This window comes from Columba livia, chromosome 4 (assembly GCF_036013475.1).
Source record: "Columba livia isolate bColLiv1 breed racing homer chromosome 4, bColLiv1.pat.W.v2, whole genome shotgun sequence".
Taxonomy (NCBI): Eukaryota; Metazoa; Chordata; class Aves; order Columbiformes; family Columbidae; genus Columba; species Columba livia.
Window position 1 is genome coordinate 45580681 of NC_088605.1, and position 122548 is coordinate 45703228.

The 122548-nt window shown below is 40.1% G+C and overlaps 1 protein-coding gene and 1 long non-coding RNA gene across 3 annotated transcripts; one reads left to right on the forward strand and one right to left on the reverse strand.

Moving 5' to 3' along the window:
• Positions 1–17908: 17908 nt before the first annotated feature.
• NPY2R (neuropeptide Y receptor Y2) lies at positions 17909–23754 on the reverse strand. Of its 2 annotated transcripts, XM_065061482.1 has the most exons (3): positions 23482–23754; positions 21631–21679; positions 17909–20474 (listed from the first exon to the last, which is right to left on the reverse strand). In XM_065061482.1, the coding sequence occupies exon 3, from the start codon at positions 20436–20438 to the stop codon at positions 19281–19283; it is 1158 nt and encodes a 385-aa protein (XP_064917554.1). In that variant the 5' UTR covers positions 20439–20474; positions 21631–21679; positions 23482–23754; the 3' UTR covers positions 17909–19280. The 2 variants fall into 2 exon arrangements, with proteins under 2 accessions (XP_064917554.1, XP_064917553.1); XM_065061481.1 differs by lacking the exon at positions 21631–21679 and having other exon boundaries at positions 23482–23614.
• Positions 23755–55203: 31449 nt separating this feature from the next.
• On the forward strand, positions 55204–117234 carry LOC135579364 (uncharacterized). The gene is made up of 3 exons (XR_010472294.1): positions 55204–55657; positions 108799–108889; positions 115967–117234. It is a non-coding gene; the product is annotated as an uncharacterized LOC135579364 (long non-coding RNA).
• Positions 117235–122548: the final 5314 nt, after the last annotated feature.

The window sequence follows — 122548 nt, forward strand, 5'->3', positions numbered from 1 at the left end:
TGGGATCTTTATCACAGGTAACAGATCTTCCAGGGACTAGCCAGAGAAGTCAGAAATTCAGCAGGAACTCTGCCCATCACACCAAGCCAGACCAAGCCAGGGCATTTCAGTGAGTGTTCAGGAAAAGGCAACTCTCTCCCCTCATACAGTCATCACGCTCTGCCCCTCTCTTGCTCAGAAAATGTGTGGGACTGGAACGTTTCAGACCATTTTCCTAGTCTGGTTTGATACACTCTACCAAAGTGGGATTGGAGGGAGTGGAGTGCAAAGTGAACATGGTTTCAGTGTGCTTTTGGAACAGCTTGGCTGTGCTCCACTCCTAAATCATGATGAATTGTGAAGTGTCAAGACAGTCCTTAAAGAGTTAGTAAATGGGAAAGTAAGTTCTACATACAGTGACAGAGGCTCCCCCTGAAATATGAGGACAGAGGCAACTCATGCATACTGTACCTTATTCTCCTCGTTTGTATATCTATGTGAAAAATAGACAAACAAACAAAAACCCCAACAGATTTCCGAAAATAGAGAGTCAGCTTCAGAAAAACTGATGACTGAAGCAGTGAAGGCATTAGCTTTCTCATTAAATTCTAGTTACTGATAACACTTGACTGACCTATATACGTCTTAAACAAGAAAAAGGTATTTCTAGAGTGCCTAGGGAAATTAGTCATGGCTAAATTTTCTTTAGATTCCAGAAATTATGTTAATCATTTTATGCCTTCAAGTTTCAGAATGTGGTTCAAGTTAGGGCTGAGCTAGGAAGATGTTGCCTTATGCTTCTGGTGTCATGCAATTCAGTAGGCTTATTGCCTGAACGAGAGCTCCAGGATCCAGACGCAGCATAGCAGTATATCAATGAGCCAACTAGCATGGTACACGCAGAAAGTGAATAAACCCCAAAGAAGATTTGAAATATTGAAAGAGCCTGTGCTACTGTATAGAGCCCCAGCAGCGAGGAAGAGGGGAGCTGAATCTGCATTGCCTTCCCACTGCACACCAAACTCCCCGCTGTCCTCCGTATGGCAACTGCAGAAGTGATGGAGAGACACAGGGCTTCTGTGCTGACCAGAAGCTGGGGCGATTGGCACCTTCCCTCCTGCTCTCTGCACCCCTGCTCCAGCCAGGAGCATCTGCTGATCTCCTTCCCAGAGCAGGGACCCGGCTCCAGGCAGGAGAATGCGGGGCAATGAGGCACAGTTTTCCAGTCCTTTCCACAGGACTTCCCCAGTGCTTCTCGTGCAGGAGGACAGCACCTGCAAGAGCACCTGCAAAAGGTGATTTTACCACTCCACATCTGAAAACTGAATTTTGCCTTGTGTTGTGGAGAAACCTTGAGTCAGTTCTAGCTGTGCTAGAACTTGAGTCGTGTTTCGAAGTCGTGTTTCGAAGTCTTTTGTAAGCTATGGTAAGGGATTGTGTGCCCCTGCCTGTATACCTCAAACACTGAAATAGTAATGTTTTTTGAATATTTTCGAGCAATCACCAGTGACTTGAAACAGGTAGCAACTTTAAAAACGAGCCTTTAGCCCTGTCAGAAATAGGCCATAGTTCAGAATGATCAGACATTCATAATTCAGAAAAACAGACATCCAAGTGAATAAACCTCATTGTGCCTCAAGTACTTGCTCCAAACCTGCCATCTGACTCCTAGGGGCAGCCCTCCCAGGTTTGAGCTGATGTGCCCACAATCCTAAACCTGCATATCTGCACAGAAAAATCCTACTAGAGCACACAAAGAAACCTGCATTATGAGAAAAGCCATGTAGCTCGTAGTACATAGCACCAGGTTGACTGGCACGTATCGTATTGCCACTGCTATTCCTGCTGCTGGGGGTGCAGAAACAAGTTCTGTTTTCAGCCATCTGTTGATGCCACCTCAGCACCCTTCAAAAGCACCATATTCATAGCAACAGTAATAACTACAGACAGCAGAGGAAAGATTTGGAAGCAGCAACATTCTCCTGTTAGATTCTCGTGTCTCAAATAATGAGATGCTCGATGCCTGCCTTTTGCTGATAGCTAGCCTACTGCCTGCTTTTGTAAGAAACAATTTGCTGACGAAAAGCCAAGCAGCAAAATGCTGAATGTATTAGTATGTAATTTCATGTGAAAAGATACAAAGCAGCCTGTATCCTTGCAAAATAACTAAATATTCATTTTCTAGTAGTTATTTTTTCTTCATCCAAATCATCGTGTATTGATGGAGAGAGTTTAGTCCCTGGTTTAAATAGTATCTGCTGAAGTTCATGTAAACTGAACATAATTTGTATATCTACCTGTAAAGGCTTTATATATCGAAGTAGCTGCATTGTTGCCTATATGATATGCTAATAGATCTTTAAATAATTAGCAGTGAATAGGAATATGATAAATATGACAGGAAGGGGAACTAAGGAAATGTAGCTTAAAATATTGTATTCATGAAGCCATTATAATGCTATGATATAGTAATATAATGATAATCTACAAATTAAATACAATTTCTGGGTGCCACAAGAAGAGACAAACTGATTCATTTACCACCAAACAATTTCTTTTACATATTTTGTAGAGTTGTTAGTACAAATATGCAAGGTACAAATCTACACTCTGTACAACATGTATTAAGACAGTGAATCAGTATGTGGAAGACTGGGGCTGACAGAAGCTCGGCCGGCACCAGCTGCTGAGCCATGCTAAATGTGGGAAGGTGACCTGACCTGGTTGTGAAAGCCACCCCAAAGCTCTGCAGCATTCTGAGGGAGTCGCTGTGGAGGGGTGAGCTGTAGCCAGCCCTTGCCCTTTGTACCTTACTCCCTCTGGCCCTGGGTGTGAGTAGTAATGGCTTTATGCAAACTAGTCTCTCCCTATTTCTTTTACAGCGCAGCTTTAGATGAGCAATTGGTTGGTAATTTTTTTTACCAATTGGCACAAGGCAATGGTATTTAAAGCCTTGTAATGAAGCTCCCAGGCTTTGTTTTTTGAGGGAGGCTGCAAATAAAACTGATGATTCAGATAAAAAGAAACCTTCTCGCAATACATCTTTAAGCACTGAAACCCTTGGCCAAAGAGTATTTGAACAGGCTTGAAAAGCAAGACAGGTTTCCTTGGACAAGTTTGTAGAATTTGAAACCTAACAATTTTGTAGCATTCAAGCATTTATTTTATATAGAGATATTACCTACACCCAGTGCAGGTAACTCTCCAGAAAACAAAAAGTATTGGAGGGAGTTGTCATTATATACCTCCTCTGTTGCTATTCTCTCCCTTTCAAACCAATTGTTCACCCTTTCTGGCCTTTTGTGGTTAAACAGACCTTTGGTCCAACCTTGTCCAGCCATTCTAATGCTCTAAAATAATGAACTCTTGCACTTCGTAGCTAATTTCCTGTGTGGCCTTCTATATATGAGGTACAATCTCTGATACAGGCAAGACGATTGGTGACGTAAGAGTTTGCCTTGTTATTCTGCTTGTGTCTATATATGTCTATATATAAGTTACACTGAGTCCATGTTCAGTAGAGAGTTCAAGTTTCTGAGTCAGCTACAAGGGAAACTGAATAAATTGGTGTATAGGGCACCAAGAAGTAAAGAATACTAAGGCAGAGAATCTAGGTTCATCTACCTCCTAAAAGTTAATAAATAACTAAATCTCATTTTTTACTCTCTTAGCTGTTCCAAACTGCAATTGCAGATTTCTGTCTTCCAGACTTTAAGAGGAGGCAGCATTTACTATTATTTGACTTCTCATACATGTAAAATTACTTTATTTCCCTGCAAGTAAGAAAATGATGAAAGGGAAGTAAGTGTTCTTGTTAGCAGTTACTTGTTAGCAGTAAAATCCTAAAATGATCATTATTAATGAAAACCATTAAGAAATCTCTCCTAGCTATAGTACAATGTGAAAATGTTATTGCAGATGGATGTTTCTCATGAGAACAGTCAAGAGCTTTTTGTTTTCCTTAGCCATTTGTTACTCTTGTCAGTCACCAGCTGAGTTAGTTCACTCTTCTGCTGTATGAGAAGTACCTGCCAAGGCTTGAAGATCAGGAGAATTAGTGTTTGCATAAATAAGGTTCTAAATTATCACCAAACCCCATTAAAAACATGTTGTGAAATCATGTCACAATATGGAAACTAGCTCCCAGAATGGTGCTCTTCTTTTACAGTAGCTTTTGGGATGGATGCCACCCTCACTTGTTAATAAATCTATCTGGAATTTGGCTTTAAATGGATGTCCACCTGCTAGTGTGATGTCTCGATAACGGAACCAACAAGTGTTAGCCTTCAGGGCTGACGGATGCACTACAGCAAGAAGTAAGAAGTTAGCCAGGAAAGGCACATGTTGTGGAAATACCACCTGCACTATTAATCTGAACCCAGATGGAACATTGTCATTCATACATGATATGTCTGTCTGCAAGATCAATGACTGTAGTTATAAAATCTACCAATTTGAGATGGGAGTGACCTCATCCTGGGAAAGATGCTGTGCATTTTCTTCTCCTTTCTGGCACATCTAAATGCCAAGTAAAATTGTCTTCCTTTTACACAAACATGTGCCACAAAACATACTTGTTGGGCCAACTTCTGCTCCTCTTCACTGTTAAAGAAATACAATCATTTCAGTATGAATAAGTGAGAGTAACACATTGCCCAAAAGATGTGGGAGCACAAGCATTTGCAAAACAACAAGGCTATAGCTTTTCAGAAAATTGTTATAACAAAAGGAAGAATTTGATTTCAGCAAATGTTTTGATCATGTCTGTACATGGTATAATGAGAGAAATTCAAACACTATATTCTGCTCCTTACTCACTAGGGTAAACGAGTACCATTAAATCATGAAGAGAAGGATGCACATGTACAGGTGTTTTTTCATGCTTTTTATTTACTTTTTCATCTGGTAAACTCCTACTGATCTTCTATGACTGTTGACTCATTGTCTGTACACTTTACTGAGAAAATATCTCAGTATCTATCCCACTTGAGCCTGTGCCTCCTGTAGTTTGCACAGGATCTTATGATTCTGTAGCTAGCTGCTTACTTTCTGCCAGTTCCAATGAAAAGGAGCCCCAGGTCACAGAAAACAAGCAGCACTTCACGAACATCTTTGCTTTTGCTGTTGTTCTTTCTTTCAGGAAAAAAAAAAAAAAAAAAAAAAGCAGCTTTACTTAAGTTTGATATTTCATCTCTGTTTCTATGGGAACAAGCACAGATGAAGAAGCAACTGCCAGCCATCAGCTGGATTGCTGAGACTCTGGCCAAGGCAACTGGCCACTGATAAGGAGCTTCAGGCTCCATTTGGGCTGTCCACTGGGTTGCTAGATCTGAAATGGTTTCATCTTGTGGTGAGGAGAAACAGGGAACTGCATCAGGTTTACATAACAGTGATTTTTTTTTTTTTTCCCTGGGATCTTTCTTCAAATCTTGTGATTATCAGGACAAGCCCAGAATAAAATGTATTTTTACTAAGAGAAAGAGCACAAAGACAAGTAAAACCTTCCAACTCAGGTTATTGTATGCCCTTGGACTTTTTTTCAATTTTCATAATACTTACAAAGTATGGAGACCAGTGGATGCCGCCATTAACATAAGTGTGTTGACTCAAACACTCAGCTAAGTTAAAAAGGCACCTAGTAGATGCAGGATTAACAGGCCTGGGCAAAGATTCTTTTTATTACCCTCCCTTGACCATAGCTCCAATCCCTGACCCTCTCTACTACCATACCCCACAGCTATACTTTTATAAAATTTAACCTTCTTGCCCCAAGCTCTCTACTTCACCTTTCTATCTTCATACTGTGTACCTTCAAGATCACTTGCAAAAAAATCCCTTATTTTCCCGTAATCCTCATCCCAGATATCTCCATTCTTCCCAAACTCAGCTTTCAACCCCAGACCCCCCAACCACCACTTACTGACTAGACTTTCTTCCCAGGTGCCCATTGCTTCTGGCACCAGGAGGGACTGTAGCACTGGCTGCTCTGGCTTGCAGAGCCCATTTTCCCTCTGTTCTCCTTCCTGCTTCAGGAGTGATTTCAGGTATGAGGACACAAGTTGCATTTGCCAATAACCCATCCAAACAAATCTCCAAAAAGAGAAAAGTAGGGCATATGAAAAAGTTTATCCTAGTGCTAACATAGTGCATTTCTTTTTATTGCCTCTACCTGAAAATGAGTGTGTGAAAGGGAAAGTTCTTCAGGCTGGTGCCACAATGTGATATAAATTGGCTTAGTGTTATGACATACAGTGGAGCTACACTGACCTAATTTATGGGAGCTGAGAATCGGGTCAGCAGCTTATAGTACCCACTGTTCTGTTTGTTTGTGCTCTGCTTCAGAAAATGCTGAACAGGAGTGTTTAGCTACATTTTGTGCCAGCAAAGGAGTGCATAATACAAATTTCTGCCTAAGAAACACTTTTCCTTCTTTCCCAGTGGTTCATTCCACCATGTTCAGGTTCATTTGCCAATGCCTGACTACTTTCTCTCCTTTTCCTTATAACATCACACCCAAACTGAGCATCTCTCAGAAAGAAAAAGAAAAAAAAATGATAGTCAGATCTCTGTCTTGGGCAACTAATAATTTTTTATTAAGCATAACACAATAAGTGAGGGTAAAATAAGATAATAAGACATCTGGCTTGTCTTTAGTTCTGTCCATGCAAAAGAGTATTTTGGTCTGGTATAATTTTACAGAGTTCAGTAGAGCTTTTCAGCATGGACTTACAAACCAATCATGACCTCAAGTGGCATGCTGTTCATCTGAATAAAATACCTGCCAAAGTACATTAGGATTGAAGTACTCCTGAGTTGCTAGGTGCCACAGTGTTCAGATCTAGCAGGGCCTGCATCAAGTGTTTTCAAGATTATAAGCAATGAGAACACGTCTGTGCCTTAATAGCCTACATCTCCCTTTTACTGGTTCTGCAGTCACATTATGAAAATACACTAGGAACACGACCTAGGACCATATTTTTTTAAATGAGCTATTCTAAAAATCAATTAAGCTGTGTGTATTAATAAAAAATGAAAACCCAATGAGTTGTTGAATTCTAAAAGCCAATTCACTCTGTGTGGGTTTTGTTCTTCTTTAAGGCTGGATGATGTAACTAGACCACTCATGTTCAGGGTTGGCTTTCAGCTCTTTTCCTCCTGAAACGTGTCTAGTGAGAAACCAAAATCTGCAGCAGGCAAAGGCTCCCAGAGCCTCTGAGGGGATCAGACTCTAAACATATGTGACTTTTAGACATTATAAAAATGAACTCATACACCCCTATTTCACATGCTGCCTGTGCTGGGCTTGTTTGTTTGTGGGTTTTGTTTGTTCATGTGTTTGGTTTGGATTTGTGGGTTTTGTTTGTTTGTTGTTATGTTTTGGTTTTTGTTTGGTTGGTTTCTTTTTTTTTTTTTTTTTTTTTTTAATTGCAAAAGCAGTTCATGGTGTTATGAAGAAAACAGTTCTCTGTTTTGTGTCCATGTTATTGAACTGGATTTTTTGGAAATGAGAGTCAGCAGCATCCTTCTAGGGGAGAAGGTGGGGAGGAGGGATGAGAGATGTCTAGCCTACAAAGTCAAGCCACCCAAGGTATTTCTGAACATTAAAGCCTGACTTATTGACAGCCAGGAGGGAAGGACTCAGGAGTGATGGGCACAGTGCCTCAGGAAACTAGGCAGAGGTAAATGCCTGGCCACATGAAGGACCTTCCCACCTGTCATGCTTTTCAGGAGGGTAATTGTAGTGAGTTTCTTAATGGGTGCTACAGACAAACATGTGGTCTCTAACATACTAGTGGAGATATGGAAAACAATACCCACCTTTTCCAAATAACACTGCTAAAAGCCACTCTTCATTGACATCCTAAGGTATAGACACCACTGTAAGGAAAGAAGCGCAGCCAGCTACGCAGACTGCTTCCTTTCCATTGTCTTTGCTAGATGTTAGCCTCAGGGAGACCTGCTGACGGACTGGGTGCTCGAGGGCCTGGTCATTCAGACTTGTTTCATCCTTATGGATAAACCAGAATTTTACCAAGGACAATAAAGTGTCTGCAAGCTTTCCATCCTGAGAGTGCTCTGTTCTGTGCCTGAGGGTGTATATGCTTACTTAAGGCTGCAAAGCAGCCCAGTAAAAGGAAGACCCACTGCTTAGCCACCTCCAGTCAGAGCAGTGGATCAGGTCCCATGAAATTTCAGTTAGATGCTCCTGATCCTTCCACGCAACTGAAGGGGTGCAGGCTATGTGAGCTAAATGCATGCATATGTAAAGGTATGAAATTGCTTATGGGGGATTTTCAAAATAATAAAAGGGATTTGGAAGCCTAAATTCAAAATCGGCTTTCACTGAAATTTGCCTTCCTCTATCTCTTAGCACTTTTTATAACAGAAGCTGGCAGCCATCCATTAAAGTTCAGCAGTAAGCAAATCATATTGCAGGAGTTCAGATACAGACGCCAACACCAGGAATCACACGCCCACTGGTACAAAGATTAGAAGCACAGTTCAGTCTGTTTGTGTTGGAAAAAGCAGTCCTAATAATTTACCTCTTTGATCTGCTTTTCGCCTCAGCAGCTGTGATACTGGATAGGTGGAACTTTAGTTGAAAAACATGAATGCAGTTTCTAACCTGAAATTATCAACATAAGTAAAGAACAAAAAAGGCATCAGTACTCTGACCTTCCCCATTTTACCTGCTTTTCTTTGACGAGTCAGCATTTCAATTACTTTAAACAGGAAGCCCTGCTGCGATAGAGTTGTAGTTCTGTTTGCACTGTTGGCTCTTCCCTGCTGTTTAAATGTCAGTTGTTTTGGACTTGCAAAGACATGAGGCTGTAAAACAGGCCATGAAGAACTGTCACTTGTAGGTCCCAAGAGAAAAGACTCTTTTCTAGCAAACTGGGTAGGGAGATGTACAACAAAAGGTGAAAGGGGGGGTATTTCAAGGACACTATAGTGCTGCCAGCATCACACTCAAAGGCTTGTGTGTTTTATTCCCTGGCAACCTACCCTTTTAGCAGCAGAGCCTATGCAGTGAGTACCTATGTGCACCAGAATAGATAAGCAACTTCCTGTGCAACAGGACAAAATAGGTAAGAAAAACACCTTCTTGAGCCCAAGTTTAGTGTCTTTAAAGTTACAGGACTGTCAGTAGGCATGAGTGGTGTGGAATGCCTCATCCTGCCCTCTTGTCTGGCCAGGTGCCCATGCAGCTCTTTCTGCTGCTTTGCTGGTGCTGAATTATTGGGTTCTGCATAGTGATTTGAAGTAGTTGTTGAAATTGTAGGCATGGGGGTTTTATATGGAAATCAAGATTTAAGAATTATGCAGCCAAAGACTCTAGTCTCCTTTATAGTAGCAAGCTGTACATATGCCAGTCTACCGAAATACATCTCATATATATAATCTCAGGGAAAGATAGAAAATTTCTAGTATCACCTGTATTATGTCTCCAAGAAATAGTAAACTAAGCAGTAAAAATGAGGGATTTTTTTTTAAAATGGCTTGGAATAGCTATATTCTGCCACAGGAAAATCAGAAAAAACAGAAATTAGCTGTATCATACATATGCAACACATGCATATGAGCTTATGAATTGTTCTAAGAGTTTGTCAGGAATAGCTAAACAGTAAACACAAAGTAAGGTCAGAGGAAGTTAACTGCCTGATCTTATAGCCCAAGCTAGCAGAAGAGATTGTGAGAGACACTAGGTAGTAGTTTATTGAGAATAAGCTGACGCACCATTGGGGTTTCCAGCTAACTTAAGAGCCAGAAAGGCAGCTGCTTCTGATGTTTAAAATCAGCATTCATAGCATAGGCACTTAGGGAAAGGATGATGAATGGGACTGATAAACCTGCAAGTATGCTTTTAGGACATATTTCAAGCATAGGCTTTTGAATTACAACTATGGAGGGCATTATTTTTCATTTAAATTTATGTCCTGGTTATCAGTTATACATAGAGTTGGATAGCAAACCTTTTGCTTCCCCATTAAGAAAAAGAAAGCAAAGAAAAATTAGGATCCTGAATGTAATGAGTTCTCTTTCTTTCCTTTTTCTACCTTTGATTCCAGTTAGCTGAGCTAACCATGGATTTGCAACTTTGTAGGAAGCAAACTTGCCTTACACAGTGAAGCTGCCTTTGTTATAATTTAGCCCTTTCTTCATTTCTAGTTCAGCTTGTCCTTGCAATATTCCTCTGGCTTAAGATGACCCATGGAGGATCTCATCACTGGAGACCGTAAACTGTGCAGCCCTATTGCTAAAGTTTCACCAGTCACCTACAGAAGCAGCAATTAGTGTTACCCACCTGGGATTTCTCGAGCCCTGCATATTGTACTGATGGGTACAAGCTCCATATTTTTTTGTGTTGCCTTCTACTTCAAGTAACCATGCAAGTAACCTCTAAGCTTGCACAGTACTTATGCTTTAAGACCTTTCAGACTGAAAACTCACTTTGTTTTTGTCATGGTTTAACCCCTGCTGGCAACTAAGTGCCATGCAGCTGCTCACTCACTCCCAGTGGGATGGGGGAGAGAAACAGAAAAGTAAAAGTGAGAAAACTCATGGGCTGAGATAAAGACAGTTTAATAGGTAAAGCAAAAGACATGTGTGCAACCAAAGTGAAACAAGACATGCATTCACTGCTTCCCATGTGCAGCCAGGTGTTCAGCCATCTCCAGGACAGCAGGGCTCCATCACGCGTAACAGTTACTTGGGAAGACAAACGCCATCACTCCAAATGTCCTCCCCTTCCTTCTTCTTCCCCGAGCTTTATATGCTGAGTATGACATCATATGTTATGGAAAATCCCTTTGGTCACTTGGGGTCAGCTGTCCCAGCTGTGTCCCGTCCCAACCCCTTGTGCACTCCCCGTCTTCATGTCAGCAGGCCAGCATGAGAAGCTGAAAACTCCTTGACTGATTAACTAACACATCAGTGTATTATCAACATTCTTCTGGTACTAAATCCAAAACATAGCACTATACCAGCTGCTAGGGAGAAAATTAACTCTATCCCAGCTGAAACAAGGACAGTGTTATATAGATAGATATAGATATCATACACACATATACATACACACATACATATATGCACAGTTTGTACCCGTTACAATAGCTGCGCAAAGCAAATGAACAATAACAACAATAACAACAATAACAATAACAACAATAACAACAATAACAACAATAACAACAACAACAATAACAGATCAGGCTGGCCAAATAGGCAAGACAGAAATATTTTGAGTTTTCATATTTTGTCTTTCAGAGAGCAACAGCATCCTAGTGTTAGCTCTGCTATTTGTTCACAGCAACCACAACTATCCTACTAAGTTAGGTTGGGATTTGAGTACGGCACTCAGGAAAATCCTTGCTGTCTGCCCATTGGCTTACCCTTTGTAGAAGGATGAAGAATCTCCTCCATGCAAAGAAATTCAGACACAGAGGCTATAGCTCAGTGAAACTGGGCAGTGCACTGCTCCTCTGGCCCTGTGGTCAGACAATGTATAATGGCAGTAGCTCTCTCACAGATTTTGTGGTATTTAGCCTTAGGTCTCCTCTGCACCTTGCGAGGTGACTCTCTATCTGTCAGACATATCTTGAGAGACTTTGGAGTCAAGGTAGAGCCGTATTGCAGCCCAACAGGGAAGAGTTGTAGCATGAACCTGGGGGTGTGTGCTGTACATCCTGAGAGGTGGCACTTGGGGCATGTTTGAGGTCCTGTCACTATCCATGATGGGATAGTGCTGGGAGACAGAGAGAACTGTGCCAGCCTTGGCCACACAGTCTACTGGGGACAGTCTGTTGTACATGTGCATGAGCTCTGTCTGGGAGAGCACTAGTTGGCGGAGTCCAAACAGTGGCAAGGAGCTGCCAAGGAGCACACTAATTCAGTGGTGTGGACTGTCAGCAGCATAATGCTCAGCTTCACTTTCTGTTATTGTTTTATTTAGCAAAATAATTGTAATCAGAGGGACTCCCAGACTGTTTCTACAGATAGGATGGAAGCCTTCAGCTGCAGCCATCTGGCACAGCAAGCTGTGCCCACACGCAGGCACTGCCACAGGCAGTGAGCATGGACCACATGACACCCAGAAATCCTCTTTCCGTGTCTGTGCCCTGGTTTTCCCATCTCTGGTAAAAGGATGGTAATATTTCTTCTCTTTTGCTAAGGGTCTCGATATCTTTGGAAGAAAAGAGAGAGAGGCGTTGGGGTGAAACACAGTCCACACATTTAAAATCAGTATTGATGCAGTGATTTCTTTGAGGATCTTCATGGTTTTCAACAGTACTATTTCAATAATTAAAATTAACCTATTATTATAAACATTTATCTCTGCAAACAACACATTTGGTAAGGCTAGTAAGCATTTCTTACAGGAAAAGACTACCGGGTTTAATAAATAGACCTAGTGCAGTTACTTTTTTTGCTAAGGTTGTCTGGAAAAAACATACTAAGTAAATCGATAAAGCCAAACTCGTGTTTTAATTAAAAAATGTATGGTCTTCAGCTTTCATTATAAAGCATCTTTACAATCTTAGGTATGAAATCTTATTTGCTTTTGTGCTTGCCTCTTGTAAGTAATGATGTAGTTTTCTCAAAGGGTGGTAGTTATAAAACTTCATTTTTACAGCTGTATTTTATGGTGTAATTAAGGTCGATGTCTATGCCCAGGAAATGCTCCTCCATTTTTTCCTAGTCCTTCACAGTTTCAAATGACCCCCCAATGAGTGCAAGGAAATCATTAGCTCCTCTGTTTTAGATAAAGATGATTAGGTTGCAAAGTGTAAAATTTGCTATTATATGTGCATATGTGTATATATATATATATATATAAATATATATATATATATATAAAAGTATATATATATATAAGTATAATATATTATATATATAAGTATATATATATATAAATATATATATATATATATATATGGGCTTTTATGTAAAAGCAAGACATTGATCCAGCAAACAGATGTGAACAGAGGGTTTGTAGTAATCTGGCAAGATGTCCCAGTGACTGTGTGAGAGGATTAAATCACCTGCTCCTGACAAGGAGTTCCAACCCCATAAAATAAATCAGACTGCATTTTGAATTGAGGCAGCTCTTCTGGGGAAGAAAGTTTGTTCTGCACCCTCTGACCAGCAGCACCTAGAGCAGCATCTGCTTCATGCTGCAGTGACAGAGGAAAGATTGTGCCACTGCACACTCCCATCCCACCACAGCTGCATCCAGCTCTGTCTTAATGTATTTCTATTTGGGCATAACCGCCTGTCATCCAGTGTTTTTGTCAGTACAAAAACATTATCACTTCTTACATGTATAACATTTCTCCCTGCGGATGTCCCTGGCGTTTCAGTTCTGGTGTGGAGAGGATGAGTGATGGAGGTGTGGGGCAGAAATGAGATGCTGAAATGCGGGTGCCTACCAGCCCTCGCTTCACATACTACGAAGTGGCTGTTGGCTTTTGGTGCCTCGGGGCATGTCAGTGCTAGAGACAGCATGAGGTACCAGAACCAGCCTTAATCTAGCATTAAGGCACATGGGCTGAGCCAGCCTGAGGGGAACCCTGCTGTGGCTACAGTGTCACCAGCCCAGCCTAACTGACCTGCAGCTCTCGGCTCTCCCTGCGCTGGTGTCCACATGCTCAGCACATGGGTGTTTGGGGATACTTGCTGTCAGCTGTCTTTGGGCTCTGGAAGCTGGACTACACTGAACTTGAGAGGCAGCAGACCTGTGGCACTTGCACGCTTACACTCTGTGGAGTCACCCGCATCAGAGAGTAACTGGGATGAAACACCGCCAGATGCAACATGCGTTGTCCTCACAGCAGTGTAAAAAGAGATTCACAGTGCTGAAAAACTGATTCACATATCCCCGAGTCCAGCAGCTGGGAGCAATCCTCACAGTCCATGGGGAAGAGTGTCTCAGCCTCAGCTCCTCTCCTCAGGTTCGCTTTGGGGAGGAATGGCTGGACAACTGTGGTCGTGTTCTGCTAGGACAAGCTTGTCCTGAGCCAGCATGCAATGAGAGCAAGACTAGCTGTTTCACCAGCACAGCTACCTTAAATAAATTAAAAAGTCACAGTGCTGCTGACAAACTTTGAAATCCAATTGGATATGAACAGCTCTAATTTTGGAGGATGCCAGTAAACAGAATTGCCCTAGAGCTCTGTTTTTCTGGGCAAGCTTGAAAAAATAGAAACAGTTTGGTCCCATTGATGTGTAAGCATAAATGCTACTGTTGAAAATAGCCTGTATAGTAGGGTTAGTAGATTATGAGAGTTATGAAGTATACAAATAAAAGTCTGTTTCATATAAACTCCAGCTGTGTAAATTCAGCTCCAGGTCCAAGAGGCAAACCACAACCTGTTACTCTTACGCAGCATCAAAAAAAAAAAAACAAAAAAAAAAACAAAAACAAACCCCCAAAAAAACAAAGTAAATTGTGCCTCCATCATCAGATATATGTAATTCCACAGTCTTTAAATTTTACATCTTGAAGCTCTCTCCTTCCAGAGGAGCTCAGTCTGAGAGGAGAAAGATTTTAACATAAGCACCGATTTTTTCATATATCACATCTGATATTAGCTTATGAGATATATGTATGCATTATTCACTCCATGTACAGGCTAAAATTAATAACACATACATTGCTTCTGATATATTATCCATTCAGAGCTCTTTCCCTATATTGCATTTAGGTGAAATAATGTACAGACACAGGTTTACTTTCTTGTGAACATCGTGTGAATTTTAAGGCTCAAATGGTCACAGGAATTTCTCCTCAAAGTTCCTCAGTTTCCCTGGGCAACACTGTCCTTTGTGCATACAATTGATCTGTGTCTTCATTTGTCCTGGTTTCATTTTAACACGTTTCTCTCACCACTCAGGCTAAGGCAAGAAGGAAAGTCTATAAATCAATTACATCCTCACTAGCCCCGTTCTTGCTATCTCTTTCTTGTTTCTTGAAGCGGCTGCTCATCCTCTGACTTGCTTATTTCTCCAGTTTTAGCAGCTTCAGATTTCCTCACTACTCTTGTATTAATTTTCTTTTAAAATAACATCGAATTTCATTTTTTTAAAAATGGACATAAAAATCACTACCAATTGCATAAATAAGCATTGATGCTGCAGTACTGAAAACATGGCTCTTTGCAACACTAAGCTTGCATACTTTCACATATATCTCCTAGCTTCTCAGGGCAAAGAACCTGTAATTTGGCACAAAGAGCTCCCTTATTGTGGAGTGGCATTATGATGATGGTACCAGGTAAATAACTCAGGGATCCAAAGACAAAATTAATCCATTAAGATAATTATCTGGATTAATATAAAAAAAAAAAATCCCTGAGGCAGTTTAGAAACTATGAAGCAAGGAAATGGATTATACTAATCTGTGAATTTAGTGGTTCTTTTGTGGTCTGACAGATAAAATGCAAATAGTATTTTTCCATTCAGTCATTACTCTTAGTGTTATCTAACATAAGTTATTAGTATTTTGGCAATGTATGTATGTCTATTACACATTTTACACAAGACACAGTTATACCAATTGTGGGGCAACAGACAATTATTTCCAACAAACTCAACTCTAACAAACAGCTTTTGCACAAGTCTGCCATACAATTCATATATAAATAGAGGATTCAGCACTGTCCTCACACACCAAAAACTCATCTTCACTGGCCTCCCATAAGATCATGCCAAACTCAGGATGACACTGCCTTCTGCACTGTAGTCCGATAGCTGTAGCACTGAAGAGGCAACATGACTTTTAACACTTGTCTGGAAGGAGCACAGCGCTGAGCCTGCAGTGCTGGTCTAAAGCTGTTAAGTCCTCCTCCAAGGCAAAGCCTGAAAGCCTCAGGAGAGTGCACAAGTGCAGCTCTTCTGCCACCTGGCTTGAGCTGGCTTGTGCCCAGCCAGTCCTGAGAGAACATACTGGTGCTGCTGTACATATCTAATTATGTACTGTTCAGTACCCTGATGCTGCCTAAGCCTGGAGACATATTTCTGCCAGTAAAACTTGGAAGGCATCAAAATGTGTTCTCCCAGCAACGCCCAGAACTAACTAAATGCTGAGCAGCTAAGATCTGGGATCACATCTGATGGGATCCATGTGAAAGAGAGGTCTCCTTTTCATGAGGCAACTCCAAGTGAGAGTGTCAAATAAGACCCTCCCAGAGATTAGTATGGTGCTACTCTCCTTGATCTCCTCCTGCCTGTATTTCAGTATCTTTACAGTAGAAGTACTCCTGAAGAACAAGGAGGGGTTAATTTAAATTCTGTCTATGTCTGTTTTGATATCCTTGGCCTAGAACCTGAGTGCCATGCAAAGCTGAGTTATTTTATATACAATAGAAAAGCTCTAAGAAGACATATGTTGCCACCTCAGGGGAGGCTGCAGTGTGCTGGCCAGAACTCCCATGAGAACTGAGGCATGTCAGTTCAAACTCTTGCTCTGAATCAGCGATGACATTTCATTTTGGGTGCCTCACCACCTACTTGCAAATTCTTCAATGAGGGTTTCTCCTGGTATTCTTTGGCTTTGTATGAAGCTTGTACCTATTCAACGGGAAAAGCATAGAGTGCTTTGAAAACAAAACAAAACAAAACCAAACCAAAAAACCCACCAAAAACCTAATTAAAGAACTAAAAGGCAAATGGTGAGACCTGGATTCCAGTTTCTATTTCAGGCAAATCAGAGGTTCCCCTGCAGACCTCCTAAGGCCGGTGGTCAGAGCCTGCTTATAGGTTCACTTTCACTTAGAGGGAAATGGGGACAAACTCTGGCTTTCCACATCCTTCTGACAACTGGGATTTGGGGCAACTCTGAGGGATATTGCTACCTCATTGTTTTTGGTGAGAAAATGCCTAATTTTCCTACAACATGAAGGGGTACTAAAGCATGTAGCTGTGTTGGTGCAGGAGTCAAGCCCCAAGGAGCAACTAAGCTATGGGGCAGGCTGTGCATGCTGGCTTTTCCATGTCCCATCTTCAAGTCCCCATGGAAAAAGCCATGCCATGTGGTGGGACACTGCATGGACCCCAAAGCAAGCACTGACCCAGGTACCACCTCAACACAGCAGGAGCGGAGGAAAGCAATGCCATAAATTAGTACACTGACCTTGGCTCAAGATGATGGCTGCAGAGAAAGCTCAGGAAGCAGTAAAAAAAAGATACCATGAAATAGACTGAAAGATAATTTGTAATTAATCACTTTTATATAGGATGACGTAAAGCTGACTTAAAATTATAAAGAATTAGCCTGGCAATTGTAGCTTTAGCACACACTGTCATGGTTACTTCAAAACTGTCTATATACCACACTCTAACAAGCTTAAAATAGTTGAAAAAGAACTTTTAAACTATTTGCTTTTTAAATAAAGGAGGCTATTTGTGGCAATAATACTTTTGATTAAGGATTCAGAGTCAACTCTGATACATATGATTGATGTCCATAATAATTGCACACTTCTGTAATCCTTCCTCACCCATAACAGTTTTGAGCTTAAATTTTGGATATTATTAACACTCAGACAAAAATAACTTGTGGACAATATCATGTTCTCTACATGGTTGAGAATTAATCTATTTTTCTAAAACTGTTTAAGAATGATGGATACTTTTTCTTGCTTGAGTAAATACTAGCTAATTCTCTAGACCGCCCTTCTCTGTTCTTGAAAACCCAAGTCCAAATTATTTCATGGATATTTAAAGGATGGTGGCAAGATACTGCATAAACAAAGATTAATTTATCCACTCGATAAAGATTTGATACCATTCATTACATTGCTAACACTTCAGTGCCAGAGTTCTGTTGATCTTAAATTTGTAAAAGAGAATGCAATGAATTTAGGAACAATGAAAAACGGAGAGAAAAAAATGAGGCAGCTGAAATGTAGCTGTGGAAAGAGACTCCAAGTGAAAGTATCACACTTATTTTTATTCTAGATAAGCAACAGGGCAGCTTGGAATAAACATGGATTGAAATTTTCTTTGTCTCTTTAATGAGTTCAAGGAGGCTAAACAAAGACATGAAAGAGTTGAACATTGCTGTGTACAACACAGTAAACAGATTAAAATTTTATACCTGAGCAAAAAAGGAATTTAACTATTAACTACAGCATGCAGAATAACTGATAAGTTATCACATAAACCTAGCATACTGTTATTAGGTCACAGTCATTCAGATGTTCTTAATTTTTACAAAGGCTAAAGATGGAAAAAGCTCCAAGACGAGGTGGGTGTGTCACATAAAACAACAATAAGGAAAAGCACATTACCATCTAGCAGCCTTTCCAGAGGATCAAAATTATCTGCTGTTTTATTATCCAGGGAGAAAGCAGCAACAATTCAAAGCCTGTGGAGTTAATAACATGATAGATGTTTAAGCAGGTCCTGAAAATTAAAACATTGGCAGTTTATGAAGTGCTCACAGAAGACCTGAGCCTGCACCCCTTGCCCTCAAATACCACTTTAAAGCATTGCGTTTGTGAGCTGTTCCTGGTGCAGAATGAAAGGCTGGGATCTGCAGGGAATGACTGATCAGGTCACAGGCTTGACATTTTCTCACCAGTATAACCCCAGCCAATTCTTAAGGAATTACTTTTTACCCCATTTGATGGACCAAAACCCAGATCTCATTTTATGTAGAAACTTGACCTTTCTTCACATTGAATCTGTTGTTTGGGTGGGCTTTTTATTCTTTTTTTTCCCCTAATCTGTTTCAAACACTGTGGTTTGAAGTACTTCAGCACAAGTCAAAAAAAAGTAACATATTTCTCTTCTTAATTCCCTTGTCTTTGCAAAAGATGCCTGTGGGAGAGAAGGGGTCTGAAAAGTCTGAGCTTTAGTCAGCACAGTCCATCTCCCCAGACAGGCTTCGTTCTCCTGGCAGACTTCTGCTCTCCCTGATCTCTACACAATACAAAAATCACCTACTCCCACCATCAATATTCCTGTGCTGTAAATCAGTCATTTGCCTTCCTATGGCAAAACCAGCAAACTCTGTCTTCGTCATTTAGACTTGTAAAAAAGAGATGAAAGGGATGGGAGTGTTTCTTACCTTGCAAGAGACAGGCATAAACAGTCCCTCCCTTTCATTTTCTTGCAGTTGTATAGTTACATACTCTTGATGTCAATCAACTCCCCTCAAATCATACCACCTGCCTTAACTTTCCTGCTACTTTTCTTTTGCCACTTCTGAATAAAACCGTGCATCAAAAATGCATGTGTCAAAATGGATTTATCCCTCTGTCCACAACATATTAATTTCTTCTTTAAAGTCAGACATCTTAGACATTGGTAGGTTGTGTGAAAGAGTCTCCGGGGAATTGAATCCTCTTTGCTTCTAGTTTCTTCCTGGCTTTGACAGCTGCTGATACTTCAGGGTGGATGGAATCCAGCCGCTGTTCGCACTGGAAGGCCGTGAGGAAGGCCGTCCTGTAGTTGTTATTCATCCAGCCATAGAGAAGGGGGTTAGCAAATGTTGAGCACATGGCAATGACATGAAACACCGTGTAGATTAGTTTGTACTCTTTCAGGTCTAACACCTGACTGTCAATGTCACTGACTAGCTGGAAGGTGTGAAATGGCAGCCAGCTGACAGCAAACACCACAACCACACACACTAGCATTTTGGTGGTTTTCCGTCGCCGGTGGTGGTAGTGGTCGTTCCCTGCCCCAGGACTAACGTGGTTCTTGAGCTTGGTCCAAATACGGGCGTAGGCATAGGAGATGACTGCCAGAGGCAGCACATACTGGATCAGGAGCATGGAGATGCTGTAGATGGTGCCATAGTTGAGCTGTCCCTCCCCTGGCCACTTCTCAGAGCAGACCACAATCTTGAAGTCAGGAATGATCTCGATCAGCGAGTACTCACGGAAGATGGCCAGAGGACTTGCCAACAGGGCACTGACTGCCCAGGCAACTCCTATAATCAGGAAGCTGATCCGCTTAGAGATTTTGCTTTCCAAGTGGTAGACGATGCAGCGATGCCGATCCAAAGCGATCACAGTCAACGTGACAGTAGACACGTGCACAGCAAGAGCCTGGGCATAAGGTACCAGGTGGCACAAAACTGGGCCCAGTTTCCATTCGCCCAATAATGTGTAAACCAAAGTGAAGGGCAGGCACAACGTATTCACCAGCAGGTCAGCCACAGCCAGGTTGGCAATGAAGAAGTTGGTCACTGTGCGCATGCTTTTGAACTTGATGATCACATGGATGACAAGGGAGTTCCCAATGACTCCCAGCAGGATGATGGAACAGTAAGCAAAGATGAGGATTATCTGTACTTCAACTAGCGTTGTGCTGTCCTTCAGTTCTGGTTTGGGGTCCAGAGCCAATTCATTGAGCGGTGTGGTGTATCTCGGCAAGTAGAGCTTGGTGAACAGCTCCATTTTCATTTCATCTGTCTGGTTTTCTTCACCTACTGCTTCCAGGGGCCCCATCCTTGCAGCAGTCTGGTCGAAGCAACAGAGCTGTCCCTGAAAACAAAACAATACAAGAACTTGTGGAGAAATCAGTCCTCAGTGGCTAGGACGAGAAGTAACGAGCTAAAGCTACAGCTCTTTCCTTCTCTAACCCACGTTCTACATCTCAGGATTAAGAGAAGATCTGTCTTAACATATTTAAATTCTGTTGCCCTTACATTTGAAGCCCGATCCTGTAATATTATTCAGGCATGACTCCTGCTGAAAATTGGGACAGATTTCAAAAGCATTTCAAAGACAAAGTTTGCCTAAGTAAATGCAGAAGGATTAAGATCCTGCTGGGCTGTATATCCTTTTTCACAATCCACCACCTAAAACTACTGCTGATTTAGCACAAAACTTCCATTAATACCTATGGGAATTCTACATGGAATGGCACCATCCAGACTGTTATTAACATAATAATATTCCAGCTTTTTCTTAATGGAAAATGTTTCCTTTAAATAGTTACCGAATTCTTATAGGTTTATGCTCCTCCTTAATACCAGAGAACTAATTACTGAGGTCTTTCTTTAAGAAACTTTCTTTTAGGAAAGTTTGAGACACAAGGCAAGCAAAAATACCACTCAAATTGAACTGAAATAATAGCATTTCGCTAAAATGATTGTGTAACTTATTCATGCTGAAACTAACTCAAGAAACAATTGAAATTCAGCTATACATAATATTTCCTTTCTGTGCAATGTTTGAGAAAACAGAGCTCCTTGGAGGCTGCCAGACAGGGATTCGCAACTAACTGCAGTCATAGAGAAGAGCAAATCATTCCCCTGCTGATGTCAGTAAGAATTTTGCCACTGGCATCAAAATCACATTTTTTTGCCTTCCCTACACAGGCTGAGACAAATTCTATGCTGCCCTAAGACTTCAGTAGGCACAGATGGATGTATGAATGTTTTACAGTTAGCTGCTGACTTGGACTTCAATCCTATATGTATAACATGCGCATCCCCGTGGACACTGCTAAGGGAGCACCGCGCACCAGGGATGCCTTGGCTTGACCTGGGAAAATACTAAGACATTGCCAGTGCCCAGTGGGCACCAAGAAAACACCACTGTTTTCCACTGAGGGGAGAACCAAGCCCAAGTTAGAAACTCGGCTTTCCCATTCACACATTTCCTAAGGAAAGCAAAAGTAGAGAAGAAATCTTACTTTCTTGTCATCAGGTGTCACCCATTGCTTAATCCATCTCAAAGTCCACCTAGAGAGACAGTCTAGTTTTAATGTCTTTCTGTTCTGTTTTTTTTTTTAATCAGATTCACTTCATTGTAGGTTTTCCTTCCTGCCTCTGTCCCCATTGACATCTATTGGTGATATCCGTAGGTGTGATTTCCTAACTGAGAGAGTTGTCTGTCAGCAGGTAACTGTTAGCCCTTTGTGTTTGCTTGCATCCCAGGCAATATCCCAAAGAATTTCCCAGTGCGAGCTCTCTTTGAAAAAGCAACAGATTGGCTGCATGAACTGAAAGGTATTTTTTCCCTGACTAAACCAGTCAGAATTATGCGATACTGTTTAGTACACATTTACTGTACAACCACCAGTGTAAGCATCAGATGTGAAACACTGTGAGATATGTAGCTGAGGTGTGCCAGCTGTTTGTACAAGCTTACCCTGCAGATTTTAGTAATATAACCACTTAACCAACTGCAAGTCTAAGCAAGGGTGGCAGGATAGGATTCCTCATCAATACACCTTTAGTCCATCAGGTTAAAAATGTAAGAGATCCACCACAATTTGCACACCCAAGGCTACGCAGAAGTTCAGAACTCTGCTGAGCCTTTTCTTTCAACTTGTGTACCTCCACCCAAAAATCATGCTTGCATGTTATTGAAGTGGAGATTTGGTGAGGTCCCAGGACTGTCAGGTGCTCCAAAATCCCATATTTTTTTCAGTGCAAAATAGGAGTAGGTCATATTTACAAGCTGTAGTAGAAGGGTTAGAGGGGAGGCAAATTTCACAGGTGTTTACCGTCTTTGCCATAAATCCAGGCAGGGGAATATAGTTCAGCCAAAGAATGCAGCATCCCTTTCTTCCCAAAAATATTTTCACCTGTTTCTCTAGTCTCTGACTTTATATTGCTGCTTCCTTCCAACACCTTTTTTTTTTTTTTTTTTAGCAAAGCCATCTTTTGTTCTGGCACTTTTATTTGTTATTGCTCTGTTTGGGCTGATGAAAAGCATTTTGGTCTTGTCAATAAGACAAAGTTGAGGGAGGGAGGAGGGATGAGCAGGGTTTCAAGCAGTGATGAGCTGCCATGTCAGTAAGCGATGAAATAAATTGCTCAAGTTTGACATTGTCAGTGGGACAGTTAAGTGGGTAAAGAATCAGCTGCTTTCACAGCGCAGGGGAAACTGAGGTGGCATTTGTTACCTCAGGTAGTGTTTGACAAAACCCCTTCTGCTCTTTTTTGTATAAACTCTCCAGCTGATGGCATTTATTTGCACACCTTGCATACTGCACAGCACTGGGGGCTTTTTCCGTTTTTTTTTTTTCCCCAGCAGTCAGATACTCAGGGGCGGGCATCAAATTGCATCTAACTTTTGGCAGAAGAAGGCCCATAGAGGGTTTTACATCAGTTCTGAGAGCAAGTAAGCAAGAAAGAGGAAATACGTGATGGCATTAGCAAGCAGCACTTCCATCACGACCGCAGTGCCAGCGCTGGGGAACGGTTTGGAGTTGCTGGAGGCGAAGGTGGCGGCAAGCGGTGCCTCTCGGGGGCCGCCGCTCCCCTCCTGCTCCCCGGGTACCCTGCCCGGGGGAAGGCACCCGCTGCGGGGAGCCCGCCCATACCCCACGCCGGCCGCGCTCCTCGGTCCCCCCTTCCCATTTTCACCTCTCTCCCGTCCCGGGGAAGCGAGCATGGCCACCACCGGCTACCGCCACGGGAGCCGGGCAGGGCGGAGAACGGAGACCCTCCGCCCCGCAGACGGGAGGCTGCTCTCGCCTCCTCCAGCTCGGCGGGTCCCTCCGCACCCTACCGCCGCCCTCCCCTCGCACACTCACCGGGGCGGCTCTTTCCTCCCTGGCGATGAAGCACCGGTACGGCCCGTCGAAAGTTTGGAGGCGCCGGCAGCGGCGGACCCCGCACGCCGGGGGGGCGGGACGGGGCGGGGCGGGTCCGCCGGCCGGGGAAGGGCTCGGGCGGGGCGGCGGGGCCGCAGCTCCGCAGCCGCAGCTCCAGGCGGGCGGGACGCGGCTCCACCCGCTGGGCTCCGGGAACGGGGAAGGGGGTGACGGGTTTCGTGATGTGCCGGCTGCGTCTCACTTAGGAGGTGACAGCTGTAGCTCTGTGGCGTGGAAAAAGGGGGTTTGAAGGAAGGGGGGCGTTGTGGCAGGTCCGAGCTCGTGTACGTGCCTCATGCCTGAGCCTGTTTCCTCGTTTTCGCGGTCCCCAAACTGCTTTCTAGAGCAGTGAAAGGAGATGCCTTTACCTCAAACAACTGCTACGAACACCCCAGCTTGCATAAATTTGTTGTTCCTCCTAAGAAGATGTGGTGGATATTGCCAGGGCAGGTGTAAGGATGAATAAAGCATTTACATATTCTGTCAAGAGCAAAAGACTGCATTTTTATTTACAAGGCTGCAAAGGTAAAGACAACAGCTGCTGTATTTTTTAGTTCTATATTCAGTATCATTTCAAAAAAGCTGTCTTGCCAGCCACCTTAACTGAGGGCTAGATCCAGGCAGCGTCGCTGCCCTTCTGGTAGGGTCTAGCTTCATTAAATCCATCAATAGGTTCTATTTAGTATTTTGCTGTGTGCCTGATGCCTCTCTCCTAGTTATAACTTAAGAGATTCAAGGGAGTGTCTTCTCAACGCACAGCCAGAGGACCTGATTCAGTGAATGGTGCTTCAGACCTAGTTGTTGGTCCCAAGAACAAGAAGACTTTGCTTACTCTGTGGCTACAGCACTGATGCTTCGACAGTTCTCTTCCCAAACCTTACAGAAGCTGCTATCCAGAACAGGGAATGCTCCTTTACTTTCTGTCACTTAGATAAATTTGCATTTGTACTTCAGTTTCAAGGATCCACAACATTATCTTCCCTCATCTGTCCCCCTTCCAAAGGAGACTCTGAACAAAAGCTCTTTCTTTGTCAGAGGTAATGCACCTTGCTTTGGTTATAGCTCAATATTGTGTTCTTATCAAGAGTACAGAATGTAAATGGAGTGTCAAAGAGTAACTTCAGCAATTTGCAGTTGGTTTTAAAATTCAAAGCATGTCTTGAGGAGCTCCTTAAATCTTTACTAATTCAAGCTATCTCTTCAAGAAGGCCCTTGGCTTTTAGTCCTTCAGCAATTCTGAGACTGTTAATGGAATGCTCCTAGCTTGTTGCAAAATGGATTTCTTTGATGACTAAATAAAGAGCCAGGAGTTTCAATTCTCCTAGCCCTATTTATTTCATTTCCCAAGTAAATTTAATTGTAGGATTTATTTTTTGGTCTACCAGCAGACAAAAATGCATGCCATGAGTTTTAGTAATTAGAGCACTTGTATAATATATGACTGCAACAGCCTGCAGTTCTTCCCTTTCCTTGTCTTACAAATAGCCAACAGTGGCATTTCATTCATCTCAGGAGTGCTGCTATTGTGCTATATTCCACTCTTTCTAGCTTAACATATATTTTTGCTGTTCCTAATGTCTTGGAAAGTGTGGTCAAATGCTACAAATCTTTGCCATCTGTCTAGCTCAGGATCCCATAGCTAAGGAGAGCCCTTCCTTTCACTTCCAAACTCCTAGAGATAATCAAGAAGATGTGCAAGTATCTAGAAGCTATTAAGCCAGTGAGGGCTGCCTTCCCATGCAAGGGAGAGGAGGTGTTATTTCCTGTTAAAAGGTGATTCTGTGTTCAGACACAACTAAATGCTTAATGGAAATTCATTTCCAATAAACAGCAGCAGTTTTTATTGCTCATAAGCAAGTGGAATTTAAGGGCCCCATAAACACTACTTTGAACCAAAAGCCCATGAAAGTGCTAACATGAAAGGTCGAAAGAGTCTAGTAGCAAACGGGCTATTCAGTATGAAATGTGCTGCTGGGTGACCACCTCCAAAGCAACTGTGGACACTTTGTGTGCATATAAATTTCCATCCCATAAACCATGACAAGATGTGTAACTGACTCACAGAATCATGAAGGTTGGTTGAAACTTCCAGAGACCTTCTCAACCAACCTCGTGTTCAAAGCAGGTCTAGATGCAGCAGGTTGCCCCAGGCTATGTGTCCAGGAGAGTACTGAGTATCTCCAAAGTGAGAGATACTGTTCTCACTGGGCAGCCTATCCCATGATTTGACAACTCTGACAGTAAGACAAAATTTCCTTCTGTCAGTCAGGGTTTTCCATATTCTAGCTTGTACCAAATGCCTCTTGTCCTAGCCCTATGCTCCTCCTGTAGTTGTGAACAGTAGCTAAATTTCTCTGTAGCCTTGGCTTCTTTAAAGCTGAACAAACTCAGTTTGTCCAGCTCCACTTTGAATGTTATCTGATCCAGCCCTTATCATCTTGGTGGTTCCTTGTTGGACTCACTCTAGTCCATCATTGTCTTTGTAGCACTGGGAGTGTCAAACTGGACCCAGTGCCCCAGATGTGGTCTCACAACTGGTGAATAGACAGAAATAGTCACTCCTCAACCTGTTGGCTACACTCTTGTTGTATCTTGATTTAGACTGTGAGTTAGGCTGTGTAAGTTGGCTTGCACTAAATAAATGCGCTACGTGAACTTTAAATCCCAGCTTTCTATTTAAGGCAAACCTATAAATGAGCTTTTGTGGTGAATATGTAGATGTACTAATAAGAAATACAGATATCTAGCTTAACGGCTTGAAAAAAATATTTGTTGGACATATGTTGTTTCTGCTGTAAATCACACTTATGGAAATATGTCAGGCTATAAGAGATTTGATATACATAGCTTGCCTCTGGCAGTATCTGTTTAACTCTCTTTACTGTTAGAAAATTGTCTTGTCAAATTCCATCCAACACAGAGTTTTTTCAGAGGGAATAATAAGCATTTCTGCCAGCTCCTGAGAAGTTTACCAGTTCTCAGGGGCAAAATAAAGGTCTACATGTTGTACCCAGACTTCTGTTTTAATCATAGATCTAGGAAAGAGTTGCCAATCCACCCACTGTCCAACATCAGATTTGCTGGAGTGGCAGCTAAGGCTTGATGAACATCAGCAAAACAGAAGAGGCAGCAACTCTCCCATCCCCTGCCGCCAGTGTTCTCTTTATTTCCTTTACTGTAAGGAGTGAATTTAAAAGAAACCACTGCCCCTTGAGCACTGGTCTTTGAAAGCAGTGCTGCGCTGCATCCACCCACTTGAGCCAAACTCTGTCAGTCCTTAATCATGCAGATTTTCCTGGAGTGAGTTGGATTTTAGGGAATGGATCATTCTACGCAACATGGACAGTCCTTTAAAAGTAAAATGGAAAAAAACAAAACAAAACAAAACAAAACAAAACTACAATAATGCCTGAAAAATTAGCTTGAGAGAGAATATCTGTCTTGAATCTTTTATATGGTGCCAACACGGAGATCATATAGTATAAAATCATAGAGGACAAAGATTTTTTTCTTGCTTAAAAAAATAGAACAAAAGCATCTAAGTAGGTAAAGAATGAATTTTCTACCTATATAGACATGTGAACATTTTGGAATAAATTTATAAACTGTCATTTGTTCTTGTTCCCTTTTGGTTTAGATTCAGTCTCACAGGTTCAATTTTACCTATCTCTCTTTTTCAAATGCAGCCATAAGAAATAGCTGTATGCATAAACAAGCGTAATCAGTCTGCCTTAGATGACTAAGGGGATAAATAAAAGCCAGGTGGGAATGCGTGGAATTGTTAGATATGTATAAGTACCAACTTCAAGTTGCTAACAGCAATACTTCACAGCCAGTGCTGGTTAAACAATCAGTTTAGTGCATCTAGTTCAAAAACTAATACCGTCAAAGGCTCAGTTCAGTTGCCTATTTGCTCACAGACCCTGACTGAGGTCGGCACCATCTCCACATAAGACACGGCTGCAGAGCTGAGCACTGTGTTTGAACATGGTCCTCCCAAAGCACCTAGTGCATTGTTGTACGCTTCTGTCATTCAAAGACAGTTAAAACTCTAAAGTCAAGTCGCTCACCCAAGCAATTTTGTTTGAAGTCTTCCATTTAACACCAACATAGCTGTTCGTGTTTACACAACTATGATACAGTCTTTAAGTAACTAGTTATTTTTCTTTGAGGTCACTACTTATGCGGAGTAAATTCTTGGTTTTTCTTTATATTCTCAGTATATATTTGCCATCTCAGTCATTCCCTGTACCAACATGCTATCTTTTCTTTGCAGAGAATATAGAAATTGTCATTTCTTCACAGGATGTTCTGTGGTCTTTTCATTACTAGACCTCAACCAGAACTACTCAACCTTTATTAAGATCTGCTTTCTGTCATCTGGAATTCAAAGTGGCTTAACAAACATTCAATTGAATTTAAGAATACAAGGAATAAACCATTTTTCTGTACTTTTTGTTACTTGTGTTTTAGACAGCTGTTTTCTTTAAACTCATAAATCCTATTTTTTCATAATTCTATTTTTTTTTTTTTTTTTTTTAAACGTAGAGATTTCTGTAAACTCCAAACTGTAATGTGGAAGGTGACACTTCATTAAGGTATTGAAAGCTTGGTATACAACCAGTTGTTGCCAATTCTAAAAAGTTTTTAGATTTTCCCAAGGAAAGCACACTGTTTATTTTTAGAGCATTTGTCATAGAAAACAGATGCTCACACATACCTTAGAGTTTGAATAGCGTACACTCTTCAGTCCTCAGTTTCCGGTAGATGGGAAAGCAATACGTCTCTAAATGGTTTCCAAAAGTGAGTCAACTATATCTACTTTCTGTATTCTTGCTTGTACATCAGTTGAATTTCTCATTCTGGAAATCCTCAGCTGTTACAAGCAGCAATGCCACTCATTCTTTGCTTTGTCTAAAAATTGGCCATGTAACAATTTTGAAAAGATAAGTATGTTCATAAAACTTAAACAGATGGTCTTCAAGCTCCGTTTTTGTCATGCTGATGAAATCCATGGAAGTGTTGAATTAATTGTCTTTGGGACACTGAGGTACACCAACAGGACACTTTCCATTACAGGTGCCACGCCTGCTAGTATAGTGAAATTTTGCTGTCCCATTTTTGAGTGACGGCACTGTTTGTGAACAAGTTAAGCTTGCCAGACTGGCTTCATAAGGTTGAAAAAAAAGTGTTCTGATAGTCTTATAAAGAGTCTGCCTCCCACTCAGAATTGAACTGGCAGTTTTCTAAACAAACTCTTGGATTTCCTTTGTTACTTGTCCGTGATTCACACCCACATTTTGCAGAGATTGGTGGCATTTTAATTGCTGGGGCTAGTTTAGGATGGAGGAGAGGGGTTGGGAAGAGGCTTGTGAAGAAAGTGGGTAGGGGTTTGGCATGTGTGGAAGGCTATAACTGTTCTGTGACTGCGCACAGCTACGAGATCAGCAGCCAGAGCACCATCTGTGCACACAGCTTATCCATACTGCCCGGCTTCGGCACAAAGGAATGTGTCAGCTCACGCTTTTCCAGATCAGCTGAAAGCCACCTTCATGCTCCAGTGAAATTCTGCAACTGTTCCCTGAAGATCTAATCCCTTCACCCAGCACATCAGCTGGTACAGCCTTCCTTCAGCAAGAAGCTCTTTCTGTACCTCTGCTTTTGCAGGTTGGAGCTCGGAAGGTTCAGCTTCGCTTCAGTGTCACCTCCCCACCCTGAGAGTTGCAGAGCGATCATCTCAGCATCCTGGGGAATGGTAAGAAATATAGAACCCCCCGTAGATATGTAAAAGCATTTGGAGAGGCTGTGGCTGTCTGTGGCAGAGGGGTTTGCACCTGAGCTAGTTGTCCTAGACTTCCTTTGTAGCAAGGAGAGAGCTACTTACTCTGGCAGGTGGGGACTTGATTCGTCCTCTCCTAAAACAGATACTTAGATTCGGCCATCATCTGTTTGCAAGACCTTCTCTGACCCTAGTAGGAACCTCACTAGTTCTTTGTACACTGTGGGTACCTAAACTTCAGTGAAAGGAATCCTACTTGTCGTTCCTGGTATCATGGTGACGTGTGAGTAAACTTTATCACTGTCAGTATCTGGACTGGAATTCAGTATATGAGTAGCTGTTCCCGAGATCCCCAGAGACATTTAAACACTTAATATCCATTGATTTCAAGCACACAAATCATACAGGATTTGGGCCTTAACAAATTTGTCCTTACGGAATCTCTGTGTGAGATCCTCCTTGTCGTGCACAAGGACTGGGGAGGCTTGACTGCCCAGGGAAATTGGCCAAAATAGCTCTCCCAGCAAAGTTTGTGAGGTAGACTCCCTTCTCCTAAATCTCATTTACTGTGTTCCAGAACAAAATATCTGTATGACAAGACCAAAATTGTCAAACACAGGAAAACAATTGTTATTTTCATCTATAAACCCATACTGACCTCCGCATAAGTTTTGGTCATGCTGGCAATCCTACACTTTCGCACAGTGCTCTAATTCTTTAGTTAACAATATAGATCATGTCAGGTCTAGATGGATCTGCCATTACATGAAGTTAATACCACACATTCCTATTAACATTTTGCAGTGAGGAAATTCAGGAAAAGCAGATTTCTCTACAGATTCTGCAGCAGTGTTTTGTTGGGTGACTAGAGACCATTCTGCTTCCATATCTCTCCACACATCTTGTCTCTTTTCTGTACAAAAAGTCTAGTCTATGGCTCTCACCAATTCACCCTCCCCTTTTATTCAAAATCTTCCCCATGATTCTGTCTTTCCTCCAGCACTGATTCCTGCCAGTCAGGACACTCCTATCCATTTTTACCGTCTTTCATTCCTGTTACCTTCTTCCCAGCCTGATCACATCCACAAGTTTCTGTGCATACCTGTTTCTGCCATTGATCTCCCCTCCTGGAGATATTAGATGCACTCTTCTCTCTTTTAATAGCACATTTTGTTCACCATTAAAAAGAGAAGAAAATGGTGTTAATGTCTGTGTGTGAGAAAAAGAGAGATCTCTGTTCTGTTTATTTTTACCTTTGCCTCACTACAAAATTTGAGAGCAAAATTTGGCATATTGCTTCTTTACCACCTCATTTCTCTCCTCAGCAAAGATGAATTGCCATGAAGTTTTGCATTTTTTTAGCATTATGGTCCTGTTCTTTATAGTGCAAATATATCTGGCCTACTTAGTGGAAAAGTAGTGAATATCATTAACAGGAATTAAAATAAATTCTTGGGCAATTTTTGGGTTTTTTTGTGTAGATTTTCTATCACCTAATTACATCTCAAAGAAATCATAGTTTATGAAAAAGTAAATAGTTTAACTGATTTGCCTTATCAGAGACAAAGGCACTGAAAAAAATAGCTTTATTTTTTCTCCAAACGGTCCAGAACATTTTATGCTTTCTAGCTAAGTATCAGCACGATGATCACACCCTAACCTACAAACAGGTTTCTGAAGGAAATTAGCTTTCCCTTACGCCTAACAGGAACTGGGTGTCTGTCTTCTCAGACACCACTGAAAGCCCTGACCTAATAATTTTAAATTATTTGTAGTCTGCCAGAGGCTTGCACTTGATGGTTTCTCGGGTAAGTATCCTTTCTGACCCTTCAGAACTGAGCAGAACAGACATCTTTGTGTCAAAAAAACAGTTCTGTACATCAAGGGGTTGCCTATCCCCAGAATGGATCTTCTTCAACAGCTTAGCTCATTCCCTCAGATCTTACAAATCCAAGTCAGACTATGCAGCATGCAGACCATAGCACAAAAAAGTTATTTGCTATGTTAAAAATAAGTATGAATCTACCTGACTTCTGCACAAGTCCAGGAATAAGTGAGAGTTGCAATTCGGAACTTGTGCGTTGTGTTTTCAGACCAGCTTGTGATTGTATACTCTAAAATTACAGAAAAATGAGCAGTGTAAAGAAACTTGACTCTGCCTTGCAAATTATTTACATGGTCTTTTTTTAAGTACCTTATGCCTGGAGGCGTAAGGCCTACAGTTTGCTCCTTGAAATGTTAAGGACTGCCAAGCAAAGCTCAGCTCCTAAGAAGGAAACAGAAGTGAAAAGTTTTGTTCTGCTCCCACTGTAAACATGGGTAAAATTGGTACCAGGACTGAACAGGGGAAAACGGGACTTTTAGATGGTGAAGCTGGTTGGTCCAGGCTGCCTTCAGGAGCTACCAGCCTGGAACCTTTTCCTCTTAGAAATCCTGAAATCGCCTAGCTTAAATATACCCTTCTATGTCTCCTCTTGTGTTTATTGCAATGAAAACACATAATTTTTGGAAAGAACCATAAGCATCAAATATCATTTTGCAGAGACACTTTGCAATACAAGGCAGCAAATCAATGAGCTTGAAGACAAAAGTGTTTCACAGCACTCAAACTTCTCTTTAGGCAGAATAAGTCAAGGCTTCAGCTTCTTGCTACAGTAGTGGCTCACAGCATCCACAATCCATCACCTCTCACCTTGTTACCAAATGCAGTAGTTATGTGCATCCCCTGTACCATCCTTTATTTGGACATGTCCTATTGAATTTGATTATCTAGGAAATCTACAGTAGTTTTACTATTGCAATATTGTAATAAAGTACTAATATTTACTAGCGAAAAATCTTCAATTTGTTGGTTGTTATTCTTTGTAAATGTTTACACAGCACAACAGAAAGAACACTTCTAGTTAAGAAAAAGTTATGTTTAATATAGATGACACAGTTCTCTGATGTTTTGCACGGTAAACTCAGTAAAACAATGTAGTAATACAGTGATACAGTGTACTATAGTGCTAATCACAGAGTCACAGAATGTTAGGGATTGGAAGGGACCTCGAAAGATCATCTAGTCCAATCCCCCTGCCGGAGCAGGAACACCTAGATGAGGCTACACAGGAATGTGTCCAGGCGGGTTTTGAATGTCTCCAGAGTAGGAGACTCCACAACCCCCCTGGGCAGCCTGTTCCAGTGCTCTGTCACCCTCACTGAGAAGAAGTTTCTTCTCACTTTTAAGTGGAACCTCCTGTGTTAGAGTTTGAACCCATTACCCCTTGTCCTATCATTGGTTGTCACCAAGAAGAGCCTGGCTCCATCCTCACGACACTCACCTTTTACATATTTATAAACATTAATAGGGTCACCCCTCAGTCTCCTCTTCTCCAAGCTCAAGACACCCAGCTCCCTCAGCCTTTCCTCACAAGGGAGATGCTCCACTCCCTCAGTCATCTTTGTTGCCCTATGCTGGACTCTCTCCAGCAGTTCCCTGTCCTTCTTGAACTGAGGGGCCCAGCACTGGACACAATATTCCAGGTGTGGTCTCAACAGGGCAGAGTAGAGGAGAAGGAGAACCTCTCTTGACCTACTAACCACCCCGCTTCTAATACACCCCAGGATGCCATTGGCCTTGGCCACAAGGGCACAGTGCTGGCTCATGGTCATCCTGCTGTCCACCAGGATTCCCAGCCCCCTTTCCCCTATGCTGCTCTCTAATACGTCATTCCCCAACTTATACTGGAACCTGGGGTTGTTTCTGCCCAGATGCAAGACTCTACACTTGCTCTTGTTATATTTCATTAAATTTTTCCCCACCCAACTCTCCAGTCTGTCCAGGTCTCGCTGGATGGCAGCACAGCCTTCTGGCATGTCAGCCACTCCTCCCAGCTTGGTGTCATCAGCAGACTTGCTGACAGTGCACTCTATTCCCTCATCCAAGTCATTGATGAATATATTGAATAGTACTGGTCCCAGTACTGACCCTTGAGGCACTCCACTAGATACTGACCTCTGACTAGACTCTGTCCCCTTGACCACAACTCTCTGGTTTCTTTCCTTCAGCCAGTTCCCAGTCCACCTCACTACCCGATCATCCAGACCACACTTCCTCAGTTTAGCTGTGAGGATGCTGTGGGAGACTGTGCCATATGCCTTACTGAAGTAAAGATAGACCACATCCACTGCTGCCGTCATCCATCCACCTCGTTATGTCCTCATAAAAGGCTATGAGGTTGGTCAAGCATGACTTCCTCTTGGTGAAGCCATGTTGACTGCTCCTAATGACCCTCTTATCCTTTATATGCCTAGAGATGGCACCAAGAATAAGGTGTTCCATCATCTTTCCAGGGACGGAGGTGAGGCTGACCAGTCTATAGTTGCCTGGGTCCTCCTTCTTGCCCTTTTTGAAGACTAGAGTGACATTTGCTTTCCTCCAATCATCGGGCACCTCCCCCGTTTCCCAAGACTTGGCAAAGATGATGGAAAGAGGTCCAGCAGTGACTTCAGCCAGCTCCCTCAGCACCCGTGGGTGCATCCCATCCAGACCCATGGATTTATGGATGTCCAGATTGCTTAATTGCTCCCTAACCCTAATCAACCAAGGCAAACTCCTCCATTGTCCCGACTTCCTCTGGGGCCTCAAGCAGTACAGGGCTCCTCAGGACAGCCTCCGGCAGAGTAGACAGAGACGAAGAAGGCATTCAGTAACTCTGCCTTCTCTGTATCTTCTGCCACCAGGGCACCCACCCCATTCATCAGGGGGCCTACATTGCCTCTGGTGTTAGTTTTATCTGCCATGCATTTGAAAAAGCTCTTTCTGCTGTCCCTGACAACAGCCTTATGTTCTTCCCAAGTGGCCAGCCCCTCCTTTCATTGTCTGTAAACTCTCCTCCTAAACATTATTTTGTAATAACTCGCATGTCAAATATAATTATTAATTTATAGATATAAATAGAACAAATGTCTGCATTGTGCCTTTCTGTGGAAGATATGAATTTGTGTTGAAGAGGGTTCATGTTAGTAAAACCTTTAATGGATCATGACATTGATAAATAATAGCAACCATAATGAAGGAGAAAAGAAAGGTGGAAACTTAAAAATCAGGTTTATGCAAGCTTTACACATGCCAGACTTCAGGTTATTACTATTCTGTTAATCCTAGGTGAGCTCAGCCCACAAACTTCTTGTGCTTTACATATAAATCTGCCAGTAGTACACTGGTTCCAGATCTAATCCGTTTTGGTTTTTTTTTTTTCCCAAAAGATTATATGACATACTTGTGTTATACATTAGAAAGTATTATGATGCTGGTGCAAGAAAGGCCAGTTTAAAATCAGGGCTTGGATCCTGCTAACCACACTTATTTTAAGAAAGAGGACTTCAGTGTTAGGCAGTAATTCACTGCAAGCCCCACAGCTTAAAACAGGTGCTCAGTCTATAGGGGGAAAGTGTCAAGATCCAAAATCACCTTCATGGCTGACAACAGCCTGCAGCTACCTTGCTGTCTGCTTTTAATGAATGGCCTGCAGAAAACCAATCAAAAAGAGACCAGTGAAACTAAATACACAATCATTTATTACCTGGGATTGCAGAAATAGCTCCAGAGGGGCCACTCCAGAAGCTCTGTGGAACAAGCCTTTAAGTCTTCTGCTTCTTTCCAGATGTTCAGAGAGGCAGAATTATCCACTCCAAACTTACTTGGTGTTTTGGAAACAATTACGTTGATCTTGTGGCTGTTCAAAATTGGAGCTCCTTACTAGCTAGCTAGCGTGGAGCCTGTAGTGGAGAAAGTTTCCACACTGAGGAGGCTTCTGTGGGTGAGGGACTTTGTCTTGGTCTATCCAAAATAGACCTATTTTGATTGATTGCAGATTCAGTAGCATCCCTTCCCTTGGACTCTTTTGGTCTAAGTTTTTCCACTCTAGACAGACATGCAAAGAATTGAGTCTATATAGAAAAGAGACACCCCTCTCACCTTTCTGCTGCTCAGAAACAGCTTCTGGCAGCCAACCCATGGATTAGCGCTGAATCATCTGAACAGCAATTATTACTGTTTCTGTACACAAGTGGTGGCTTTCACTGGACTGAGTAAATCCTGTAAAGACAAATCTTGCCTCACTGACTCTCTGAAGTTGTACAAGGTATCTGTATATCAAAAATATAGTTTGTTCAGGTTTGCAACAAACCCCTGACAAGATGCCTAGCAGAACACTACTGAAGAAAAGAAGTTACAATGGGACTGATGCATATGTGAATTGAAAGCTGCCAACGGGGTAGGGAGGGAAGGAATTCATTGTCACTTTTCAAGACGAAGAAGAGTAAGCAGTAGAGTCCCTTAGGGAATTAGTTTTATTTAAGATTTTCATCCATGACCTGCAGAAGGAAAGGATATAGATGTATGTCTCAGTTTGGAGGTGATACTGAACTCTTTCAGGGAGCCAAATGGCACCCACATGTGGCAAGGAGCACTAGAGATGCAATGCATAGCTGAGTGCAGTAAAAAGTGGCAGATGAGCTCCTGTGCAGATATATAGTGCATCTAGGGAGAATAGTCTAAGCCATGCTCACACAGTGCTGAACTCAAAACTGGCAGCTTCAGCTCAGGAAACAGACTTGGGGTGTCTCTGAAGTCATCCACTCAAAATGCAGCAGCAGCCAAAAATGCCAACAAAATTTTGGGTGTGCTCAAAAAGGATGCTTGAGACCATAAAACCTTGGTGCATCCACATCCTGTACACTGTGAACAATCCTGTTTCCACATTTTACAATAAGAAGGACATAGGAAATTAAAGAAAATGCAGAGAAGAGCAACTAAGATGATTACAGGGATGGAGCAATTGCTGCTACAGGGAATCAGAAAAGGCTGGGACTTTTCATGATCTTCTCACTCCTCTAGGCTGAGTGGAATATGGTCAAGTTTATAAGATCGTGAGGGCAGTGAGTGAAGCAAATACAGAATTATTGTTTGCTAAAGTCCTGCAAAGTCCTATGGGCACTCACTGCGAATAACTGGAGAACCCCTTCCAATCCCTAACATTCTGTAATTCTGTGAGCCATTTAAAACCTAAAAAGAAAGTATTTTTAATAATACCACAGGTCACTACCTACTCTGCCTTCTGGCATCTGCTCTTACAGGAGGTTGTGGAGACCCACAGTATCAGCAAGTTTAAAAAGGCAAAAGCAGACAAATTCCAGGGCAGCAGATCCATAAAGAGATGCTGGAAGGAAGAGGCAGGACTGTGCTTGCTGACACCCTGTGCAGGGGGATGGACTGGAGACAAGCAGGATCATGAGTTGTCCCCAGATAGCATTTTCTATTGCCACTGTTGGAGATGAAATGGATTATTAGTTTGACCCAGAAGGCCATTTTCTGTGTTGTCATGTAAATAAGACCCTGCACTCCTTGGCTCTAGCTTAAAGCTGCCACTTCAGAGTTATTTCCACCCATTTAATTTTGATTGCATCTCAGCATGCAGCAAATGGTGCAGGATATTTCTCAACTGAAAGAACTGTGTAGTAATTAACAATGACAGGGATTTTATTGTTGTTGTTTTGACCATGTCATTTTTTTTCAGTGAAGTTAGGAAAAATATGAGGCTTTGCAAAAATGAAAGGAGGTGAACAGTGTTAAATAGATATGGATCTTTTGTATAAATCTATAGAACTTAAAAGTGATGTAAATCCAGTCAATTAAGAAATATATTGAGTGAAGAGAATGAGTTAGGCAGCCATAAAACTTTTTTTTTTTTTTTTTAATGAACATATTTTTAGGGCTTTGTTTTGTTACAGTCATTGAAATTTTTGGATCAGAGTCCAATTTACACAGCTGAATTTTGTTCCCAGGTTTTCTGATGGTGTGACAGTTGTATAGTGCATGGTGAGCATTTTTCTCAGAAATTAGGAGTAACTCTAATAAAGGTATCAGAAACTGGGTCTAAATAATTAAAGAAGGACCAGAGTCCTGGAGGCTCTATAATCGCCTCTGCAAAACTGACTCTTTTGGCAGAGCTTCTTTCTCATTTTGAGGATTTCATAAGAATCAAGCACTCTACTTTCTCCTTACCCAACCTTTTCTGATGCACGTGTTTGTCCTTCTCTGTCCATCTTTTTCTCAACACCCCTCACAGCAGAGGACTCCTTCACTTTTCACTATTTCTCGTCTTTCCTTCTCCTACATCAGAGAAAAGTCTGAAAATGCTGAGGAGTGCTCCACCACCCCTCACGAGAAGGTGTTTTTGTGTTGCAGAATATACTGACAAAATATTTGTTGTATACATTGCATGCTGTTCCATGGCATGCTGTTCCATGGCATGCTTATGGCTACTTATTTATATTCGTCAGACATCACAACATCTCAAGACAATTATCAGGTTGTGGTTTTGATATCCATTTGCTGTGTCACAATGCAGAGAGAAGAACACCAAATCACATCCCCTGGAAGTGTGCTATATTTGAGCAAAAGGTTGAAATGGGGTATCTATTTTTTTTTCCTGGAGAGTACGAGAGCAAATAGTTAATCAAGAGGTGGAAAAAAGTCTCACATACTGGTTATCTGGTATTTGAATTAATGGACAGTAATTTGCTCTGCATATAATTTACAATCTGTGTGTCCCTATATATAACAGCAATAGTAAGAACAAAAATCAGCTATTCTCTCACTGCTTTTAAATTTAGTTTGGTGTTGCTTGCATCAGCCTTAACTTAGCTTGGTCTATTGTAGCCACACACAAGAAAAAAAACCCCACACTTTTCTATAATTTAGCATGGGAACTTGTTTCTGTTTACAAGTGCTCTGAAATCCGCTGTTTATTTCCAACACTGTGAAATTTAATGGGCTTCTAGAGAGTAAATTGTGCTAGTGTTGAATTCTGTGATCAGGTAAACTGGAGATTGTAGAGGAACAATCCCTCAAGGCAGAATCTTTTTTGTTTTCTTGTTTAACAGGTTGTTATAATGTGTTGCTGTCATAATCTCTGAACAATCAAATCATAATTCTGATCATGCCTGATTGATCTCTGTTGCTTGATATTTCCCATTGTGAGCAGAGAGGGCTCACTGTCCAACATGAAGTAAGCAATCAAAATTTGAAAGGCAGTACCCTCTAAAACCACACTGAACATTTCACCACACTCCCAGCATCTCACAGTGAATTCAGCTGAAGCAACTGCAGCCATTCCCTGCGCCTGTTTTCAGTTCTAAGAGGGACTGAGTAAAGGCTGCTGGGATGCACAGCTTAACTCCTCCCTTCTGTTTTCAGTGCTTTTTCTGCACTAGGTGTTCCGGACATATAATCATAAATCTTTGGCTGTCATCAGCCCACATAAATCATGGTATTGTCATGAAGCATGAAAGAGAACACAGTTAAGCTGTCTAGGAACAAATCTGGAGGCAGAATATTGGGCACCGCTAGTGCTGTAGAGGCCAAAATGTTTATCCCTCACATTATTTACTCACAAACTCCCTGGCGATCAGCACTGACAAATACCCTTTTCAGTATTCCCCAGGGGAAAATTCAATAGCATCCAGTATTTAAATCACCTTTGAAGGCTTTATGAACCCTCAGACTCTCAGGTATGACTGACAGTATCCCTAGCAGCAGCTGCATCCCTTAAACCATCATCACAGGTACCTGAATTACTGAAGTGGTGAACATCTCCCCATAACACACTTTCTGAGCTTCCTCCAGTGTATCTATCCCCAGCAGTGCTGGTATAGTGCATGAGGAAGTTGTGAAGAACACATGCTTTCGCATCTTTGGGGACACTCTGAGGGAGGTGGCTGCTCGTGGGCTGCATCTGCTCACAGACTCAGCAGATCCTACAGAGCGTTAGTGGGTTTCCCACATCTCTCTGTTCCCTGTCTAATCTTGATTCACTCCACAGTGGCAATCACAGCTTGAAACCTAAGGAGAAATCAGTAAAGCTGTATTATCCTTACAATCAGTTTGAAATTTGATTTGCCCTTCTCTTCTCCCTGTGTGAGCCCTGAGCCCAAATTTTCTCAGTCTGTCAATATATATATCCATTGTACAGTCATCCCCATGTTCCTTTGATTTGTTTTTGTCTTCTCCTCTACTATAGCTGTCTTTTGTAATTCGTGCTTTATCTTTAAATGACTGAAGAAATTTATAGATTTTTTTTTCAAACAGCGCAGTTTTTTACATGAGGCATAACATGATGTACCTCTTTACAGCTGATCTGCTTCCCTCATAAGGTAAAATGCTCTATGCATCTTGAAAAAAAATAAAAGATGTATCGAAAGTAGCTTTTTTGGATATAGGAGGGGAGATAAATAGTTCTGTTACAAATTTCTGTTAGCCAAGCCACCTGTGATTGCTGAGAATGTTTGGAAGCAAACCCTACGAGATAAAGAGGTTGCATACATGCACATACAAGAAATGGTTGTATCTTTTCGCAGTTCTTTTTGCTTTTAGGCTGAGGGGAAAAGTTGAAATGGGAAAAGCTGACATTTAGACAGAGGCAAAGACAGCTTAGGTAATTCTTGCAAGTATCACAACTGTTAATGCTTTCTCTTCAAGTTCCAAATGCTAGCAGCAAGAAATTGCAGAGGAATATTCATTTCTGAGTACATTTTGAGCCCTGCTGATCTCGTGGAAAGATTTGAAGCTGCTTCAGAAATGTAGCCTAAAGAATAAAATAGAATATAAATTTAAAAGGCAAGGCTTAAAATCTTATGACTTTTAAACAAGTCTGATGTTTTTCCAGCTACACGAATTTTGAAGATGAGATTGGCAGTACTGTACATTATAGCTTTAATCCAGTTGAAGAAAATAGACCTGTTAGGTATACTATTTAAAATGCAGGGAAGTGCTGTCCTGACTAACAATTACCTTTATGTTTTATGTTCAGGTACTCTGCTGATTCAAGACCTTTCTATGTTTACAATATGAGCAAGACTTTAAAAGAAGTTATTTACTTTGCAAAATTAGAGTCAATTATGTACATAGAATTCATGCCAGGGCTGAGATTTTATCTACTAACTTTAAAACTAGAACAAAATTTTTACTCCTAAATTAGAAACTTCTGAAAATTCAGCTTATAGTCACAGTGTTGCACAAAAATCTTTCTTAATAATTCTTCATTGCTCTTTCTAGTAACTTTCCTGTGTTGTTAATTTTTCTGAATTTAGAAGAAAGCAATTTATTTCTAATAATTTATGCAGCAGCTACAGCATTTTTGTTACCGCACCATAGATGGATCTGAAATATGTCAGTGAGCATATTTTGCAAGCCATCTCTAAACACTTCACTGATAGAAAATTGGCACCATTTCTTAAATTACTGGATACGGCAGCTTTCGCATTAAAGTATGGAGCATATTCTTAGACTAGGTCAAGGCTGTTCCTCGGCACAGGCCAGACAAACTGAAAGACCAATCTGATCCAGGTTGTTACAGCAGGTCACTGCATCTGTGCTGGGTCTGGATTATTAGGACTTCCAAGAAGCACGTGGTTTCATATGTGGAATGGCCCTTATTCAGCACCCCAGGAAAGCTGCCAATCAACTACTGCTGTTCGATTGCTTCTGCGCAGGTGTTGTCCTGGCTGTGGTTTGAGAGGCATTAACCATTCTGTTGGGCCATTCCCCAGATTCTTCTTTCAGGATGCCTTTAGCTTCACCTGTGAAGTGAATGTTCGACAAACCACCATGCAGTGCGCTAGTCCTCCTTTGAAGGACCCTCGGCTGCTCCGCAGGCTCTCAGGGAAAGGGAAGTCTAGTTTATTCTTGGATGCTGAGCACTTGTAAGCCACACTTTAGGGATCACACCTCACCCTCTGTTCTACAACTCTTCCCTTACAAGGGCCATCCTCCTGATTGCAATGTTTCCCATGGAAGACAGTAATATTTGTAGTTTGTTCCAGCAATGGTGATGACTACTAAAGGAGATGTACACTGAGATAAATGCTGGTAGTAGAGGTTCCCTGCATTTGCACTAACAGACCTGCCCCAGGCTTGCACCTCATTCCTCCCCAAGAAACGTCTGTGAACGTGGATGTTTCAGATAGGCTTGAACTGATGCTTGTAGCTATCAGCAGAGAGATATGTGGGACATTATTATTTCTTTTATATTTGTGCCTATCCTTCAGCCTTTGGGAAACAACATGTTTGTCAGAGGCTAGGCTTGCCCTTATGTACTCAATAAGACCATTTTTATCCCTTTCAGAAAAGGGGATATTTGGCAGTAATTAATATCTCTTTGTTACACGGAGGTGATCGACATCTATAAAAATGGACACAGAAACAATTCCTCCAGACTGGGCAGCATATCAGAAGTGTTTATTGCACTTTATGGTGTCTGAGAAGAATGATTCAAATCAAAATCAAAATGACTCTCAGAAGAATTAAAATTGCTTAATTCATTTTTGCACAGGAAAACAAAAGGTAACTGTTAAGCATAATGTTGTAATTGCCTCTCTAGTAGTCTATATTCAGGGTGAATTCCCACTGGCTTAACTTTATTTGTTATGCAATTCATTTAATAGGTCTTTCATCACAAAAATGCTTTAGATACCAGGAAAAACAAGTCAGGAGGTAGTGGTGGCCTCTTAAAAAAAATTGTACAAAGATGTGATAAAACCCAGAAATATAAACACTAATTTCAAAGAAAACCAAGAGTGGCATTTGTCTGACACTAGAATTAATTATAAATAAAATGGAATGCAAACAACATAAATGAACCCAAATTCACTAAACATATAACTCAAAGAGTTTATGATAAGAAATACAAAACCATACCACATGCTTAATCTGTGTGTACTTGAATCTATAAGTATGCTGTAGCTGGAAAATAAGAGAGCTGCTGCTTGACTAGTACTACATTTACTTTAGTATTCTTTTTAAAAGAGGCATGTTTTTTCAAGTCACCAAGTCCACACTTTTTTCACATTTCATAGCTATCAAGCAGACTTTGAAACATGGATATTTCTGATTTCTTGAACTGGTCCTGAAGTAAGACCTTTGATATTGTAGTAGATTGTGTGGAGCACGCTAAAGAACAGTGTCTTTGGGCCTTATCCCAAAGGAAAGTCAAGTTCTTAGAGATCTTTACGTTGACTTATGGGGAGAATAAGTCTGGAAATCAGTACCATTAATATTAAGGAGTAATAGAATAAAATAAACAGTAATAATTATGCATGATAACTTAATATAGTTTAGTAATTCACCTATATAGGGTTATGCTTGCCTCTGTTTCTTGAACTATACCACTTACACTATGTTCACCCTTTTATGCAGGGCTGGAACAGAAGGGACAACTTAAAGAGTCACCAATCACTGCTTTCAAAGGATCACTGCATCCCCATAATATAAGTTAAACTACTTTAAGGGACAACATTTCAGGGCCTCACAAAGCATTTTTATAAATATAGGTGCATCTATATATGCATCACATGCGGAGAAAAAAAAATATTTCTAATTCATATGAAAAGTCAGATTTTGTGAGGTCAAAATGCAGTTAGATAGTTCCACCCCTCAATTAACGCATATTATTCTGGAAGTGTTTCCAAAGCAGAATTCTTCATCCAGACAGAAATCAGGTCTCTGCCTTGCCCAGAGTAACAAAAAGCCATTCATCAGACTACAGAGCAGGAGGTTCAATTGTTCCAACCCAAAAGAATTAAGATGAAAGGGAGAGCTACAGGTTGGTTGACTTGAAGGAAATATGTGCCCAGCCTATGGCACATGACACTGAACAGCTGACTATGGAGAGTATTATGACCCATAAATTGTCATCACGTTCAGTGGTCCTAATGGTTCCCACTATGACTTTCTTTTTAAGTATACTCTTATCGAGCCACAGGTCTCAAGGTTTGATTGTCCCTGTATAAAGAGTGAGTGATCTGTCTGCCTTTGGCAGTCTGCAATACAGAAAAACTCTGTTATACACTTGCAGCTATTCTTCATGGCAGAGAGTTAATGTTTAGGGCTTCAGATTTATAGGCTTTCCATATGCACGTTAGAACAATTTGAAAGGTTATCATCCCCAGCTGTCTGTTCTTTCTCTCTGCCACAGCTTATTTCTCCTGCAGCAGAGACAATTGAATGGCTGGCACATTATGTGCACTGTTCATGACCTGGCGCATCTATTTCAGCTCACATTATTAACTGGCTGGGCTATGAGTGTAGGAGGCAGAACACCTTGACTTATCATCCCTATTGGACTTAGCTGCAGTGGTTTAAGTGTGTAACAGTTCCCTCCCACAGGTGACAGCCAAATCCCACAGGTACTGAGGACAAAGCCCTAAATCCCACCTGTGCAGGGTGCTTAGCGTTGCTACAAAGCACAGTTGCCCACACAGTGTGTCTCAGTCTCTGGACAGTGGCAGGAAAAAGAAGCAAGTGGCTTCCAGTGTTGCTGTGTCAGCACAGTCAGATGACCCTGGTAATCAGGAGAGGGCTAGGCACATCCAGGTGTAGTGGCCCTAGGAGAAGTCAGCCTGAGAAACTTTCCAGTTAGGAGTTCAGGCAAAGTGCTAAAACTGGCTATTTGAGAAAAAGCGTGGAGAAGGATTTGGAAAATTCAGTAATAAGTGCTGCAAAGCAGCCCACTAACTTGTAGGAACCACACTGTGCACCTAGAAGAATATCCCAGGAGGTATCAAGTCAGCGAAAAATCAGAAAGAAATTGAGGTGAGGTACACATTCTAAATGAGAAGCCCTCCCAGGACAGCTGCTTCTCCAGCCTCACCCAAGAGTATCACAGCCTGGAACACATCGTTCATGTATTCACTCGAGTGAAGAGCAATGCAGCTTCAACATCTGTTCCAGCTCTGCAGGAGAAAGGACAGGACGGTTGTCTCCTACACACCAAAGGGACTAGTTCACCTCAGAAGTATCCTGTTGCGGAAGGTACACATCTCTTCTCTTTTGTCTGAGTAATGTGTGGTCTGAGAATGACTTTTCTAGCAGAATTTTGAGGAATGTAGTTTGTGAATAAATCTGGAACTGTTTGGCACACCTAGAGATTAGTGAATGCCAGACAGCAAGAGGCACTGAGGGGCCATTATGGATGCAAATCAGCAGAATTTAAGCACCTCGGGGATGAGGAAGCTGTTACTCAGAATTTCAGAAATTTCGAATAGCATTTTAATTTTGAAAGTAGAAACCTTAATTTGCAAGTAGGATCTAGGTTGCTTGATGGATTTGGTCTTTTTGATCTGGACATGTTTCAAAATATATCAGTGAATCAGTGGGAGTTAGGGGCTTTGATGTCTTAAATGCCAGTTTCCATCTGTAAGCCTCTGAATACCTTTCTGAGTCTGGGACTCAGTACCACACTAAAATGTGAGGCTTTTCCACAGACAGAACTGACCTTTCTTGAGCAGAGATGTTTTGCATGGTGTTTAGTAACATGAGAAAGACCTGTTGAGTTGGGCATTCCTGCATAGAAAATTAAATTGTAGAAGATACTCAGGCATTGTTAATTGTATTCAACCCATTAAGCACAAGCATCATACAGAGAAAAATAATTTAGGATTGACAGGTTTTTGTATTGCCATCCTTAGGCTTACCCTATGTTTAGAGTAACTCCCATTGATTTTTGCTGACATTAATGGCCCATTATCACTTAGATTCCATGTCTGGCAGACTGCTCTTTGCTGATCTGCTGATCTCAATCCCCACCTCCTGTTCACAAAGCTCTCATGTTCTCTGAACGTTGTTGCTAAAGCAGCGGCCAAGGAGTGGGGCAGCAGCAAGTGCACCAGAACCAGCCCTTTCCAGCAGAAGCAGGTGTCACTGACACAGCTTTACCTTTGGGAACAATGGCAGCAGAAAGTCTCATTCTCCAGTCTCCATCATCTGGCAGCCCAGCCCTGTTCCATTCCTTCCCTCCATCCCAGAAGGTGCAGCAGATCGAGGAGGGCCTGTCTGCAGGGAAGTAGTGGGACTCTTGTGTCTTGCAGGAGTGGAGGGTGGAGGCGTGTGGCCAGGTGCTGGGATGGGGTGAGTGAGGAGTGCAGCTTCCAGGTCTAGGGAAGAGGGGAAGTAGACAGGGATCCCAAGAAAAGAGGCATGGTGAAACACATGGGTGAGGAGGCGGGGGGAAAAAGAGTGAAAGAGATGCCCTGCCAGGTCCTTGAAACCTTGCTTTCGTTACACTGACAGCTCTTCAAACTTCATTGATCCCCACTTACTATCATTCCTTTCCTTTAAGAAGCTGAATCTCCAGTGACTCCTTCCAGTCCCACACTTGCACCTCTGAGGCTATTAATGATCTCATCTCCTCAAACCCTTTCCTCCTCTCCATCCTAGCCCTTCTCTTCATCTTTATCATAGCCCTGATAGTCTTCATGCAGCACCTCCTTAGCCCCTCCTCACCACCCTGGTGGCCTTTCCTACCCCAGGGCTGTGGGGTTGTCATTCTTGTGTACATTGTCAGGAATCTTCAGGTGAGCTCCAGTGGCTGCACCAACCTCGCTCCTGATGGGAAGTGTATTCTCACCCAGTGCAGTCAGCAGGTCTGCTTCTAAGTGTTCACCATGGAGATCAAGTGGCACATAAAAAAATCCAAAGTATTCTGCTCTGACACCACCATTTATTAATGTTTACAAATATATAAAGGGTAAGTGTCATGAGGATGGAGCCAGGCTCTTCTCAATGACAAACAATGGTAGGACAAGGGGTAATGGGTTCAAACTGGAACACAAGGGGTTCCACTTAAATTTGAGAAGAAACTTCTCAGTGAGAGTGACAGAGCACTGGAACAGGCTGCCCAGGAAGTCTGTGGAGTCTCCTTCTCTGGAGACATTCAAAATCTGTCTGAACACATTCCTGTGTAACCTCATCTAGGTGTTCCTGCTCTGGCAGGGAGATTGGACTGGATGATCTTTCGAGGTCCCTTCCAATCCCTGACATTCCGTGATTCTGTGACTTCCCACACTTCTCCCAGGGCCCAAACGTCTGGGTCCGCATCCATAGAATTGTATTTGTAAAAATGATTATTCTAATATTTCGGCCTTCTGTTTCATTGTTACCCTTCTTTGTCATTGTTCTCTCACAGAGAAGAAGCCCATGATAATGACATCCTGTAAAATTTACACAAAGCAAGTGTTGCTTCTGTATCTTGCCTTTGTGATATTATCTTCTATCCTATACCAGGATTCAAAGTTAAAATGTAATTTTTTACTCAGCAAGAATGGTGTTAACCACACATCTGTAATAGACAGAAGTTCTTTGAAATTAACCATTCCATTTTGATGAAAATCCTTATTAACAAAGTGCCCATGTATATTTTACATAGGAATATTTTCAGTTTTTGTATACCTATCTCGTTCTAGTAAATGTTAGCTTTGCTTCAAATAATTTTAGCTTTTTGAGGCAATGGAAGAGATTACTGATTAGATAGTTTGCCATGGGATCAGATGCAGTGTGATACCCAAGTAAAGACAACTACCTGTAGCATAGTATGTGTAAATGACACCAACACAGAATAAATAACAAGAGAATAAGTTAGTGGAAGCTGAAATTAACAGAGAGTAGAATAGAGAAAACATAGAAATAAAGCAGAAAATATATGTTTATTGCAGCTTTCTATTGTAATAACCTCACTAGAAATGCTTAAATTGATTCCATTTATAAACTCTTAAATCCCCTCCTTGAGATGAGAAGGAACAACAATGTAAAATTCATGGAATCAACAAAGAGTAAACAGCCATGACTTCTAAAAGAGCTTTTGCTGCTGTTGTTGTAACATCTCCAGGAGAGGTTCATGCCAGAACTTCAGACTGCACGATAAATATGTCACAGAAGCTTAAGTGTCTCTTAACATAAAGTGATTATTATATGTCCTCATCTTATTGGTCTCCCAGCTATTCACATTCAAGCTTTGAAGTGTCTGCTTTTATTCCAGCCCTACCATCCTTTTTTTTCTCTTCTGAAGTTGCATAGCAGTTGTTTGGGAAATCAGCCCCAGCGTCTCGGTGACTGATATGTAAATCAAAAACAAGTGGGAAAATTGTAACAAGCCTTTAGGGAGACAGAGGGGTTCTTTATGGCACATTCTTGATGCTCAAGCTAAGAGGAGCTATTTCTAAGGCTATCAATTAGGAAGGAATTAATAACTGAGGTTATTAGCATCGGAGTCGCTCACTTCAGGACTGCTATTTCAGTTCTCATTTAGGCTGGTGGTTACTGAAACTTGTCAGTGGCACAGCAAAGCTCTCGTGATCTCAGTCCATTTCTATCAAATCAGGGCTCAGAGAAAATGACTAGCAGGAGCTGACTGTCTTGTCAAAGAGGCCGCTTGTAAAGACTAAAGAGCTGGATGTCTCTAGATGTCAGCTAAATATCTCCTAAAGGTGTCCTTGGGCAGCCTGAGCTCTGTTTGTAGGTGAGCATAAGCGAAAACTCTAAGGTAAGAAAAGTCTTACTTCTTACTTATGCTCACCTACAAATGTTTTCCCCAGGTGCTGAGATTAATTTGCTCTGTTTTGCTAAGAGAGTAACAGCGGCATAAGTTTTGTTGGAGAAATAATGAAGTGAAAAATAAAAATCAACAACTATTACACTAATGAACAGTTATATAAAATCCATTAATTAAAAAGCAGGAAAGCAGGAAATGAAAGGGATTATAACTCTTCAAAAATTTTAAACATTGGAAAGGTAATACAGTTCATAGCTAGCTCTGTTATTAGATCACAAGCAATGCCCTACTTGAGAAGAAAATCAGAGAAACAAAATTTTCCTCATAAAAGTGTACCTACAGCAGATCGAAGATTGACTTGGGGCTACATAAAAGAGGTTTTACTGGTACTTTTATTGAGATTATTTAAATGATAAAAAAAATAGGGGTTGACGGGTTTTCCATCCAGCCATCGATGTGAGAAAATACCACCTGCTCTATACGTGTTGTCAGAAGTAAAGAATGGAAAGTTAGGGGGTGTCCAAGCCAGCATAAGCAAGGAGAGTAAAATATTTTTATTTGAACCATTTAAAGAAATCAAGATTTACCATTGCAGTCACAGATCAATATATAGTTATTTAAAATCAGGAAAATAGCTTATTAAAAGAAGAAAAAACTTGGAAGCCAGGTGAAAATTGAAAATGCCTTGGTCCACAGGTGTCTGTTTTATTTTTATCCCACTTTTCTTTTTCCTTCTTCAGTACAAAGAACAAAAAACGAAACCAAACCCAGAACTGGGATATATATATATATATATGTATATATATATTTGAACCTGCCATAAGTTAAGAGCCTGATTTAAATTCAAATGAACAAAATTAAAAAGCTGAATCTATTAAGGGGAATTACTTTACTACCAACCACAACAAGTCTGGGTCAGGTACTCATTCACCTCAACAGTAGCCAAGCACCATGCAGGTAACTTACTGATTTACTGCAACAACAACAAGAAAAATTGAAAACAGTGAAATGTACAAAATTGAAATTGAATATTTGTTTGCCCATATATTCCAGGTTTTGCAATATGGTTTCCAGTTATTGGAGGCCAATCTGACTTTTCTATGGTCACAGATTCACTATTACTTTCTTGCTCTTTTAATCAATAATTAATGCAAATCCCTATAAACTTTCAAATCATCATTATTACATTCATGAAAAGTATCTAAAAGTAAAAGTATGAAAACAGTACCTTTGTGCTGAGATTAATTTTCTTACCAGCTTTGAAAGGCATTCCTTGCATCCAAATATGTTAGGCTATTAAAAAGCAAATGATCTTGACATTTTATTTTAATAGCCTGACTTTGCTTTGGCCAAACATGAAACACTGAACTTCCAGGGTATGACCTTTCCCCACCAGTGTATGTTTTGGGAACACTGGGCTGAAGAGCAAAAGAGAGGGGAAAGAAACTGTTGAATCAACACCAGAGTAATCACCCCTTACTGAATTAATCATATGCTTTCTTAGATGGAAGAAGGGAATAAAAACCTTACCTGCTCTATTCTATATTCTAATATTTGTAATCATATAAATTATTCACAGATTAATCTGGGCCTCTTTCTTGTCCAGACAATAAACTTAGAGATTCCTGACTTCAGGATACTCACACTTTGTGAACACAGTGGTGCATTACCCAAAGCTATGTAAGAGAAGAGAATGCATTTAGCTTGACGAAAGAACATACTGCACATGCGATTTTTGTAAAATCCTAGATTCCCATGTCAGCTCCTTATAGCTCAGAAACCATATTAATGTGTCCCCTCCTATGGAGCCAAGTAAAAATATTCCAGAAGGGTGATCCACTGAGTAAGAAATTGTGCTTCTAAGTGAGATTGAAGGAATTAACATTTTTGTCTAAAGGAAAATATGAAGATGAGCATTTGTCCAGGTGGAACCTCCAGCACATGAGGTGGTTGTAATATGAGTTGCTAGAGACTGAGAGGTTGTGTGTACCTCAAGAGCTGTATGTGTCCCACCTCCCTACTCATCTTGTAGTGGCCACTGTCAAAGGCAAGATGTTTGACTAGATGTATATAGCCAAGAAAAGAGGAAATCTTTTGTTCTTACAGGAGATAGAGTAGAATTTGCCCTTGCACATCGTGCTTGTGTTTTTATAACCTTACAGTTCACAACTTATGATGCATTTCAGAAAAACTGGTTATTGAAAGAGGGAATGGTGTAGCAGGAGGCTGGGAGAACTGAGAGGGGATTCTTATCAGCACCATTGCCAGTAGGATGGAAACAACAATATTATAGACCAAAGGCTTGTGTTTTGTGTTTATACACCTGAGATTTGCAGTCAAAGTACAGGCTGTTGCCCATAGTTTTATAAGGCCTCTATTGCTAGAGGGTTAGATTGTTCATTTTTCTAGCAGGCTATTTCAGATAGTTGTTTGAAACATTCTTCATACATTTTTGGGTGTTGAGACAAAAGCAAAGCACCACATTTAGTAGGATCTGTATAGATTATACAGACAATTGAATTACTTCTAAATTAATTTTAATTAATGAAATGGCTAATATTTCTGGGGGTTTTTTGGGTTTTTTTTGGCCAATAATACACAAGTGTGATGAAGAAGAATGTCTAAAAGTTCATAATTTTGCAAAAACTCCAGAATTCCACCTGGAAGTATGGGTTTCAACTAAAGCAAACCTGAAGCAATTTGCTCTGTACTTTTAGAATAGATTTTTCAATTGAAATGTAATATCATATGCTAGGAAATGACTGGAGAAGAATATTTACCTCTGCATAGACCAACACAGAAAAATCTCGTGTACAAGAGGAAGTGCAAATTGTTAACATTATAAAAATACGGGCATGTATTTAGTACAAGTGCTGACCTCCCTACATCAGCTCAAGGTAATTTTATAAAATCGTGTTCTTACGCTGCATGGGCAAGTGGAGTCAGGAAATCTTCATACAATGTGTTTCTTCAGCGAGCGAGTACAGTAGTGCAATCAGGGTTCTCAGTGAAGAGGCAACAATTCGGTTTTGTGGTTTCAGTGTGCTGCTCTGTGGGAAATGTAAAAACTCTGCTTTAAAAGTATGAAATAAAGACCTGAGAATTATATCCCCTTAGCCAAGCTGCCAAAAATATTTATGGAACTAAAAATCTCCAGAGTATAAAATAGTTCATAGTATGTAGATGTTTGTACTGGGAACTTTCTATTATGTTAGTAAACATATGAGAGAGAATAACCATATCCAACTATCTGCTTAGTGGCTGTTCAACCTTGGAAGCTGCTACATGCCAATTATTAACCCCCTGGGGACAGAAAAATGTTTTTTCTGGAGGGCTGGCTTTCTGGTTCTGTTCAGTTTGGGTGTGGTTTTTTTGTTGTTGTTTTAGGGGGTTTTGTTGTAGATTTTTTTTCCCCCTGCTATTTAAAAATTGTCTTTTTCTTACAAATTTCTTACAGCTATTGACAGATACATTTTCTCCTCAGTAACATGTTCCTTTTTCATGCAGCTCTGCTATCAATGACATTGACTTTTTTTAACAGGAAGATAAAGATACATGAACCAAATATTTTTCATCTTATTCAAGCTCTTTTGAGCCTCTTACTTCAATGCTTTTGTTGCAATGATGGATGTTCCAGTTATAGTCATTAAGACATTAGAACAGCCACGCTGCTTCTATTTTCGTTGATCAGGTAGTGATCTTTCCAGTTTCTAGCACAGCAACAGACAAGAATACAAGGAAACTAGCTATAACATAAAAATCAGAAGTGTCTAATTTAGATTAAAAAAAAAAGAAAAAAGTGACCACAGATGCCGGTACTGTTACTTAAAAGCTAATCAAGCAAGTGATGTTTAACATCAAAGAGAAATTAACTTCAGTGAAAGAGGGTCATTTTCTGATGTTAGCCACAAGGAGAAATCATTGATTTCAGTTGGAATCAAAAAGGTCACTTAGTCTTTTGTTGTTGTATGGTGCTGCTTTTTACCAGTTGTTTTGTGCCAGGTTCATCTTCCTTACTAATGTAATAGCATGGGACAGTAAGTACATAGCATCAAAGAAAATCTTTGCAAAAAAACAGGTACTAATTCATCTTACTGATCAGAACTGTCACAGAGTAAAAGCTAATTTAATCATGCCAATCAGTGAACATGACTCATCATGAGCAACTAACATTTGCAAATTAATGAATAAACAGACAAAAAACAGAAAGCTTCATACAATACAGGTAGAAAATACTTTGTTAAAGTTATTTCAGAAAAAAATGAGGAAAACATCAATAATAAGATTACAAATTTTCATTTCAGTTGAGCTATGAAGTCTGTGATTAATGCCACTAAGCAGTGTCCTCTTGTCCTTTCCAGGTGGAAAAGGACAGATCCCAGATTTCTGCTGAAGCAAGTGAAAACTGTGAAAACTGGACATATGGCTTGATTTATTACAGAATATTAACAGATTTCTTGGTTTAAGGAAATTATAAACTTACAGTACCAGAAAATTCCCACAAATATATTGTGTTACATATTAATAATTGTGATATATCATAATTCCAAAGCTATAAAAGTTCTCACAAAAGCTTATACAGCGTCTGCTTTGCATTTCTTTCAGGCTCAAACCCCGTAGAACCTCTGAATAAAATTCAGAAAGAACACGAGGCTTCACCTGCTTCCATGTCAAAAGCAAAGAAATAAAATGCAAATGCATGGCAATTTCAAAGCACAATCACAAATCAGTCCCCCACAGAGCAGTTGCCATTGAAAAATTGACCAGGCATTGAGAATCTTTTCAGATATGAACTACATGTCAATTCTGCAATGAAAACCAAAACCTGACAGATTGTGCCAGGTTTTGGACTGATAACATTCACACGACTTTGATCACTATATATCTTGGATCTGAGTGCTCCTGGTGCTGAAGGAACCAGTTACTTCTAACCCTGCTCCCTCTGCTCTCTCTGAAGGTAGGAAAGATTCTTTGGGCTTTTTCCTCTGCATTTCATTGAGCACCAGCTGTAAAACAGTGATCCAAATCCTGATTCAGACTTAGAAGTTTTGGATCTACAGCTTCAAACTGAGCACATTTGTCCTTTCAAATGCTCTGACACATCAGATAAGTATTTTCCTAAACGCAGATGCCTGCGAACAAATCACATACTGACTGCTCGTGCTGAAAGCCACTCACTGCTTCACAGTGCACAAATTCTGCAGCCCCTCAGCTGTAATGAAGAAAACCAAGATAATAATGATACTTGTATGCCTGTTCCAATACCTTTATACTTCTTACAATTTCCATGTTTATTAGAGGATAATTTTAGTATACACCTGATAAAATTTATTACTTATCACTTCACAATTAGGGTGCAGTTTTTGCTTTGAAAGATGTACTAAGCAGAAAACATGAAGAAATAACAAGGAAAGCTCTATGCAGTTTTGAGCTGGCAGATAGTATAAGTCTGAAAAACTGCACGTTTGCAATTTTTTTGTACTGAAAAGCTTTCTTCAGTCTTTATGATTTTTCAAAAGCCTGTCCTGCCTACCTGATGGGGAACTGTAGGATGGTGCCTTCATGAAATAACATTTTAGTCTAAACTAACTTGATTTTCTGGCTCTCTTGTGCTGTATCCATCTGAGAGTTATTCAGAGAGGTATTTGATAGGGCCCTTTTGGTGCTTCATGCCTCACCTCAGCCATTTTTGACCCTAACATGTTTGTTCCATTTCTACAAATTAAATAAGCAGAACCTTATCCTACCCTGCTAGGAATGGGCCTTTTATTTGCCATTGCAAAGTCATAATAACAATTTTGCAGAGACAGAGTAATAATTAAAAACATTGTGAAATCTGGACATTGCATAACACATTCTGCCTCCGGATGATGAAACTAAGTTGTCTGTAAACACTTTCCAGTATTGCTGGGCGAAGGGGCATGGTGAAGAACAGCAAGGGCTGTGGGTATGATTTGGAATTTAAACCTTTCCTTACCCTTCACTTCACAGGAGCAATCTTCTCATTGATCATTTCCAGGTCCATCATTTATGACTTACCATACAAGATAGGATATAAAATTTTGCAGTGTTCAACTCCAGAATTAGTTTTTTCACAAGACACCTCTTGCTACTGTGGCACTTGGAGGATCCTATCTTGTGCTGCAGAACACATCCTTCACTACACAGCAAGGCAAAACAGGTCAGAAACTGTCTCTAGAGGATATGGATACATCTAAGTTTCTACTTCTGAAAAGTTAAGGTGTATAGTGAAAATCTGACTCGGTTACCAGTCAGGGAAATACTTTTTGTTTTTTCTTTATTTTGTGGCTTTTCTATGTCTATGGAATAAATTTTGATCTCATATTCTGAGCCTAGAAAAGCTGCAAATACTCTACACAGTTCTGAACAACGTAGGTTAAATTAAAGGACTTTGTTTTCCTGTGAGCTAATGTCACCCTAGACAATAGCATCATTTTTCTCCTCCACTGCTTTGTAATGTTGATGTCTTTAGACCAGCTAAACCTAGCTGTGGATAAGTATTAGTTAATGACAGCAGATTAATTACTGTCATCCAACATGTAGGTGCAAAAGAAGCACACAAGAGCCAGAAGAAAAAGATCCATTCTCTGTGAGTGCCACCCGAAATCGTGTTTCTTCTCTCACAGTCCCCTCTCCTCAATGCTCCTGAACTGCTGCTGCTAAGTAAGATATTCCAACAAATCTTTTCAGTTAGTCATTTCTCTAAAGTACTCATCATGTTGTCAGGAGCTGAACTAGTCTGATTATTTGCTGTGATAGATGAGCATTCTTGCATGGTGTAAGGGAGGTGAGAGAAAAAGGAGGCACTGAGTTATCTGCTTGATCCTGGTAGAATTGAGGTCCAGAAACTTCTGCACCTTGTCCAGTGGAGAAGTGAACAGGAACCTCAGGGCAGCAATAGCTCCAAACCTGCTTCTGCCTTTTAGTAGAAAACACATTCAGCATGAATTTGTGCCTGTTGGTCATTTATTATGATCACTGATGTATTATTTCATGTTTACTGTTAAATAGAGATCCCACCCCAAGCAAAGTGATGATGCAGCAAGAAAGGAAAAAACATATTTTTTAAATCTCTCTCTTATTAGTAGTTTCTCTAGCAAGTCTGATGCCAGAAGTGTGCTTACCCTCAAAGTGTTGCTTTTAAATCAACCCTCGTCATGAGTGGCAGCTCTACAGTCCTGTTTCTGCTGCTGTGACTGCACTTCACTTTATCTGTGGAAGTCTCTGGCATTTACATTAGGAGGTACCTGACCTGACTCTCAATCCCCTGCAAGTTACCATTGTGCATTAAATCCAGTGGCTGAGACTCCACCAAAATTCTCACACCTAATAAGCTTTAACAGTATTGCTGTTCACCATCATAGGATGGCAATGTCATCTAAACATAAGTAATGTAAAACAAACTCTCTAATGTAAGAGGAACAGTTTTGGGAGACTTGCTTAGCTGCTGCTTTCGTGTTTCTAATACTTATGTCTGCATAAAGTAGTGAGAGGAATAAAAGATCAGGGACTGAGTCAATACAGTTTTACCAGCCTTGTCAAAAGCTCCTTGTCCAAACTTTTTTCTTCTAAAAGCAAACTCCTCTCTCTGCAGCTGCCTTCAGCATGATGTGCTCCGTGACACTGTGGCTTTTCCCTGCCAGCACTATTTCTAGGAGGGTCATGGGCCAGGGGGCTTGATGTGCATGTGAATGGTGAGTCACATTTTTGCAGTAACTGTAGATACTTGCACTCTCACCACCACCCCTGATTTTGATGCAGGGTGTGCTTCACGAGAGGTTCCAGTGGATAAAGTTCCCAGCATGGAGCAACCAGCCAGCATCAAGATCCGGCCACAGCACCAGCAACATCCCAGTGCCAGCGTCTCGGTACTAGCACAGTGGAATACGCTGCACGGAATTGGCCTGCCCAGTTTCTGATGGAATAGCCCACATGATTTCTTGTAATAGTAAGTGTTACAGTATCACAGTATGTTTGGGATTGGAAGGGACCTCAAAAGATCATTAGTCCAATCCCCCTGCTGGAGCAGGAACGCCTAGGTGAGGTCACACAGGAACATGTCCAGGTGGGTTTTGAATGTCTCCAGAGAAGGAGACTCCACAACCTCCCTGGGCAGCCTGTTCCAGTGCTCTGTCACCCTCACTGAGAAGAAGTTTTTTCTCAAATTTAAGTGGAACCTCTTGTGTTCCAGCTTGATCCCATTACCCCTTGTCCTATCATTGTTTGCCACCAAGAAGAGCCTGGCTCCATCCTCGTGGCACTCACCCTTTATATATTTATAAACAGTAATAAGGTCACCCCTCAGTCTCCTCCAAACTAAAGTGTTTATGCATACTATGATAAAATGCTTGGTAAAAGCTGCTTTTCAGTGCATTTCTGAAATTTCCTGCTGAAAGACAACACATTTTGAAAATATTTCCTCTTAGAAGGCAGGAGAAAAGTTCAAATAAAGTTGTTTGAGGAGAAGAGCATGGGAGCAAGTTCAGAGCCACAACACCCTCTCACAGCAGCTACCGCTCACAGTGGGCACCATTTCCCCTTCTGCATTAGGACTCTCAGGTTCAGCACGAGAAGACCATCTGAATGAAGATGCTTGGTTGGTACGAGGCAGACCTGCACCACCCCTCTTCTGTCCAGCTGTGACTCTTCTCTAGGTCTTCCAACAGTGCAGGTCAAGACTAGGCTGAAGAACCCTCCAGATCAGTCTACTGTAAAAATCATACTGATTTTCCTTTTTTTGGCAGAGCTCATATAGTATTTGCAGATAGCCTCCAGTGAATTACTCTCTATTATTTCTGTCTTGAAAAGTTTGAATTTATCTATAATAGAGTGTTGCTGAAAGCTGACCTCTCCCATTGCTCCATTTTCTCTGCCACATTCTTTTAACTGATGCCAAAGCACTAAACCTAAGACATGGTCTTCATATAACATGGTGAAGAAAGAAGAGAAGAGCACAGCCTTATTGGATGGGGCAAGCTCTAGGGAAATTCAGGGAATGAAAGCTGTGAAATTAAATGCACCTCTGACTTGGAAGGAAGCAATTTAGGAGAGACGGCAAGTCACGAAAGGGAAACATCACTTAACTATAATTAAGCAGCAAAAGAAAACAGGATAGAAAATCCTGCTTAGATATCTCATTTATAGACAAAAAAATATGCTAACAATAGAAATAAATAACAATGACTATAATGAGAAGTGTATTTTCTTGAAATATAAGGAGGAAAATAATAATACCAATTTAATACTGAGTTAAGGGGGATCAGCAAACCTCCAGTATCTTTTAAAATATATTACTGATAACAACAAAAAGAGAGAAACCTAAATGAGGCCTTTCACAGACCAATGCACTAAACTACATGAATTTATATTTAAGGAGAGTCTCAAGGTGTGTTTCTTCTTTACTGGTATTTATTCTCAGATTTAATAGCAGTATAGCCTTCTTCCAGCCCAGTTCCTTGGCTGCAGTTCATTTTGGATAATTATACTCTGCCTTACTAAATGCATTCCGTTCTTTTGCGGCTCCATGGGTATTTTGTCTCTTGGATGAGGCTGAGGGTAGGTCTGCACAGGAGCACAGACCTACCATATTTGTACCTTGCTTCCTCTGTCCACCTTCTTGGGGTCACCGGGCATCTCTGTAGGCATCTCTGATTTTCAGTTCATCAGTTAACAATTGGCTGATATACATTCTAATCATATTTAATTTATTATGAGATGCTGCAACAGGGATATGTGTTTATAGATGCATACTATACACATAGCCCAAAGGCTGGACTTTCTTAGGAAAACAACAGTATTATAGTTTTCGTAGTCATTACCAAGGAGCTATCTCTTTTCAATAAAATATGCTGCAGAAAACCATGGAGGAGGAACTGCGATCTTCACTATATGTGTCACTTGGGTGCATCTGGGACTATTATGATATAAAAATAAGTCTATAGATGCTGTTGACAAATAGTGCGTTTGTTGTGACAAGTTAAATGAGTTCTGGAAGAAATGAACTGGCCATGTATGATACCAGTGACGATCTACAGTGTAGTGTTGACCCTTCAGAAGCCACAGGCTCTTTCAAATATGAATGAAAATGTGAACAATCTGCTGGCATATTTGATCTCAAAGTTACTGTATTCCCAGTGGGGAAATGAAGTAGAGCTTTCCTTTCCAATTCTAATGCCTCATCTGAGATCACAGATGGGAAGTGCAGGAACCAGTTATGTATTCATACACATCGTACAAAAGATTAAAGTGCCTTTTGATTGACCTTGTGGTACTCCTGCCATGTTGGACCCATTTTACTAATTTAGCAAGATTATTGGGGATTTATTCAGTGCTTATAACAATATGACAGAGCACTGAGGAACTTTGCAGGAGCACAAATGGGTAAAACATGAAATCAGTAAAGATCTGTTACAGAAACTCAATGAGGATCCTGCTATTATTTCTTGTCTTTGATGTTTTCAAGATGGCATGAAATTATCTATTGAGCCTTTGTCATATCTACTCTCCAACATCTCTCTGTATAATCAAACCAACTGAATAACCAAGTCAAGAGTTTTTTAGGGGAAGTAGAAAGCAGGCAATTAACACTTAAACCATCATTTACAACACGAGGAAATGCAATTTAAAAATTTGCTCCAGGTTCTGTGGTGCAGGAATATAATTATCTCTGAGATACAAAGGCAGTTTTTACAAGAACAGAGACATCTGTCCAGCACCCTAGTGAAAGCCTTTTCTATTTAAGTCCTCTTTCAGGATCTGAACTACTCACCCAGCTTCTGCATGCTACAGTGAATCTGCCCATATAAGTCCCAGAGCAACTACTTTACAGTGGTGGATGAAAAGACCTCCTACATGCAGCCTATGAAAAATATTTAGTAACCTTTTAAATGTGAGATTTAGTATTAAATAGTTATGAAGGTATTGTGAGGAATTGCAAGTCTTGCGAAGAACGCTGTATTTTTCACGGTTCAGGAAAATTGTGTTTCTATGGCATCCACGCACCCCTTTTGCTGATTGCTTTTGTACTGTCCAGAGGTGCTGCATCACAATTAGAAATAATCAGCTCTCAATTCTGTTGCTGAACCATAAAGGCAGGGAAAACAATTTTTTTTTAAGAAACATAGGGATGAGCAATTGAAACTCATGGAAACGTGTAAGATATGATCATGTGCTTCAACAAACAAAAATATGAAAAAATATCAAGTAAAATATTTTTTTCAGGTTGACTCAAAATATGTTGTTCATCTTAAAAGGAAACAATTTGTTTCATTCTGAACAGATTGGTTTTACTTTTGGTTGCATATTTTTCTATTTTGTACCTTCATATTTTTGTATTTTTTAGCTTCATTTCAAGATAATACATGAAATTTCTGAAGTGAAAATTTTTTTTTAAATAAACTTGAAACAAAAAGTCCCAAGACATTTAAAAAAAAATCATTCTCTGTGGTCAGAAATGTTTATTAAATTTACTCTAAATTCACAAAAGATTTTGTCACCTGAAATGACTTTTTCCTCTAAGTTTCCTAATCAGTGAAAAGTACTTTCCAGATCTTCCATGCCTTTAATTTTTAGTGGATTTATTTTTTTAGTCAAAATGTGTGCTCCAACAAGTAACACAATGTGGTAAATACCCTTTAAAATGTCTGAGATATCATAGCAGTTTCTTTGCTGCCATACAGTTGTCATGGTTCAACTAACTGTGGTTCTACAACCCCTTATCACATGAGAAACTATAAATATGTTTGCAGAAGCATCTTCAAAGTAGGCAATGTACAGTTTAAACAAGGAATTCGGAAGAGGTACTGAAATATATGTTTAAGACAGAACAGGTGCTTAAAAATAAGTGCAACCTGCGTAGCATATCCCAGCCATCACTGTGGTTGTTTTGACAAAGCACTGAAGTCATTTGCCATTTGAATCTCTCTGAAATCAACCAGAGATTCTCCCTTGACTTCATGAGACTCAGTTCTTTGCCTCCTGTATAAGATAAAGTCACAGGATCACATAGCAAGGGAGGGATTTCACCTGCCATGATTTCATCTACAATGCTAGGGATTTCACCTACAACAGAAAAGTGGGGCCATCTGACAGAAAATGATGATATCATACAAGGAGCAGTAACAGAACAATCTACTCAGTAAATCCAGGTAGAAAGAATACTAATGGCTCAGAAACATGAAAGGTCAAAAATATTTATTCAAATATAAATTGTCATTCCAATAGTTACTCTTGAATTTTTATGTTTGCTTAGCATGTACGCTTTTCTCTTGGCTTTGGTAAGCATAATGCTGTATTAGTATTCCTGCAATGACTTATGTATGTGCATATAGTTGAAGTAATCTCATCAAACTGATGCTCAAAACAGCTTTGCAATACAACTTCATGACTTATTCATGAGGTGTGCTGTTTGCAAATGAGGCCACAAATAACACACACCAAAGGAACTTTCTTCTGAATCACTTCTAGTGGTGCCTAATAACTTATACACAAAGCTGCATATAAACATATGTTTTATATTATAATTGGTTTTGAACCAAACTGTTTTGAGGTGAGTCAGATAATGAGCAATAGCAAAATACTTATCCCTAGCTTCACATTTTGCTACTGTGTGCTCCTGGAGATATATTAACTATGGTTTTGCTCTAGGGATCTCTTTCTTTCCTCAGAGATGGACTGTGATGTTTTTTATGGGGAAGATAGTCTTCAAGTTTCCATCCTTATTCCAAATTTCTATCCAAATTGTTTACAGAATAGGGTTACACAGTGCTTGGACAGATTTTATGTATAAAACATACATATTTTTTACATTTATCTGTCAAATACAGGATTACAAATGTAGTGCCAAAAAAAGACAAAGATTCATTGTCAGCTGCTTCTCTGTGGATCAAGGCATTTCTATTATGGTGACAACTGAGAATTCCTGTTACAATGATTTTTCAGAAAATCATTTTTCTTTAAGAGTATGCCCATAATTGCAGTTTTTCAAAGTCAGGCAGCATTAGTGTTTTATCTGCATTAAAAAAAAAAAAAAAAAAGCCTCATAGGAAAGCAAAGCAAAGACTCACCAAGGATTGTTCTTAAAAAACTAGTGATTTCTTACATACGCATTTTTTAAAACACCTCCTCTGTTTAAGTTACTTATTAACTTCCAGTTTGAGGTTGCAAATAGTAGTGGGTGTTGATAAGCTGGATTCTTTGCAATAGCAGCAAATTAAAGATAAATAATTTTGCTTTTATGCAAATACACTTTTTCTATGTTTTATCCAAAATAACTTTCAAATAGTTGTTCCATGTGCAAAATGATTCAGAAGTTACTTTCCTGTGTCTGTTTACCATGTATGACCATATTCAGATAGCTTCTAGTCGCAATAGTTGTTTTTGCCTTCCTGCATCTGTTATGTCAGTAATCACTATTACCATCTGTTATCATACCATGTCATAAAGATAGAAAATGTTTTCTCAGGAAGGTATTCCTCCTTGAAGAGGGAGAGTCTAAATTCAAAGAGACATTAGCATTGCTCCATGTGTCTTCCATGTCCCCTTTCCCCTGGAACAGACATGTATCATGTTCTCCAGCTTGCTGCATGATGTTGGAAGAGGTTTGGGCTCCTAAGAACTGGGGTCATGGAAGCTCAGATAGGCCTCAGGAGGTAAGCAGGTACAGGAACATAAAGAGAGGGAAGCACCTGGTGACATTTCTTGACCACAAATTGTGGCATGAGAGGACACATCACAGGCTTTCATTCAGGAAATTAGAGACACTGATTAAGATAATCTTTTTGGAGACGGAAGGAATCCTCTCAGCCCTTACTTTGTTTAAGTTAGGCTCAAGACGAGCCATAGGTCCCCCATGTACCAGCAGAACGTCTTTACATCTACGCTCTTGGGGTACTAGGAGTAAATGCTCTCAATTGTTTTTGTTGAGTTGTTTACTTTGTGCAAAACATTGGAAATTCATTTAGTCAGAGGCTTGAACATGAATCTCTGGTCTACAGAATCAATCTCTTCCTTCCAGACTCGCTTCTCACTCAGTGCATATTCAGTCACTAACGGAAAGTTAACCATCTCCAGCAGAAAAGATTGTGATTGCCTCCTCTTAGCACAACAGTCCCTGGTGATTGCAGGATTTTGTTCATATCTAAGAAACCTGTATCCAGCTCCTTATTTTATATCAAACAAAATGGAGCTGTAAAAATGAGATTTTTTACCTCCTGGATCCTCTAGCCACTGAGGGCTAGCAAAAACACAGTATATGCATGAAGAAAAACTTGACCCTGATGTATTTTGTGTGAATCACAGCCTAGTCTGAGAACATCTGGCAAACCTGACTACTAGAATTGAGACAGGTCAAAGCTTCTTGGCCTAAGTCACTCAAATATATACTTCTGATCTGTCTGGTTTTTAAAACATAAAAGCAGTGACTGCTACTGAAGAGAAGCCATCAGTTCTTGAAGACAGTTAGTATGGGATGATATCCCCAGCCTTTGTCACCCAAGAAATGTCATGATCAAGAGACAAGCTGGAATAAAGGATAACAATGAAAATCTTGGCTCAAGATCAAAATGGGAAAGGCTTTTGGTACTTGTGCGTAATATAGTGGAAAAAGATTCAAACCATTGTAAGCATAAGATGGAATTTTTACATCTAATTTGTTATTAAATGTTAACTAATCTTTCAGGTAGTGAAAAGAAAAATATCTCAGTCTGGATGATTTTAATATCATTCAGCACTGAGTTATCTTTTTTTCATTTATCGTTTTTCGACATTCTCAAGCATTTTCAATGTTTACAAATAATATTTACTTTCTGCTGCTTTTGTTTTCCTTTACTATGGTTGTTCTTGTTGCCTCTGTAGTTGAAAGGTCAGTGCAAATTATTATTAAATTATTTGCACTTCCAACAAGCTAAAACCATGCTGTACATAAAATCTTCTCTTCTAGGCTTATATGGTATATGACTTGGGGTATAAAAGTCATTCATTTTGAACTTCTATCAAGTGATAGAGTCAACCTAGAAGGGGATATTTGTGTTTAGCAACAGGAAAGGGAGGTGGTCTGCACAGCATCACATGAATTTATTTAGATTGAGAGAACTCACTTCACCTTTGCCTTTGTGAAGGACAATTTCCTCTGTCAGCACAGGACTGCTTCAGTGCTACTGAGCAACACTGGATAAGTTTTACCTTCCATGACAGCCTCCAACAGTAATAACTCAGCAGGAGGAATCCAATTATACATAGAAATATAGTGCATTTGTAACAGAACATAACAAGACTGTTTCTTGATTGACACTTCAGTATTTGCTGAGATAGTGATTAAATGTAGATGAAGTTCTTTTGGTAAAGTACATGTTTTGTTGTCAGAAAATTTAACTCAGCACAGTTGTTTGTTCCAGTTGATTGGTTGATTTTCTGCTCAAATCCAGATGCATCTTTTAACAGAATTTTAATTAAGCCAGCATGACAGAATCAAAGGGCAAATGGTCATTTTTTGGCAATTAAATCACCCAGAGAAAATACCCAGAATATAAATATTCAGAATGTAGATATTGTGAATGACATTTTTAAATAACAGGCAGTGATTTTGATATCAACACCGGGCTATCTTTAAAAAAAAGAGAGCAGGTCAGAGCTGCACAGAGCTGCCCTAGCAACACAAAGCATTGCTGATTCCTGTCAGCAGCCAAATACCTTTCCATGCATAAAGTGGGATAGCTAGTCAGGGAAATGGGCAGTAAACAGGTGATTGAAAGGAACTCAGTATATGAGATTTTTTTCTGATTCTACTGCCATTAAATGAGTTGTAAGAAGTGCATATAGGAAAAAAAAAAAAAAAAATGGTTGCCTAAAGCAGGAAAATTACCAAGTACCTCCTAATTTCTTCCTATGCTTTTTCTTCCTTGGTAAAGCATTACAGCCACAATGCCTGCAGTACCACCTACCTAGATATGACTTAACGTGGAAAATATTTAAGGAAAGGCAAGTTTTATTGAAGTATTTTGGTTAATACCACCAATGCATCCAGGGTGTCATGGTTGTCAGTGTGTTCTGCACAAGGTCAATTGGAACTGCAGGTATTTGTTTGGGTATAACAGCAGCTACATTTCATTTCACATACCAGGTTTAGCATTCATTTTTCATCACATATTAACAGCGGCAAAGTCTCCACTTGGAGTCTATTGCAAATCTACGCGCTGAAATGAAACAATATAATTTTTGCAGTAAGCTCCAGAAACCCAAATTGAACTCTAAAACCCTTGCTGCTCTTTCTCCAACATGTGACAAGTATTTACTTAACAGGTAACTTGGGTCCTGACTGGCTAGAGCAATTCTCTAATATTCATGATGCTGGGGAGCAGGAGGAATACAGATGTACGCAGCAATGTTGTGTGAAGCTACTCACAATAATGGACTCCAGTAACTTGCTGGGCAAGGGCAAAGATGGCAAAGCTGAGCCCTAGAACCAGCTAAAAACCAGAGTATACGATGACTGGAGGAGATATAGGAATTCTGCTCATGCATTCATAGGTCACTGGTAGAGAGAGGCAGGACTTGGCTTGATACATGAGCTACCTTCAAAATGTTCTGATTTAGCTCAGAACCCAGACTCTATTAGCTTTAAGAAGTAAATGTAATTTTAAATGTAAGAGGTAAATGTAATTTTAATTTAAAAGATGCCTCTTGTAACTGGTAACCTGTATACTAAGTCAAAGAAGATATTTATTTTAAAACAGGAAATGCATAACAGATGGTGGCTCCATGAGCAACTACATTATTATTGAATAATTTTATTAAGGGACAAGCCCAGGAACATTAGCCCTTGCAAGAAGTAAAGATGGGTCACATCTAATTCATCATCTCAAAAACAACTAGGACAGTATGTTAGCAATTAAAAATTAATGCAATCTACAGATAAAATTAAAAGGGAAAATTAATGAGTGGAGACTGGATCCTCAGATGATTTCTTTCAGTAGACTTTTCCTGCAGTAAGCAGGACTTCTACCAATGGTCCTCACCTGAGAACAAAGGCCTTCAAACACGTTTTCAGCCATGTTTTGTAGATAAGTTATCGTTCACTCCTGTTATACACCTCTAATTTTAATAACCTCAGTTAGCTTGGAAGGCAACCTGATCGCTGGCAGAGGGTAATGCTCATAGATCAGCAGACACAGTTACTATCTCTGCCATAGCCACCGATTTGCTGGGTGGCCATGGGCAGAGTAACCTTGTCTCCCCCTGCCTGGATTTTATCAGCTGTCTTGCGAGGATAATAAAATCATTGTGAGCTGTGAATAAAGTGTTATCATATGCATTATATTACCTATTATAAACAGGAGGGCTGTCACAAACTACGAGGCATTTAAATGCAAGAGAAGTATTTTGCTGGGTCCTTCCTCTCTCTCTCTCTCTCTCAGCATGGAATGTTTTCCCCAGGCTGCTTCAGCAGAGCTCCAGAACTGCTGCTTCAGCTGCCTTGCCCAGCCCTGGGTTCTGGATGCAGGCACAGCTGCAATTACATCCTCAGGTCTCTGCCATGTGCATGGAGCAGATCCTCTTGTAGCTGATCCTACAGGAGTTTCCAGACAAAAGGCATGAACTTTTAGCTCTATTAGCTTTTTACAAGGGGCAGATATATTCCCACCAGGTACAAGTTTCGTGAATATTCTCACTCACCACCCCCAATTTAAAGACCATAACTATCTTTGCAGTGAAATACAGTGCAGATATACCTGAATCAGTCACCCCAGACTTCCAGCCAGCATGGTTCAGTGCAGTGCTGTATCTGCTGAGATACAGGAGCAGTTTAATGTTAGGTCTAAACTGCTATGGCTGTAACCCCACTGTCTCTGCTCTCGAGTTTCAAGTTTGGCTTGCAGATAGCCAGTTTTAGGGACACATGTCAAACACACTCATAGCTTGAGACCTCCCACAATTCAGTTCCAGACACCTTCTTTTATGCAACCAACACCAAACAGCAACTGAACTAAGGGCATCTGTAACTGAAAGCACAGGGAACGTTGCCAACTCCTGTGAAATTTTCCAGAGGGAGAGGGTGTCAGCTGGAGCTGCTGATGTGATGAGGAGATATGCAAATGCACTCAGAGATTTTTAAGGTCCACATGGAGGAAGAGTCTCATGTCTGCCTGCTTGACCATATCTCCAGAGTTGCAGGCTCTCAGTTGCAGCTGCTCTGGAAAGCAGCTCTTCAGCACCCTAATTAGCCTTACCCTAATGAATGATAAGGGGAAAGGCAGACAACTTTTTCTTTGCTTTTTCTGGGGCAGAAAGCTGTGGTGTTCTTGCTCGTCTTTATACCCTTTGTCTGTGAAAATAAAATGAAAAATCTGGGAGATGAGGCTGGTTTCATGTGTTGACCTGACTAAGGCAACTTTTATCAAGTAGTAGGTACATGTAGGACCTGTGTGTGACTGATATGTGGGTGAGAAGCCACAACTGTGCTAACTGCTGCAAGTGGACGTGTGGACAAGAGGTGAGTGCTCCTGCTTTGACATAGGTTTGAAATTCTTTTCCTCAATTAATTCAGGATTTGCTGTGGCACTGGACCCCTTTCTTCAAAGTGTGTTTGGGCAAAAGTTTCCTTTAAAAACTGTAAGATGGACTGAAGCGTGCCACTGGTCTTGAGGAGTGTCTGTGTGCTGCCTCTTCTCATGCTCAAGGTTCATGACTCTGCTGGAGATGTGCTGCCTTGGTGTAGGGTATCGAGCCCAAGTAGTTGGCTGCTGTGATAAGTTCTTTTCTCTCAGATGTCTGTGGCACCCACAGCAGTCTGGGGTACCAGAGTGCTGTGGGAGGGGTGCCCAGGAGACCCTGCTGGGATGCAGATGGAAGAGAAGACAGTCACTTGCAGTAGGACTGGATGTGGTTTTAGATGTAGGAGCTGTAACAAATCCAGGTAGCTGGGAAAGGTATGTTCCTGAAACTGCTGTGAATAGCTCATGATTAAACATTCTTAGAAAGCTTACAACGTGAAATGCTTTTTCCTGTGATTAATTCAGAGCCTGCAAAGAACTGGAGGCTTAATCGGAACTGGTTAGTGCCCCTTCTCTCTTGATTGATGCTGAAGTTAAAGAAAGGACTTTTCCATCTCCAGTAAAAATATGCTTTTAGTTCATGTCCTCCTCCCTGGAGTCTGTTCCAGGAGTGGAGAAGGAGCAGTCTCTTCCATGTTAATAATTTTGTAAGTTTTCTTTTGGGGCTAAATTATCTTCTCTCAAGTGAACCAGAGGCAGTCAGTAGCACTCAGAACAGGAAGGGAACAGAACCTTTCTACTGGGGAAAATTTAGGGTATATAACAGCTTTTCCTATAATCATTTTGTAAATAGTTTTGGTGTGCTAATAGATCATGTTAAAGCAGAAAGAGCTGCTTATATGCCTGCTGACTAAATAATTTTAGGTTAAAACAATCCTGTGAAATGAGAGGAAGGAAGCTGTATGCCTTAAAGACTTACTACATGCTTCTGAAGTAACAAACACCCCCACTTATGTATATTACTGACAACAACCTGTAGCAGCAGTTAAACAAAAGAGGATCTTCCAGTTACAGTGGGAAATAATGGAAAATATTTCTGATAAATGAGCCCCTTCTTTTTATTGATGAATGTAAATTTTACTTGCAAAAATGACATTAAGTAACTTTTTTTAAAAAGAAAAGAGGCAAGTTTCAAGAAAGGAGCAAAAATTGAATTTTCACTGCTGACTTGCTACTTTAGCAAGCCTTGAACAAAACTTCTACTTCTTTGCACCCACTATTTCTTTACTTTGCATGTTGCAAGGAATTGTGTAATGCCAAAAATGTAAAGGATTTGCCTAAAGTGGCTTCTATTGTATATTACCCTCATTGGAGAGGGTAATATACAAAAAAGCAAGTTCACAGGTGAACAAAAGTTTGATTTCTGCCTTTGTCTGGGAGCAGGCAAGCTCACAGAGTCAAAATTGTGTCTTGGTACAAGAGGTATCCCACTGAATTCAACAGAACTGATTTCATTGAGAACAGTGGAGTAATTTGATTCACAAGCGTACGAGAATTTGTATGAGAAATCGAGGACATGGTGTAGGCTGATGGAAATCCGAGCAGTTTTGGATTGATGTAGATACCTCTGTGCTTTAAAGGCTTTAAATGATGAGGTAGCCAATACAAATGAAACAAACAATGGTGTGCTTTAATGTCATTACCTTTCTGACCATTTTTTGCCTGAACCAAGGCCCTTCTCCTTTTTGGGGATCAAAGCATGAACCAAGTGTGCCATATTCTTATTTGTCTGAGAGGGATGTAGACTCTGATAGCTTGGCTTTCTGGTGAAATGCTCAGGTTGTTTCAGTGTCACTGTTTTCTGAATCCTGAAGGCTACTGTTAATAACTTATGGTATATAATTGGTGTTAACTGTGTGAGTCTTAATCAGATGCTTCTCATTCAGTGCTTGGACATGATTTGTTTAGTGAAGCAAAAATAAGCTGTGCATGTGAACTAGGTTATATTCTTGGTCCTGTTGACAATAAAACAGATTAAATAAAATGAAGAAAAAGCAACCAGATGTGATGTGGAAAAGGAAAAAGTTTTTTTTGGGAGACTTGCCAGGGTGATAAGGGTAAGGAAGAAAATCTGCTTTCTGACTGGCCTGCAATGGCAATGTATGTAATCATAAGAGAGCACGTTCAGAGCCATTCTGTTTATCCACATTATCTCATCCAACTGATTGAGAATTTGAGTTCTCTGATCAAATGTGTGCAGTCTATACTGCAACCTGCTCTTCACTTCTGGGTCCTAGTCTGTTTAGTCGTGCTTCATACGGAGTCCCTGCCTAATGTCCCAGTTTACTAGTGCTATGGTTTTATTTGCATACAGGAAGATTTAATTCAGTGAGATGAATATTTTCTGTATACAATTTCTCTATTCTTTATTCAAGATTAAGTTCCACTGAAGGTTAAAGGAAATGGAGGAATTAATCCTATATATCTGTATACATTGTTCCGATCCTAATTTCTAGCCCACAATAATACCTTGGGGACTGGAAGGATTTCTGATGTATCTTCCTAGAAACCAGCTCTGCATCCTTAAAATGTTAAATCCTTTTTTCTTTTTTTTTCTTTTCATTTTTTCCAGTCATTGATCTGCCTGAATAATGGCAGCTAAACCATAAAACGTTGGGTTTTTTGGAGTTATTGTACCATGAAATGTCAGCCCATACAGTTTCAAAACAATGTGTGGGGGATTAAACAATGTTAGTTCTGATAGATTTCACAGTGAAAACCTCACACAGCACTCTGAAAATATGTAGCAAATTCTAAAGAGTTTAGTATTAAAACCTAGTAGATGTCTAGAAACAGTAATGCCTGTAAGGTTTAAATTAGAAAAGTGCTTTGTCAAATTGTTTGTGATTTTTCTGACATCAGAATTAAATGACTGGCTAAACTGATGTACCCAGTGACATTTTAGACTCCCTTGAGAGTCTAAGACATCTGCAAGGAGCTGGCAGATGACATAAAACATATGGAAGGCCTGCACCCTTCTGCAGTGGCAGCCATATGCCAGGTATGATACCCTGGGCATTTAAAGTGGCATGGGATGCCTGCTTGGGAAGCTACGTCCTGCCCCTTATATTCTATATTTTTTCCACTGATTCATTTACCATTAGCTGTGATTCAGAGGTGTTAGAACAGAGGGTAATCAGCTGAGAATTATTGTCTTTCAAAGGTGGGAGATGGCGCAAATACATTGTGTACCGAAGTGTGATAGACACCTGATTTAATTCAGCCTTTGAAAAGTGACACTGAATGTTATCAAAAAGCTGAAAGGGTGTGTCGTTGGCTATGTTGAGGGTGTGGAGCCTAGTTACTTGGGTTTATTGGGTACGCATATTACCGATAGGATGTTCAAGACAAACTAACAGAGCTTTCTGAGGAGGGGGGTGAATAGATACAGTTGATTTACTGCACTGTACTGTGGGCTGGATCTCAAGGCTGACTTGCCACAGAGGCATTTTGATAAGAAGTCTGCAAGGTTAGACTGTACCAACAGAACTGCTTTAATCATCTTAATGTAGAAGTTATGTAAATGGGTATTTAGCCAACTAAAATGTAGTTAGCACATAGTTAACAAAATTTTTGAAAAGTAAATGAAGTGGGAGTACAGACCAACATTCTTAAGGGGTAGTTCTTTGGGGTGATTTTACCTGGACAACATCTTCAGCAGCTATTGATTAGAAAAGAGTAACCATCTGATTAATATTTTTGCTTGTTTGTGCTCCTTTGGCTGAATTAATCATTAATTTTATGCCTTATTTGGTTGTTTTGTTATTTGCGGTTTGTCTTTTTGTTTTGGTATTTTTTGTTTCCTTGTTTTTTTTCTCTCCCAGTTGTACAAAACCCACAGTAATAGCTTTCAGGTGGATACCCACATACGTAAATGAAATAGCTGAACAAATTCCCCTGGCTTGATATCCAAATATTTCCCATTCAAAAGAATCTTCAATTTGGTAAAACAGAACATTAATTTAAAAATTGGTCAATTTTCAAATATAGGAGAGGGTTCATTTATCTAATTTAAGCTTCCAGTCTCTTTGGTAATATTTTTCTACTCATGATTCAAGTTAATTTATCATTATACTATCTAGAGAACTGTTAGATTGTTAAATTAGATTCTGACCTAGAGGCTGTGAAAGTCAGTAAAGTCTCTTGTGTTACTTCAGTGGGCAATATGTCACACTATGATTTACTTAGCATTAAGTAAGGATACTATCTGTTATCAGATCTTTTGGATAGGATAGGGCTTTGACAGCAATGATGTGTAGAAATATATCTGTTTTCCTTTTGTTTATGGGCTGACTCTCCACAAGTTACTAGGGCTTAAACTTCCCTGTGTAAGATGAGCTTCAGTAACTGTTATTCAAGGGTATATAGACACTTTCCACAGTAAGGGTAAAGACCACTGGAATTAAGACGTTTTTTAAAGTTAAATTGCTAGGCAGTATCTGTTTGGTCATGATAAATCTGTTAAGCTGCCACAATCAAACATAATGACTCTGTAACTAAGCGAAACTTCTCTAGGAGTCTTAAATTCTTCCAGCTTTGGTGTTTTGTTTTTCTTTTTTTTTTTTTTTTTTTTTTTTCCAAACAGCACTATGAAGACCTCACAAATCCTGAATCTGTGGATTCAATGAGTGTTTCAGATTGAAAGAGAATCAGCTTTTTTGTATTACTTTTCTGACTGTTTATCAAAATTCAAGCCAAAGTAAATCTTCCTCTACAGCAATTTCATTTATTCTTGCAAGCTCGCACTCTTCTGCTGCAATTTGAAATGAAGCATGAGGATTGCTGGAGTTATCAAGTCTCTTTCATTGAAACAGCTGCTACCAGAACAGCTTGCAGCTCTTCGAATCATTTTACATATAGCATTAATGGCATTAGCTATAGCTGTACAGGTCACTCATCAGTTCCTTCCATGATTTCTCTAGAGCCACTAGATGGTTAATGATACTCAGAATAAGGGAGTTACCTGAGTTACTAAATAGCTACAAGACGTTCACAAATCTGCCAGGGACGGGGACACTTTTATGAGCTTTATAGGTCACAGCTTGCTTTTCCAAGTATAATAGCAGATGGACTGAGTCTGCCATTACTGCGAACAGAACCTGACAGTGCATTTTACAGAATAGTCAACAATTTCCAGCCTAAGTGACAGAAGAATTAAGTTTCAGGGATGTTTGGATCTTGTATAAAAAGATCAAGTCTCCTGTAACTGTACATATTAAAATGGCTACTATAAACACCTTTGGAAATAACATCATTTAAAGCACCAGCTGCATCCTTCTTGGCAGTCATCTATGGCATGTGAAACACAGATTAGGCACAATAAGAAAAATTGATGGTAGAGCTCATGAGTAGTACTGGTCACTACATACATAACTGTAACATTTTGAAAATAGTTCATTTTTTCATATCACTGCTTTTGGACATGTGTTTAACAATCATCATTTTTCAATATGTGCTGGTATTTAACATTTTGTGTTTCCCAAGGGTTTTACATACCTAAGTTAGCATGGCTCCTCAGAGAGCGTTTTAGAAAGAAGTAGAGCAGCAATGGTGCTAAAGTCTGCAAACAAGTTGTCTTCTGTCCCTAAGGGCTGATTCCTCAAAGTCCGTTGTGAGTGTTTTGTACAGTGCTTCTCTGGACCCTGACGGTTCCGAGAATATTAAGTGTGTCGTCACCTATTTCATGAGCATAAATCCAAGCAAGTATACTAGAGATAATACAATGCTTTTTTGTGTGTGTTTAAACAGCTATCAAATATCCAATAATCGGCTTTCATATCTTCAACCTAATTTGAAGGGACCCTTAGTGACACCATGGGAAGGCTCAGGTCTCTTTCCATTAAAACATTATCTGTAACATAGATTATGTTCAGGTTGCTTTTGGTTTAACTTCAAAAATGAGGGGGCAAAACCAGCTTTTCAGGTTTTCTAAAAGAAAGATATGACCGGAACTTTAAAACTTTACTCTTTTCTAATTCTATTTAACAGTTATTTTTTCTTGTTGCTGTTTGAAGATGAGGCAATGAATCTTATTTGATAAATAATGAATGTGCAGTAATGGAAGATATTCCAAAAGTTCCAACAGTTCATTCACAGCTAATGGCGGAGAAAGTGCAAGGAGAGAGAAATTCATCTGTCAAGATGTAATTTTGAAATAATACATTATCATTATAGATTATAATATTAAAATAATAGATTATTATCAAACATCTCATACCAGTTAAGTATCTCATAACTTTACTGCAGCTGAGACCATAAGCACTCTAATCACAGCAGAGGAGTTGTTACCTGCAATTTGTAACAGTGAAACCCTGTTCCCACCAGCAAGCAATTGTAGGAAATACTTCAGGATGGAGAGATCCATGATACACAATACTGCTATTCTTTGCCATAGGCTATGTCTAATCTGAAGGATTAGGAATACCATTTGTGGGTTCAGGTGCTTATTTTGGCTGCATAACAGCTCTGCGTTGACCCAAAGTCCACCATACCCCCCTGCTGCACTTTCAGATAGGCTGAGCAGGACTATTATGCATGCTGAGAGTTTTCATGTCCCTACAGACCTCCTTCCTTGGCCCGTTATATTCAAACACCTTGGGCTCTCACAGAAGTATTCTGCAGGTAGGACATATACAGCACACAGTAATTATTTATTAGCAAATGTGAACAAAAGACAGCTGAGTTTGAATGAGCTACTTGGCTAAGCATTAGTATGTTCACCACCTACAACAGGACTCCCAGGGGCTTTCTTCTGGTCAGGCTGCCATTCTCCCTGCAACAAATTATTGACTTTACTGAGTCGCCATTCTGTTTTCTCTTCTTTAGTTTTTCTATTTCAGTAGATTTTCTCTTGAATTCTTGAGATACTCACAACCATCTTTTACCAACCCTTCTTGTTTGAACTTTTACCTTTGTTATGGCTCTGCAGAGAGTCACACAGTTCCCTCATGTCTTAATAATTTCCTTAGAAGTTGGAGCCAAGGTTACACAGTCGGGCTCCATTGGAGCGAGGGCCACAATCCCTGAAACCCATCAAATCTTTGGCTTATTTTTTAGAAGTGTCAGAATTTCACCTGTGGAACAGAGCAGTGTATTGCCAGATCTTTGTTTTCACTCTTGACCGAAGGACCTTAATATAAATAGGCATGGGAGATCAAAGACAAAACACTTAAATATCTCTGCCACTGTAAACACACAGCATACATTTCTAATCTTGAATGGTGATACATTCTGAGAAATTTTGACTTCAAATCATTTTTTTAAATATCCAAAATACATCTTAATTTCAGAATGCTTTCTTTTCAGTTGCACATTTAAATAACCTCTGTTTCTTTCACGTACTTTACTGTAGCTAGTGCAGATTGTTTTCTGAAGAGATTAGCAAACAATTATTGTAATCTGTATGCCTCAGTGCACAGAACAAAAGAAAGAACATGCAAATTTGAGGGCGGGGGAGGACCTAAAAGAAAAAACTACGTTATTTTCTTCTTCCATGTTACTTAGCTATAATGCACTATTCACCAGTTCTCAGGCTAGATCAGCTCCTGTATTTGTAAAGTATTGAGTAGTTTACTAAATAGATTATGTATGAAGACATCTGGAATATTGAGATCTTTCTTGTGGTTTAAGAAAACTGCAGGCTCTATCTTCATAGATACTTCTCCAGAAAATTTAATTAGAAATGCAAATCGTTGTTTCTTGGCAAAATGTGTGCCATGTTTCCATACATCTAAATGCACAGTGGAAACAACAGCATGGTGATCTAGCAACAGTGATTGTCCGAGTAGCACTAATACAGACAGAAAAACAGAAATTTATTTACCTGGAAGATCCCTCTCGTAGCCTGCTCGCCTATGTGGACCTGTCTTTCCCTTTCCCTGAATTTGTGAGAGTTATCTAAGCTCTGAATTTGTGAGAGTTATCTAAGCACACAAGCTACTGCAGGACTTACTTTCTGTACTACTATCTTTCAAGGCTTGTGCTTATACATAAGGAAATATTATGTATGTTTTTTGACAGAACTTGAACCTACAGTACACTGGGAGCTAGAAAGGAGGAATTGGGGTTTTCGTTGTGGTTTTGGGTTTTTTAACCTTTTAAAACATTAAAATATCAGAAATTCTGTGATGTTCTCAAGTATGAAGGAGGAACACCTTGTGTTGTACAGTGTCCAGTTCAAACATTTCATCATTAATGTGCTTTTCTTTCAGTATCCGTAGTTCAGCATGAATTTTTAATTTGCAAGTTTTGGTTGATCTATGGTTGACCATTTGACCATTTGGTTGACCATGCAGCACTGCAGAGACACCACCAACAATTCAAATAGGGGGATAGCTTTTTTTTTCCCCCCTCCTGTTTTTCTAAGTTGCAGAAAATGCTACTGAGTTTGCAAAAATCCTGTTGGAGACAGTGCATTGTCCTATGCTCCATAAATAAGATCACCTTCTTTTACCTACTTTTTCTCAAGGAAATACTCTCTTCTAATGTTCACTAAGAACATTAATTTTTTTCTTTCAGTGTGATTTATTTTTTACATAACCTTCTCCCTGCCCCCAATCCTGCCTACCCTACCATTTAAAAAACCCAGGACTCTGACAGAAATATTCCCTCCAACACAAAGCTTTGAGGATGAACCTTGCCTCATGTGGGGCAACTGGTTGTCATCAATGCAAATACTCATAGAAAGCTCTCCCTTTGTAAGAGCAACAAAACTATTTTCATTAGCCTCAACAAGAATTAGGTCATGCCTGTTGTCTTTACCAGAATTTAAAAAAAAAAAAAAAAAAATTCCCTATGTTAGGAAACTTTTCCTTTTTATCACAAATTACATGACTTTCAACATCCCTAAATGACAAAGGAATATCTGAGGTAAGAGCAAGTGAAATGTTGAAAAGAAATGCAGACAGCTGCCCTAGCAGCTCTCTCGTACATATTTGATAATACTTCATATCTGATAATATTTCTGTCTCCTGTCAAGTGCTTAAGTCTCTGGACTCAAAGTGGAAAAAAAAAATAAAGTACATTTTATTAAACGGCTGTGATAGAGTGTGGAGCATCACTGATCTAAGTAATATAATCAGATGCATGTGTTTATAAGGATATAGTGTTGCGTTCTAGTAGCTGCTGGGGTGTTTTCACAATGATCTTCAATAGGAAAGACATTAGTTTTATACCCGTCTTTTTAAAAGGACAGAAGAACTGCCCAGGGAGCTATAGGGCACTCAAACTCATTTCAGTCTTGGAGAGATCACCTATAGTCCGTGCTCAGTGGTGGGTTCAAGAAGGTTGTTGAGAAATCGGAGCGTGTCCAGCAGAGTTCTGTGTGAGGCCCTGGGGCACCTGACCAGAGAGGAGGGCTTGAGGGAGCTTTTCATTTGAAGTCAAGGAGACCAAGGCAGAAAGGAAGTGCAGTGGTGTCCCTAGTTGCCTGGGGGGACCATCACACAGAAAATGGATCCTAGTATTGGCAAAATCAGCAGTGCCCATAAGTATCAATTTGAGAGATGCAGGTTTGATGTTATTAAAACCTTCATTGCAGCACCGGAACAGGCTGTTGATGTGGCTGTAAAATCTGTCCTTAGAGATTTTTCAGACATGGCTGGAAGAAGCCACACCTGACCTTACCTAGACTGGGACTAGTCCTTCTTAGAGTAGGAAGTGGATTTGATGACCCCCAGAAGTCCCTTCCATACAGTATTTGTGTGAGGACAAAAGCGTAAGAAAGTGCAATACATCTGATATGCTCCCAAGTTTTATAAAAAGCATCTGATATGACTCATGATATTTTCTACAAGCCTTGGTATAAATTCTGCTTCAAACACTCTGTAACCACATCAGAAGATGGTGTCTAACCTAGTCAGAGTGAGGAAGCATGCCAAGATCAAAAGACCAGAATACTTTTGGCTTTTTCTCTAAGGATTCTGCTTTGGAAGACCATTTCCTTTAAACAGATATCCAGCCTGGATGGCATCATATATTATAACTAACCAGCTTGGATTTATAGTGCAGCAAGGAAGGGAGCTTTGAAAGGTTTCCACTCTCTGACTCTGAGAACTGACCTCCAAGGAACAGAGCTCAATGTAACTTGGCCTTTCCCTTTATGATGGATGACTTTCTAACTGTAAGAGAAATCTATAGTCATTAGAAAGACTGTCATGACTGCTTCTAAAGATCAGTTGCTCTGTTCACTGAACCATACTTTTTTTTTCTTTTTAATTCACAGGGGCTATTTTGTGAATAAGAAATTAGCAGCATAATAAATTAACTGCACCATTTCTCTTTCTGACTGCTATGGTGTTGTCACATGTGTTTCAAATCAGGTTCTCCAAGCTATAAAGTATTTTCTGTCCTGCTGAAAAGCCCAGCTTCAACATAGACAAAGGAGAAAGTAGCAAAGAACATGGTTATGACTTATTTTCAGCATACTAATCGAGACTTCACAACTATTCAAAACTCATTAGAATAAGATGACAATGGTAAGAGCCACCTAACAATACCACTTGGTCCATTTGCAAGTACAAGTTTTAAAGAACAGTAAAAAAAGAGAAAAGTGCAGATTAAAATGCTTGGCAGATGGATGTATATGGTTATCTTATTTCAGACATTCTTAGTCATGGCAAAACTATGGAAATGCAGCCTCACTCCACTTTTCAGGGCTTGAATATAAAACGGTCTTCAGAGCAAGTCTCTTTCCATTTTGAGGAGATGAACAAATTATTTGTAGCACCATCAGCAATCTAAAATAAAATTAAACTCTATATTTTCACAATGGAATAGATAATTTCAGAAGCATACCTAATAAGTAGAAGACCATGCCAGTTTCTGACAAGTGAATTTATTTTCTCTGCCCAAATAGTAATGCCACCTATCTTTGCCATCTTTGGTTCACTCCTTCATCTTAGTCACAGGTTTAAAAATTTACCTTCTCACAGTTCCTATCGCTGGTGTCCTGTTCTATCTCCTTACTGTTTTTCTTGTTGTTTTCAGTATTCTCTCAGTACCCATCTCCTTTTATTTAGCAATTGTCACTATATATCTGACATACCGTAGTTTCTCCTCTTAAAAAGACCTGGATCACGTTTTCTCTCCAGGCACCTCTACTGCTTATGTCCACTTGTGGTTTTGCTGGCTGCAGCATTTCCTCCCTCTGGAGCCCACGACCTCTCCAGCTGCCTTCCCTCTGCTGGAACTCACCTCACACATGCTCTGACACCTTCTTCCCAGCCAAGGCTCACAACTGGCCATCTACCTGTACCTTCTTTGTGTCTCAGTGTCTGGAAGACTGCTGACACCTTAGCTTCTCTGAGCCTGTCTGCTCCTCATTCTCCTCTTGCTGCTCTTTCAGTGCGTATGCCAAAGGATGCTTTTCCACTGACCAACAGGATGGTAACTTCTGTTACAAGCAGGCACAGGGTTTTACGTATTCTTTTAAACAAGGACTTTTGCTAAATTCCTAATTTTCCACTTCTATTTTCTTAATATTGTAGAGTTGTTTCTAACTGATTAATCTAGATTGTCTGTTATTATGAATGTCAGATGGGAAAACTGTAGACTGTGACAACAGCGGTAATTTTGCAATCAATAAAATGCATGTTTTGCCTCAGCCACTAATTTTATCTTTCGTAATTTACCTTCTGCCTCAGAAAAATGTTCAGCCAGTAGCTTTCATGCAGTTTTCATTGTTTGCTGTTTAATATTCTCTGCATTATAAGCAGCATCTCTGAGGTTATTCATCTCTCTACCTGCTTCCTGGCCATGATCAGAAGTCATGCACTTATCTGAACTTGACAGAGACAGACATTTATTTCTTTCCTTAAGAACTTTTCTCTGTTCTCTGGTATATAGATGGGGCCAGCAGTATGTACAGATGTCACCACTGATATGGTGGGAGAGTGCAAGGAAGGAGATACTGTTGTACACATATTCACAGAGCCATATGTTGTTCTATCACACAAGCCAGTGACCCACTCCTGATGATTTTTGGAATGTGTGAGATGTGAGACCTCTCTGATGTCCCTCAGTAAGTGTTACAGGACAGCACAGTCCAGCTGGCAGACACCAGGCTGGATTCTGACTGCAGTGAGTACATGGAAGGGATGCAGCCATGTGGACTGTCCTTTGCACACACCTTGTTACTGCTCTTGAAGCAGTGACTGAGTGTCCAGAAGCTTATTCTTCCTGTTAAAGGAATAGCCTTCTGTAGATGTGGATTTAAACTGGCCCAGACCCTGGTAAGGATTAAAGAGGTCTCTGGGATGGTCCATATAGTTTAGTGTTTGATTTTCATTCTGGCCACTTTCACAGGAAATGGGATGGGGAGAGATTTTTTTTTGCCTTAGAGCCAGAAGAGGTCATTTTGCTTTTGATGAGGAATACTCAGTTCAAGGTATGCAATGCACCTTGTGCCACATCTACTTATTCTCCCAGCAGGCATCCTCAGGCTGGGACTCAGCCCCTAGCGTCAAGCTCTCACCGTGGCAGACAGGAGGAGGCTCACCAGGGTTGTGGCAGTGGAGCTATGCCAACCTCCATCAAGATGAATGTGGCCCTGCAGATGTGTAGGGACTGATAAGTATAGAATGAGGAAACATCAGTGCATGAAGGGTAAATAAGCGAAATAACAGTTCAGTGCAGAGTAATAAGGACAAACTGTATTCCATTTTTTTCTGCATTTTTGGATTTGTTTTTTTATGGTTTGTTTGCTGTTTAGTAATTTTATGAGCAGCTGTCAAAGGTTTATAGTACTTTTTTTTGCAGTGTGGGTGGTTCTATTTCCATTTCATTTTTAATGTTGCCTTTTAAGCACAAATGCCATTCAACTGTGCATGGAGTTTAAGCTCTGTGCAAATCCCTCAGATACACCAGAAAAACTTGGTTTTTGAAAGTGAAATCCCTGAGAACTCTGCGAGGTGAAAATCTCTGTGGAATGAGATCTTTACTTTGAATTTCATATAGTGCTGGGGAAAACACTCCAAGCTCTGACTAGCAAACAGCAAATATGGAATGAATGACCTGGTACTCTTATCTTTCAAACCCTGGCAGCTCATGCTGGTCATAAAGACACCTTGGACTGGTCTCTAGAAGGAGAGTTGCCACAGGTGGAGGGAAAACAGAAAAGATGAGCACTACAAACTGTTTGTCATTCAATGTCAACTTTATATTTCTACCTAGCACATAACACCCTAGAGTTACACAGAAGTTGTTTCCAGCTGATTCCAGACTTGCCTTGTTCTTGTAGACCAGTCTGAGGGCTGATGCAGATAATGTGGCTGGAAAGTTGCAGTTGCAAAAGCCAGGAGATGCCATGCACAGAGACCACACATGTAAACTCTATTCATTGGTGTTTGTGTTGACCTTGCAATAAAATAAAAGATACTGAGATAAAATTGAATGGAAAAGGACCTTTGCTGTTGCTTTCAATACAGTCAGGATTTCAATAGTTCTGAACTGGTCATCTGTGCATTAGAGGAAAAGCACCAAAAATATATATACACAGCAACTGAGCTTTCTGTTTATTGTTAGGCTGCCAATATACACCTCAAAGTACAGGAGGGATACAAATCCACATATTACACCCAATAGCATCAACGACAATGGATTGGGTGGGGCATAGTTTGGTATCACTGAGTCCCTAATATTACATGCAATTGAGTCAGACAGTGTTCCCCTACCTCCACCTTCAGGAAGCTTTTTCTGGGAAGCTTCCAGTTCTGATAGCTACGCTTCCTTCTGTATTTTCCCCACTTTTGTTTGAGACTAGTTTATACCCATCTGTTCTTATGTCAAGATCACCTTTCTGTTTAAGTAATTCTTCTCCCTGTGGTGTGGCAGACATTTCTCATGCTTGTCAGTCTCATGACCTGGCTTTTATATCTTTCTGGTCGTCCTGCCTTCTGTTCCATTCAGAGCTGCTTACTTTTGAATGTGCTGTCAAGAGTTATATGCATTTCCCTTGTGCTTTCTATCATGGTCCAAATACCTGCACATACATCTAGCCTTCATGCACTAGATCCCGTGCAAACAAAATAGCCCCCAAAGTTACTCCTCTCCAGTAATTTATCCCTTGCCCTGTAACACTCATTTACATGCACATCATGGAAATCTTAAGTGAGTAGTGCTGACTGCAGAGGGCTAGAGCAAGCTGGAACAAGTTGGGAGAGAGGTGCAGCAAGGCTCATTATACCAGAGCAACAGTGCTGATGATTGCCAGGTTGTCAGTTCATACCCAGCTGCCCCTTTCATTTGGTGGGAGTGCTGATACATCCTGGAACTGCATCGCACACACCACCCCAGTTTCTCATGGTCAGCCTGTGATTACTTGCCTTTTCCTTTCCAGTGTTTCCAACAGGTAAGAGTGTACATATAGCATTTTTTTTTCAGTTTCATTACACTTAAATAAGAATGTTTCCGAAAACTTTATCTTTCTCCCCTGCCCCCTGCTTCTTGTCTGACAACCCATTTTCCAGCTCTTCTAATGTCCAGGATCCAAAACTCTGTAGAGTTCAATCAATGTAACACCCTTGCATCTTACTGGCTTTTCTCTGTGAACATCCATGTGCCTTTCATGTATGTTTTAGAAGAATGAATAATATTATTTTTCCAACTAGTCAAAATATTGAAGCCTTAAGACTTCTGCTTCTAAAGTCACAGATGTGTAGCAGCTGATCCATAAAGCAATGCTTGCCATTTTCCCTCTTGGCTCTTGCTGTTTTCTGTTGCTGGCAGGTTTTCTAAATCAATTTTGAAGTGAAGACAGGACATATTAGAAGAAAATATTAAATAAACCTTACTTTAGTTTTGATAATCTTTCAGAGGGAAGAAAAATAATAACTAGGTTCCTTTGCTTGGGGCCAGATCTGTTTTCCTTGCCTGGGATTTCTGAAGGAAGAGACAATCAAGCCTTAATTTTGCACCTATGTCAGTTGACTGGAAATTTGACAGTGGCATCAATTGCAAGGAGAGAAAGTGAGAATGCAAACTTGTATGCTTCAGCAGCTGTCTAATTTCTGGATCTTCTCCTTGAGGAACTTACTCTGTATTGGCAAGAAGTTGTGAGATCTTAACACTGGAGCCATAAAGATAACATGAGCTAGAAAGGATGGGCTGAATTAGATAGGATCAAACTAGCTAGGATCAAATAAACAGACCAAGGTAGATCAAATTGTATAAGCAAGAAGAGATTAGGTTAGGAGTACTGAATTAGGTGGAGTAGATAGCTCTGAGGGAGCCTACTCCTGAGTAATTAGAGGGACATTTGATAGTTCTTTAAAAAGTTAACAAAAAGAAATCCTTCACTCTGAGTTGCTAAGGTGGTACAGCAATGACAAAGACTAATGAAATCCTAGAATATGCAAGAGAAGTCCTTTTCAGTAAAGGGAGGCCTTTAAAGACATGATAGGAAGCTCTAGTGAAACCTTATCTGAAATATGGGTACTGTACTTGTCATTCAATAAATCAATTCAGTCTGGAAAAAAAAAAATGCAGAGAAAAATAAGCATGGAGAGAAAGGAAATTCCAAGTCTCATTTATTAGAAGCTAGAACTGCCTTTCATTCACAATAGTAGGCAAAATAAGTATCAATGAACAGAATAATGGAGGAGGATCTTTTAAGAAAAAGATATATCTTGCATATGACAGCAACACAGACACTGTCTTGGGTCACCTGGGAGAGTCAGCCTAATATTCTGGATAATTACATTTGTTTAAAAAAAAATGCTTGTTTTTCCATAGAGATGACTATTTTCAACGATCATGAAGTTTGAAATAGCTGTATGCTCAAATATAATGAAAACTTTGTAGAGGAGTGAGTCGGGATTTGGCACAGGTTGAACAGGAGGTACTCACAGAGTGAGACACGTCATCACAATCTAACATGGGTCACAGCTAGGTTCTTTTCCTAACCTTTTTGTCAGAATTTCAAAGGTTTATTTGGACATTTTGATCAGTCATTTTTTATGTCCTGTATCTGAACTTTTCCCTGCAGTTAGTTTCCCTGGTTCAGCAATTTTAATAATTTTTTCTAATGGAGAAAATTAAAGAATGAAGCTGGCAGAGATAAGGTCAATAATATTTTATACCATCCATGAGTGCCCGTATTTTTTTATCAGCTTCATTATGCAGAAGGGTTAACACACGAAGCTCAGTGCAGCATGTGTTCACCAAAATTTAAATAATCCTCAGAAGATGGCACTTCCACAGCTGCTGATGTTGGCACTAACCTACTTTGCATTAGTTCCCCACAGCTGGAGATTTTGATTCACAGACACAAAAAGAATCAAATTGATTTCCCTCCCTTCCCTTTCTTCCTTCCTTCTTTCCTTCCTTCCTACTTATAAGCCCATTTGAATCACAGTGTAAAATTGTGAACCAGCAGAAAAATGTTGGCTGTGGAATAAGACATACAGACCATTGCACAGAAAACTAGACAATCAATCTATTGTCAATATGGTCTCCAGGTTGAAACATGAGTCTCAGAGTTACTGAGAGAAAACACATCCAAGAGTCTCCAGAGGTGATACCAAAATGTCTGACTTCTTGGCATCTGAATACCAGAACTCAAAAAAACATTTAAGCTTTAAGTTTTTCCTGAAATAAGTTAGGCACTTAAAGACTGCAGATGTTGTACTGAATCTGGGCCATAGTGTACATTTTTCCTTTATCCTTGGTATTGCTGATGGTGACAGAGCAGAAGGCTCTCGCTGAGATCTTTTCCAGTCCCATCAAATGCTTGAAGAAGCATTGAAAACTACTGTGCAGTAGAAAACTACTCTAAATCAGTTCTCTGTTGGAGGCTAAAATAAAGGAAGGACAGATAGGGGAGGATGAAAGAGAAAAATAACAAACACGGGGCTGGTGTATTTGCAGGTTGAATGCAATGGATGTATGGAAGGATGCTTGTGATACCTGTAATCAAACTAAATACAAAATGGCAGAGGAAAAGACATCTGCTATGCTAGAGATAAAAAGAGTTTTCTCTTTTATTCAGTTGTATGTAATGACAGTAATAATAATAATTTAAAACATTATGGCAAGGACAGCTTCTGTACTGTGTCCCTGTTACTTTATTCACATCAGATCTGTTGCCACCCAAATAAATCAGCGACCCTATCCTATAGTTCCAGCTCCTGTTGGCACTATGCAGAAGACATCTCCAGAGCAGAAAATCTGTGTTTCCCTCACTGCCGCCTTCCTGGCAGGAATCCCTTCACCCTTCTGCAGGGGCCAGAGGCGGGGAAGCTGTGAGCACCCTCTGACAGCCCGTCTGATGGAGGGAATGAGAAACCACACTCCTAAGAACCAACACCAAGATTTGTTTAGCATCTCTCTGGCAGACACAACTCCTGCACATGAAACTGACAGTTTTGCCCATTCTAAGGAATATTCAACACTTGCAAGGACCTGTCCCCAAGCTTGTAACTTTTGCTTTAAAGATCCCACAGTTTACAGACATTACAACTTCTGTTCTGTTAATGATATGGATATTTGTCATACTGATGTGGCAGACAAGTGTGGGTTCTTTCTGCCTCAGTCAGGTAAAGATTTATCTTAGACTTATGAGAAGGCCATAGTGTAACGATACATCCTAAATCTATTCCTCAGCTTTATCTTGTCCCAGCATATGGCAGTGTACTTTTAGATTGGTTAATCAGAATTCCTCAGGCATTTCATCCTGTCTAATACCAAAATCATGAATCTTATGTCTGTAAGAAACTCTGCAGATCTGTTGTCACTCGGCACACATTAGCTATATGACTGCCTGCACTTCATGAGCAACAAGAGTGCATTGATTTAATTTGCAATATTTTTTTATAGACATGCATTCATCTTGATCTAAGTTACTTGCTGAGCTTTTTTAATGCCAGGAATTTAATAGATAATAGCTATAATATATCTCCTTTATTTTGTGGGAAAATTTAAAGTGTGAATATTAAAATCCAAATTATGCTAGAGACTGGGATCACAGTTACACTTGGAAAAAAAAATCAAAATAAAGCTTCATCTCTCTGCCAAGAAAACAGATGTTTCCGTAGCTTATTTAATTAGAAGTTACTAAGCTATTTGATTATGGATTAATTTGCATGTATGTTCCCCTTGCCAAACTAGTATATGCATAGCTACATACATTTTCACATACCTATACGAACCATGCACCTGCATGAGGATGCAGATGTGTAAAATTGGTAGAATCTGGACACATCATCTGACATTTTAAGCTGAACAGAAGCAAACTTTCCACCTTGGAAATGTCTTAAAATTTGTATTCCATAAGCATTGCATCAATCAACCAGTCTGCAAATATTTCTCTTCTACTTTTCCACAGAACCCTTGAGTACCCTCCAGCAGTGTCGTGTCAGGTTCAAAAATCAGATTTGTGGCTCACTGCTAAGCTGTGAATTGTGCGCCCTGAAGCTCTTCCCTGGGCTCAGGGCTTCCTGATCACAGAGAGCTTGCTCGATGGAGAGGAAGAGGGTAACAACACACACATGCTCATAGTTGTTCATATTAAGTTGTTATTCCTCTCGATTTATTGATTTCAGGCTAACTTCTAAGCCAAGAAGCAGAATTAAGTATTTCTGTAACATCTTAGCTAAAATCTGGCCAAACACAGGATAAAAAATCAAAATTTGCTGAGATCAGCCTAATATGTTAAATTATGTTGTATAAGCTTATGTATCTTCCTGCTTGCAGAAAGTCTATTACAACACTGGTTGGCAGGGCCAGATCAGAACTGTTATAATCCCTTCTACATCAGGTAGAGATGAGGCCGAGGAATTGTATTTCTGCACAGAGGGCTGGCGGGACACTTGAGTGAATAAGATTACTGAGTGAAAAGGAGGGGTGGCCTTTATACCTCCTTTTATCCAAGACATGCTGTAAGTGCACATCTCAAGACACTTTCTAAAATATTGTGGCCCTTTACCACAAATAGCTTATGAATATGCTTCTAGTGTCTGAATTTCAGAGGCAGTCCAGCTCCATGATATCCAGTTCCTCTGAAAGTCTGGGCATAATTTTCAAAGGTACTTTGTAGAAAGGGAAGATTGAAAAACAAGTATGAATATTGTATTTATTATAATTGTGCATACAAATCCACATCTACACATCCAGGTACATTCCTTTATATATTCCAGAATGCTCAAATTTTAAAATTAAAAAAATGGATTTCCTTTAAAAGACTGGCATTCTTTCTTCAGCCAGCTTGCTAAATTAAACCCAGTCTACTAAGAGCAAGGCAATTTTGCTATCAAAAGTCATTACATTTAAAAATAACTAAATCAGACACCCTTAGATTAATGTCGAAATGCAATAGGAGCTTATAATCTTTGTTCAAACATAAGGCCAAAATAAAAAGAGCCCCTTTGTTGTTCATTCCTCAAAGTAAATCTGTCACAATTGAAAAGCAAAGAATAGCTGTGATCTGAACCACTTTGTATCATGTAGTTACCATCTATCATTTGACAAATAGTTTTGCAATTTAACCATCATATATTGATCCCAAAGAAATAGCTAAATGGGGAAAAATATGTCTTTTCAAGGAATCCTGCAATGAACTTCAGCGAAATGATTGTTTAGTCCTTTGTTGAAATGTATCTTGCAAAAAAACAATTCAAGCATAGATTTTTTATGTATTTTTTTCTAATGCCAAGTAACCAATTTTAGTAGCTTCATTTCAAAAATATCTGTTTTGCTAAATACAAGTTCATGATTAAGATAAAAAGATCAGGAGGGAAATCATCACACCAGAGGAGCTACATGTATAAAATATGGTAGGTATGTCAATGTGTGGTTTATTACATGACAACATAACGTTACATTATTTACCACAATACTTACATTTCTACAATAAATTTAAGATTCTTATTATCCTATTAAGTAAATCACTTTCTAAAACCCTGACAGATGAGTCACATTAGTATTTTGATTATATTGTAATCAGCCTAATGATATTTCCTTTTCACATCGTCAAGCAATAATTCATGGGGCAGTGCAAATAATTTACATAAATTCTAAGAACATCAAAATCATTTACCTATTTTGAACATGATACATGTTCCTGTGTCCTGGAAGCAGTGAAGTGAGTTCCTGTCTGATCTCTTAAACATAATTTTTAATCTGATTTTAGCTTCTACCTCCCTGAGTATTCCCCACACACCTCCTCCAGACAAGAAGATTGCTGAGAATTCACCTTTCTAAAGGAGAGATAATGGCATGTGCTACCATGAAAACTGGATGGAAACAGATACTATTAGGAAACTGATCTTTACTTACAGACAGTGGACTGGAAACACAAAAGGTTTCTATCACACAATGGAACACAATATGTGGAGACTGAACACTGTGAAGGAATTGGGACTAATAGCTGTACATGCAGCCCTGGCTGGACTGTTTGAAAAACTCAGGCTGAGGAATGGTCACTTATGGAAACTGATGTTACTTAAGGGATAGTATTCAGGGAAAACGTCAATATACACAGGGTGAAAAATGCAAAGAAGAGTCTGAAAGACCTGCAGTCCGTGCAATTTATAATTTTAATGTTCAATCAGGGAGATTTTTCAAGGGTGGAAGTAATGCCTGGAAACATCTTGACCATGTAAGGAAAAATCACTGAAGCTGTTGCAAGCAAAAAAAAGATACAACATTCAGCAAGTGCAGCTCACTTTCTCTTGGCAGGAGTGTGGGTTGCCCCCTTTGTTCCCCATGGGATGTCAACCCTGCATTATGCTGTTTCAGTAAGCACAGTGAATCAGCAATCAAGGCATATGTGCTGGTGCGAGCTGCTGTGCTCTTTTTGAGAGATATAGTTGGCTACTCCTGGAAACCCTCTTCAGTGCAGAATGGCTGCAATCAGCTGAGACCTCCAGAGATGGTCTGGTCCAGCTCCCCTTTTGACTGTGCATTTTTAACAGCCATGATACAGACTACTTGTATCTGTAGCACACTTCTAGAACCTGCTACTAATTTATCTATCTTTTATAAACTATTTATAAATCAAGTCCCCATACAAAGTGTAGCCAAAAATCCAGTGTCTTCCTCACTAGAAAAAGAACATGGCCCCAGAGGTAGGTACAGAGCACCTGGGTCATGGGCTCAAGCCAAGGGCAGGTGAAAGACCCTTCAACTTGACCCTGGAAGACTCAACCTATGGATCTCAGCAGGGTGAAAGCCTGGCAACGGAGCGCATCCACTGCACGGTCTAACTTACCCACAGTGCAAGATTTATACTCTACTACTGAATTTAACTGAATATTTATACTTAATTGACTTTACAGAAACACATTAGGGTGGTGCTTTGTGTGCACAGTTAAAATAAAAGCTATTCCTAGATTGCCTATTTTGTGCCCCTGATGCATTAGTTAAAATTTTAGCTGATTTTGCCAGAATGAGTCAAAGCAATACCAAATATCTAGTAATTCATTAAATTTCTTTTTGTATCAGAGAGCCCGTCTGTTACACTGCCTGTTTTTAAACCTCCTGCACCTGAAGTGCAGAGGGGCAGAGTTTCCTGCAGTTTTGTAGGGTTACATATTTTCTGCTTCTTACACTCTATGGCATCTCTCCAGGAACGGTGCAGTGGACACTGCTTCCCTAAAGGAAGTACTGCAGCTGGATATTTGTACCTCATTCTGCTGGAATAATAGTTGCTATTTGTTCAAAATATAACATTTCCTTTATTTTGATTACTATTGAAGGGTACTTTAGTGGGTTACTGACCCTTTTAACAGGCAAGAATTCTTTTAGCAAGGAAGGAAGCCTGGCATTTGTTCAAAGGTGAGTGTACACTGGTGCATGTAATAAAACAAGACCCCATCACTCTCAACTTCTATTCCTGTTTAATCGTTGTTCCACACAAGCAGTGCTGGGGTAGGATTAGCTTCAAAAATTATCAAAAAGAGAGAAAATTCACAGCAGGCATGTTTGCTATGTTTATTTGGATTTATGCAGCTGTATCTGAAAATCCTATCGCTTAGTGATTTCATTTTTGCTAGAGACATAAATCCCTTTTGAATTAATCTTCTATACCTTTCATGGAATGGGAAAAGAAAAGCATACACTTTTTTTTTTCAACTACACCAAACATTGCATTTACTTGAATTGCACATTGTAAGTACCTCCTCTGTTCAGTGTCGACAGTTCCCTGGCATCCTTTGTTCACCTTCTCTTTCAGATATCTCCTATGCAACACATCACAAGGACAGAAATATCTCCCAGGCTTTGGGCTGATACACGCAGTCGTTACTTTTGGGTGGGTGTCGGTTTAGAGTGATAGTCTTTGTATCCTAAGGGAGAGCATGCCAGAATATCACAGGTGCTCTGGACATCTTAAGTTGCTCTTCTGCTTGAAGTTGAACAAAATTATTATGAGAGACAGAGAGTAACCATTATTTTTCCCTCTGTACCCACTTTTCCCCAGATGACAGTTATTCCATGGGAGAGAGAGGTCAGTTAGATGAAAACAGGGAAAATTCAGTGGGACAAGCCAAAGACCTACCCTAAGTGGTAGCATCAGTATTAGTAGGAATATAGATCTGTGGAATGATAATGCCCATAAACTAACCTAGAACATGAACCCCCATGCCAATAACATCAAAACACACAGTAGAGACGGGCCATCCCTCAGAGCTTCAACTCGCCATAGCAGATAGGTGCAATGGGAGTATTATTGGGTGGGGAAGAAAGCTAAGAGTTGGAACAAGCCTAATATCTTTGTTCATTATGACCAAAAGATCCTCATGCTTTTTTTCAAGAAAATAACTGCTTTTAGCATGGGAACTCTTCAGAAAGAGGTGAAGGGTTTGAAAAACATGAAATAAGAGTATTATTATTTTTTTCTTAACTGAGCGTCAGTGTTGAGGCTGTGATTCTTATATTCAGTTGTGCAAGAGTTTTGCAAGGGGCCTGTGGTAACAGAAGAGGTGTATTACATCTTAGGATTGAAAAAAACAACTGCCATTTGCAATGATATATTTCTGCGGGTCTGGGGTTTTTTTTGCATGCCTTAAATGTTAAGTTTAAAAATTTGTAGAGAACCTAGAACAGCTCAGATTGTTTGTACTTTGTATAAGCAATAGACAGTAATTATTTCAGCCATAGTTTCTTCTCAATTTAACTAAATTAATAACTTAGTACAAATAATTCTCCCTATATATTTCTGTTCAGCATCTTTTCTTTTAAAGGCTGATTATTGCAGTTCCTGCATATGTAGGGGATGTAAGGGAGACTTCTAATATTTTATGTCTTCCAAACTTAGTTGTTAGTTTCTAATTGGCTTACAGTAAAGCACTGGAGAGGTCATTTAAAGCAACACTAAAGAGATTCTTTAAATTGATGTAGTAATCAGCTGATAATTTCTTTTGCACTTTAATTTCCTCTAGATTTAATTTCACTTGACACTGCTGAAGAGAACAACTGGCTTCTTATAAACTAACTCTGTAAATATTTTCTACATCTACTAAGAAAACACCCTTGAAGCTGCTCTGCTTTGCATATAATATTTAAATATTCCCCAAATAAGAATTTGGACCTAAGCCTTCATGGTCAATATGCTAACCATTGGATCAAAGAGTCATTCTGGTGCTCTCCTGCCAAGTAAAAATGTATAAACTTAAACAAACTGGCACAGCTTTGACAAAATAAACTGAATCCCAACTAGGAATACCCAGTAGTTCAATGGTCTAGGAATACCCAGTAGTTCAATGGTTAAGCACCGTCCTGAGAGGCAAGAAACCGCACGTAGACCTTGCTTCAGATACAGAGAGATTCGAACCCTGGTGATCAGGTGTATAATCAGCTCAGTCCTATGAGTACATGGCTTGTTCTACAGCTCTCTAGGGGCAAAATTTTAGGTGCAGATGGTTTATGGTACTGAGGATTTAATTTTGTACTTGAATGCCTATCATTAATGCCACCTATTAGAAATTTAAGTCTATTTGTGAATTGATATTTCTTGTCTCAATCCTTTATACAGTATGTGTTCTTCAGTACTTTTAATGTTTAAAACTGAAGTCACCCACCATTAGATTCCTGATTCTGTTACTGGTCTACTTTCTAATCTTGAGTTAGCCACTCACTTTTTCAGACAGCCAAATAGATATGACGCTATTTTTCAGATTAATCCATTTCTGAAGGCTAAAGCACATCTATACCCTAAGGTGGTGTTTATAAACTACAAACCCTTAGGGTTTTAATAAATCCTGAAGTTTCTGAGAGATGTTTTGAGAATATAAAGTACAAGTTCAGCTTCAATAAACACAGAATTACTACTAAAAATCTGCAGAGAGTAAACTTTTTACATCTATTCTCTAATCTGCCTTGTTCTAAAGGCAAATACATAGAATACACTGAGCACCGTGCCAAAATAATTTGTCTTGAACAAAATAGAAGCACATTGCTTTGGGGGAAATTTTCATTAAAGTTGTTTCCATAATACCTGTTTCCTCAGGTACTTCCTACATAATCCAACTTGTATTTGCAATTAAGTCAAGTTCTTTAATGCAGTAACTTTCCTTTCTCCTCCTGCCAGTCAAATCATGTTACAAAAGCTTCTTCTACACTCAGCCAGACAGCTTGCTGTAAAGTGCACACTCCTCTCTTAGAAAATAGACATGACACGCAACCCACTGCTCTGTACAGTCTGTCATCAAATCATCTGTGTGGCATAATCCCCACCCTGCTATGTCAGAAAGGTAGCATGTATTCAGCTGTCTATCACTTCTTTATGCTCGTTAAACCTTTGATGAAGTCACTGAGCCAAAATAGAATGTGAAAAATAGATGATCCTTTGAAAGCTTTATGAAAACGGTACTCAGACATGCAGTCATTTAAAGAAAAGTATAGTATGTAAGTATGAAAGGAAAAACAGATATCACAGAAGGGTATGCTATTTTTAGCTTCAATTCCCATTAAAATAATCTGCATTTTGGGTTGTATGTTAAAGTAAATAATGAAGCTTAATGGCAACTTTACGGTAAGCTTTGCGCAGATGAATGAACTTTAAACAACTAAAACATTGTTATTCTACTAATTCATTTAAGACTTACCATGTAAGACAAACTCTACCCTTCTTACCAGCAGGAGTAAGACAGTAAAATGCCATCTGGGCTTTCTTCATTACATTATATACATATATCATCTGTTGATTGCATATAGAATTTTATATGTCTGTATAAATGCACTCCTTAGATCTATGTCTACAGTTATTACATACATTACAAAAACACAAACCCAATGTCATAACAAAGACTGTTTTTCACTATTTAAGAGGTACAGCATGGCACATTTGTAAAAATTGTTACTTAATGTCACTGAGGGAAGTCTGATATTCCCAAGTGCTGAAGTAAAATCCCCAAATCATGAGATTTCTTAAACATTCAGGGTATTTTTGCCTTAATGAAAAATACATATATCATGTGCTTCTTGATTTGCATCTCTAGATACACTTTTTACACGGCTTCAGCCATCTTTCTCTGCAACCCTGAGGACCAGAATGTTTGCCTTCTTATAATCTGAGACACATTAATTTTGTGACTGCAGTAGTTATAAATGTACATATGTTGCAAAGCTGCTAGCAAGTATTTAAGAACTGGGCATACTGGCAGAAGCCAGTTTGCTCAGAGCAGACTAATGGACTAGCAGTGAGTATCCTAGATGTTCACAGGCAGAAACAGCAAAACCTTCCTTACAACTAATTATCTCCCTTGGATTTTGTTTGCTTTCATTCCTCCAGTCTACTTGTTAACTGGTGATTGTTACCTACAGAGTGAGTCCCCAGTAGGAAGCAGTACCTTGAGATATGCAGCAGCAAAAACTTTAAAAATGTTTGGCATGGATGCATCAATACATGGATGCTGTCAATAAAAAATGAGCACGGTGTGTTCTCCTAATACCCACTGAAGGTCAGCATTTTAAGAAGCAATAATTGTAAGCCACTAGGAAATTGAGGTATTACACCTTATCTATGATTATGTTTAGGACACAGAAAAGAAGATGCAATTAAGAGAGTCATCCTCTACCCCTCCTTCATAAAGAGCCTTGGCTAGTTGAGGGGAGAGTTGTCACCTTTTGAATTAAACATGCTTTTACCCCCCCACCCCAAAAAATGCATATAGATTAGTGTCCATCAAAATACAAATCACAGAATGACATGATGTTAGGGATTGGAAGGGACCTCAAAAGATTACCTAGTCCAATCCACCTGCTGGAGCAGAAACACCTAGATGAGGTTACACAGGAATGTGTCCAGGTGGGTTTTGAATGTCTCCAGAGTAGAAGACTCTAGAACCCCCCTGGGCAGCCTGTTCCAGTGTTCTGTTACCCTTACTGAGAAGAAGTTTCTTCTCAAGTTTAAGTGGAACCACCTGTGTTCCAGTCTGTACCCCTTACCCCTTGTCCTATAATTGGTTGTCACCGAGAAGATCCTGGCTCCATCCTCGTGACATTCACCCTTTACATAGTTATAAACATTAATGAGGTCACCCCTCAGTCTCCTCTTCTCCAAGATCAAGAGACTCAGCTCCCTCAGCCTTTCCTCACAAGGGAGATGCTCCACTCCCTCAATCATCTTTGTTGCCCTGCGCTGGACTCTCTCCAGCAGTTCCCTGTCCTTCTTGAGCTGAGGGGCCCAGAACTGGACACAGTATTCCAGGTGTGGTCTCACCAGGGCAGAGTAGAGGGGAAGGAGAACCTCTCTCAACCTACTAACCACCCCCCTTCTAATACAGATAAACACTTGTGATTTGAGTATAACATACAGAGTTTAAAGATGACAGCTACTGTCATCTTTATTGTAGAATTGAAGCTGACTTAGAGGACCCGTGAACACATGCACAGTTAAACCTGTGTACAGCCTTTGACTATGTGTTTGTGTTTGCAAGCAGTGCTGAAAAGCAAGACCAAATCTCTGTGATGCAAAGCAGTGTGCAATGAGTGGGGAGACTGGAGATTTGCCTCAGAAGCACGCTTCTGATCTGAAGTGCTGGAGGAGAAACTCCCTTTGAGTTCTTTGCAAAAAGACCTCAGCGGTCCTTATTGTAAAGGTTAGAGGAGGTGATCAGAGTATTAGAGAAAGAAGAAAAAAGAGGTTGCATTTGTTGCTTCCCCTACTGGCTACCTTCAGGCAAGTAACAAACCACATGAGAAAAATAGTTTTGAAGATAGATGACTGTTTCTCTGAATTTTTTGTGCAGTCAGCATTATTGCAGCATATTTTTTATTTCTTCATTTGTTGGCACAAAGATTTGAATAGGAGACGTGAGTATTTAGTACCTAAAACAGCATGATGGTGTGTGTGGGCAAATGCATAATATAACTGGAGTATCCTTTCACACAACGTAAAGTTTGGTGGGCAAACTGACACATACAAAGTAGGTAGAAAAAATAAGGAAACAGGGTTTGAGCTAAAAGAGAAAGGCCACTCGTGTTACATTTTGGAGAGGAGAGGGAGCAGACCACATAACGGGAGAAAGTAAGAACGTGGAGGATGTGGCAGTTAGGTGGTCACATGCGTGACATCTACCAAGAAGCAGGTCTGATGGCCCATGTTCAAACAAGTAGATTTGCTTGCCATTAAGAATATATAACAGAACTACTTTTGCATTGGGATTTGTTGGGTTTTTTTTTTTTCCAGTTCTCCATGCACAGTGCAGTAAATACCATGTGAAAATGTGTGCAGCTACACTTCTCCTCAAAAACTTTGCTGTTCACTGGTAATTAGTTCAACTTTTTAATTACAGCAAAAAACATTCTAAGCATTTTAATGTATTCTGATACTGACTTTCAGACCCAAAAGCATCAGCTTTTCATAGAAAAGGGTAAACTTATCTTGATTTATCCAACACTGAAATATTTAGTCGCTCAGAAAACTACCTTCCTCCAGCAATGGTTGCATTCTCATAGAAAGCATTTTGTCACTGGGCATCTCCCACATCAGTCACAGATTGTTGCTCTGCAGAAATCATGTTCTGTAGATATTAACAGCAGCCAAAATATCTAATTATTTCATGTGTATTATATCTTTTTTAGGCAGCAGGAAGAAGACAAAAATAGCTCATTTTATGCTGCTAATTATATACATATATGCAGACAGGAACAGGCAGTCGAGCATGAGGAAGACATAAAGGCATGTGCCTAGTATTCCTGTCCCTCTGATGTGAGTTTTGTATGCAAGCAAGAATTGCGTAGTCTGATATGTCCTCTGTGAAAGTCATCACTATTGTATGATTCAGATAAATATAATTAATTGCTTTAGGCTTTAATTGCTTTTTTACGTCTGTATTGCTACCACCTAACACAACCAGAGTGATGGTTACAGACTCACAGATCTAGAAGATCCACCACTGCCTCAGAGCCAGGGTGATCTGTCCTTTTAATACTTGTAGCACGTTTCCCTGCTGAGTACTTCTCACGGTGGGAATTCCTCCACCTTCCCAGGCTACGTACTCAAACACTTGGCTATCCTTGCTAGCAGAAAGGTTTAATGTGTAAGCCAAGTCTTCTTCATTGCAATTTAAGACCATCATTATTTGTGCTCTCCTTAGCAGACACAATAAACAGTTATTCATTACTGCAGCCCCTTATATCACAGAATCACAGGATGTTAGGGATTGGAAGGGACCTCAAAAGATTACCTAGTCCAATCCACCTGCTGGAGCAGAAACACCTAGATCAGGAACGTGTCCAGGTGGGTTTTGAATGTCTCCAGAGTAGGAGACTCCACAGTTCCCCCTGGGCAGCCTGTTCCAGTGCTCTGTTACCCTCACTGAGAAGAAGTTTCTTCTCAAGTTTAAGTGGAACCACCTGTGTTCCAGCCTGTACCCATTACCCCTTGTCTTACCGTTGGTTGTCACCGAGAAAAGCCTGGCTCCATCCTCGTGACATTCACCCTTTACATACTTATACACATTAATGAGGTCACCCCTCAGTCTCCTCTTCTCCAAGCTAAAGAGACCCATCTCCCTCAGCCTTTCCTCATAAGGGAGATGCTCCACTCCCTCAATCATCTTCGTGGCTCTGCGCTGGACTCTCTCCAGCAGTTCCCTGTCCTTCTTGAACTGAGGGGCGCAGAACTGGACACAATATTCCAGATGTGGTCTCACTAGGGCAGAGTAGAGGGGAAGGAGAACCTCTCTCGACCTACTAACCACCCCGCTTCTAATACACCCCAGGATGTCATTGGCCCTCTTGGCCACAAGGGCTCATGGTCATCCTGCTGTGCGTCAGGACCCCCAGGCCCCTTTCCCCTACACTGCTCTCTAATAGGTCATTCCCCAACTTATACTGGAACCTGGGGTTGTTCCTGCCCAGATGCAATACTCTACACATGCCCTTGTTATATTTTATTAAATTTTTCCCTGCCTAACTCTCCAGCCTGTCCAGGTCCCGCTGGATGGCAGCACAGCCTTCTGGCGTGTCAGCCACTCCTCCCAGCTTGGTGTCATCAGCAGACTTGCTGATAGTACAATCTATTCCCTCATCCAAGTCATTGATGAACATACTGAATAATACTGGTCCCAGTACTGACCCTTGAGGTACTCCACTAGATACAGGCCTCCAACCAGACTCTGCCTCATTGACTGCCACTCTCTGGCTTCTCTCCTTCAGCCAGTTCCCAGTCCACCTCACTACCCGATCATCCAGACCACACTTCCTCAGTTTAGCTGTGAGGATGCTGTGGTAGACTACGCCAAATGCTTTACTGAAATCAAGATAGACCACAGCCACTTCTTTGCCATCATCCATCCACCTGGTTATGTCATCATAAAAGGCTATGAGGTTGGTCAGGCATGATTTCCCCTTGGTGAAGCCATGTTGACTGCCCCTAATGACCGTCTTATCCTTTATATGCCTTGAGATGGCACCAAGAATAAGTTGTTCCATCACCTTTCCAGGGATGGAGGTGAGGCTGACCAGTCTATAGTTACCTGGGTCCTCCTTCTTGCCCTTTTTGAAGACTGGAGTGTCATTTGCTTTCCTCCAGTCCTCAGGTACCTCTCCCTTTTCCCACGACTTGGCAAAGATGATGGAGACTGGCCCAGCAATGACCTCAGCCAGCTCCCTCAGCACCCGCGGGTGCATCCCATCTGGACCCATGGATTTATGGATGTCCAGATTGCTTAATTGCACCCTAACCCAGTCCTCATCAACCAAGGCAAACTCCTCCATTGTCCTGCCTTCCTCTGGGGCCTCAGGGGTACAGGGCTCCCCAGGACAGCCTCCGGCAGAGTAGACAAAGACAAAGAAGGCATTCAGTAACTCTGCCTTCTTTGTATCTTCTGTCACCAGGGCACCCACCCCATTCATCAGTGAGCCTGCATTGCCTCTGGTGTTAGTTTTATCTGCCATGTATTTGAAGAAGCTCCTTCTGTTGTCCTTGACAACAGCCTTATGTTCTTTCCAAGTGGCCAGCCCCTCCTTCCCTGATCTGTAAACTTTCTTCTTCCACTTGAGCTTACCCAACAGTTCCCTGTTTAACCACACAGGTCTCCTGGCTCCCTTCCTTGACTTCCTATGTGTCAGGATGCTCTGATCTTGAGCTTGGTAGAAGCAGTCCCTGAATGCTAACCAACTATCTTGGGCCCCTTTACTTTCACGTACCCTTTCCCATGGGATTTCCCCAAGCAATTGCTTGAAAAGGCCAAAGTTGGCCCTACAGAAGTATTTAAAGATTGGTCTCACACCCTTTCCTCTATTTTCATTTCCATTCAATCACTCCTGCCAAAAATACATTCTCTAAGCCTCTGATTAGCTTCTCATAAAGATATTGCTTGGACTTTGTACAACTAGCCCATGTCTTTCTTGAAATCTGGACACTCAGCAATGGGTACTGTTGTTCACTAGAAGACCAGCATGTGCTGAGTAGAGTAGGATTTGTTCACATGCTACATAGACTATAACTCTATCTATTCATCACCTTCCAGCGTTTGCCTCACTCACTACAACATGATACTTGTGACCCATAGTTCACCCAGGAGTCAGAATAAGCTTTAGATATTTTCTCTACAAAAATGTCATTTAGTTAAACTACTGAATGAAATGCCCTTTCACGGCGAAACTTCAAGTAATTATAAACCTAACATGACCTCTGCGTGGATCTAAAAATTTGCACCTGGAATTTTGTATGCAGAGCACTTACATGTTTCTATTGACTTTTGAATGACAGTACTTTTGAACAAATACAAGTGCTTGACATTTTACTGCTACAGACCTAGAATCTGTGTTAAGGCCTTCTTGAAAACCTGAATTTCAACACTGAAAATCCTGTATGGCAAATAGCAAGACACAAACCTGGGCCTGTGAAAGCAGACATTTCAAAGCTGCTGCATAAGCAATGAAGCTGATACAGGAGGAATGACACAAAGGCAGAGAGATAAAGGCAGGCAATTAGAAATTATAAACGAGTTCAGTTTAAATTATATTCTTACTAAAATGAAACCAAAATTAAACATGCTGAAGGCTGAGAAAAGGATCATGTGCTGCTCTTCAGTTCATCACTCTTCAGTCAGCAGTTTTATCTTTTAGAGAGTTCTGCTCTTCTGGCTGCCAGCAGGTGCTTTGTAGATACTGCAGAGATGTGGAAATCACTCCAAGCAACTAGAGAACAAGCATTCAGACAGCCCCACAGATTTGGCAAGAGGGCTCATCAGGGGGATGCATGAGGGCTTCTGCTCTCTGTTGCAAACACACTTTGCTTACAAGGTAAGTGCTGGTGACATATTTGGGCCCAAATAAATTCCCCATTGACTGTCTGGTGGCAATTAAAACCAACTTGCAAATTTTTCTGTGGATCTTCACTTCCATGGTGTTATTAGTTCAGTGTAATCCTAGGGTCACCTAGGCAAAAAGTGTCTGGGCTAGATCCTAGAATCTGCAACTATTTTTTCATTCACTTGTAGCACTTTTGTAGGAATAAAAGACTGAAAACAAACTTATATAAATTGAATAAGAAATTTAGTATGTAGCTTCTTGTTAGAGAATTTTATATCATAGAGATTCATGAAGTTATATTTCTATAAATATTTGGTCATTAGAACGATAAGGGACAAATACATTACTCCATTGCAAATGAGGAACTTTCTGCACAGTAGATTTCATTGACAATATATGCTTTTTCTCCTGTTCTAAGTCACCACCAGTTAAAGCTAAGATACAATTATCAAAAAATATGAGATTATTTTTCCCTGCATTTATGGCTACATTTATGGAAAGAGAACTTCAGCAGCTGATAGAAACAATTCCTGAGCAATAAAATAATTGATTGTGTTTCAAAAAAAAAGAAGTGTTGTTTTTTCTTGTGCTTGTAGAAATCACAAATAAGTAATCCAAGGATTAAAGTCTGCAGAAAACTGAGCTGTTTATTTGAGCAATGAGAGCAGCACTGGGAATTAAGTGAATAATTCTAAGACAACCCCTGACTGAAGAACTGTTGTCATAGTGCTCTATGGATATAACTTCTCTGCAAAAATACTGAATTTCTACTCTGTAAAAGTTCCTCATGAATGGCCCATTCTACTAAAAGCTTCCCTAGCCTCAGCCACACACCCTTTTGTGGGATTTACCAAGGGGCATATAGCCCTCTAATTGAGTTCAGGCGTTGCCAAAAGCTGGCATGCTAAACCTTGAAGTTGATAAGTGTGTTTAATCATCACACTTTCAGGGCCGAGCTGTGCAGAGCCAGAGGAAGATAAGTCCCTGGCAGCTTTAGGGGATACAAGGAACTAAAATTTCTGGAAGAGATCCACGTCAGGGCAGGCATTCTGGACAACGTGGGGCAGCTGGGCTGCAGGAGCAAGCCAGTGGTCTGCCTCCCGTAAGCTCTGGCTGTCAGGCAGCCGTCAGCCCTGGCTCTGCTCCATGCCAGCTCTGCTCCCTGCGGCTGCTCATGCCAGCGGGTGCGTGCTGCAAGCGCCAGCCTACAGACACCCACAGGCACCCACAGGCATGGGGCCACGTGTGTGAAAACACCTAGCACGTGCCTAAATCTGTCTTTGCGGTCAAAATAAAGGTCACAAGGTTTTACATATTGCCAGGTTGCAGCAGCCCTAGGCATATGAGGCCATGCTGTATATTGTATTACTGATTAAATACAGATTTTCTTTCCCATGTCCATCTGGTTCTTCTTCCAGATTAGTAATAATAATAATAGTGATAAGAATTATTATATCATTACTAGAAAGAGGATGAGCAGCCTGCCCACTTGTGATCAAGACATGAACAGTCAACATGAAGGAAAAGTTTATAAAACATTTCCTGGTGTTATTACATCCACTCAAGCTCCAAGGAAAATTATTATCAATATTTTGTACTGAACTCTTATCAGTTATCACAGTATCACAGTATGTTTGGGATTGGAAGGGACCTCAAAAGATCATCTAGTCCAATCCCCCTGCTGGAGCAGGAACGCCTAGGTGAGGTCGCACAGGAACATGTCCAGGCGGGTTTTGAATGTCTACAGAGAAGGAGACTCCACAACCTCCCTGGGCAGCCTGTTCCAGTGCTCTGTCACCCTCACCAAGAAGAAGTTTTTTCTCAAATTTAAGCAGAACCTCTTGTGTTCCAGCTTGATCCCATTACCCCTTGTCCTATCATTGTTTGCCACCGAGAAGAGCCTGGCTCCATCCTCATGGCAGTCACCCTTTATATATTTATAAACATTAATGAGGTCCCCCCTTAGTCTCCTCTTCTCCAAACTAAAGAGACCCAGCTCCCTCAGCCTTTCTTCATGAGGGAGGTGCTCCATTCCCTTAATCATCTTCGTTGCCCTACGCTGGACCCTCTCCAGCAGTTCCCTGTCCTTCTGGAAGTGAGGGGCCCAGAACTGGACACAATATTCCAGATGTGGTCTCACCAGGGCAGAGTAGAGGGGAAGGAGGACCTCTCTCATCCTACTAGCCACCCCCCTGTCTCGAGGACTTTGCTTTTATGCAAAATTAAAAGTAATTTAATATCAAAAGAACTATGTTAGGATGTAAAATTTGTCTTTCTGATAAAAATAATAATAACAAAGATAATTGACCTGCTTATGAACGACAGTTGTCTCTGAAGAATAGTTAGTGTTATATTTATTAAGTAGGGAGGGCAAGGACACATAAGGATTAGCAATGTAATAAGGCATATATGAACTGGTACTATGAGAAAGTAATGTAAACATGCTATGTTCCTATTTAGATTTTATTTTTAAGATTTCTAGATTTCTGTAATCAATAAAATTAAAATTAATATTCATATAATAATTTGGGCATATTTTATTGGATCTTTTATATTTGTAAAATACTTTTATATATTAATAGTAGTTTTTAACAATCTGTTTTAAAATTTGAGTTGTGCCTTCATCAGAGAAGTTAAATTATCTCCCATTCGATCATCCATTATCTTGCTAAAGAGAAGGAAAATTAGTTCTTCTGAAAAAATGCTTGATTTAATAAGTCAACAAATGCAATCCATTGCATTAAAAGAACCAACCAAACAAACAAACAAAACCAGAAACAAACAACAACAACCACAAACACAAACCAACTAGCAGTGTGCACCCTGCAGGACAGAAAATAAAGCCTACTATTCTAACTAGAAGGAAGAAAAAATTTACCAAGTGACTATTCTTCAAAAGTTTGTTTCTTACCTTGCCAAGTTCTACATCATGACTGTAACTCTCTGACCTTAGGTAGCATGCATAATTGCTAGGAGAATGGCAGTGTACAACGGGAATAAATGGCTGAAATGCAGCCTTTTGTGCAACATTGGAAGGAGTTTTCTTCCAGCAGCCGTTTACAACATACGGGGCTGGGAACTGGCAGAAAGAAGGTGCTTTTGGGTGAAGAGGAATTTATAAAGTGCTGCCATTCAGCTAAGGGCGAAAGAACATCTGGTGCCAGGTGGAACACGGAGTTAACAGGATAGTCACCATCTTGCAACATGACATACCAAAGCAGCTAAAAAATACAAATTTTGAGGGCTTGAGACAGAGCTGTCTGTGGGGACTGTGCCCGGATGTGGGGTGCCAGAGAAAGCAAGCTGCATCCCTGACCCCTGTGCCTGCGCTTGGGCTTCCTCACCAGAAACCTAATTTGGTTTCTGTCAGCTTGTCTACACAGGCAAAAAGTAAAAGGCTTCTTCCATCAAAGGACAGAACTTGTGAAGTACGGTTATTTGGATGTAGAGGGTTACAGCTGTACCTATACAGAGTACCTTGTTTTCCAGCAGAAAGCACAAGCTTTCTGGAGCCAAAAGCGGCTCCTGAATGGGAGCTCAGTCTATAATGGAGCTCATGCGTGGCCACTTGCACTTGACACTGGAGATGTCTTGCTCCACTGTTATGTATAGTTTTCTAAAAAGAATTGTCCAGGTATGGCATACTTTGCAGTATAAGATGCACTCAGCAAAAGGGAACTGCCAAGCACACTGATTTTCTTGGTTCCCAAATGTCCTGTGACTTCCTCTGTCACGCTCGCAGTCCAACATAGCACAGCTCACCAGGTGAGGTAAGAACAAGGTCTTACTCTCAGTTTCCTGGTGTCTCACTCCAGCCCTTTGACCTTGTGTTCAAATTTCTCCATGGATTACTTAAAATATAATCTACTTCACCCTCGCAATACCTTTCAGATCTCGTTCCCATCCAACATCACACTCCTCCTTTATTTCTGACTCCTGCCTCTGACCAGCCCCTGACATGATTGCCATCTCCATCTCTTGTTAACGTTTCCATAAAACGTTTTCACGCCTTTCTCCGTGCTGCTTCTCACTTTTGCAAGGCTTTCCCCATAACCACAAACGCAGCTATGCCATTCTTCCCCTTTATCTCCCTATGTAAATTTTTTCTTTGTCTAGATGCCAACAATACAATCAGCAGCAGTTAGGCTCAATTAGCAGCAGTTAGGCTACGAGCATGCTGGTGACTAGCAGGACAGCTGATCTGATAACATTTTTTATTATATCGCTTATCTTATTTTTTTCTCCTCAATCTGCCCTGGCACATCATGCCTTATCTGCTGCTGTAGCTCTCAGTCATAAGCAGCTGGGGATAAGGAGCCCATCCCCCCTTTTTCTTTAGGTTTTTCTCTATGACTAAAACAGTTGGGTCTCATATTACTATATTTGGAGAATCCTTAAAAAATGCGCCTAATATTGAAATAAGACATTCCTTTGCAGCAGTAAGGAAATTAGCAGATCTACTCCTTTCAGATTATTTCTCAGGAGCTTCATAAGAGATGCTGGTAAGGTACAAATGAAGGTAAAACCATCAATATTTAGCCCACACAACCACACCGTAAGGGAGACTTGTCACAGTACTGAATAGTTCTGTGTTATAGGAATTTAATTATGTCTTGCCTGTTTCATGGAAACTGTAACCTAGATACAGAGCCACCACCACACTGATAAACATAACTCAATATTTGGCATGTTATGAACAACCATATTTCAGAGGAAATTATTTGAATTCATTTCTATAGATCACAAGACTGAAACTAAATTACAGCCATGAATTTTGGCTCCGCAGAGTTCTCTGAACTGTAATAGCAAAGTCTGAGATAAGGTCTGGGGTTTTTAGACTTCCAGAAAACAGAGTGAAACTTCTCTTTCTTCTTATGATGTCAACCCTACCACTGCATATTTACGCCTACAGTAACATTTTTAATTATAAACTTCATTTTTCTGTAGAGTTTGACTAAGTGAAAAACAAAAGTGTTTCAGGGTCAAAGGAATTGCCACAGCAATGCCACAAGCAAATGATAAACAGTTTTGTTCAGTTATTTTATTCATGTGCAAGAAAAACAACAGATTAAGACTGACTTGGGAATGTCGTTGCTTTTATATAAAATTAAAATGTGACTGTTTCACCCTTTTTTTCAACCACTCAAGGTATTTTCTTATGAAGTACATCAAACTCCAATTTTCATAAACAAACACAACTGGTAACTCTAACTGTAGAAAGTTCAGCTTTCTTTTTTCCAGCATCCTTAAAAGGAAGATACCTTGAGTCTCTCTGGTTGATAAATGAATAATTAATTCAGCTCACTGTGCCTCAGCAGAGGAAAATACATGATGTGAAAATCTCAAAAACAGCACCATTTTTTCGAATAAAACATAACTGTAAGAGTTTCCCACCTATAGATGCCATAGACTAACATTTCAATCCTATGTTGATCTTGAATATTTACAACCTCACAAGTGAAATAATAAAAGCCCAAACTCTACTGGAAACTGTTGTTTTTATGAAACATTTAACTTATTAACATGCAGCATTAGAGCACCACAGGAAAAACGGGCTGCACGTAAACTAGTGCAGAAAATCAGTGCTGCTTTGCTGAAAGTTTGTGATAGTGTCACCAAGGAACTTATCATGCCCTTCAGTCTGACCCAATCTTATTTTAATTCTAAATACTTGTGGATTTCTGCATACCTCTGTACAAATAACAATTATGTTATTCTTGAATATCAGATGATATTTAAATTATTTTAAAAATTAAAAAAAAAAAAATGATGGATCAATTCAGCCGAGCTACATTTGACACTGACCTTGCAAGGAAACAGAAGATAAAAGTCACTTTTGTCGTCTTCACCTTCTTGCCTTTGTCATGTCTCTGGTAGTTGCAGGAGTGTCTTTTGAAAGCCTCTTCATTTCAAGGTGCTTCAGACTTCATCGGTAACATCTCTGTTTATCTCCAGCAATTATACACTTATCAGGCTGACTAAAAAATAAATCAAAAGAAGACTTTGTTCCACTCTATTAAGGAGTTTTCAGCATATCTGATACAAGCTCTGTAGTGATAAAAGCTGTATAATCATGCAATTAATTATTCTATTTCCTTGTGTAAATGATGCGTAAAGTTTTGTTACCAAGAGAAAGGGATGGTCCTCTATTCACTTAGACATTAGAATTATTAGGCTCTTATATGTGAAAATGTATACTGAATTAGTGTTACCACTTGGACGTCTGAAAGTCAAGATATTCAAATAGTTGATATCCAGTCTACCCCACCTGCTGGTCTTTACTTGTCTAATCAAGCCCCAAATAATACTATTATTAATTTTTCATTTCTGCCCTTCATTGTTTTCTCATCTCCCTGAAAACGTGATACTCCCTGTTTAGCTTTAGAATTAAATTGTACATAGTCACTTGTCATCTTCCTCCACATTTTCACTTTGTTTCACATAATAGGTCTTAAAACTGCCAGACCTACACTTGGGAGAGAGTGGTGAGTGTCTGAATGCTGAAACTTTGTAGAGCTGGTTTACCCAAGGCCATCCAGACTGATCGGACACAGTGACTGCGATTGCAAGGTAGAAAGCTATTCGTGACAGTGAGACTGCAGAGTTGTAACATAGGCTAGAAATCAAATCTTGTGTTGGCAGCTACTCACCAAAGTTCACCTTCTCTTAGAGAATCCTCCATTTTAGTGTTTAACTATCTTGAGACCGTGTTTTAGAAGTTCCTGTGAATCCTTGTCCCACTGCCTTACCTGAGAGAAACCTGAAAAAATGCAGATGGAAAGAAAAATAGCTGGAAGGAACTGCTCAGATTCCTGTCAAGAGCACACAAGTATACTTTATTTTCTACTCCACAAGACACCGCAGTGCTTTTACATACAGCAGAATCTCATTATTTTGTACTTCATTATTCATATCTTGGGTAAGCCACACAATCCAAGCAGAAGCTAACAAGTTCTTCCCACATCCAGGATGCTTTGTTTCCAGTAAACTTTTGGTTTTACAGAAATAAAATTTGCTGCTTTCACTTGTCTGCAAATAATTAAAACTAAAACTGAATTGCCAGTATTAACTAAAGCGAACTCCCAGATTCCACTGTTCTTCAAGATAACTATACTGTTACATTCCTCAAGAATGCACTTTCTTTTCAGAGAAAGAGATATAAGGCTGCCAACAAAATTTCTCTGAAGCTTTGAATCTTCCCCTTCCAGGGGGAAGTATGTAAACAAAAGAGTGAAATAGAAATTGTTATGTAAAAAACTGAATCATCCAGAAAAAAATAAATTACTTTAAAAAACAAAGATCATCATCATGAGATGATACTAATATGGAATCTAATCTAGTCTGTGCTATAAGCAGAACTAAGGATCAACACAATTTCTCCTTCAGGATGGACTTATTTTCAGTGCTTTCAGTTTAAAGAATTTTTTGTTCCATTCGTATGGAGTACAAGGTTAGTATAAACCAACCTTTCTGAGTAATAACTAAGTGGAAACAAATAATGTATGGCAGATAAAGAAAAAACATTTAATTAAAGATTTGAACATTTTTCTTATATTTAATTAAGGTTCTGAAGAACTGCTTTGTGTTTGCTCTTGTTAATTCATTTATAACCCATAGCAGCTTGGGCCTAGCCTAAGAATGCCAAAAACTGAAAATTAAACTGAGTACCATTATGTAAAGTAACAGATGGGAAAAGAAGTGGTTTATACACAAAGCTAAATCCCACTCCTGGAAATTAAGCACAGGCAAGGAACAAAAAACAATTTATTCAAAGGACTAAGTCTAGCAACTGAAAGGCAAGAAACTCATGAATATCCTTCTGTACAACATTAAAAATAAGAACATCTGTTTCACGACAATTGTTACAAACCTCCAGGTTTAGTGCAAAGTCAATATTTTCATGTATAAGGCCATCATCCTAATCAACAAAGGAACAGCATTGCAGAAGTGGGATCCAGCCCAAAGGTTTAGTGCAGTTTGAAATCTTGCAGGCTTTTTGCATCTTTGGAGTTTAATTATTAATGAACATTCTGGCTGTTGCTTTTCATCCAACTTTTGTCTGTCGTCATACTTGTGCCAAAGTCCTGCAACAAACCCAGACAAAGATGGAGATGGACAGAAGATACACTTTATTTGAGAAAAATATTTTATGGTTTTTTTTTGTTTAAGTGAATCTGTTGTTAAGGGTATATTACAGGAGATACTGACCTCTATTTTTTCATGTGATCCCTTCATTTTTTTCTTGATCTGGTGCTTTCTTCCAGTGTGGACTCCACTCAGGCAGGAGATGGTAAATGGCCGACCTGCAGCCACTCAGGAGAAAACCAGATGTTTTCCTGAAGAGAGGAACTCCCATCTGCATGGTTTGCCCCATGACACCTGCCCTGAGAAAGGGGAGCAGAAGTCATGATAGAGCAGATTGCTGCTACATGAATTCCTAATTCAGGTCCTCAAGACTGAACACCTGACTACTGGATCCCCCTGACCCAGGTGTCCAGTTTTTCTCTCCAGATACCCAAGTATGGTAAGGATAGGACATGCCTGGGCCATGCCCTGATGTGTAGTTGAAACATGCACTCTGATCAAAGATCCCAAAAGCACTTCTAGGTAGCACAGTGCAGGCTTTAAGTCATGGTGTCTGCTCCAATGGTCTCTTGGCTGTTCTAGCGAACACCAAAAAGAAACACGTAACACAGCTTTTAGCTCCAAGTGCTGTTTTCTCCCCCAGCATTGAGCAGAACTCCTGTACTGCAAGAATCCAGTTTAATAAAGTGTAGAGATATAAAAATGGACTCCCACGAGTCATTATTCCTGAATGGTTTATGGGTGATTTCACTTTTCTGTCCTTATTTTGATATATATCAATTACAGTATCATAAAATAAATTGGAAGTAAAGTGGAAAGCATAAGTTATTCTCTTGCCTACAACCGGGTAAGTCAGGGAACATGAACTGAACAAGCTGCATAGAGGAAGTTAAGGGAAAACTGACAATTCAGAGTGAGCCTAATTCATCACAGGCACATGTGGAATTGTCTGCTATTCTAGCATTTAATTAGGACTCTTGTGTGTAAGAAAACAAATTTTAAAATCTTCTTAAACCAATCCTTCAGGAGACAGGAAGATCAATGTAAAAGCACCTTTAAATGTTTTAACATTTAATTTTCATGTGTAATTCAGTAGACAAAATTAAGCAATTTACACTGAAATTTCCCAACAGTTACACATATTATTTCAAAAAATAATTATGACATTAACTTTCTGGTTTTGACTAAAGTTACAATGTAGTTAGCAACCACCAGACAGCTTTAAAGAAGGATTGATTTGAAAGTGTCCTTGTTTTAACCTATTTGCCTAAATCAAACTGAATACCTTTTCAGCTGCCTTAAAACTCTCAAGCCCCTCTGTGAACCTCTTCACTTGGCTTTCTTTCATCTGCCACATTAGATTCTGTCTTTGTGGATGAAATCCTACTCCCTACACACACCTCCAAGTGCTCTCTTCGGTGAGGACAAGAACCCACCTTTAACCCTGACTGCATGGTCTAATCCTTTCCACAGACCATTTACTACGCAACTTATTGACCCAGCTTGTGCCCCTCTGTATGTGCTGACCATACTCCTCTTTCCAGTTTATTGTTTCTCCAACAGATGCTCTCTTCTTCACATCTGTCCAAAGAAGTGCTAATCTAATAAAACAGAGCAGGATTATGATAATTGCTTTTATTAGAATGATTTATATGGTTACATCTGCTCCTTACATGTCATATTTTTAGACTGTAAAAACCCTAAATCTCTTTGTCCACAAAGCTCCTAAGACCCATGGGTCAGACAGGAGCAATTGGATGCATTTATCATGCTATGAGACGGCTTTGGGCACTGCTGAGCCAGTCATCCATCAAATGTCTCAATTCCTGTGGGCATCAGCCACAACTTTGTGGTCTTGCACAGTGGCACAGTGGATTTACATTGAAGGATCACCTGTAAATTAATGCTTCACATTTTCTAAGGCAGAAACTTGCTGAAGTAATCTTTTGACATGGAAAACAGATCCTGGATCTCACTGAAAACAGTCATTGCATTTTAGGATCTCGTGGAAGTGCCATACCTGCCCAAACCCAAACAGGTTTATTGAACACTGTTAGCACCCCTAACTTCTGATGCAGGAAAAAACAACCAACCAACCAACCACAAACAAACAACAAAACCCCAAACAACAAATAAACCAAACCAAAACAAGAAAACCACATACACAACATTCTTACACTCCAAACAATTGTGTGAGTCAGACAGAAGTCTTCAAGCATCATTCTGACAGGCACTGCCTCTTTATCAACATATGCGAATTTTCCTCAGTACTCTGCTCCAATTTTCTGATGTGCTATGCAAGGTGCATCAACACTCCCTGTTCCCTGCTTACTCTTCACAACATTAACTAATGTCTTTTCAGGTTTTGATCCAAAGAGTTGAGGCTGAGCAGCAACTCCATTTATTGCCAACACCATTCCAGGCAAGGCCAGTTGCATGAGGGCAAATGTTCTCAGCACCATGTCTTGCCCCGAGGCTGATACTTGTTCCTGGAGGCAAAGGACCATATCTCTTTTTCTTGTTATTTTAGCAGGTAGAGAGTCTGCCAGTCTGTCCTGGTATTCAAAGCAATTTGAGTTTGTGTGCTGATAACTTCACAGTTAATTTCAGAAAATTTGTGCTGGTAGATGATTTATGATTTATTTTTGCATGTGATTGAATAACCTAACCCTTCACTTGAAAGAGTTTGTAGATCGTTCATAGAAAATACATTTCCTCTGTCATCAGAAATAACACCTTTTTTCTCCTCCATACTTAGGCTTCAGCTTACAGTGGATGTGTTTCTTGATTACATCTTTTGTTTGTTGATCTCTGTGAGACTTCACAGATGAAACAAGTCTCGCTGTGAGGTGAGTCACTGCTGTCATTTCAATTACTAAACAATTGCTTTTCTAAATAATAAGAGCATTTCTATTTAAAAATAGTTAAAATCTACATCCAAACATCACAATTCTCTGTATTATTTTTGTTCTCCTCATACTTAATGCACAACTAGTAACACTTTTAGTGATTAACATCTTCCACAGCCACAAACTCTTTGCTCACACTGGTTGAGATGCTGCTGTCTTTCTTTGTTAGGGCACTGTAGAATGGTGTAGCAGCATGCAGCACATCACACCTGTCCAGCTTTCCAGAAAAGCTTTGTCCTTTTAAGAGTTTGCATGTACCCCTCTGAAGCTACACCTCATAACCAATATCCCTCAGGAAGCTGCTGCAGGGATTCACAGAAGTTTCTCCCTTCGTGGACACCTTGTCACCCACTTCTTTTCATAGTGTGACCTCCAGAAGTTTTCCATTACCCATGACATTGAAACTGCATCAGGTTAAGCCAAATTTCTGTAACAACCAAATTGGATGTAGTTTAGATTCTGGACAACATTTAAAGGGATGGGTCGGGGCGGAGGGGCCAGGGGCAGGAACACCAACCTTATCTAACAGTTTTTATTTGCTATTCAGAGTGTCTTTTTAAGGATTCTTTAATACCGTCAATCAGTTAGTTCTACTGGCGAGTACCATGCAAACATACATGCAGTACAAACTGTGAAAACAGCTAGTCCAGGTGACAGCTACTTCCCATTTTTGACAATTACCCAGCCTGGCAAATTCTGTAAAGGTCAAGGAGGCAGATCATGTTTAAGATTATGTTGTTTCTGTGTGTGCACAGATTTTCCTCTTTGGTCCCAATAGACTTCCTACAACTCTCAATTTTAAAACATTTCTGTTAATGAATCATACACTAAAATCCCCCTATCAATCTTACAGCTATGAAGCAGCAAACCCAGTCCAGCACAGTGAATCATAAAATTTAGCATCTGATGAGAGAACTCACAAAAAGAGAGATCTAAAATTCAGAATCACGGTTACAGAAGTAACATTTCTCCCTCCCACTTCTCTAACTGCACCAACTGCGAAATGATTTGAGGGTCAAGCCGTAGCTAGTCAAAGCTGTGTATGCTCAGTGTAGCGTGCAAACCACCACCTTTTTTTTTACAGAACCCATTTAATGTGGAAAAAAATGAAAAAAGTCAGTAAGACCAGAGAAAGAACAACTAACTCTAAAGAAGTTCAGTGCATAATAGTGCTATAATAAAGATGATAACATTTGCCTCGACAGAAGCAATGCCTTTCTGGATCAGTTAATTATTCCCCTTATCTGCTATTTCAAACCTCTTGTTAATTTGCCTTCAAATTTTACCATTTATTTTCAGAACTAGAAATGAACTTCAGACTAGTTGTTGCAGCCAGTAAATAAAAAATATTTGCCAATAGAAGTCTGAAAAACACGAAGGCCACCTTTATTCTGGAGGTTTACAAAGGAACCACTTTTGCTAATTTATTTTTACTGTGTTGTTAGCTAAGATAGTTTCACTGGAATTTTTCACTTCTGTGAACCCTGTGCCCTCTATTCTTTTGTGCTTCATGGGGTCTGAGTGGATGTGAAGAAAGTGCACAGCCCCTGGGTGAGCGCTTACGCACTCTAGTAGTACTTACGAGAGAAGCAATGAACTATGTCCAGCAGCTTCCCTAGAGTCTGTTACAGAAGTCATCGATTTCTTTACACCAGTAGTGAGTGGTGTTTTGGGTAGAGAAATAAATTCTTCAGCTTCATGACCTAGGAGTGAAACATGCTTTATGGAGAGCTTTGCCCATGCTTGAGATTTATCCTAAATTTTAATTCCACTCCTCATTTTCTGGAACTTCAGTAATTGCAAACAAAATTCTGTTCCCCGCCTGATCTGATGTGAATTATTCATAATTGGCTGGAGAGCTCCAGACAGGAGCTTGGGCATTTTTGCACCTCTGTCTCTGCCAAGAGCTGAGGAGAAGGGCTCCTGCTCTGACATTTCCTGGCAGTGGATGACAACCATCTCCCTGCTCCACCACCAGTTTGATATCTGCTGGAATGACCAAGCTCTATCCTCCCCCAGTCTGTTGGCTTGCCACCTCACACATGTCCTTGTTTTGTGTCATTTGGGATATTTTTATTCCGTTATCAATGAGTTTTACATATTAATTTTCTACCATATAATACTACTATCAAAAAAAGTTCCATGCTTTCTTGTTGCTCTTCTTTCTCTGTTCAAAAGTAAATATTTGTTTTCTGCCCCCTCTTTCATTTGTACTTTTATAGGAAAAAAAAAAAATCTGTGGTCAAAACACAAGCAGTGGATAAGTTATTTATAAGCAAAGTGCAACTACTGCCTAGGAAGCACACTTAAAATTCTTATTTTTGACCAAGATGGGTCTTCATCAAACAATCTGAAATACTGACTCGAAAGCAGGAGTTTCATGTCCTAAACACTCATTTTCTTAAAAGTGTGACATTTCAACACGCCTGTGGTCCAAAGAGAAGGTGTTCCGGGGAAGTCCTATCCAACCCCCAAGATCCTCTGTTTCACTGTGATTGGCACTGTCATTCAATCATCATACTGTGTCTTAGTAAAGGGAAAACACTGAACTCCACAAGAAATACAATAAAAGTCACTATGAAGAAATAATTTTTTTTATAGCAAAAGTGTGAAGATGTCTGGATTCATCAGAGGCTACTGCTCACATACAGTATACACCTGCACTGGAAATTGTTAATTGCCATCCTATCACCCATATATCCTCTTCTGCACTATTCCATATAGAAATTTTTCAAGGAGCAGGCTTTGATTTGAACTAACCACTGACATTTATGTAATATGTATGTATTATCTGTCATTTCCATTTGCAAGCCCAAAATGAAGAGTGAAAATAAATTCCTAAGTCTCCAGCATAAAGTTCTTACACAAACCTCCATGGATGCTGAAGTTCTGCTCCTTACAAAGAATATTTCAAAGAATACAGGAGATGTTTTACTTTATCAAAATTAGGCAGCAATAAGAAAAAAGTAAAATTATACAATTCACTAAACTTTTTTTTTTTCTAATGATCCTGATTCTTTTGTACTGTCACTAGCTTCACCTACCTTTGAGAGTCTGTGGATGCCATAGTACTTCATAGTACTTCATAGGTACTGATAATTTCTTTCAGAATTACACAGTAATCACAGTATCATTTTATTGCCTCAAAGACTTTTATCTGAATAATACTAATTCTTGCATAATGATTTTTTTATTGATGAAGTGTTTATGTAAGTAAGAATCAACACCATGTATTAGTAAGTAATTAGACTACTCAACTGCTAATTATAATACAGTATTGACTAAACTAACTCCTTGAGTTTTTCACTAAGAGTTCATATCTAGAATCTTTACCCTTTACATTATTTTCAATATTTTTTAAAAATTTACTAAACGACATACATGTATACGTATGTATGTATTTCTACCAGTAACAGTCAAGTGATCAGAATTGACACAGTTAAAAGGCAATCTTCAGTGATGGCACATACAAAGGAAACAAACACCATAAAAGCAGTCACTGGAAAAAATTTATGGCAATCGAAGGACAGATCAAACACGGACCAAATTAAGCCTCTTGGAATGATCAGTCCAGACAAACCTGTGACGTCAGCTATCCCCAATATGGTCTTGGGAGAAGTCAGACAAGCCAGAACAAAAGGTGTTACATTCCTGACAGCGGGAGAGGGATGTTAACAATATGTCACTCCCTCCACAGGAGTCACTGGATATGGATCTCTGTGGTTCATGCAGAGGCACCAGCAGCATCCACACGTCAACACGGACTTGGCAGGCACTTTCTGAACAACAGTCTGCAGGAGAAAAGCATGCAAACAGGGAAACAAGAACCGAGGAGGGCAGAAAAGAGGGTTTCAAGACTTTTTGTCCTAGAACAAAATCTACTTATTTGAAACATTTCATAAATACCTACACCAACTGCCTCAAGAAAAAAATAAGCAAGACAGCAACTGTCTGAACACTGGTCTTTCTAGAAGCAGCTTAATTACAGCAACTTTTTATTAATGTCATAAAAACACTGAGAGAATCAATAATTACTAGATTCTTTCCTATTTTACATAAAGATTAAGCTCTCTAACATGAACCTTACCCAGAACCTGTTAATCAAATCAACCTTTTCAGTTAAAGAAAATGTGAAGTCAGGTGTGAGAAGAGGAAAACAAAATGCTTACTGTACCCTTGTGTTTTCCCTGGTGGAGAAGCTCTTTACAGACTACAGCAGCAGGCAATTTCTGGCTGAGGACTTTTACTGACAGCCAGTATGTTTATCAATTCCTGGAAGCCCCCATGTGGAGACCAGCAAAAGACCTCATAGTAGAGTCCTCAATACAAAGCCTGGGGATCCATCTGGATGCTCAAAAATCTAGTGCAGATTTTTTGAAAGGATTTGTCAGGAGCCTTGGCTGCATCCGGTGCTGTGGGACTGTGCTCTGCCACGGCGGTACTGCCTCCCACTCCTGCCCAGGACTGGCCCTGCCTGCCCTTGCCGGCCCCTGCCTGCCCTGCCTGCTCAGGCCTGGCCATGTCTACCCTTGCCTTCCCTTGCCTGCCCCTGCCTGCTCAGGCCTGTCCCTGCCTGTCCCTGCCTGCCCCTGCCTGTCCCTGCCTGGCTTGCCATGTGGCTGCCTCCCAGCTCACCATCCCTTGGGGAGCAGCCCAGCTCTTGCTGATCCCCAACAGAATTGTGTATGAGATTATTTTAAAACTTTTCTCTAAACGTCAAAGCACTTTCCTCAGCTGAACATGTTACATGGCAACGCATGATTTCTTGGCCCTTGGTTCAAGGCCAGGCGCTATATTTTATGGTTAGTGTGGGAAAAGGAGCAAGAACCTTTTCCTGCTGTTTTCCTGCTCCGCTTTGCTCTGTAAGTAGAGCAATTACTGCCATGCACCAGAGGAGACTTTCTAGCCACAGGAAGTCCCACAGGAGAAATTTTGAGGAATAAAATCCCTCTAGAATAATCTGTTAGCAGGTTACTTGCTGCTCACTGCACTGTATGGCAGATAACTGATCCATTGTGAAAGAGCCCTACAACACTGAACGCCAGATGTGACAACTAGAAGATCATAGCAACTTCTGTGAGATTCACATGCTATCAGATAACTGACCCTCAGGAATCTCACCTGTTCCCGTATCTCCTCTCTGAAGGAGGTCCAAATATAGGAGGAGAAAAATAAAGCATAGTGCTAGCAAGCAGAAAAAGTCCTGAAGGTGTTGCCAGGAAATCCATGAAATGCTTAAGACATGTTAGGCTTCTGACAGTGGCTGTCTACATCCAGATGAAATAGAGATATGACTGCTGGAGTATCAGGATTGTGTTATTTACAAAATGTTTTCTGGGATGTTCCAGCCCTTGCTCAATATTGATTCACTGCCTATTTCCTGGCCAAAGAGCAGTGCTTAGAGCAATACTGATGTGCTTTTCTGAGCGCTTCTTACCACGGGACCATGACAACTCTTAATTAGGAGGTTTTCAGTGGGTTTTGCCTAAAGCCACTGTCTGAATATCTCAGCACTGCTCTCTTCAATGATTAGAGCTATTCTGAGTTTTTTCATTTGTATATAGACACATTCACAAATATAAATATATCATCCAAATTAGTGGTGTTCGTAGCTTTGGCATAGCTTGCAAAGCCTTGGAATAATATCAGATAGATATAATTTGTCACTCAACTTTTCAACCCATACTTGCATTTGTGTCCCTAACCTATCTGCCTAGGACACCACTAAGAATTTAAAACTGCTCAGCAAAGTTTTAGCTCCTATCCCCTCAAAAAGTAAAACAAAACAAAAACAAAAAAACAACCAACCAAACAAAAACACCCACCAAAAAACAACAGTCTTGCAGAATCCTGTTTTCTCCTTCCTCTCCAGCTGTGCAATTCACACACACACATGGATTCGCCTTCCCTCAAGACCTCCTGGCATGGAGGTTGGATACAGTCCAGAAGCAATGGGACAAGGAAGAGCTAGTGACCAAAGTGCAATTTTTCTCCAAGTTTTCCATGCCCCACAACTCCATGCTGAGACTGTGTGTCCTGTTATTTAGTAAAGGACTGCACTAGAGGCAGCGGAATATCAGCAAGAGGAGAGAAAGGTAGAGGAGGGCAATGGTGCAACTAGAACTGATGCTATGAAGAGTCTTAGCTCGTACCTTCCCTTTCGAGCTCCAGACACAACCTCAAAACCCCTGAGGCAGCAGGAAATAAGGAAGTCCAGCAGTAATTTGCAGGAGAAATACAATTAGTGCATTAAGGTTATTTCACTAAGTAATCCCTTTTGCTCCATCACGGTAGTGCCTTTCCTGACCTCTGCTGACAAGGACTGTGAACTCCACAGGAGACGGGCTGAAAACCCGCACTGAGAGTTACTCAATGGCTGTTTTTCTGCACAGAAGCTCTGCTGGAGTACTCTGCCTTTGGAGTAAAGGGGGTGCACAGCTACCACCCTTTTAACCTTTCAGAGAGGCTGTGGAGAACAAAGGGCTGCCCATAGGACGTCTGAGCACTTTTCTGGGGACATTTGCTGCTGTCGTTTTCTGGTTTTGTTTTGTTTTTCCCAAAATAAATTGTGTATTCTTTTTTTTTTTTAACTTTGAGCTGGTAGCATGATCACAGTTTACCTAACTTCGCCATCTAGTGCCCGAGTCCACAGCACTTGCTAACAGCAACAGAAGCCCAGGAAGACCCTAAGACATTTAAAAGAGTATTACATAAAATCTGTGTTGTTTTACACTGAAGATAAGCTTGTTCTTGGGTTCCTTGGCATAACTCCAGAGTTACTCCACTGGCTTTGTTGGACTACTTGTTCTAGAGGCAGTATTGATTTTGGAGAATTAAAATAATTGAATGTCATGTCTAGTGCAAAGCAAGTTTCAAACTTCATATGAGAATTCAAAATGTTTTAAGGGAATGTTTTAAGAAGTGTCATTCTTGCAAATGGCTTGATGATAATGGCTTTCTTCACAATACAGGTACCAAATATATTATTATTTTTGTGTTCATAATCCTTCTTCACAGAAACACTGGAAGAATCATAGAAGAAACTGTCTGAAGAACCACATTTGAAGATGCTGTCATTGTAAATACCACTTCAGCTGTCCTGTATCGGATGCTACATACTCCTTCTTTGACTGGCATCTGAATCTGAGTTTTCTCCAGCAGCACTGCACGTTCTCCAAGTGGCTTTTTCAATGATCAGTTTAGCTTACAAGAACTTTCAAAGTAAAATCTATTAAATCAGCTACAGGAGAAGTGATTTATCATAGCTACCTGCCATCTCTTCCTCTGCTGGAACAGTTAAATAGATGCACTTTAGAGGAAAAAAACAGATTACAAATCCCAGCAGAAAGAACATGAAAGCAGGAGACAAGCTGTCCTCAGACACGGGGTCCAACTCTGATTGACAAATACTTAGTGTTCTTTGTATTTACTTACATTTTCTATTTATATTTATTTAAACCTTAGTATTTTTAAGTTGTATGTTTATTTAACCTTATTGTTTAGTATATTTATTTATTTAGTATAAGGCACAAAACCTTAGTATTTCTGAGCTGCAATGAAAACTATTCCACTTCGTTAAATATTTTCCATCACAACTAAACTAAAACATGTCAGTGACCATGCAGTCCCTTCCTGCAACCAAACACCAAAGAATTTGTCCCACCATCCATCCATCCATCCATCCATCCATCCATCCATGCATCCATCCATCCATCCCTCCAAAAGTGAGTTAACCCTTTCACTGGTTTCATGTTATGAATCTGTTACCTGGAAGGGCTCAGATACACTAAACAACAGTTAACAATAAGACCTTAAGGGTGAAGAACATAAAGACATTGCTCACAAAATCGTTTGAGTTAAGACTGGAAACAGTGACTGCATGAATTCACCCATTCTTACCCTGCTGTAAATTTGAGATTCAGAAGAGGATGATGGAGAGCAAGAGAGGGTCAGGAGCAGGCTGCACACCTTGCATGGAAACATACTTGAGCAGTTACCAGGGAACCACTGGAGCACTACTGATCCACGTTTTAGCTTGGTTTATGGTTACCGCTCACGTAAGCCATGAGATAAGTGGAACTAGTGTGAAATAAATGAAAATTATTTGCAACTAATGAGAGGCAAACAAAGTGGCTTCGGCTTTGCCTGTACCTCAGACTAGGACTCTAAAGCCCTTTGCTTTCCTACAAAACATAGTATTAAAAGGCTGTCTGTAAGACAAGAAATTTGTAAGAGTTAACTACCATGGACCCAAAAAATGCTTGAAATAAAATCCTCTCACCAAAGATGGAGATGATGTGTCATTGGAATTGTTGATTAATTACTTGTTTCAATCAAATATTTAAGCCATTCTTGTCTAAACTACATGAAGACAGAAAAAGAAATATTTTTAAAGCTCTGTGTGTTTCTTGGCAACAGATTATTTAGATTGGCAAAGTGAAATGCATTTCCATAGGACCTCTGTTGGAGCTCAGCAGGAAGGTAATACACACAAAAGTCATTTGCCTTGGCAGTATGAACTAAATGGTTGCAGAGAGATGAATGATAGTATTACATCTATTTTTATATTTATACAGTATTTATATTATTTATACAGTACCTTTTAAAAATAATAGCGCTTTAAGATTTTCCACAACAGAATCCTAAGCACTTACAGGATCTGTGGAAACACAGCCCAATGCTGTACCAAACTGTTTAATGGAGACTTACACCTGAGAGGAGCCAGCCTTCCCACAAGCTGCAAAATACTCTGCTTTTTAATTCCATTAAATGCGAGGAGGCTACAGGCAACAAATGTGTGTTTCCTCTGTATTTCCTTCTCCCAGCTCTTGACTGAATAAATTGTAAATATTCTTCCAAATGCTACAAATACTAGAGTGCACTGCACTTACCATGGTAATGATATGGGTATGATATGGGTACGCTATGGCAATGAACACGACATGTAATTATGGCTGAAAACACTGTGTGATCACAGACACAGCTATACACACCACCAAAGCAGCAAATCTTTGAAAATGGATCATTAATTTATTAATATATACTCCAAATTAGTAACTCTAAGGTATCTGAATGTAAATGTTGGTGGTGTGATAAGGTTTAATGATCTCCCACGTTTATCAGCAGCACGTTCCAAGAGCACGGGACTTTCAAAGAAATCAAACCTTTCATTACAGCAGAGGATTCAGCACTAGAGGCTCCTTAGGTCTCCTCCAAGTATGTACCTTAACAAATAGACATCACCCATTAAGAGGACAGACAACAGCCACAACTATCTGCCATCTCAGTCTTTCAGATTGTATAAGGAATGACTGGAGATGTTCAGGAGAGCAACCTCTGTGCAGCAGTTGTTGAGAGCTGCACCAGTGAGAGGTGTAACAGAGGTGAGTAGATAAGAAAAAATGACACTAGAGATTAAAAAACAGAACAACAACAACAAAAATTAAAAATAATACCTCTTCTCTGAGTTTAGGAATTTGCTTATTAGTTCAGCTAGACAATTCTAGCAATGAAAAGCCAAAAACCATAAGCAGCTTCTCTGGTCACTGAAATTCCAGGGTCAGGTCTGTTGCTGAGGTGAATTTGCCTCATCTGGGTCAATCAAGGGAAGAACTGTCTCCTTGCACACAGCAGGTCTCTTCCACTTAATAACATCTCTGCTGCCAAAGCATTTTGTAATCTTTAACGAATCGGCAAATTTTACAGAGGGGATGTCAGAAGCCACTGAATTCCAGCAAACCCTCCTGTGACATTTTAACCACAGGCACACAGTGCCAGAGAGCAGCCCAAGGAGAGGGGTGGAAGTGGGGACCATGGCGTGACACACAGAACTGCGGCTCTTCAGCAGAGCTGTGGCACGGGAGGTTGATTTTGAGCCTCTGGGACAAATTTGAAATGGACATAAATGTATTTGGGCGTCAATCCTAATGTTTCCCTCAACCTGAAAATAAATATTTCACACCATCCTTTATACTTCAGGTTTCAGTATTTCTTCCCTCATTTGGCTTTATAGATTTGAATAAAGTAGGCAAATTTGGTCTCCAAACATTCTTTTTAATTGAAATTTTTGATAGATAAAACATCTAAAGAAATATTTTGATGAACGAAGCATTTTTGCCTTATTGCATATTAGTTTGAAGGAACCCAAAATTGCATTGAGATAAACTTTACATCTAAAACTTTTTCACCAAGCTTGTGAAAATTAGTCTAACTTGTGCACTAATGCTGATTTTCTGTAAACACATAATTCAATTTTTTTTTAATTATTTATTTTTATTTTTTTCTGCTATGTCAAAGGAGATAGTGACGCTTCCTCCTCCGGAGAAATCAAAATCTAGTTTGTGTATTATTTAAATGAATAACACATTACATAACTAGTTGGAATTGTATTATGCTGCAGTTTGGGAAGAAAGCAGGAAACTCTGAAGCCTCAGAGGAAATGTGGATAGTGAAATGTAATTAGTTGTATTAGTTTCTAGCCAACAGATTAGATTTTATATCTATACACTTATTAAAAGTTTTACTATGTGATGGCAACTGGCAAAGACTTTCTAATTGTATCCAAAAGGTAGCAATAAAGATATTTGGCTGTGGCACGATGTTTTATACAGGGAACTGCATTTTCTGAAACACTGAGGAGACTTCGTGATGGGTCAGGTCGCAGCAGACAAAGCATCTTTTGAAAATCCAGATTCCATTCTTGAGCCACTCAGTTCTCCACCTATAGCCTGACTGATTTATGATATCTGATGTGGATGTGTGACAAAGTCATGGCAATAAAAGGAGAGCCCTGTCCTAAACATAAATAAATAAATAGATAGATAGATAAATACACAAATAAATAGGCACAACACTCTACAGCAGGCATCATTCTACAATGTTTGAATGTTTGAATCAAATATTTATCATTAGCACCATTCACTGCTTATCCAACAACTTCATTCCTAGTGTAACCAACCACTGGAGAAAGACACCTTGCAGATTGTTCGTGGACAGGTTTCTGACATCACCTGATAGTGATTGTACCAAAGTGTGGCTTTAACTCTTCCTCAGACCTGTTCTACCAAAAAGAAGCTTTCACACCTGCAACTTTGCAGACCACAGTGTCTAACACACATTCATGGTCCAGGAGGAATTTCTCTGCTTGTGCTGGAAGGTCTTTCAGACACAATGCAGAGCTACCAAAACCCGTGAAGCCGCAACCGGAGATGTGACCGTCCTGGCATGTCTTGGACATGTTTCTCAGTCTGCTCCCCCCCCGCAGGGCTGGGGAGTTTGTGACAAAGCTGGCAAACAGCTGACACTCACAGAAGTTTTTTTAGAATTAATTTATTTCAGAATTTTAATTGATAGATTTCTCGATTTTTATTTATCCTAGCAGATCGAGACCCAGCCTTAAGCAAATGTTTTCTTCTAAAAAAGATGGGAGGAAGATGCACTCACTGTATGAGTGCTGGTAGGCATGTTCTGCACAGCAAAAGACCCTTATTTTTTCCTCATCCAAAGACCAGAGGTCTGAGTCTTCTTTTAGGTCTGGATTGTACTGTTTTATAGACTTTTATTTGTTTGGACACACAGGTGTTGATATGTCTTAGCAGCTTCATTTTTCTTCCTATATTTGCAGCTGATTCTTTTACAGACTTTACTTCAAACTAAAATAAAGGTACTGAATCCAAAGGTAACCTGTGCCACTGATGCAATTGCTATTTGTAGTTGTACTATGAAGAAATATACACTGTCAGTGTTGTCGTCAGTATTAAAAACATACATATGATAGTCACTATTGGAAAGAAATCAGATGCAAACATACTAATGGTGTTTTAAGTATCACAGGGCTTAACACCAAAATGTAGAAGACTAGTTTAGGCATTCAGACACTGATGCTTGTCTTTTTTTTTTTTTTTTTTTCCAGAAATACAACTTAAAAAAACAGCCTTAATAAATGCAATAACAAGTGTCGCACAAGAATTTCTTTAAAAGCTCTTGTCTAGAATAATCAGATTATAGATTAATATTATAGAAAATAGATAATTTGAATGAAGTAAAATTCCCCCCATGTAAGCAGAAGTTTAGGGGGTTTTTGTAGTCAGCATTAGAATTTCCAAACAAATTACCAAGAGCAGCTGTCCCCGCTGAATAACTCTCCAGTTTTTCCATGAACCTGGACCAAAATCCACAGTTAATAATCACCATTTCCTCAGCTCATAGCTCTGGGCAGCGGTACTAAATGTACTAATTTGAGCTAACTCTGCTGCAGTATTTCAAGAAGAAAGGTTATTTTTTTTCACTTCTTTGGCAGGTTATTTTAAGGTGTCAATTTAAAGTTTTGGCAAAGACGGCAAACTCTTCCACAGAAAAGCTGTTCCTATTCTCCGCAGGGCTGTTAAATGTAGAAGCAATAGACTTCATTCTCCACTAACTGTAATTTTTCCACTATCCTATTACTATAATTTTCCAGCATGCTCTTGACAGCCTTGTTGGCTCTCCCGTACTAGAAGAAAGGGTTCTATTTATTTATTTTGTCTTGACGGCATTTTTATCATGAAGGAGGAGGCGGGCTTCAGAACACACAGCATGCATTGGAGCAGAAAGAAGAGGAGCGGTAGCTGTGGCCATACTGTGAACATATATATAGCTCACAGCTGTGTATTTCACAGGAAAAATAAATCTGATAACACTAGTAATAATAATAATGACCATGATGTGTGTGGTGACATTTGACAATGCAGAAAATTTTTCAGACCAACCTTGACTCTAAGTATCCACATGTGACACTAAAAAATGTTCCTGAACAGCCTCTATCTGCAAATGTCCTACAAAGATGAATAAGGACCCAAGGACCCAGATCTCTTGTCACAAAGACTGCTGCCTTACTGCAACAAATTCCTCTATTTCAGTGTGTCTCTTTGTAAAATAAGGTGCTGCTAAATGGCAGTCACACTTCATAAGCTTAGAATAGTGAAAGTAGTAAGTAATATATTAAAATAGAGCAATTCACCAGGAAAATGCACAACACAACGAACCTCTTCTCCGTGCTTAAATGCCTCACTCCTCCTTACCGCCTTACCCCAAGGACTGAACTGAGTGGTACTTCAGGCAAGACTACCTGGAGCAAAGTACTCAGGGAAGGTCAAGGCTTCTGGCCCTGTGTCCAGCAGTATTTCCTACACAGTGTAAATAATTCCTCTTGTGTCAGCTCAGGATGTCAGAAGAGCAAAATATTTAGAAATGGGATGCTTGTCAAACTTACCAACATAAACATTTTGGAGGAGACAGCCAGCTGTTCTGCTTTCTCCATTTAGCCAGGAATGAACCTGCCATTTGGGATTTTAAAACCATCTAATCACGCCTCTGATCAGTTTTATCAGTAAGCAAACGCTTAATTCTATTTCATCATTTGTATTACTTTTTAAAAAGCAGGAAGCAGATTTTCAAGCTCATTTTTCTTGGTTGGATGTTTGGTTTCTGGAGCTATTGCCTTGCAGAGACAGCTTATGTTAGAGGTGTACGTGTGCTGACAAAGGCGAGCACAGTGAAACTCCCAAGCACTAAACTGCGGCATCTGTCCTGGGGAGGTGGTTGTTCTCCTAAAGGAGCAGA

What these genes read in the sequence shown, in the direction of transcription:
- NPY2R (XM_065061482.1), bottom strand. Translation starts at nt 20,438, where the DNA reads ATGGGGCCCCTGGAAGCAGTAGGTGAAGAAAACCAGACAGATGAAATG.